Genomic DNA, 141473 nt, shown 5'->3' with positions numbered 1-141473 from the left:
TTGGGGTCACTGGGCTACTAGAACATCTTTCCAGAAGGGTCGGCAGCAGAATGCTTGGCTACCCCCTTGCTTCACCCAGTTCCTCCACCCCCAACTTTACCCCCTCCCCATCAGACAACTAATTCTGGCTGGTGGCTTTGCCCCCTTCCCTGTCTCATTTACATATGTGAATGATAACCCACAGGAAGTAATTGTGGGAGAAAGAAGGGAATTGGCCTCTTTAGATCTATTAAATCACTTTATTACAGGAACCAGCTTTGAATGGCCCTCCTCAGCGGGGTGGCCAGCTCCCCCACTCTCCCATTTATCTGATCACAAAGAGATTAAAATCTCTCCTGGTCTGGAGATGACTGGACAGCTTCCCCAACTTTGGAAGGCTTGGAATAAAAGAGTCAAACCCAACGTTTTCTTGCCTCCCTTCCAAAGGCTGTTGAATAGGGAAGGACGGAGGGGAATGTAGCCCCTCTGAGGTTCTTTGGTGATATCCAACTCCCAAGGAAGGTTTTCCTGAGCAAATGGATCTGTGCCTCAGCCCACTTACCCTTAGGATCGAAAGCAGCTGGGAAATATTGGAGGGCATAAAGGAAAGCAGGGACCTTCTGGTTTGGGGAGTGGAGCCCATACCACGTTATTTCAGGTGGGTTTGCTGGGAGATAACCGGACTTTGGGGTCTTGGAATGTCCAGGGACATTCCACAGTTGAATAAGTTATCAGGAGGAGTTGAGCTGGGATAAGGAATCAAGAATTTGTCTCCCTAACACCCCCTACTAACAGTCACAGAGGACAATGGTGGAAATTCCCTGAGCCTTACCTGGTAGCTCTGTCTTTAGATTGTGCCCTGCTGGGGCTTAGGTTGATCCTCAAACCCTACCATAGCAGTTAGACTAGTGATTGCAGTCCTGCACTTGAGAAATTTGAAATCTCTCCCTGGGGATCTAATATAGAGGAATTAGGTAGATGCAGGACAATCCTTAAAAATCCTCCTTGGGGAGGGGAGTGTTCCCAAAGTGGAGAGAGAGTAAGACATTTCTCTTTAACAAGAAAACCTCTCCTTTGGCTGCTGGTGGTGGGTACCTTAGAATTGCGGGGTGGGTTGTGAACAGGATAATTGTCCTAAGATAACATCTGCTAAGGGAGGGGATCAGGGAGCTCCTTTCCTAAGGAAAGAGGAGGGGGGAGCAATTAAACATTTTCTTTTCCCTTCCAAGGTTGGGCCTATTTGGTTCCCAACACACTGTTCACTACTCTTACACTCCCTGTCAAACACAGAGTGCTCCACAGGGGTGGATGAGTGGGAAAGAAAACCTACCTTTAGCTTTTTAAAAAAATGAGTAAATAAAACCTATAAAGCAAAGAGACTTCTGTAACAACCCTTTTACTCAGCCACAGGTCTTATGCTAGAACTCTCTTCCTGTCCCTGAATTTGGGGGAATTTAAGAATCATAATAACGACAGGTGGGCAGCCCTTAAATCAAGGTTTCTCAACCTCAGCACTATTGACATGTTTTGAGCAGGATAATTTCTCATTATGGGCATCCCTCAGTTGCGACAAGCAAAAATGTCTCCAGATATTGCCAAATGCCCCCTGGGAGGCAAACTCACCCCCAGTTGAAAAACAGTTATACATCGCAAGGTGGAAGAAGAAAGAGCTAACTACTGTCTCCTGGTTTCCTGAGGTTCACCAAGAATTCTCAATTCTCTGTGGCCATTTTAAGAGTTTTGGCTTACCTCATGTTTTCCTGTGGCTCAACTCCCAAACCCCCTAGATTTGTAGAAATTTGAAAATGAGGAAAAGGTCCCCTGCTTTCTCCCACAGCTCTTTGGAACCCAAGTCTGTTTAAAATGGCTTTCTGGCTAAAATGCTGTATTACAAGGCTTGGAGGCAAAAGAAGAGCCCAGATTTGACCGAGGGACCAAGTTTGGGTTAGGAGAAGAAATTTCCAATACCAAGAAACTGCTGAAGCCACGTGGCCTGCTTTTTCTGAAAAGGATGAGCGGGGGGTGGGGGGGTGGGGGGGGTGAGAGCAACCTCAGGCCCGTCTAGAGTAGGGCTCTTGGGTTTGGGGGCAGGGAGAATGTAAAGGGATCTTTCCCACCTGGTTTATAACCTTACTAGTGCCTCTGATTACCCACCTTATGTTTTGTTTTTTGATGTACTTGTCTTAACCCCTCCTCTAACCTATAAACTCTTTGAAGAGAGAGACTAGCAGTCTGGTTAGTTCTCTAGTACGCACTTGGTGGGCTGAAGAAATGAATATGGGTCCCCTGAGGAATCAGGAGTACACTAACAGTTGGGGGGTTCTTGTCAGCAGAAGTCTTCCTCCAGACAAAAAAGGCTGGAGGTAGGGAGGGAATGTTAACTGATAGTTGCTGTCTCTTTCTGGACTAGGGCCTGATTAGGGCCTGGCACTCAGTAGAAACACCATGAAAGCTTGTAGAGTGAATGTCAATGGATCGCAGTTGAGCTCCTGATAGGGTATTGGAGGCACGAGTTTGATGGGTCATTCATTAATTAGTTATTTCATTTCCATCTTAATAGGAAACTATTTTTTAAATGAGTGGATTTTTTCAGGAAGTTGGCAGAGAAGCACATGAGTTGGTTTGAGCATTATGGGATCTTCTTGGGTCCTTCTCTTTCTGAAGAGACATGCTTTCTAGACAGTGTCCCAAGTAAAGGCTGTGCCACCATCATGAGCAAAGCTTGTGGTTGGTGACACCACAAGCTTGCCATACAAGTGGTTTTCAGTGATTTTCTCCAGGGCAAGGTTGTTTCTGGATCATTCCTAATCAAACTATCATACTCCCTAGCCTATTGGAATTTGCTGGTGCTTTTTTTTGTTTGTTTTTTGAGAAACAGCCCTAGGCAAATCACCCCTCCTTTCTTCCTGCAGGCAAGAATAGCAATTACTATCAGTGTTAAATCTGGGAGGTCAAAGGAGGTGGGGGGGAGGAGGAGAAAACTTTCAAGAATAGTACGCACTTAGTACAGAGGCAGCTTGGAGTTAACTTAATTCAGACTGGAAAGGAGAGTAAATGGCTTTTATCAACAGAGCAGAACAACTGGGTTACTGGTTTAAAACTCCCGGACCCTTGCTTCACTCCATGGGTAGGTGGGTGGGGGGGGGGGGGGTGGGGACCTTCCCTGGGTTGGGTCCTCATCAGAGTTCAGTCTCCTTGCGACTCCATTTTCCTAAGGACCAAGGAGAAGATGCCCACCCTAAGGAGCTGGGAAGATCAATCTAGGTGAACACTTGTGTGCAGAGTTGAGAACCGCGCAGCTCCTTCCTCTCTTCTGCTCCAGTCTCCCTCTGGCTGCCTTTGTGCAGACTGGCTGACAAGCAGCACCATCTGGTGGAGAACTCCAGGCTGGAGCTGGTGGTCCTGGCCGTGTGTCTGAGCAGAGGTGATGTGTGCGGGGTTGTATGCTCGCAGCCTTTGGTTCTGCACGGATCTCTTTCCCCCACCCTCCCTGACACACACATCATCAAAATAAACTGCTTCTAATAGAACCCATTGGTTTCCTAGCTCCTTCCAAACCCTACCGTCAGGAATGACGCTTGGGTTGAACTGCGAGGACACCTTGGGACCAAGTCATTAAAATTACTTTTACCTGCTGCTTTTTACTTTTTCATTGTGGCTGTTAGAAAGTTTTTAAACGGCTGTGCGTCTTGCGTTATATTGCATAGTGCTGGATATAGAGTCAGGCTAGTTGCAATCAGCTCGGGGCTCTCACACTATAAATTTGGGCAAGGTGCTTCACCCCTCTGCCTCTGTGACCTCACCTGTAACACAGGGGGCATGATAAGGTCTACCTCACAGGCTTGGTGTGAGCGTCACATGTGTTACAACATGTACAGTGCTTAAAACACTGCTTAGCCTATAGTAAATATTAGTAATAAAATTAAATATTAGTCATTTTACATAGTAGAGAACTTAGTTTCTTCTACAAATGTTTGTGCACTGCTAGGCACCTAGAACTGAGGGTATAAACATGCACTAGGTAGTCTTGAGCTGGAATGGCCCTGGGTATTGCAGAAAAGCCAGAAACCCAAGCTTTGATCAAGTCTGATCCCCTGCTTTTACAGATGATTATAGAAACCAGAACTTATTTATCCAAATTTCATAGAGCAAGTTGAGGGAAACTCGGGTTCCTGTGAGCTTTTTACTCCACGTGTCCTGAGTGACCCCTGAGGTCCCTTCCATCTCTAAGTTATAAAGGCATAATACTTGATGTGGGGGAAGCTTAGCGTAGGCAGGGGTGAGGTATTAGGGGAGCAGAGGGCCTAAGTGCTGTAACTGGCCCAAGTCCTTCCCTGCCATCCAAAAAAAGAGAAATGCCTCCTGTAACTGTTTTCTGTCTGATTAAATGCCATCTTTCCCTCTCTCCCCACTATAGGCTGCCCACCCTCCTACCTCGAACAAATTGGGAAAGGAAGATGGGAGGCCTGCCTCCCTCCCACCTTTAATATAATTTATCTGAATAAATAACCCTAATTAGGTCCCTGAGTAAAAGGTTTGACTGAAGGCCCTGGAAGGGTGGGAGGGCAGGTCAGAAGGAAAGATGGCTGTTGGCGGTGGTGACTTTGGCAGACCAGCAAGCTTGACTGGGGAAGAAAGGTGTCTCTGTATCCGTTTCTCTCACCGTGACCATAACCCCTATGTGGAGAGGAAGGAAGGAACTGATGAATGTGGTGAATGTGGGGTGGGGGGGAGTCAAGGGGGAATCTGCAGCCTCTGGAACTCCAGGAATCTGACCACCAGAACCAGCCAGTGTCAACTCTTTGTTTCCCCGGAGCTGGGCTCTATTGGGGGAGCTCAAGCCTTGCCCCTCCCCCCCAGGTCTTTTCTTTTTGGAGGGGATGGAGAGAGGGGCGGGGCCAGGGCCCCGCTTTGTGTGTGGCTGGGGGTGGGGTGGGGTGATAGCAAGAATTTCAGGCTCCTTTCCGATGCAGGCCCTGTGAGGCAGGCTCCGTGGGGCTGCACGCCGATTACCTACCTGATAAGAGAGGAATTCAAACTATGTGTTTTAGAAAGGGGCGGGGTAGGCCCCCACCCACCCCCGGGAGCCACCCCTGGAGACCACCAGTCTAAATCTTGACCGGTTATGGTGAGGTGCCTGCAGGGTTGGGGGTTTTTTGGTTTTGTTTTTGTTTTTTTTCACCCTTTTAAAGTCTTAAGCAGACCTCAAATCCTCCAGTGATGGAGTGGGTGAGCTGAGAGGGCTGGTCAATTTCATATGTCCCCATTTATATTATCCTCTGGTTCTCATAGTAAGTCTAGGAGGTGTGGATGGCGGAGAGTGTTGTCCTCAGTAAACTGGAGCTCAGAGAGGGGATGTTTTTCTGAGTTTCCACTGCCAGTTAGTGATAAAAACTAGAGTTAAAATTCCCAGTCTCTTGACACTTCTTTCTCACTGTTACCCCACCCTCATCCAGTCTGAAGAGGTTGATGATAATTGCCACTCAGGATTTATGTGTGGCAGGCTATGTGTTAACTATGTTTCATGCATAAACCCTCACAGCACCACCATAAAATTATTATTTACTCCATTTTGTAAGGTAGCACAGAAAGCGGGGACAGGCTGTCAGACTCTAAACCCTGGCTCTTAGTCACTTATCTATCTGCTGAATCACAGCGAGGACTGGGAGTGTTCCAGCCTAAGAGCCCACTAGGCAAATGGGAAAAGCTGGGTTTGCCTGGGTCAAGAATGCTCTTGGTCTGGCTCCTCCAGCACCTCCTGACTCACTGGCTTGTCCCAGCTCAATAAGGGACAAGTCAGATTTAACATCAAATTCAGTGTGGTTGTTATACAACAGGGAGGCGGAAAGAGATTTCACCTTTCTGCAATGTTTTTATTTTCTGCTTTAATGCTCCACATCAAGATTGGTGGAGGGAGTCATCACAATTCTGGCTGTTCCTGTGGGAATAAGAAGAAAGGATCCCCAACCTTTGGAATATTTCACTGATATTTATTGAGCATATATTCTTGATGTTTCCCTACCCACGTAATCTTCATTAAAATCTTGGGTAGGGACTTCCCTGGTGGCGCAGTGGATGGGACTCTGCGCTCCCAGTGCAATGGGACCGGCTTCGATCCCTGGTCTCAGAACTAGATCCCACATGCATGCTGCAACTGAGAGTTCGCATGCCACAGCTAAGGAACACTGGAGCCGCAGCCAAGGGGGCCCGCCTGCCGTGACTGGGGAGCCCACGTGGTGCTGCAACTGGGGAGCCGTCGGGCCACAATTGAGGAGCCCGCCTGCCACAACTAGGACCCAGTGCAACCAAAAAAAAAAAAAAAAAACCCCTAAGGTAGGTTTTTATCCTGTTCTCTGAAGGCTCTGAGGCCCAGAAGTGAGTGACTGACCAAGGTCACACATGATGCTGGAAATTGGTAGAAACAGCATTTCATGAACCAGGTTGTGTCTGGCACCTGAGCCTATGCTCTTAACCAATCACCTCAACGGAAGTTTTGTCTTAAGCAGTACCATCTAAGTTAAAACAAAAATGTAAATGACTGAGGAATTGGGGATCGCATCTGGCAAAAGAGCATGTTTCACCTAAGTCCCAGTTTGAAATATCCACCCTGCCCCGTCACTACCACCAGCAGCATAACATGCCTCAAGCCAGGACTGGGTGCACGATGATCCCTTTTGCTTCTGAACCGCATTTTCAATGAGGACTGCACCTTGTTGACATATTTGACATGCTCTTTGGTTGTTTTGGAAGCTATGTATAATGCAGCCTATTCTGGGCAGGGTCTGGGAGAGGCTGTCACTCCACTAATGTGTTGTTGACGCAGTAAGTGGCAAGGTGAAATGGACTGTTAGCTTCAAATCGGAAACCCTGGGTTCTTCTGACCCTGGTTTTGCCACTCAACTAGCTGTGTGAATAACTCCTTTTTTTTTGGTTCAAACATGCAGTGTTTTAGTGAGATCGTTCCACACATTATTCGAAGTCCTTTCCTTTAACAATTTGCTCATCTTCCCAAGTTAAATAATTAAAACCTACCTCCTTGTTCATTCATCCAAAATGTGCTAGGCATTATTTAGGTGTCAATGCAGCAGTGAACAAAACAGGGACTTTACAACTTTACATTCTTTTTAATGGCTTCATGGTATTTTTGTTTCCTATTGTTTTTTTGAATGAGTGAGATACTGAACATATGTGTCATGCTAAGTCCTCCTGCAAATTACCTGCTTATATTCTGTTCTGTGATTCTTTTTTCTTACTGACTTATGTAGCTTTTTGTAGTTTTATCAGTTTAGTTATCTGTCTTGATTTTTTAAAAAACTGTCTCAAAGTTTTTTCCTCTTAACACTGAGATATTTAATTCTTCCGAAATATGTTTTGCATACATATGATGCAAAATGTAGATTTCTGGCTTCATTTTCAAATGGATAACTGTTTTCTCAAGAGTATTTATGGAATTGTTTTCCTCACCTGTTGATTTCTCCTCTTAATCTTGGATCTCCCAGTAGACTTTCCCTTCTAATCCACTGATCTGTCTGCTTGGGTCTTTTCCCTTCAACTTTCAGAAACATTGTTTTGATATAATTTCAAACTTGGGAAAAGGTTGCAAGAATAGTTCTAAAAACTCCCATATAACCTTTACCCAGATTTATCAGTCCTTAATATTTTGTCCCATTTGCTTTATTATTCTTTTTCTTTGTACAGATAGACAGATATCAAGCATATTTAACTAAATATTTCAGTGTGTTTTTTTCTAAAATAGGACCATTCTCTTACCTAATCTCAGTACAATGATCAAAATTGGGGAACTTAACATTGAAACATTTATCTACATTCCATATGCAAATTCTGTCAGTTGTTCTAATATTTTTTCCTGTTCTAAGATCCAGTCCAGAATCATGTGTTGCATTCAGTTTCTTTACTTCTCTGGGGTTTGTCTTTCATGACTGACATTTTTTAAGTGTATAGGCCTGTTACTTTATTTGTTTTTTATTTTTATTTATATTTATTTATTTTTATTTAATTTTGGCTGCATTTGGGTCTTCGCTGCTGCACGCGGGCTTTCTCTAGTTGCAGCGAGGAGGGCTACTCTTCCTTGTGGTGCTCGGGCTTCTCAGTGAGGTGGCTTCTCTTGTTGCAGAGCACGGGTTCTATGCATGCGGGCTCAGTAGTTGTGACTCACCGGCTCTAGAGCACAGGCTCAGTAGTTGTGGTGCACGGGCTTAGTTGCTCCGCGGCATGTGGGATCTTCCCGGACCAGGGCTCGAACCTGTGTCCCCTGCATTGGCAGGCGGATTCTTAACCACTTCACCACCAGGGAAGCCCCAGGCCTGTTACTTTATATTTTACAATTTTACATTGGTTGATTTCTTATAAATGCTATGTTTAAGTATTTTTCTTCTGTTTTATTTTTCTTAGAACTTTGAGAATAGCTGCAAAAAATGCTATGGCATCTGTTTATCTAATGATTGTTCCTAATGTGATGTAGATATTTTGTTCTTAATTGTGATGACTCTGAGTCACAGTTTCTTTACGGATAAAATGGAAGTGTTCTTCCAACCTTAGAGGAACATGTGCATGCAGGTTTTTTTGGTTTTGGTGTAATAATGGAGACTAACATTAAAATCTACCATGCTTCCCTCCCCCAGAGTAAGCTGCACATGGAGGGCTTCCGGAGCCTGAAGGAGGGTGAGGCCGTAGAGTTCACCTTTAAGAAGTCTGCCAAGGGCCTGGAATCTATCCGAGTCACCGGCCCTGGTGGGGTGTTCTGTATTGGGAGTGAGAGGCGGCCCAAAGGGAAGAACATGCAGAAACGCAGATCAAAGGGAGACAGGTATGGATTGCAAGGCAGCTTGTGTGGGTTGGGAGGGACATGCTGAGGATGAGGAAAACTCTCCTAATTTTGCCCCTTTCTTGGACCACATTGCCAAAGGTAAAAGGAAGCCTGTGGCCCCTGGATGTGGGAGGTGAAGAGAGGGCAGTATGTGAGGAGGGTACTTCATAACCTAGCTCTTCTAACTTGACAAGTAATTACATTCTGTTAGCTCTAGCTTCAATTGCTAAATGGGGATCACGATACTAACCTCACGTGATTATTTTAGAACTAAAAGAGACCATGGATGTGAAAGTGTATGTGGTCAGGACAAGATGGTGTATCTGTACCTGTTGCTTCTTCACCACATCTCCAAATGGCTGGTTTCTTCCATCTTAGTTCTGTGCTCAAACAGATCACATAGTCTGGCTCCTTTAATTTCTTCTATATTTTTTTTTTTTTTTAGGAATTTCTTCTATATTTTTAATGAATGACAGGTACTCTTTTTAAGGGTATGGTAGTTCCCAATTGGGGTCCAGGATTTCTGTTCTTGGTATTTTCAAGTTGACATGAATCTGAAGATATCATCTAGACAATTACGTATCTGGGAAGGACTCAGAGTCATCTAGTCCTATTCCTCCTTTTGTAAGTGGGGAAATTGGTCTCTAGGAAGGGAAGTGGGTATAGTAACAACTTGAACCAGAGCCCAGGTGTCCCCTCTCAGACAGAGGAAGGCTTGTGGTCTCTTCTCACTCCTTTCTCTCAACTTTACCATCTTGCTTGGTGCTAGGTGCTACAACTGTGGAGGTCTAGACCATCATGCCAAGGAATGCAAACTGCCACCCCAGCCCAAGAAGTGCCACTTCTGCCAGAGCATCAACCATATGGTAGCCTCGTGTCCACTGAAGGCCCAGCAAGCTCCCAGCTCACAGGGAAAGCCAGCCTACTTTCGGGAGGAAGAAGAAGAGATCCATAGCCCTGCCATGCTCCCAGAGGCCCAGAATTGAGCCACAGTGGGTGGGGGCTATCCGTTTGTGATCAGAAAGTTTTGAGGAACAGGCATCAATCGGCAGAGTGGAGAAAGTGGGGGCAGCTGGCACTGCCATATATCTCAGGCCGGGGGCCAAAGCGTCACCCCCTCTTCCCTCTTGGTGGGGGGAAGGGGTGAGGCAAAGAAACTCCAATCATGCTCTATCCAAATGCACGTGAGGGCTTTGGGGGGTAACCCTTCCTGCATGCTTTATCTGAGTCTCCACCCCCAGAATCTCCAGCTTTTGAAAGTGGCCTGGATAGGGAAGTTGTTTTACTCTTCAAGAAGGATATGGAATAATATTTTCCGTGCCAGAGTGAAAAGATTAAGCATGAGACCAGATTGATGGACCCAACCCACAAGCCACTACATTCTGTGGGAGGAAATATCTCAGGGGTAAGGCAGGGTTTTCCACATCTTGTCTCCTCACAACCTCCTCCTGGGATAGAGTGCTGAGAGAACTGTCCCAAGCAGTGGGTTGTGATGATAGGCAAAAGGGGGGTTGAGGGAACAGCTGCAGACCTGCTGCTTCTAAGCTCACTCCCACCCCATTCTGGGCCAATACAATTTTATTTATTTGCTCCCTTGGATGACTGTACCTTGGGTCCCACTTTCTTCAGGATGCCAACTGCACTAGCTGTGTGCGAATGACGTATCTTGTGCATTTTAACTTTTTTTTTTCATAATATAAATATTCTGGTTTTGTATTTTTGTGTATTTTAATCTAAGGCCCTCATTCCTGCACTGTGTTCTCAGGTACGTGAGCAATCTCAGGGATAAGTCGGCAGCAGCTCCGGGTCTGCACAGCGGGAATACTTTTTGTTGCTCTATCACCAGAGAGAACAACTATTTGGAGTGTATAGCCTATTGAACTACCTCATTTTTGCCAATTAGAGCTGGCTTTTCTGCCACAGTGTCCTCTTGAAACCCCTCCATCTTCAATGTTTCATGGGAGACTAGGTTTTAACTGGGTTGCCCCACGACTTGGTCTCCTTCTACTGAAAGATTGGAAATTGGTCTGAACAGGAAAAGGTGGTACAGAGAGGTTAGGAGAGGCTGGGCCAGGTAAAAGGTGCAGATAGGGGAAGCCAAGATTAGGCAGAGGTCATCTGTATGTGTGATAAAGGATTCCTGTTCCAGACCTCTAATCCCAGGGCATAGGACTCGCTTTACATACCAGGTCCATCCTTCACTGGATTGGGCTAGGCCTAACATACACAACAGGGTGTATTGTATGTGTTTTTGTAAAAACTGTGAGTTGGTAAGGACAGGTTTTAAGAATGATACCTCTGTACCCATCTTGAGCTGCCCAGGGATGGATATATGAAGCAAGGACAAGATCCGTAATCTTTAACAATTCTGGACTTTTCCTCCTTGGTTTCCAGAGAGACCATCAGTGATGGCTTCTTTGTGGTTCCCAGAGCCAGTGTCCTGCCCTGCTGCAGCAGTAATTAGTGTCATGGTAGCTAAAGGAGAAAAGGGGGTTTCGTTTACATGCTGTGAGATCACTGCAAACCTACCTCACTGTGTTGTAACGGGGCAAATGCAATAGAACGCATTGGGTGATGTGTGTCTGATCCTGGGTTCTTGTCTCCCCCAATTGCTGCCCCCCTCTAGTTATTGTATTTGTCTGGGCTTCGTAGGACTTCACAAGTAGCTGATTTGGTGATTGCTAGGTGGCCTAGTTTGTGTAAATATAATGTGTTGGTCTTCTCCATGTTCTTTTGGGGTTTTATTGTTTACAAACTTCTTTTTATATTGAGAAAAATAGCCAAAGCGTCTTTGACAAAAGGTCTGCACCAGCCAAAAAGATCTGAAACATAAACTTGGGGGCCCCTCTTCTTGAAGTGGGAGGTCTTGAACTACACTTTCTTTTGTGTTCCCCTTCCCCTGTTTCCTATTTCGAACAAGATCTTCTGTCCTAAAAACTGTATTCCTACCCCCTCTTCTTTCCTCCTTTGTGCCCCCCCAAAATAGTCCATACACCTATACGTTTAATTTGTGGGGTGTCTGTGATTAAATGATTTGTGCAAAAATCCTGAAGAAGCTAAGAACTCACCATCCCTTGTTCTCAATCTCCTGAGTCATGACCATTCCTTGATTTGATTCATGCCAAACAGACTGCTGTCTTTGGATGGATTAAAACCTACTTTACTCTCTAATCCTAGGGTAGAGAGGAGCAACGAGGGGGCCTTCCATGTAGAAAGTGGGGTTGGGAGACCACGAAAGGAAAGATGAATGTATAGCCAAGTCACTCAGGAACTTTTATGCAGGTGCAAGAAACTTATGTCAAAGTGGCCACAAGATTGTTTAATAGGAGACGGACGAATGTAACTCCATGTTTACTGCTAGAAACCAAAGCTTTGTGTGAAATCTTGAATTTATGGGGAGGGAGGGAGGGTAGAAAAGCATGTACCTGTTCTTCATCCCTTCCCCTCATTACTGAACTGCAGGAGACTGAGCCCCCTTGGGCTTTGGCGACCCCATCTGGGCAGTGTTTATTTGTTGGTTGATTTTGCTGTGCCAGGTACTTCCTTTCCCATTTGCTATCATTTTGTAACACACATGCTGACCCTTTTCCCTTCCCCTTCTTCTCCTTGGGAAAATACAATGAATAAAGACTTATTGATACCAAAACTGTCATCTCCTTGGTTGATATTTAACGTGCTTTCTTCCTACCATTATTTCCACTTTCTTGGATTGGGACTCAGAAATCACATGAAGAACCATTTTCTGTTCAGCCATTTTTTTAGGAGTGAATCTTGAAAGTTCAGTCTTTTTAGCACCTCATTACAGTGGATTTTTGTTTCTAGTTAAGGCCTCTTGTCCTTTCCTTGGAAGCTGCCACATTCAAGAGGGGATTAAGGGCTTGGCATGCATAAGAATGGGGTTGCCTGTGCCACTGACTGGGATGAAAGGATGGGGCCATGGCTTGGGGCATGAGACCCTAATAATACTTTGTCCCTTGCTCCTCAAAGCCCTTTACAAATCTTAATTAATTAACCCCCTGCAGCAACCCAGGGATGGAAATACGGGAAACTGGAGAAATTGAGGCCAGAGGAGATACACTGACCAGCTATAAACACATGTTAACAAGTTCACTAGCCTTCTGATGAACACGGTATTTTTAAACATCTAGCTCCCCCTAAGGGAAGGAGGATTTAGAAAAGAAAGACTTGATTGGAGGCATACCAACTATCACACAAAGTACAAGGAAACGTTAACAGAACAAGGGTAAGAAGTTTCATATATCCCTCTAGGGACTTCCTACCGGAAAGTCAAAGCTGACCTTGGAAGATGTTAAAAGTAGCAAGCTACTACTGGACTTAAATAAATGGTTTTCCTGCAAAATTGAAGTAATCAGCTAGGCAGAAACTTACTAACCTACATGCAAAGCAGGAAGAATGGAAAAGCTTAAGAGACTATTCATGGGTGGGTTACTCATCTCTGGAGGGCTTTCTTTGATCATTCCACTCTGTTAAAAATAACCCTTTCATCAGAAAGAGTGGAAGACAAACGTAATGAATCGGGAGTCATGACTGCAGTACCTCTTCCTTGCCTTGTTTCCTTGACACTGCAACCCAAAGTAAGAAACTACAAGAAGGTTCTCTGAAAATGGTAAAGTTTTTTTTTTTTTTTTTCCCTTCTCTAATTTTGAGAAAACTGAACTCCCAATATCTTTTGTGAGTTAGTGCCTCAAATTCCTGCAATCTTTAAAGGTTTGGTACAGAATGAATGCCCTTGATTTTTCTGTCAGGGTTGGTTGATGGCCTTTCTTAAAATTTAGAAGTCATTCTTAGAGCTCTTCCTGGCCTTAACCCCTTTTTGAGTTCTTTGGGTAGGTCCTGAGAATGCAAATCCTAAAATCTTGAGTGCCTTAAATCAGCACAAAATGGACTGATATTAAGTGCCCTGTGAGGCTAACTACGGCTAGGAACTTCGCAAACGATTAAATTCACTAAATAAGACAAAACAGTATAAAAACAGGATTTTTAAGACTTGTACCAAAAAAACAAACAAAAAACACTTGTACCAGAGCTCTAAAGCCAGTGCTGCGGCCTTCCAGCTAGCAGGACGCTGCCTTACCCCTTTTCTCAACAGTCCAAACTGCCACCAGTGGCTAAGAAGTCCCTGCATTTCTGAGGTGGGGCTCTCCTAATTCTTGCCCCGTAACCTAGCCCGCCTGACTGTCTACAGACTCGGCTCTCCCAGGTGGTCTGAACCCCACCTTCCCCAGCCGGGTCCCCCGCACGTGGCCCGGAGCCGAGTTGCCCGCGCGGTTCTCCCCTTCGCCCCGCCCCGCCCCGCCCCGCCCCAGGGGTGCGAACAGCCGAGAACTCTCGCTCAGCTTCTCTCCTCCTCCGAGCGCGCAGGCGCAGGCCAGGACCCCGCCCATCAGGTGACGGCAGAAGCGTGTCCCAGCGCCCAACGATGACGTGTTCTTCCAGCGCCACGTCGTGAGGAAGTGTCGGTCCCCTCGGGCGGTTGAAGGGGTGCCGGCGGAGCCTGTCAAGGTGCTGGATTCAGGGGGTGGATTAGAGGAGAAGAGGAGAGAGATGACTGAGCGGGAGGCAGCTGTGGGAGAGACAAAGGGGACAGTGGAAGATACAAGTGAGGGAGTAAATAATTGGGAAATCTCTGGGGTAGGAGGTAACGGGTGCAACAACTGAAGGGGTTAGTGACCCGGAGCCCCGAGAGTGGGAAACAGCCTGGTGGAAGATGGAGAAGGAAGAAGGGGGAAGGATCAGGATGTAGGCATTACGATGTGACAGGAAGCAGACTTACATGATCAGAAAAAGGCAGTGCAGACTCTGAGAAAAAAGGGGATGGGAGCAAGGTCCACCAAGCCCGTAGAACCAAGGAAAGGCCTCTGCCCCAAAGGTCCTATTGGCTTATAAATTCTGGGTGGTGAAAGACTGGAGGCTTAGGACAGTATCTTTTTTTTTTTTTTTTTTTTTTTTTTTTTGGCTGTGCCGGGTCTTAGTTGCGGCACACGGGATCTTAAGTTGCAGCATGCGAACTCTTAGTTGTGGCATGTGGGATCTAGTTCCCTAACCAGAGATCAAACCCGGGCCCCATGCATTGGGAGCGCAGAGTCTTAGCCACTGGACCACCAGGGAAGTCCAGGGCCAGTGTTTTTGGATTCTAATGCTGGCTGCTCTCTACCGTTTTGGTGAATCCTTGCAAGTCAGCCATAGTTGTTTGCAGGTGTGGTGACTTCTAATTCTCTGTCTTGTTTATACAAGGTTACCTGGTTGGTGTCTAATTGTTCTGTGCTTCTTCTGCTGAGGCAAGAACTATGTCATGGATCAAGGAAGGAGAGCTGTCGTTTTGGGAGCGGTTCTGTGCCAACATCATAAAGGTGAGCAGTGGCCCAAAGCACCAGTTGGCCTTTTGGTTCGTTGGGTAATCTTATATCAAAACCTGTTATTAAAACTGGGTAACCCATGATGTTTATGGATTTGTAGTAGAATTTAGCAATGGTATCAAAGAGTCTTAGAATTGCAGGTAACTTCCAGGTCTACATTTCTGGCAGATTATTGTCCTAACTCTCACATTTTCAGGAAGCCTGAGACCTCTCAATATCATTGGGCAGCATAGACTGTTAGATCTTCCTGAAATTTGTTTCCCTAGAACTTTGATCTGTTATTCCTAGTACTGTCCTCTGGGCTTTGTTTTGTTTTGTTTTGTTTTGTATTTTTAATTTATTTTTGGCTGCGTTGGGTCTTCGTTGTTGTGTGCGGGCTTTCTCTAGCTGCAGTGAGCGGGGGCTACTCTTCGTTGCAGTGCGTGGGCTTCTCACTGTGCTGGCTTCTCTTTGTTGTGGAGCACGGGCTCTAGGCGTGCTGGCTTCAGTAGCTGTGGCATGCGGGCTCAGTAGTTGTGGCTTGCGGGCTCAGTAGTTGCGGCTTGTGGGCTCTAGAGCTCAGGCTCAGTAGTTGTGGCACACGGGCTTAGTCGCTCCGCGGCATGTGGGATCTTCCCGGACCAGGGATCGAACCTGTGTTCCTTGCATTGGCAGGCAGATTCTTAACCACTGCGCCACCAGGGAAGTCCCTGACCTCTGGGTTTAGATAAAATAACTAATCTTTCTTTGATGTGACAGTAGAGCATAATGGTTAAGAGGGCTCTGGAGGCAAACATGAATGAAAGTCCTATTCTATCATTTATTAACCATGTGACTTTATATGGTGGTTTTGAGGAATAAATGAAACTACATAGAAAACACTCAGTACAGTGTCTAGCAGTTTTTAATTACTATTATTGGGGCTGTCTTTCAACTATTTGAAGACTACAATCACTCTGTTTCCTACACTCCACTTGGTTCCCTAGATCTTCCCTCAGCTTTTTCTCTAGGAATCACAGCAATGTTATATCCTCCTCATATGAAAGGTTTGATATTGGAGCCAGTCAGCTTGGTTTTATTTTTCAGCCACAGGCTGTCAAGCAGCAAGTAGCAGTGAATTTATGAGTAAGTAAGCCTTGTACCCACACATACACTCACACACAAATGCCAGGTGATCTCAGGCAGTCCAGGAAATAGAAAAGCGTCTCCTCAAGGAACCACTGCGGTCACGTGTTGGGAAGAACAAGCTGCATGGCTTTACTGGAATTTTTTTTTTTTTTTTTATGGCTATATATGGGGGACGAAAGTAGAAAATGTTGGGAGATGCAGGGGAAGTGGTCTATGAAGAGCCCCTCCAGTAAGGAAAAATAGCCCAAGGAGTGAATTTTTGCTATGATAGACAACAAAAGTCTGCTCTAGGCCGGGTAAGAAGTTTTGTTTGCCCCCAAAATGTCTTTTTTGTTTGTTTTCAAATGGCTCCTGACATTTAAATTTTTATAAAAATCTTGATTGGCTTCTCTTGTAAAATAAGAAGATCCAACAATATGAGGACCCCATTCCTGTGTGACAGGACTCGGATAAAACTGAGAAGTGTATGCCTCTTTTATGTGGAGGATGCCCTTTACATTTGGCCATACCCATCAATATCCTTCCTGTGCCTTCCAGTTGAAGGCTAATGAAACCAAGGTGGTGGTTAAGGGCATATGGTTAGGAGATGAACTCTGAAAGCACATAGACCTAAGTTTGAATCCCCACTTTGTCTCTTCTTGGCTGTGTGACTTATGCAAGTCACTTGACCTCTCTGAGCCTCAGTTTTTTCACCTATAAAATGAAGATAACACTATTTACTTCATATGTTTGTATGATAAAAAATTAAGATGAAATGTGAAAAGCTCAGCATAGTACTTGGCATGTAGTAAGGGCTCAATAAACATATAAATAAAAATGAATAAAAGTGCTTAATGCTTATGTATTGAGCTAAAAGTACAGAATACCCAGTTCTCTTCCTCAGGGCTTTTATCATATAGCTGAAGCCTGTCAGCTTGGGATATTGTCTCCCTTTATCTCTGAGGAGTATGTGATGTGTTCATTTGTCTTCTTACTTCACAGGCAGGCCCAATGCCCAAACACATTGCGTTTATAATGGATGGGAACCGTCGCTATGCCAAGAAGTGCCAAGTGGAGAGGCAAGAGGGCCACTCACAGGGCTTCAACAAACTGGCTGAGGTGGGTGCACGTGGCAGAACCCAAGGTGAATGGTCTGTGGAGAATTGGATTATAGCTAGAAGACCAGGCCCTGAGTTTGCTGTGGTTTGAGAGTGTTTTTTTATAGCTGTTTGTCTGTTTTATTGCTTGCTTGCTAGCCATGGATCTCATATCAACATTAACAGAAAATTAAGTCATCCAGTGAATCATCGCAAAATATTAGAAATAAGAACAAAATTGTCTTCTCTTACCACTTTAATCAACAGTTTATGTTTTTCTGTGCCTCATCCCAATCCTTGTAATATGTTCAACATGACTTAACATTTATAAAATTACATCTATAGCTTTGATAACCTTATTTTTTTCTTGACATTTTGGCAAGTATTTTTCTAGGTTGATCTATAGCTTTCTACCTATATGTTTTAATGGCTGTGGAACATTTTTCCTGAGGATCTGACATAGTTTGTTTAGCTGCTCCACTATTATTGGACATTATAAATGGTACTAGTTTACAATAAATTCTTAGAAGTGACATTTCCAGAGCAAAGGTAGAGGGTGACTACCCATCCTGAGGTTGAGGTGTTTCTCAGGACACAGGCCTTTAAGTGCTTAAACTAGGAAAAGTGCCAGACAAACCAGGATATCACTCCAACCAAACGTCATCAACATTTTATGGTTTTAATGCCCACTGCAGATTGGGAAACAGTAAATTTAACAATGACAATGGAATATGTCAATCTTTGTGAAACTCTGTAGCCCACGGATCCCAGCTTCCTGGCACAAGAACACGTCCTGAAGCCAGGGCAGTGATACTTTTTGCCTTGAATGAGTGGTTGTGGGGTTCTCTCCAACACTGAGGTCTTCAGGTTTGTTGACCTCAGTTCTCTTTTGTGACTAAGAGGCAGTTTTTGCCTAGTGCTTAGGAGCTTAAGCTCTGTAGTCACTCAGAACTCATTGGCACCCCTGCTCTGCCACTTCCTGGCTCTGTGACCTGCTGCAAGTTACATAGCTTCCCTTTGGCTCAGTTCCTTCATCTGTAAAATGGGGAGATTACATGAGGATTAAACAAGATGGCACAATGAAAAGCATGTGGCACAAGACCTGGCATAAAGGATGTGCTCAAAAAATTGAAGCTGTTGTTATTAGCCTATATTGACTGAGATCAGTGGTGGGTTCCGACCCAGGTGTACCCACCAAGTTCGCTGCCTGGTAAGATCTTCAGGGCCCAAGCCTATTCAAGTGTCAGGTTTGCACTGGTAATTTTCCTAAGGCGGCAGTGAATGGGTTTGTATGTCTGATAAGGGATTAGAAAGGTAGCTCTTCAGCTTTATTTCTTCAGTTCTGTTTGAATGTCTTCTGTTCCTTACCTTTATCCTCCAGGCTCCCCATCTCAACACTTATTCTCATCTCCAGTTTGTTCTCTGCCTTTAGTGGCACTGGGTTAGAGCAGTACCAAAGGACTGAGTTTAAATTTGAGTTTCACTTCTTTTTTCGTTGAGATATAATTTCATACAGGGAAATGCACGGATTTGGGGTTTTGACAGTTGCATTCATCTGTCTAATCCACACCCCTGTCAAGATATAGAACATTTCCATCTCCCTAGCAAATTCCTTTGTGCCCCTTCCCAGTCAAACCCTGTCTTCCCTCCTCTTCTCCTCCCCTTGCCCCTCCTCTTCTGATTTCTATCACTCTAGATGAGTTTTTGCTGTTCTAGAACCTCATATAATGGATTCATATGGTAGAGCTGTGGACTTTTGACTCGTCTTCAACTTTCTGAGCCTCAATTTTATCATCTGTAAAGTAGGCATGAAAACAATAATTCCTTTCTCAAGGGGTTGCTTGAAGAATCAAATGAAATAATGTATGTGAAAACCCTTTGCAGACTTAAATGCTACACAGCTGTGAAATTGTTGCTTTTATTCTTATAACTCATCAGCCTCTCAGTCTATTGGAATAATGATATTATGCTGTGAGTAATAATACCTCGTGTTTTTATGTATCTTTAGCCACCTTGTGAGGGATGGATTGTGATCCTATTTTACAGATAAGGAGACTTAGACCCTGAGAGGTTAAATGATATGCCTGCAGTCCCATAGCAAGTGCTTGATGGAGTGAGAGACTAGAACCTAGATCTTTACTCTCTCAGTGAAAAGCTCTTTCCAGTAAACCACAATAGCATCAGCATAATAGTACTCATTAAGTTCACATTTTTCAGTCTCTCAGGTGGTGGCTTTCTGCTTATTTCGTTCATTATTCTGACAGAAGCATTGGTATTATCCTAGCTTTACCCAGTTTGGGGAGGAGAAAAGTGTGTCTCTTCACTGAGTCGGGGCTGAGGCATCTCCTGTTTCCCTTCCTGCTCTTTCCTTGTACCCTAGCTCCTTGCCTTCTCCCCTTCAGACTCTGCGTTGGTGTTTGAACCTGGGCGTCCTAGAGGTGACGGTCTACGCATTCAGCATTGAGAACTTCAAACGCTCCAAGAGTGAGGTAGATGGGCTAATGGATCTGGCCCGGCAGAAGTTCAGCCGCTTGATGGAAGAAAAGTAAGATGCTCTCAGAGGGGGAGCCTGTGTTCTTCTACCACCTCCAGCCTTACCTAACCCTCAACTCTCTTTTCTGAGGCTAGTTAAGGAACTCTAAACCCTTCTACTGTTAGTCAGACCTCTTCAGTGGCAAATATGGCAAGCTAGTTTTTCTTTCTTTCTTTCTTTCTTTCTTTTTTTTTTAAAGGGGACATTTATTTGAGGATATAGAGGTATTTCACAGAGTTCAAGGACAAGGATAGCCAGCCTCAGGCAAAACCGAAGCCAGGAATTGAAATCCATTAGCTAGAGCCTCCTCAGACATTTACTTCCTTTGCTCCGCAGACTAACTTTGTCTGCTTCAAGAGAGCAGCTCAGAATGAATTAAAACCCTTAATTGGTCCACCTTAGTTCAAATTTCTACCCCAGGACCAGTGAACTGTGACCAGGGAAGTAGAGTGAGAGAGACTTTGAAAAAGCCATTTTCTGCTGTGCAAGTCATCCCTAAAAAGTTACTGTACTTCCCTGCATATACCCTTGGATGGGACAGGATGATGCATAAAAGGCCTTTATGGGGATGAGTCAGTACTATTCTTGCTATCACTATGTTTAAGCTTAACTTAGGGAGCAAAGCCAGAATGGGGCAAAGTGGAAGTTTGGTGGAGATTATTTGTTTCAAAGTGTGGAACCCTCTCCAGCCAGGACTGCCCCAAAGTCTTCATTACAACCATTCTCTGCCCAGCTCCTCCCCACACCAGGACCAGGAAGATGAGAGAACAGAGAGCTTAGAGCTCTAGTGGAGCTGGGCCTAGGACAGTTCTGTCATTTCCATCCCTGTGTGGGTCAGGGTGCGGGGAGCATAGCCAGGCTTCTCTCTGTCCATATTAGTGAGTCTCTGGGCCACAGACATTACTCCTTCCCATGTGGCTCAGAATTCACACCCAAGGGGCTGGGGACAGAGGTAATCGGGACACATTCCAGGTGTTCAAATTCTTCAAATTCTTCTGTACTTCACACTAATCTTACCTTTTTTAAGTGCTTATACTATGTGTCAGGCCCTGAGCCTAACATGTACTCTCATTTAAAATTCATATTATCCTGTGAGAAAGATATTATTATCCCAGTTGTAGAGAGGAGGAAAGTAAAAACCAGAGAAGTTTAGGGGTGTATCCTGGGTCACGCAGCTATCAGACAGGCAGAGCCAAAACACACAGGGTCTTTCTGATTCTAGAGCTGAGCTGTTGTCTGCTGTAGAGACAGGAAGCAGTCTTAACACTTCTTACAAGATCAAAATGCATGGCAGTAGAGGTGCTCCTGAGATTGTTCTAATCAGTCACGAGTAGAGAAGATGGTCTTAGGTTATGAAGTCCTAGACAGAGTAAGAAGAAACCTTAATGGTGGCTTTCCAACAAGGTGCCACAGAACCCCATAGTTGTGAGGAGTGGGCATGCAAGGACCCAGAGGGAATGGGGTATACGGTGCTTGTTTGCATTTATCTATTTTATATATTGGGCTTCTGTTTAAGATTTGATTTGAAGAAAGACTTGTTTGGCTAAAAGAAGTTTGGAAAACCACTGGCCTAGTTCAGTTTCATCAGTTGGGAAACTAATCCTGGTGAAGAGAAGAGAAAGGTTTGCCCATGGTCACGCAGCTAGCTAGTGGCAGAGCCAGGCTGGGAACCCAGATCTCCTGGCTCCTTGCCAGGGCTTTTACACCTCCTTACTCAGGTCATGTGCCTGATGTCTGAGGATAAGCACTTTCACAGTATGGCAGGGGTGGTTATGCAAGGTCAGATAGTAATCGGTGGCACTAGGCACTAGGGCTTGAATCTAGGTATTCTTTTTTTTTTTTTTGGCTGCACCACACAGCATGCGAAGTCTTAGTTCCCCGACCAGGGATGAAACCAGTGTCCCCTGCAGTGGAACCACGGAGGAACCGTGGAATTCCTGAATCTAGGTATTCTTATTCAAATGTTGCCTTAATTTGAATATAGGTTTGTCTACTCTAACTCAAGTGGGTTCTCAAAGCTAGGTGATTAGATCTTGCTTCACTCTTGAAGAAATGTGGTTGAGGGTTATCGGGTGGATAGGCTGTGCGTGTAGCCTTCAGCTCTGGATCAGGGTTCTCCAGGACGTGCCAGATACCCTTGCCCCACAGTGTACTTCTTGTTATGAAGCTCCCATTTTCCAAACATTAGTTGTTCAGTTTCTCCATAGCATTCCCAAGTGCGAGAAGCTGGCTGGGGAACAGTGAGTTCGTGCTCACTGTGCGGGGTTTGGGAGTTACTATATGGAGGCAGTGTAATGTTGTGATTAAAAAGACAGGCTCTGGAACCAGACTCCCTAAGTTCGATTTCTGGCTTTCTACTCACCAGCTGTCTGATCTTGAACAAATTACTTAACCTCCCTGTGCCTCAGTTTCTTCGTCTGTAAAAGGGGAATGAGAATGGTGTCTGCCTCAAAGGTTGATGTAAGGATGGAATGCGTGTAAAACACCTAGACCAATGTCTGGCACTTAGTAAACATATAATTAATGTTAGATGTTACAAAAGTAACCAATAATACAACTCCTGCTGTTGAGGAGTTTATTCACCCATCAAAATGGGACAAACAGCACAGGATACGTGAAATGCAACTTGTCGACAAGGACACACAAGGCGGTGTAATGTGTGGTAAAGAGGTTTGGGTTCTCAAATCAGGCAAACCTGGGATTCGGTCCCGACACAGCACTTGATGGCTGTATGACCTTGGGCAATCCCTATCTGCCTATTCTATCTGAGCCTCGGTTTCCTGCTGTAGAACAGGGAATGTAGTAAACTCCCTTCAGAGTTGTTGAGGGCATTCAGTGAAATAATACTTGTAGATCAGTGCCTGACACACAGGAAGGCACTCAAAAACTGGTAATTGAGTATCAGCTAAGCACTTTGCTTTCTCCAGCTCAGCAGGTGCTCTGTCCCACCTCCCAAACCTGCCTCCTTTCCCCCCTGATCAGGGAGAAACTGCAGAAGCATGGGGTATGTATCCGGGTCCTGGGTGATCTGCATTTGTTGCCCTTGGATCTCCAGGAGCTGATCGCACAGGCTGTGCAGGCCACCAAGAACTACAACAAGTAAGTTTTCAGATTTCCCCTTAGGGACCTGTATCAATCTATGACTCCCTGCTAACTTTAGGGAGACGTCCTGGGCCTTCCTTAGCCTGCATTTGGTACAAGAGGTAATGAGGAGTTGGTTTTGGATGCTTGAGACTTCTATCTGCAGGGCAGACCAGAGATGGTTCTGCAGCACCTTGTTATATGTGTGTATACTCACACATACAGTTTCTTATCTTCCTCCTTCATGTGCCTTGGCCCCCATATACATATGTATTTTTATATATATATAAATATATATGTGTGTGTGTGTGTTTAATTGACAGGGAATGGGGTGGGAATGTAGCAGGCCTTATACCTGTCTCTGAAGACAGATCCTTCAAGAAATTCTCTTTCTGTCCCACTGCTTTAACCAATAGAGGGGATGACCTTGGGAGGGCATGCAGATGCAGAGGGGAACAGAGTTTAATAATCTAGACTTCATTATGTGTGGCTTTGGAATATAATGCATATTTGGCAGTGGATTTGTTTCACATCAGATTTCCTTCCTATTCTTCTTAGCTTGTTCCAATATCACAGTGAATTCACATCCTCTGAAAGCTGGGTGTTAGCAGAAGGGAAGAAGATTAGGAGAATAATAAGGGTCAGTTAGTATTTTTCTTATTACAAAACATATGTTTTTTTCCCAAGAAAACTTGGAAAACTCAAAAAATTAATAATCTCGCTTTTCAGAGGTATCCATGGTTAACATTTGGTGTGTGTTTGTTCTACCACAGAAGGGGTGCTCTGTAATAAGTGACTCCACTCCTTGGTCCCTGCCCCCCTTTGATAAATTATTCTGTTCTTCCCTTCTCAGGTGTTTCCTGAACGTCTGTTTTGCTTACACATCCCGTCATGAGATCAGCAATGCTGTGAGAGAGATGGCCTGGGGAGTGGAGCAAGGCCTGCTGGATCCCAGGTAGCGCAGTTGTTCAGCATGATAGGGAAAACAGGCATGCACTGAACCATAAAATCCCTCCTAAGTCATGTACTTGGGCCAGAAGTCAAATCGGGAATGTATGTGGAAAGATTTGAGAGGGGTGGTCCCCTGCACTTAGAGCTTTGGAATGACTTATTATAGCCTGCTTCAGAATTTCTCTGTGTTCACCACAAACCAGGAAGCTCCAGAAAAAATGGCATGGCTTGTAGCAACACTGTGGCATTCAATAAAACACGATGCCCTCCTGGCCCTTTGGCGGAGTTTTTCTAAGAATGATTTTTCAGGAATGCAGCTTGTTGGGGGTATTGGCCTTTAGGCCTCTCATGTTACAGTTTCATGCAAGATCCAGGTATTTTTCAAAAAGAAAGTTGTTCATCGTTAGCAACGCGGTAGAATTATTAGAGCTGGGAGAGACTTTAGAAGCCATCTATCTGCTCAGTCCCTCTCCTGTTATTATTAGTGTAACCTTTGGTAATAATATTAGTAAACTAACAACAGCAGTAGTAAAATAATAGTAGCAAAAAACAAGCCAGGCAATGTGTTATGCTCTGTTTATTTAAGTTAATATTCTCATGTTTAAGAGATTTGAGTCTTTTCTCCATTTTATAGATGAGAAAACTGAGCTCACATTGGAATGACTGTCCCAAGGTCATTCTGCTAGTAAGTGCCAGAGCTGGGACTCCTATCAAAAACTGTCTGATTCCAGAGTTTTTGTCCTTATGTTTATTATATATGGGATTGTGGGACCCAGGAGTTTTTCTGACTCCCTTCTTGGGTGTAATTCGATTTTCCTGGGAGACTAAATTAAAAATGAAGAAGTTTCTCAGTGAGAATGAAATTAGATAAGAAGAAAAGGAGACAGTTTTTAAGGCTATTTTATGAATCCCTCTCCTCTCCAACAGCTGAATGATCTTTCTGTGCCACGTAGTTTATTCATTCAATCAATCATTCATTCTTGTAACAAATATTTTTTAAGTGCCAACTAAAGGCCAGACACATTGCTGTATATAGGGGATACAGTGGTAAAAATAAAAAACACATATTTCCTGCTTTCGTGGCTCTCTGGTAAGGGAAACAAACATTATCAACATTATACAAATTAGCATAAATTTATAATGATGATAAGCATGATAAAGCCATTGGTGCATGGTTCAACAAGAATTTATAATAAGAGGAATGGACCTGGTAGGGAAGGCTCCCCAAAGGAAATGAGAAGTGACCTAAGAAGGGGGTGAGAGGATAAGCAGTAACTGGGGAAAGAGGCAGTATTATGAAGAGCCTGTTGGTTGCACAAATACTGTTGGAATAATTCGAGTAGAGAGTACTTGGAAGGGAGCTTGGATTATGGTGGTGACGGTGGAATAGACCAAACAGACTGCATTAAGAGCTATGAAGCAGATCAAATAGAGAGGACTTGGTGGGGGGGTGGTGGGATGAATTGGGAGATTGGGATTGACATATATACACTAATATGTATAAAGTAGATAACTAATAAGAACCTGCTGTATTAAAAAACATAAAATTCAAAAAATAAAAAAAAAGAAAAAAAATATTATTGAGAGAGAAAAAAAATCGAGAGGACTTGCTGGATTGACTCTGGGATAAGGATGTGTTATGGGTGACTCCAGGGTTTTTGACTTATAAAACAGTGGATAGTGGTGCCCTTCGCTGTGCTGAGAACCCTGAGAGGCTGCAGTTTGAGGAAGAAGGTCAGGAGTTTGGTTTGGGATATATTGTAGATGTTGAACACAGATATCAGGTTGACAGTAGAGAGAAGTGGGGACTGGAGATAGCAGTATGGTAACTGAAGCAAAGAGAGAACATGAGGAATCTAAGGAGAGTCTAGAGTGAGAAGAAGAGAGGGCCTAGGATGGAGTTTTGAGAAACTCGTAAGTTTTACTGGCTGGGTAGAGGAAAGTGAGCCTTAAGGAAAAAAGAGAATCAACAACCAGAAAGGTAGAAACAAAAGGGCTGCCAATATTACAGAAGCCAAGAAAAGAGGGTGTTTGTTAGTGCAGGTGGGGTGGCGGGTGTGCATTGGTGGGAGCAACAGTGTCAAATGCTGTAGAGAGGTCAATTAATACGTGGATTGAAAATTAGCTGTTGGGGAAAAAACATTAAGATATTGGTTAAGTTGGCAGTATGGGGGCTGGGCAGGAAGATGAGATACAAGTAGATGAGGGATATATAAGTAGATGAAAGTTATTGATAATTTTCTGATTCTTGGCTTGGGGAATGATTTCCTAGTTCATTATATTCTTAGTGCTTTACGATTAATGTTTTATATAATTTTTTGTATAAATTAAATGACATATTTTAAAAAAATAAGGGACAAATGTTTATGCTAAAAAGAAAAAAAGCTATTTAGCAAGTAGATTTAATATGCATTCATGCCTGGAACTAGAACTCTGATCTTGCCTCCTAGTGCAGCGTGATTTATACTGATACCACATTGCAATAGCCACTGACCCCCTGCTTCTTGCCCAGCTAGTTTTCTCATATCCGTTTTCTCTGCCCTGCATGGTTTAGTAACTTGCCTGTGTGGGTTAGTCATGCAGACATGGCGTGGGCTGGGCGGGTTACTAGGGTAAGGAGGCTGATGTCTCAACCCATCAGCTCAGGAAGCTTGATGTTCAACTCAGACTGGGCTGATCAGGGCCTGAGGCAGTGCTCTTTACATTATTCAGCTTTAAACAAATCCATATTTATAACAGAGAGTCAGTGAGTTAATTACAGTCAGGCTCTACCCTTCCCATAACTGGAATTTTTCTGTTCTCTCATCACCACCATCCAACTCCTCATTTTCCTTTCTTCCAGGGTAATATATTTTTTTCTAGCAGTCATTTTAATAGATTGTTTTTTGAATCTCAAATTATAGAAGAAGGAATTAGGTTTAGCATAAATGATAGTTAATAAACTCTCTTGAGCAGGTCTTGACCATCTGTAGGCCTCTGTCTTCCTCTTAAAACAGTAGAGTTAATAATAATTGCTAATGTTTACTAAGCATTTACTCTGTGCCCAGCACTTGCTAAGTATTCCACGTACATTATTTCATTTAATCCTTAGACCCTTTGAGGTAGATACTGTTTTTATAAATTGAACCTTGCTGTGAGGTTAAATAACTTATCCAAGTTCACACAGTTGACCAGGATTTCCAACCTGGCTCCAGAGCCTGTGTTCTCTTTCACTATGGCATACTGACTGCCTTATAGGAAGGTTGAAATGAACAAAAACACAGTATAAAAATAAAAATTAATAACTAATAGTTACCAGGGACTTCCATGACTGTCCAGTGGTTAAGATTTCGCCTTCCAATGCAGGGGGTGTGGGTTTGATCCCTAGTCAGGAGCTAAGATCCCACATGCCTCGTGGCCAAAAAACCAAAACATAAAACGGAAGCAATATTATAACAAATTCAATAAAGACTTTAAAAAAAAAATGGTCCACATCAAAAAAATATACTAAAAATAAATAAATAAATAATAGTCATCAGATCTTATTATGAGGCAGGCGCAAGACTAGTAGGAGTTTATCATGCATATTCTCATCTAATTTCCATATAAGGTAGTGACTATTATTTGTCTTATTTTATAAGACCAGTTAACCAAGGTTTAAAAAGTTTAGTTGACAGGCTTCCCTGGTGCTCCAGTGGTTAAGACTCCACACTTCCACTGCAGGGGGTGCGGGTTCGATCCCTGGTTGGGGAATTGAGATCTGCATGTCATTCCGATGCTGCGCCGCGCGGCCAAAAAAAAAAAAAAAAATGCAGACACATTTGAAATTCAGAGGGGTTATGTGGGGATCCAAAGTCCCACAGCAGGGTAGTGGGTCTGGAAATAACCTTTATTCCTCTTATTTATGTAGTGCTTTATAGTTCCCAAGGTACACTCAAATCTGTTATTTCATTCGATTTGACTCTCACAATAACCTATAAGTAGATAGGACAAATGTGCCATTTCAAAAATAAGAGAGCTGAGAAATTGTTGATTGCACAGGGTTTCACTTTTTTTTTTTGGTCTGCTCCATGTGGCCTGTAGGATCTCAATTCCCCGACCAGGGATTGAACCCAGGCCATAGCAGTGAAAGTGCCAAATCCTAACCACTAGACCACCAGGGAACTCCCAGGTTTCACATTCTTAATTAAAGAATTAAGATCATGCTGTCAAGACAAGACTCAGGGAAATTATCAGGGAAATCTGAACCAGAGCCCTTCCTATTGCCCAGTCATAAGTGAATATTATTTACCATATGATGGTACAGAAAATAAAGCTCCCTCTGTGGTTTGCAAAAAGATGACTGAGAGATGGAGTAACTTACCCAAAGGCACACAGCTAGTAAGTGTAGATCCTTGTTCTGAACACTCAGCCCAGATCTCTGCTTTTTTTTGACTATGCTCCCAGAAAAATGTTCCCACCCAGAAATTTTGTCTTCTAGACCCTTCCTAAGATGCAGCTGTTACCACCTGGAGATTCTGAATCCTGCCTCTGGGTACTTGGCAGGATAGGTAAACAGTATTCTTGGAACCACCACACACCAGTCTTGCAAATACCCTCTTTCCATGGACAGGAGAGTTTAACTTAAGATAAATGCTGCCAGTCCCCATTCTTCCTTCATTCCGTCTCCTTTCTGAGTGTCTGTCTGCTTGGGAAAGTAGCTCTTATCAAACACAAGAGGGCTCATCATTTTGCTGTTTTTTCAAATCCTAAGTAAAGTGGATTTTTTGAAGTGTTTCAGGGTCCATATGACTTAAATTTAAGGTTTTAAAAATGTTCTCTATAATAAATTCAAACAATAACAGAAGTATATAAAGTAAAAAGAGATAGTATTTCCTTCTTATCCAACCTTCCAGAGGTAATCACCATTAATAGAATGGTGTATGCCTTTCTAGATTTTGTTCTTTGTTTATATATACATGTATTCACATGTGTGAGTGAGTGTGTGTGTGTGTATTTTCCACACTGTATTTTTTCTGAAACGTGCTTTTTTTCATCTAATATTACATCTTAGACATCTTTCCAAATCAATGCATTTAGATTTATCTTTATTAAAAACAGTTGCATAGTATTTCATCAAATTGCAGGGTCATAAGGTGTATCCATTTTAAAAACAAGATGTTTTAAGTGAAGGACAACACATATTCTGGTGGGTGCATCTAGTTTTAGACTGCAACTAAATGGCTTTGGGCAAATTTTTCATCTTCTCTGAGCCTCAGTTTCCTTATCTATAAAGTGAGGATAGAAGTACCTAATGTAGTTGTGAGGATTGAAACCATTCATTAATTTATCAAGCATTTGCTGAGGGCCTTCTACATACCAGGTAGTATTGGCTAATGTATTTGATGGTGTTCTATAAACTGGGAAGCTTTATGTAAGGAAGTTCACCATGAGAATAATCCATAAAGAGATGTGGACTTATCTTTGTCTCTTCCCCACTCACCTTAGCGATGTCTCTGAGTCTCTGCTGGATAAGTGCCTCTATACCAACCACTCTCCTCATCCTGACATCTTGATACGGACTTCTGGGGAAGTGAGGCTCAGCGACTTCCTCCTCTGGCAGGTAGGTCGTTTCCAACCATTCTGTTCTGTTTGTGTTGAAACTGAAAACTGTGACTGCACCCGCAAAACAGATTGGAGGGTCAGCTAAAATCCAGAGAAATGTCTCCAGGCTGTGCCTGGTAACTTTTGCTGTCCCTTCCTCATCTGTCCCTGGCTTTGTGAGCCTGTGTAGTTCTTGCTGTCTAAAGTGCCCAGGGGAAAAATCAAGGCTATCCAGCTGTGGTGAAAGCTTTACTTGTACCTCTCTTCAAGGAACTGGACTTCTGCCTTAGGTCCCTGAGCATAAACTCCTGCCCTGGTAACCTGCCATGTCACCCAGCACCTCTGGGCTAGAACCTTGCCTTGCGTTTACTAATTTCTCACCTTTAGAACAAAGGGCTGCATCTGCACAAGCACAGGCCACAGGAGATATAAACTGTATGCAAACTCTTTCTTCGGGGCCTGCCATTGCCTCTCAGCTCAGTTACCCAGTGTAGGTAGTTCTCTAAAAGCCCATATCCAAATAAGTTTGTCTTTGCTTGAAAATCTCCATCATCTGTTAACTTGGCCCCTGGGTAGCACTTGGCTGGGGGAAATCTTGTTCAAGGAGAGGCTGAAGGGAGAAACTCGGCTTGGAAGCAATTCACATGGTAAAGTTCTGGAAATTTTAATGGACCATAGTCTTAAGAGGGAACTAACAAGATTTAGCTACTGAAGAATCTTTTGGTCTTTGGCTATATTGAAAGCAGTATAATGTGCAGCTTGTGGTTTTATGGCCCATTCTGCTGGTCAGATTACATCTGGAGAGTTTACTTCTGGGCACTGAGTTTTAAGAGATTGCACTGGTAAACTAGAGGACTTAGCAGAAGAGGCCAACCTGGATGGCAAGGAGTCTGAAGCTCATGTCCTATAAGGCAGGGGTCCCCAACCCCTGGGCCGTGGACCACTACCAGCCTGCGGCCTGTTAGGAACCGGGCCGCACAGCAGGAGGTGAGCAGCGGGCGAGCAAGCGGAGCTTCATCTGCCGCTCCCCACCGCTCGCATTCCCGCCTGAACCATCCATCCATCCCCCCACCCCGCCCTGTCCATGGAAAAATTGTCTTCCACGAAACTGGTCCCTGGCACCAAAAAGGTTGGGGACTGCTGCTATAAGGAATGAGTGAAGAATAATGGTCTGGAAAAGAGAAGAATGGTGATAGTTTATTCTCTTGGGAAAAAAATATTGAGTTCCTCCTCTGTGCTGGGAATATGGCAGTAACCAAGTTAGAAATAATCCCTACTATCGTTTATTTATTTACTTACTTATTTATGGCTGCGTTGGGTCTTCGTTGCTGTGCGTGGGCTTTCTCTAGTTGCCGCAAGCAGGGGCTACTCTTTGTTGCAGTGTGTGGGCTTCTCATTGTGGTGTCTTCTCTTGTTGCGGAGCACCGGCTCTAGGCGCGCGGGCTTTAGTAGCTGTGGCTCGAAGGCTCTAGAGCGCAGGCTCAGTAGTTGTGGCGCATGGGCTTAGTTGCTCCGAGGCATGTGGGATCTTCCTGGACCAGAGCTGGAAACCCGTGTCTCCTGCATTGGCAGGCGGATTCTTAACCACTGCGCCACCAGGGAAGCCCAATCCCTATTATCTTAAAACTTAGAGTTTGTTGGAAAAGACAAACTGAACAAGTCATTACAACCTTGGGAACAGATAACAGGCAGCTCTAAGCTAGCCTTCAAATATTTGAAAGAATGTCACTTTGAAGAAGAAATAAAGTTGTTCCAGAGAAAAGACCTGAGACCTTGGTAGGTGACATTGGTTTAACTTAATGAGCTATCTGACAGCTAAAGTTATCCCCCTTGAGGCACTGAATTCCTCACCACTAAAGGTGTCAAGCAGTGGCTGTCAAGAATGTTCCAAAAGGGAGTCTTATATCAGTGATTATTGTTAAAAGTTCACCCAGCTCTGTGCTCTGCTTTATGTATCTTGTTAAATTTTCACAGTACCTTAAAAACTAGTTATTCTTATCACCCAGTTTTACAGTTGAGGACACTGAGGCCCAGAGAAGTTAAGCAACTTGCCTGAGGTCAACTAGATGGTAAACGGTGGAGCCAGAATTCAAAGCCAGGCAGTCTGGCCCCAGAGCCCATGCTCTTAACCATTGTCCCGTACTCTGCTACTTAAAAATAACAGTGGCAGCTACCATTTGTTCATTGCTGACTTTTATCAGACACTGTGTCTCCCAGATGACCTCTGAGGGCCAAGAGCCAATAACATAATCTAGATGTTATTTCATAGTCCTAAAATTGGCTTAGAAAAATCCTGGTGGAAATGTTGATCTAGTCTCGCTTTAGTTCTGCCTTGCTACAGGCAGGTGATTTTACTGCCTCAGATGACCCGTCCCCCTATTAGTGAGTGAATCCGGGCTGGCAGCAGCAGCTGCAGCTCAGGATGCCTGTCCAACCTCATCTCTGGGTGTGATCAGCCTGCTCTTTCTTTGGAGGCTGACCAGGGATATGTTCCAGTAACATGTTATTAAACCATACTCTCTTCCTTCCCCACCTTTCCCAGACCTCCCACTCCTGCTTGGTGTTCCAGCCTGTTCTGTGGCCAGAATACACGTTTTGGAACCTCTGTGAGGCCATCCTGCAGTTCCAGATGAACCATAGCATGCTTCAGGTAAGAGTTCAGGGCTGGCCTGACTGGATGGAATGGAAGAAAAGGTTAGCATTGATTGACCACCCACGGCTATATATGTCAGGCATTTGCTAATAATCATGTTAATGATAATGATGAGTAGCTACCACTTACTGAGTATTTACTATGTGTCAGGCACTGTGAACAGTTTATGTGCACTATCTCATTCAATGTTCCCAAGAACCCAATGAGCTAGGTATTATTAGCCCCATTTGTGCAAATGAGTCAATCAAAATTATTTAGCTAAGGAAACATAACCAATAAAAGACGGAACTGGGATTCAAGTTATAAATCTTTAATCTTTGTACTATGGAAACCCAGGAAAGGCTTCTCAGAGAGATTGGCCATTATTCCCTGAAGGAATTAGCCTAATAAAAGATTGTAGAAGTGGAAGTATATAAAATCCAAGACGCTTCCAGAGGGATTAAAAATGAAATAGCACTGTCTTTCTGTTGTATGAAACTGTGTTCTACCAAGACTTGAAGTTCTGCTTTCAGTTTTGATCACCAGATCTTGAAACAGGTTTCATTAGGAGGCAGAGTCACCTACGTCTGATTAGGACTCTTAATAATAATGGCAGTGTGTGTGGTGGTGGCAGCTAACGTATTGAGGGTCTACTAAGGCACTTTGGTGTTTTCATGTAAGTTTTCTTATTTAACCCTTCCAGCAATCCAGCAGGCTTGGTGTCCTCGTTTTTCAGATATGGCAACAGAGGGGCAGGGTAACTGTCCCAAGGTCACAGAATTTTAAACCCAAAGCTGGTGCTGCTTCTTGAGTCTGGAGAGATAATGGCCAGGAGGAAATAATGATGTTAAGTCCGGGCTTTTCGGTCCCCTTGGCATGGCAGACTCCTTGGAGAAGCTAACGAAAGCCGTAGACCATTTCCCTAGAAAAATTGCAAAGATCACTCTAACACATGGCATTTTGCATAGAATTACATTAATCCCTGAAACACATAAACTACTTCTGGGGGTTCACGTAACTCCCGAAATCGTTCCATGAATCCCAAGTCCAGAACTCCTGGAATAAGTCAATCAAGTCATGAAGGTTTGGTCATGTGCTTGATCATTTAGTCTCAGAATATGAGGAAATTGAAAAAGGAAGTTGAGTTCAAGTAAAAGGAAAAACAGCAAAGTCTCAATTGTCCACTGTCAGAGAGGAATGAATATCAGATTTTTCCACATGACCAAGTCTCCCTTTAAGAACTAAAACTTTTTTTAATCCTATTTTGATAGAAAACTTTCTGAAACAGGTCTTGTGCATAATTCATTAACACCTTCTGTACACCAGGCACTTGCTAATAATGATGATGGTTAGAATAATCACATTCTAATGATGCTGATAATGATAATATTGTTAGTAACTGCCATCTTGAAGTAACTTCACTGTGCAGGATGGCCCTGAAGGGTGGGACTCTTTCTCTAAGCTAGATTGTCTCAAAATACTTGGCTTTGGGATTTCTTGTATATGGTCAATGGCTAATTTTGACAGCATCCCTTCTTCCCTTCTCTTCCTATTTCCAGTTTTAAATCAGCTACAGGCAAGGAAACCAGGCAACCAAGCTTGTTAGAGTTATGTCTGTAAAGTGAGAGTAAACTGGCCTTGCATGAAGCCCAGAGGATCTTGGTGCACGAGCTTTTGTGTATGGATATTCTTGTCTCTAAGTTGGCTGCTCAGAAGTCTTTTAGTAATTTCAGGTTTCTCAGATACTTTCCCACATGGCTATCGGAGGAATTACCTCAAGTTTCACTCATTTCATAAATGTCTATTACTGAGTACCTGGTCTGAGTCAGGCACTATGTTAGTATTAGGCACAAGAGAGTCAAGCAGTTAGTTGGCCAGACAAGATCCGTACCTTCATGGAGCTTATATTTTTACTTGAGGAGACAGATAATAAGTAAACAAGTATATACAATAATTGCAGATTGTAATAAGGCAATGAAGAAAACAGGGTGATATGCTAGAAAGTAATGAAGAGAGCAGGAGGTGCTGAATAAAGCAGTCAAGGAAGGCCTCTCTAAGGAGGTCTTTTTTAAGCCATTATATTAAAGATGAGAAGTAGCCAGACGGGTAAAAATCCAGGGGGAAAGAATTATTCTCTGCAGAGGGAGCAGCAAGGGCAAGGATACTAAAGTTATAAAGTTTAGGTCTTGGAAGAACAAAGAAAGAGGCCAGCACGCATGAGGGAGAAGGATGTGGGATGAGGCTGGGTAGGAGTCAGGCCTCTGATCACTGAGGGCCTTGTAGGCCATGATGGCACATCTGAAGACTTTTGATCAGGGGAGTGACGGGATCTGATTTACATTTTGTAAAAATCACTCAGGATTTTCAGAGGGCAGGAGTCAGAGACCAAACTTCTACAGTAGTCCAGGTGGGAGAATGTGCCTCGAGGTGGGGTTGCAGCTGTAGAGAAGGGGAGGGCTGAGTGGACTGAGATGGAGGAAAAACAAAAGTTAAAACAGAAACAAATGAAACTAAGTTGATAATATAACCCCCAGAGAAAGGGATTAATTCCAGTTACCTGAACATAGTTCTCTGACTATACATTTTTAGTGGGATATATTCTAAGGATAATACAAACTGGAAAGCTAACTTAAACATTACTTAAGAGGTTTATTAGTGGTAATGTTGATGATGTAACTCTGAAACTCTTTTATGCATCTTGTAGGATAAAACAAATGAGTACAAATGTTAATGTTATCAGGAACCAAAACATTTAGGTTTTGGCCTGGGCAGCTGGGTAGATGGCTCTGCTGTTTCCTAGGATGGGGTGGAGCGTGTTTGAGGACAGCTATTAAGAGTTTCATTTGGTACCTGAGAATCATAATTTCAAACATTTATTGCGTTCTTACGTGTCAGGCATCCTTTTACTTAGATTCTATGTAGTTCTATAAGGTACATACTATTATTAATTGCCCCCATTTTTAGAGTGAGGAAACCAAAGTAATAACAGAGATATTGACTGCCCTGAACCTTTTTTCAGCAGACCTCATAGGGGTTTTGGCCAGATTTCCTCTACCCAGGAGCCCTCAAACTCTGTTTCTAGAAATCTTAGCACCTCAGCAGAAGCACTAAGCGTACAATCCAGACTGACAACATCCTGGCCAGTTTGGCCTCAGACCACAGAGAGCTGATCTTTCTAATATCTCCCTTGTATGTATCCTGTATCATCACCAAATTGGACTCTTCACAGTTCCTTGTTCCCATACCCTTTGGTATTCTGCCTCCACATCTGCGTTCTTGCCCCATCTCCCAAATTCCCATTGTTAAATTCTGAGCTGCTCTGTCTCTAAGCCCAGCCCAGTATGTCCCCATTCCCTGCAGGAAGCCAGGGCAGGGAGTTGGGTTCTTGATCTATAGTAGCTCACTGGGATGAAGGCAGCTGATGGATGCTAATGGAAACAGGGACTCAGCTACAAATTGTTGGAGGCTAGACTTTGGTATTTGAAGGGACCATGGCAGTTTCCAGGTGGTCACCCATCAGTCTTACAGAATGGGGGCTGGCAAATGGAAGAAATCTTGACTATGACACAGTAGGACAGGTAGAAAATCAGGGCAAGGAAGGGGTGGGCAGCAGTACAGAGCCACTGATCCTCAGTTACAAGCTGCATGGATGGTAGGTCCATGGGGGGATCATTGACAGAGATGAGGAATAAGTGTTCGGTCCACTTAATCTGTAATAATATAGAGGGAGAATATACATATTCCCACTAAACTTCCTTTGATGCATTTGTCAGAGGTTAAACGCCAGGGTGGAACAATCAACCATTTTATTTCTAGTGCTCTTCAGGTAGTCACTATCTTCTTCTCAAGAGAAATTAAAAACTTCAGCTATTGTCTCAGACATTCCTGACTTTGAGTCATGGCACTGCCTTCTAGCTGTGTGACTGACTGGGCAATTACTTAACCCTTCAGAGAATCACTTTTCTCATCTGTAAAATGAGAGGAGTAATGATAATAATAATACCTGCCTCACAGGTTTGTGGTAAGTCTTCGTTAAGCTAATACACTAAAAGCGCTGGAACAGAGTTCATTTTCGGAGACTGGTGGCCTATATCGTTCACCATGTATGTCTCTGGGCTCTTCAGACTTCATCTGTCTCCAGAAAAACCACGGACACTTAGCACCCCGCTCATCCCATCACCAGTACAGTTCCCTTAGCAGGGAGACTCTGGGTGCTCATCAAAACATCATGTTTCCAGCAAGAGGTACTGTCTCTAACAACCCTCAGAAATGCACCCCCCATGCTACTGACCTGGGCATATTGATTGTGGCAAATGGGGACTTATGGGAAGACTTGTCATTAGCTAATGAATGTTTTGAAACCCAAGACCTGAATCCTCTCCATGCCCCAGTGAGGTCAGAGGACTTGAGGGTTTATATACTGGAGGGGCTATTATATTTTATTTTATTTTTTTTTTTTGGGGGGCTCTTGTTCCCTAATTCGGCTGAGGAGAGAACAAGAGCAGAGAGGCTTAATGCCCAAGAGAGATTTATATTAATAGGTTAGGGCCCCATTTCTCAAAACGAGCTCCTTGGAGCCCTTACACCAAGACCACATGAGGTCTGCATAGGAAGTGTCTAAGGTAATTATTAACGCCCTCTCCCCTGATTGGTCATTATACAGGGAGAGTAGACAGTATGGTCAGGGAGAGAGAAATTGACTATTAGGACTTCCATTAGCCTAGATTTTCAGAGGCTGAGTACCTGAGAAGAACTTACAACACCTTTGAGATAGGGAGGTAGATCCAGACCATGTGGAGGTTGCGCAGAGGCGCCCAGATGCAGGCCACTGGTTCCCCACTCCACCCCTAGAAAGTACAGCTTATCCAGAGGCACGAAACACATTTCCCAAACATCTTTCAAGAAGTTATCTTAGTGGAGAAACCAAGGGAACTTCAACCCACTGTGTGACCTAGGCCAAGCCCCTCCCCACCTTAGCCTTGGTGTCCTTGTCTGTACAATGAGAAGGCTAGAGCTGATGGTCTTTACGAGCTCCCCTTAACTCTGTCGTCCTAACAGTGAATCGCTGATTCCTGGCAAATTAGGGGCCAGGATCTGCTTGGCTGCAGCCTCCCTGCTCAGCACTCAGTCTAGGGCTGCCATTTGGGAAAAGCCTGAGCCTCATGGAGCAATTTTAACCAGCTCCGCATTTCCTCCTTCTGTGGCTCGGTGCCCTCATCCTTTCTGTTCAGCCAGGACTTAGCCTACTTAGCCCTAGCCACAAGCAGTGGTGACAGAAGAAGGGCTAACTGTTAATAGCCAGGCACCAGATTGGGCACTTATTATCTCATTTTTCCTCAAACCACCCAGTGAGATGGACACTATCGTCCCCATTTTGCAGATGAAGAAATAGGCTTGGAGAGGTGAGGGAGTCCTCTGGACAGAAATTTCTCAAACCCCAGTATTCCAGGCAGACTCACACTGGCCTGATCATGCTCTTTGATTTCCTGAGTCTCTGCCCATTATTCCCCCGCCTGATATTCTCCTCCCCCCATACACTCTACCTTTATCTGAATCTTCCCCATTGGTTAAAGCTCAGCTCAGATTCTGCCTGCCCATGAGATTTCACTGTCCCCTTGAACTTCATCAACCACAGTTTCTTTCCTCTGAACTGCATGGCCCTTTCTCTTACCTCCATGATGATCCTTACCACATTCCACCTTGTATTATGGTATTTGGGTGCATCTCTGTGTCCTACTCAGCCTGTAAGCATATGGATCGTGGTGACTACGTCCTGTGCATTTCCACACCCCCAATAAAGTCTTGTATGTAGGACCCAGGGTTCCTCCTGACTAAGGCCAGGAAGAAGCCCTTCTAGCAAGATGAAGACCCTTAGCAGCAACTTTTTAAGCTTGTTTTAGTCTTCATAGCTCCATATGGGAGTTCGTTATCATAGCAGAAGAGTACCCTTGAATGCCTTGGATCTTTCAACAGCCTGGAGGGGGGATTTTCCAGATTTTTCATTTGTCATCTTTATTCGTGCAGTAAGTGTTTATTGCTGAGAGGCCCTAGCAAATCACTTCCCTACACTGAACCTCCATGTCTGTCTCCAGCAGATAGAAAGTACCTCCCTAGCTCTTTTGGGAGGGTCAAGTGAGACAACAGATGAAGTGCTTGTGTACATGTAAGATATTCCTTAAAGGATTAAAACAAAGCAATCCACGTGTTCACAGGCTGAGTAGGACACAGACAGGTACCCAGATACCACAGTACAAGGTAGAATGTGGTAAGGGTCACAAAGGGTATAGGATACCAAATCGGCAGCAAAATGGGAGTTTCTCACACATGGAATAGGTTTGGCAGAAGGGACTCTGGTGCTAAGGTTCTACAGCCTGTTAGAGTGGCAGGAGCAGAGAGCATCAGTGAGGCACAGCAAGGCCTTGGTTCTGCTCCAAAAGGGTTTTCCCCTTCTGTGCCAGGAGCATCCTCCGTGTCCTCCTGGGATCATACGGTCAGCGTACTGAGCACTTCACATGTACAGGGTGCCCCAAGTGCCAGAAAGGAAAAGCCACAGTCTCTGTCCTCTAGGAGTTTATGGTTTGTCTGAAGACACACACAGGGTATGAGAAGTGCTTCCAAGGAATATAATCACTTACCTGGTGTCAGAACTGGTTCCAGGAGCCTGAGGGCTCCACTGAGCCTTCAAGGGTTCATTTTTCTAACAGAAAATGTGGACTATGGACACTAATGCCTATTCTAGAGGCAGGATGAAGTAAGTGGCTTAAGAAAGCTGAACCTTTTTCTCATAATGTTCACAGGAGGGTCATTTGCTGGGCGAGTCAGCCTGGTCTCCATATGAGAGGCAGTTCTGGATCCAAAGTCTGAAAGATAACTTTAGGGAGTTGGGAGGATGGCACCCTTAGCGTGACCTGGGAAACCAAAGAAATGACCCACTGGATATGCCCCAGGCAGGAATAGAACCTTCCTTGCATCAGAGAATAGGCAGTAATAACTTGTAAGATTGCTGTTTCTGTTTGAGAGCCTGCTAATATGCTGGAGGGGTTTTGCATATATTATCTCGAATCCTTAAAACCACTCTTCAAGGTAGGCACAACCCCCGCTTTACAGATGAAGAAGTGAGGTTAGGAGAGGATTTGCCCAAAGCCACAAAGCTAGGTGGTGGGGGAACCAGAAGTCACACCCACATTTGTCTTGTTCCCTTCCAAGTGCAAACCTGAGAAGAATTTCAAGAAATATAGAAACTCCCACCCAAAACAAACCAAGATGGATCCAGAACTGCCACTGCCCTGCCTATACAACATGGGCACCACCCATTGCACACCTACTCCCAGATCTTTCCAAATCTGCTACACACTTCCCACTGTTCCACTTAACTTGGCCTGTCCTGTGCCCCACCCCTACCTCCTCCATCCCAATTCCACCCACGCCTAAAAATGATCTCCCCACCCCAATCCCCACTTTTCTCTAGCAGAAGGCCCGAGACATGTATGCAGAGGATCGGAAGAGGCAGCAGCTGGAGAGGGACCAGGCTGCAGTGACAGAACAGCTGCTGCAAGAGGGGCTCCAGGCCAGTGGGGACGCCCAGCTCCGACGGACACGCTTGCACAAACTCTCAGCCAGACGAGAAGAGCGGGTCCAAGGCTTCCTGCAGGCCTTAGAACTCAAGCGGGCTGACTGGCTGGCACGTCTGGGCACTGCATCAGCCTGAGTGAGGCTGGCCTCCTGCCACTTTGCCCTGCCCTCTGCCTCTAGGGCCCCACTCCCCTTTCTTTTCTTGGTGAAAGGTACCTCCCTCCTGATGATGAATTGTGTTTCCTTTGCTTGGCAAGGGAGCCCCAGAGGCCAGGTTTGCTGGCCATAGATATCTTTGGGCTGCCTGGGACAGTGCCCCTGGCGAGGGTTGAGGGTGAGAGTCTCTCACAAGTACACTAAACCCAAACTCTGATCCAGGTCAAACTCGGATCACGAATAGGTTCGGAGAGCAGAGGGCCCCAGCTCTTCCATCTTTGCCACCTCTACCTGTACTCCTAGGTGCACTTTCTTTTTCCACCAGCACATCCTTCAACACAAAGAATTTCGGGGAAGAGGTCTCCCCAGAACCTTAGCCCTTTACCCATCCATCTTAGTCTTCACAAAAGATGTGGACCCACCTTGGATCTGCTGGTAAATAGCTAATAGGCAGCCAGCGTTATTTAGGCAAGGAAGGGGAGGGAGAGACAGAAAGAAAATTTGCCCATCTGCTGCTCCTCCCCCTTGTCTCTCCACCTGGGATTTGCTATTGAATCTCTACCCCCTCCCACCACACAGTGCTGACTGCTCACTGAAAGCAGCGCCCCCAATGGTGCACGGAAGCCAGGCGGGTGATTACAATCCAATTACCTATTGTCGACTCAGCCCACACAAGCTTTTCTCCTCCTCTTGCAGGGCATGGGGCCAGGCTCCACTCCCCAGTGAGACCGGTCCCCTCCATGGCTACAGGGTAACAGAAGACCTATAGGCCCTGGTGAATCTAATCCAGCACAGGCCACCTTCCCTGGATCACATCAGGACCAAGAGCACAGAAACAAGCACTTCTCCCAACTGACTGCCTCCTGCCCTCCGCATCTCGGACTCTGCTTCCCACCTCTACAGCCTTTGAGGCTTTTCTCAGCTTTTGACCTGGCCGCCTAAGTAGACCGTGAGATGATTTATTCCCAGCATGGCAGAGTCTCAGTTTGTGAGGGCCAAGGTTGCCCAGCAGGGAGAAGAGGGCCGAGTCAAGGGCTGTGTCCTTTTCCTTACCTCTCCCTGCCAGGCCTCGCTGCAGAGCTGCTGAGAGGATTAGTGCCTTTGAAGAGCTGTCTGAGCAGCTCTGTGCTTCAGGTGCCCCAGAGCAGCAAGCACCAGCGGGTAATACCAACCAAAGGCTACTCTGTTCAGTCTTCCCGTTTTACTTTCTGCACACTGTTTCCCAGCACCTCCCTCTAGGGGAGAGGTAGGATCTTGCAAGCAGTGCTAAGAGCATATTCTTTAAAACCTCTAACTTCCCTATACTCCAGTCTCCTCCCCTTTCTGTGCCTGGATACCTGGCACAAGAGACCCTTTGGCCATCATCCCTGCTCCCAGAATCAAGCATAAATGCCCGGCACTGCGATTGAGAAGCCAATCAATGCACCCTTTGGCAAGACCCCCCCTCACACACCTGGCACTCCCCACTACCAATCCCTGGCACAGGGTTCCCAGAGAGCAGGTGCTGTACATTTTCCAGCTTTACAATGGGGCTGTTGACAGCCTTAATTAGGGAGGCATGAATTATGCGGCTATAATGCAGAGCCCTGCAATTAAGGCGGGAATGAGGGGCTGGAGGCAGCAAACGGAATCTGCCCTGTGAGCATGGTGGTTGAGTCCTGCCTCCTTTCTGGGTCTGACTTTCCCTAACTATGATTGGGGTACAGCAGAGGTGATTAATGGGGCTGGTCTCTTTGGCCTGAGGTCCTGTATTCTGGGAAAGGTACACAGTGGGGAGGGGTGAGGAGTGGCTGCCTCAGGAGGCAGTGTAAGGGGTGGAAAGGAGAAGAGGCCAAGGGATCGCTGCTGCTCAGGAACAGGAGCTGCAAATAGTTGATATGAACTCACAGTGATTGCTTTCTACTGGTGTGATTTGTACAAACCAGCTCAACCCTTGCCTCAAGAAACTCGGTGAGACCTATTTAAATGTCCTCCCACCTGTGAGCCAACCCCCCCCCCAGTTGAGGATATTTATCGTGTTGCGTTCTCTAGGGTGTCAAATAGAATTTTAAAAATTCTTTCTTAGATGTAAAACTTGTTTGCGAACAGTGCAACAGAAGATCATGTTTTGCTGCAGCAATTGTCTACCTCCCTCAGTTGCACTTGGCTACCTCCAGGATCCCTAGCTTTGGGGGCAGGGCGGGGGGAGCCACTGGAAGAGCCCTTTTTCCATTGCAACACCTGTACCTCTACTTGTTTCCTAATGCCCGGACGCTTTCCTCCACCCTCCTTTTCCCTCGCGCAAGTGAAAGGAAGCCAGCCAGCCTGCCAGTGAGGAAGGAGGGATTTCGCCAGCTGCGTCTGCAGCGCCCAGGGTTGGTGGCTGCATCGGGTGGGGGCAGCTGAGCTTCATGTCTCCGAAGCGGGTAAAGCTTAGAGGGAGGGGAGTGCTAGTAGGCCTTCTTGGCGCCACACTCCGTCATTCGGTGGCGGGGTTCTGAGGTCCAGGAATACAAGGACCTAAGAGAGCCAGCCACCCGACAGGCTTTGGGGGGGCTTCGTTGGTGTTTGGGGAGGCGGCTGAGCAACGGGTGCTGAAAGGACAGCTCCTACCTGCCCCACTGCACCCGAAAGGCACCTCTGCGTGTAAAGTCTCCCCCTGGAACCCCCACCCCACCTCGAGTGGACCGCCTTCCAGGTGAGGTGCCCGAGAGGCGTCCTCCGAGTGGCAGCCTGGAAGGATGCACGTCCGGCTGCGCCGAGCTGGCTTCCCCGCTCTTTCCCCACTTCAGCGTTAGCCTTGGCCCTGGGAACTGCAGCCTGTGTCTCCAAGCCGCGCGCTTCCTCCCGCCTCCGGCGGCGAAGGGCAGTGCGGCCAGGCCTTGCAAACCCTTCTTCTGGGGCCCCCAGCGGGAACAGGAAGGAAAGCGGCTGAGATGCGCCCTAAGTGTCGCATGGCTTGGAGAAGTGGGTAGCTCGGTTGCATAAGGTGGAAGGAACTTGGTAGTTTGCAAAAGCCAGCTCTTGGCGGGAGCCGAAACCCAGAGCCCGCCGAGTCGCACCACCCTCCCTCATTTATTGCCCTCGACGCGCGCCTCCCCCACTGCGCCCCCACCCCCCTAGGCGCGCCGCCGTCTCGCGCGCCCTCCCCCCCATACCCCCCTCCTCACTCCCTCCAGAGGAGGTGAGTTTAAACCCCGCCCACGTGACCCCAGCTGGGCCAATGAGCGGCGGCGGGAGGTGAAATCCGGTTCTAACCGGTCCGGGGCTCCCAGCGCTATAAAAACTTTATAAACCCCCCGGAGCCCGAGCAGTGTGAAGAAGAGGCAAGAGCGACCCCTGGACTGGCCAAAGCCGCGCGCCACTGCATCCCCGTGTCCAGCGCCTACGTCCCGCCGCCGTCGCCACCATGCCCAAGAGAAAGGTACGTGGCGCGAGGGCCCCAGGCGCTGGGCCGCCGCCGCCGCCACCACCACCACCACCGCCACCACCACCACCAATGCAGCAGCCGCCGCCGCTTCCCCGGCTTTGGGAAGCGCGAATCAGCGGCGAGCTGGAGCAGGCTCAGCCCCCCGGCGCGGTAGCTCGAGGCGGTGTCAGGCGGCCCCGGGCTAACCCTGCGCGGCTCGGCTGCCCGCGGGCGCCAGAGGCCATATTGGAGGAGCGGCGGCCGCGGCGGGAGGAGCCATGTTGGCGGCTGTTTATCCCGCTCCCCTTGGGCTCGACGTGCCCGCCCCGCGCCCCCTCCCCCCATCGCTAGCCCCCCCCCCCTTCCCCGCGGGCGGGCAATTCAAACCCGAAAGGGCGGGAAGGCGGCATTCGGGGTTGGCGGGCGGGGGAACGCGCTGCCGCCAAAAAACCGCCGCCGTGAGGGGGCGGGGCCCTCTTCCCTGGGGCGGGACTTCGCAGTGTGGCCCCACCTCCACCGCGCGCCGCCCACGGCCCCCGCGCACGAGACTCGCCTCGGTGCGCGCCGCTGCCGCCCACGAGTTCCCCCGGCTGCGTGCGCCTCCCGTCTCCCGCCCTCGACGGCTGCCATGGCAACGGCGCTCGGGCCCCGCCTCCGGAGGGGTTTGTTTGCTCCTTGTGCAGCTGTTGCCTCTGCCTGGCGCGGCGGCGCGGGCTGCACTTCGCGCGCCTCGCTCCAGCTTTGCGCGCGCTTCGCGGGGCCCCGCCGTCCTTGCGCGCTATGAGCCAGACCGGGTGTGAAGCTGACACCTAAGAGCGTTCCTAGAGCTTTCTGAGCACTTCGGGGATTTGCATAGGAGCTGGGGATGCCACAAACTGAGGATTTGTATGTCCTAGTAAAGTTGTGTACAAGGTTCCCTTCGATTTTTTTTTTCCCCCCTTTAGGACTTTGTTAAGTTTACTGAATCATTAACTGCTTCAGAAGCTGCAACTTTCTTAGCCTTTGCTTGTTTTTTATAGGCTGAAGGGGATGCTAAAGGAGATAAAACCAAGGTGAAGGATGAAGTAAGTCTTATTCTCACTGCTTTTGGAGTCTCACAAAGCCTTGGGCTCCTTTAGTGGTGATTAACCATATTCATAGTCCTGAATTTGCCTCAGTAAGCTCTTTTTACTTCCTATAGTCTAGAAGAGTTTAGCTCCAAAACTTTTTTGTTTTTAAGTGGTTCAACTGTCCTATTTGTAACTTTCTTTATTTTTTTTTAAATAGCCGCAGAGAAGATCTGCAAGGTTATCTGCTGTAAGTGTGTCTGCTTTTAAATTTTCATATTATTCCCTGAAACTAAAAAGCATTGAAAAACGATTCCCTTTGCTTCCCATGAATTACGGTCAGTGGCTGGTATTGAATGACTTACTCTGCTATGGACTCTTGCCCATTTGGAATTTGCTGGTTCTGAAATTGTGATGGCTGTAGCCAAAGTGGGACACTTCCGAGTGTTACTTGAGTGGGTTTCTGAAGATATGAAGTTCTAATGGAAAGCCCGCCACAAACTTTACAAAGTAGGAGAAACTTCTATGCCAGTGGTGCTGTGGTTTGGTTGTGGGTTGTTTTCTTTGGTCCATTGTACTAATGTTCTCTGCTTCCATTTTCTCCCCCAAATAAAAGAAACCTGCTCCTCCAAAGCCAGAGCCCAAGCCTAAAAAGGCCCCTGCAAAGGTGAGTAGGACAGTGAGACAAACATGCATCTAGGATTTACATAAAAGCCTGAACAGTTTCCCATGTTGCTGACAGGGAGACCTGCTATATAACAACTTCATCTGTTGACACAAAGTTGAGATTTGACCAAGTTAATAGGACCGGTCCTTAACCAAGAACTCTGTCTTCAATTTACAGAAAACTGTACACTTGGGTATTAAACAAGTGCAAGTGTTTAAGTTGTCTTATTCTATTATTTACACTCAGATAAAGAATTCCGTGTATTGAAGACCACAATTTGGCCTTGTTTTTATGAATGGGGGAGGGTATATACTTTATGTGTGTATCTTATATTTGATAAACAACCCTACTTGTACAGAGCTTTGTAGACTTGTATCCTGATGATATGAAATGAGGAGAAACAGCTTTTTTCCCCCCATCTCCCCATTTTAGAAGGGAGAGAAGGTACCCAAAGGGAAAAAGGGGAAAGCTGATGCTGGCAAGGATGGGAATAACCCTGCAGAAAATGGAGATGCCAAAACAGACCAGGTACAACTATTTTCACTTTATGTTAAGTCTGCCCATTCAATCAGTTAATGATCCCAAAAGCTTTTATGGCCTTTTTCTTGCATCTGTATCACTCCAAGTGTGCCTTTTAGTCTGGAGTTTGCTTGTGTTTTTTTTCTGTGAGTTTAATCTGGATTCTTGAAGTCTCTGCCGTCCAATAAAGAGAGCTGTGGTATGAGCCTTGTCCTGTCCTTAGGTGTCGCACTCATGCTACACCATGGTTTTCAAGTTGGGAATAACCTCAGATCTTGTAATACTGGTGTGCCCCCTTCCCCAATTTTACAGTAAGGTCCAGAGGGGAAGTGACTTAGCAAAGTTACCTGCCAAGTCATTTTCAAAAGAAATACTGAGTCTCAGTGTCAAAGTACCTAAAACCTGAACTTTGGTCTGGGAGCAAAGAAATGGTATAAATGAAATATGAATGAAGATAGTTTCCACGTCTACATATTGTATTCATCTGTCTGTTTTTCTTTTAGGCACAGAAAGCTGAAGGTGCTGGAGATGCCAAGTGAAGTGTGCATTTTTGATAACTGTGTACTTCTGGTGACTGTACAGTTTGAAATACTATTTTTTATCAAGTTTTATAAAAATGCAGAATTTTGTTTTACTTTTTTTTTTTTAAGCTATGTTGTTAGCATACAGAACACTTCATTGTTGTTTTTGGGGGGAAGAGCACATGTCACTAATAGATTGTCTCTGAAGCTGGATTGACGTGGGAAAAAAACACCTTTCCCTTCTGGTTTTGAGAGACTTCCTCTTGGTTCCCAGGAAGGAGGGGTTCCTTGATGTTGACACACAGTAGCCACCTTGGCACAAACGCCCTGTGGTGTGGAAAAACTAAAATTAGTTTTTATGTCCTCTTCTCCCTCTCCACCTTCAGCATAGACTTGACTCCCTTAAACCCAGAGACCTGTTGGAACCTGACCCCCCAAAATTGGTTACCAGTATGTCAGGCAATCTGGACTTTGCATTGTCACCAATGAGATGGCGTCCCTCAAAAGAGCAGTGGTTCCTTTTTTAGATTGTGGATCTTCAGATTGATACTTTCGCCATTTTCATTTCCATTTCCTGAAAGTCAGGGTCGGCTTGTGAAAAGTTGTTAAACAACATACTAAATGTGAAATGTCAGCCCTCACTCTAAACTTTCCCTGTTCAGAGCATCACATGAAGACTTCATTGGGTTTTATAGTGGCTTTCTGATTTTGGTAGTCCATTGCAAAAGGGAGTTTGAAAGTTGTTGTATACTGTTAACGATTGTCTGCCCATGTCCTGCCTGAAATACCATGATTGTTTATGAAAAGTATCTTTAATAAAGCTGGATACAGTTTGACTTGGAATGCTGCCTCTAATCTTTTCCCAGGAGTGGGGGAGCCTGGTTTCTCCAAGTCTCTTGGGACAGGGTGCATTCTGGTGTGAGGTGTAGAGGTTCCGTGCACAGTCAGTCTTTATGGTCCATCTGTAGAACACAGTGCTACGTGGACTTGGGAAAGATCCCAGGAGTAGACTGGTGGTGAGAGGCTGGGAGCAGAGAAGTGGTTTCTGTACTTGGTTGTGTAGCACTACCTGAAGTGTATTTTTAAATGCAGGTATTTGGTAGATCTGAGGTTTTGGCCTGGCAGCTGATAGTAAAAGAACCTTTCCACTTCATTCACATTTAAGATCTCTGTAAAATTAGCAAGCTATTGGATACGGCTATATAGTTCTTGTGCGAGAAGAAAATGCCTGTGTCTACACAGTTGGCCATAAGATGTGTAAGGCAGATGGCACCCTGCTGTTGAGCAGACCTGCAAGTCTTCTGTGAATTGATTAAATTCCTGTCCTTGCTGGTAAACTGTTCTAGCTCCAAAAGCAAAGACGTTAATGGGGACTTTGCTGATTGCCTTATTCTGGAGACGCTGCAGAGAACCCCTTTCCTCTAGGGAAATAGCAAGAAGTTATCTGTTAGGAAATAGAACTTGTAATAAATTGATGCTTGCAATTTGAATTTGCTTTCATGGGTCACTTCTATTGTTTGAGAGGAATAAAGTAAATTGGAGGCTATTTTAAAAAATAATCTTACGTTGCTTTGTTTATCCCTTTAGTCAAAACGGTAGAGCTTTCATATCAGTTAAGCTCTTTGTTGATAAGTTTTCTGTGTATTATCTCTGATCTTCAGTTTTGAGACAGTTGTGTAATGCAAGTGTTTAACACCCTTTTTACCGATGAGGAAACGGCTCAGATGAAAAGACTTGTTCAAGGTTATGTGTACATCTAAAGAGAAGCGGTTATGAGTACATCTAATGAGTAGCAAAGTCCTGGTTCAAACCTCCAACTTTAGTCAAAAATAATTTCTGAGTTCGACTTTTAAGGGGCACCTTTTAGATAAAGTAAAGTTTGCCCACTTAGGCAATTTCCAGGCATTTGCTTCCATTATTGCTGAAATAGTTCTGGGATGTAGGTTGTTAGTTTTTATTCAGGGATGGTGTCATCTTCCAGAGTGGAGCCTGATACAGCTGTTAGGAGTAGGGGTATGGCAACTTGTTACTTGCACAGAAGTTGCAGGATTTGAGGAAAGCCACAGTTGGGGTTATCTCATCAGTATTTGTTAAGAGTTCAGGTTGTCGAGACGTGTTGAGCCGTGAACCATGCTAGAAGTTTGGCCAGATGCTCTCCTTTAATCTTTGGGTCAATCCTGTGTAGGTATTACCCCCATTTGATAGCTAAGAAACAGACTCAGATATGAAGTGACTGGCTTGGGTTATACTCAGTAGTAACCATTTTTTTGTGTTACCTAGAAATTAGGATGAGGAGAGTGAACTTGAACTTTTTTTTCCTTCCGAGAAAATATTTGCTGATTTGATTGGCTGTGGACCATGAGAGTGCCTGGGCTTAAAAATCAAGAAACCAAATGTGAAAACCTGGTGAGGACATTTAAGACAGCCAGAATAGCTTGATCAGTGGCAGTCCTGACCTGAACTAAAAATAATCAGAGATAATATAAAAATGGATTCCCTTCCCCTTAGTCCTGTCTCCAAGCCCATTTGGGAAGAGTCGCCAGTAACCTGCATTAGGCTGCTTTGGCTCTTTAAATTTAAAAAAAATCAAATGGCTACAACAGGAGGATTTATCTCCCTAAGAGAAGTACTGAGGTAGAGTGGTTCTAAGGACCCGGGTGGTTCTTTCCAACTTTGCTGCTCTGCTGCCCTCAGAATGTTGTCCACCCACCTCAGCCTCCAAGTCAGCTGCTCCAGACCTCAACTTGACACCAGTCTCCAGAGGCAGAAGATTGTTTCTTTTTTTCTCCTTAAGAAGAGTGAATTATACAGGACTTCCCTGGTGATCCCTGGCCGGGGAACTGAGATCCCGCATGCTGCTTGGCGTGGCCAAAAAAAGAATAATGAATTATTTCCCAGAAGTGCCTTAGTAGCTTGTGTCTAATTGGGCAGCAGTACGTCACCTGCCCAGTCTTAAACCAATCATGGCAAGAGGGATGGAACCACAGAATCTGTTTAGGATTCAGCCAGGATTATTGAAATTAAATAGGGGAGGGATAGATGATGACAGAAGAAGGGCTGAGTGGACAATCACTGCTACAGTCAGATCCTGTGATGTCTCCAGGCCTCACCTTGCGTGGCTTGACACTGCAGTATTTGACACTGCTGAGCACAAGCCCCCCACCTTTATTTTAAGTTGAGAAATAATTCACACACCATGAAATTCCCCATTTTAAAGCCTGTAGTTCAGTGGTTTTTAGAATACTCAAGGTTGTGCAACAATTAGCAATAATTCCAGAATATTCTTAGCACTCCAAAAAGAAACCTCATACCTATTAGCAGTCATTCCCCATTCCCCCTCCCCCCAGCCCTAGGCAACCACTAATCCACATTGTCTTTATTTTTCAATTTTTTTAATTTTTTTTTTTTTTTTTTTTTGGCTGTGTTGGGTCTTCGTTGCTGTGCGCGGGCTTTCTCTAGTTGTGGTGAGCGGGGGCTATTCTTCACTGAGGTGCACGGGCTTCTCATTTCGGTGGCTTCTCGTTGCTGAGCACGGCTCTAGAGTGCATGCTCAGCAGTTGTGGCACACGGACTTAGTTGTGGCATGTGGGATCTTCCCAGACCAGGGCTTGAACCCGTGTCCCTTGCCTTGGCAGGCGGATTCTTAACCACTGCGCCACGAGGGAAGCCCTCCACGTTGTCTTTAGATTGGCCTATTCTAGACGTTGCATCTAAATGAAATCTTAGAGTAGGTAGTCTTGCAACTGGCTGATTTCACTTAGCATGTTTCCAGGGTTCATCCGTGTTGTAGCATGTACTTCATTTTATTGCCAAATGTCCATTGTATGGATGATATACCATATTTTATCCATTGATGAGTTGGACGTTCAGGTTGTTTCCACTTTTTGGCTATTAATACTGCTATGAGTATTGTGTACAAATTTCTGTGTGGACATGTTTCCTGTTCTTTGGGGTATATACATAGGAGTGGAATTGCCGGGTCATATGGTATCTCTTACGTTTAACTTTTTGAGGAACCAACAGTTTTCCAAAGCAGCCGTGCCATTTTACATTCCTACCAGTGATGTATGAGGGTTCCAATTTCCCCACATCCTCGTCAACACATACTTTCCTGTTTTATTATAGGCATCCTGGTGGGTATGAAGTGATATTTCATTGTGGTATTGATTTGCATTTCCCTAATGACTAGGATGTTGAGCATCTTTTCAGGTGCTTATTGGCCATTTGTTTTCGGGTTTTTTTGGTTTTGGTTTTTTTTTGCCGCATGGCATGTAGGATCCTAGTTCCCTGACCAGGGATCGAACCTGCAGTGGAAGCATGGAGTCCTAACCACCAGACCACCAGGGAATTCCTTTTTTTTTTTTTTTTTTGAGAAATGTTTATTGAAATCCTTTGCCCATTTTTAAAAAATCTATTTATTTGGTTGCATCGGGTCTTAGTTGCAACATGCAGGATCTTTAGTTGCAGCATGTGGAATCTAGTTCCCTGACCAGGGGTTGAACCTGGGCCCCCTGCATTGGGAGCATGGAGTCTTAGCCTATTTAATTTTTGGTTGCTTGTCCTTTGGTGTCATATCTAAATCCACCATTGCCTAGTCCAAGGTCATAAAGATTTACACTTATGTCTTCTAAGAGTTTTAAGTAATTTTAGCTCTTAAATTTAGGTTTTTGAACCATTTTGAGTTAATTTTTGTATATGGTGTGAGGTCCAAGCATTTCCTCCTTTTGAAAACTGTTCTAGACCTTTTTGTGGGCCTTCTATTTTCTAAGACACCGTTTGTCCTGGTCTTTGCCTAATGACCACTCAGACCGCTTTGAGACCCCCTTTTCTACAGTTTCTCATAGTGATGTCATCCAGTGACTCACATTTTCATCTTCCATGCACATCTCTCTCTTTTTTTTTTAATAAATTTATTTATTTTTAATTTTTATTTTTGGTTGCGTTGGGTCTTGCGCGGGCTTCTCATTGCGGTGGCTTCTCTTGTTGCAGAGCACGGGCTCTAGGCGCGCGGGCTTCAGTAGTTGTGGCACATGGGCTCGGTAGTTGTGACACGTGAGCTCTAGAGCGCAGGCTCTAGTTGTGACACGCAGGCTCAGTAGTTGTGGTGCACGGGCTTAGTTGCTCCGCAGCATGTGGGATCTTCCCGGACCAGGGCTCGAACCCGTGTCCCCTGCCTTGGCAGGCAGATTCTTAACCACTGCGCCACCAGGGAAGCCCCCACATCTCTTGAGTTTAGTATTTCCACCAACTTCCTGTGCAGTCCCACCTAGACATACCACAGGACCCCAAATTCAGCGTGACCAAAATGGAACTCATCTTGTTCTTCACAAACTGACCTCCCCTGCTGGTCCCACATTGGTAAAAGCATTCCATCCCTCAAGCAATCATCCTGAAAGTTAGCCCAGATACCCACTTCTCTCCCCATCATCACTCATTTCCAGTGAGTGCCTAAATCATGGTGAACTTTGGGAAAATTTTTTTTCATTTTTTTTGTCATGGAAAATTTTAAATATGTGCAAAAGTAGAATAATGTAACAAACCCCCATGTACCTATCACATAGCTTCAGTAATTATCAACTCGTGGCCAGTCTTGTTTTATTTAATACCACTGTCTGCTTACTCCTCTTACCATAACCTGACATCATATTTCATCCATAAATACTTCAGTATATATCTTTAAAGGATACGGACTTTTTAAAATACTCACAATACCATTAGCGTATCAAAAACATTAATTCCTTAATATTATGAAATACTCAAGTTCTCAAATTTCTAAGTGTCTTTTTTTTAAAATAAATTTATTTATTTTTGGCTGTGTTAGGTCTTTGTTGTGGTGAGCAGGGGCTACTCTTTGTTGCAGCAGGCGGGCTTCTCATTGCAGTGGCTTCTCTCATTGTGGAGCACGGGCTCTAGGTGCGTGGGCTTCAGTAGTTGTGGCAGGCGGGCTCAGTAGTTGTGGCTCACGGGCTCTAGAGCACAGGCTCAGTAGTTGTGGCTCGCGGGCTTAGTTGCTCTGGGGCATGTGAGATCTTCCCGGACCAGGGATCGAACCCGTAATCCCCTACATTGGCAGGCGGATTCTCAACCACTGCGCCACCAGGGAAGCCCTTTTTTTTTAAAGTAATTTTTTTGTTTGAGAATCCAAACAGGGTCTCATATTGCAATTGGTTTTAAACTTACTTAGTATACTTCCTCTCTGTGTGGCTTGCTCCTAACTGGATACACATTTATATTATTAACCTGTTTTATTTTTCCATTCTTTAAGAATTTTTTAGTTTAATTTTTTTTTTTCCTGCACCGTGTGGCTTACAGGATCTTAGTTTCTTGACCAGGGATTGAACCCATGCCCCCTGCAGTGGAAGCACGGAGTCCTAACCACTGGACTGCCAGGGAATTCCCTAGTTTAATTTTGCTTATGTAAAGTAATTACATAGTTCCAGGTCTAATCTACAAAACAAGATGTATTCAGAGAAGTCTAGCTTCTGTTCCTGTATCATTCTCTGCCTTATGCCCTCCCTTCTCATTGATGGACCTTTTTGTTGGATTTAATCTTTCCATTAAAAAAAAAATTTTAACAGATAAATAATGTTATATTCCCCCTTTCTTATATAAAGATAGCATATATTTCTCCACCTTGCTTATTCACTTAACAATATAATCTGGAGATGTGTGACAGTGATCCCTCACTCCTTTTACAGCAGCATTCATCATATTGTTTTGTGTTATATTTACATGTATTTCAAGTTTTTTGTATATAGTTCTTCTTATGTAGTATATATTTTTTCTCTTAGTTTTTTTTTTTAGCTGTTTGGTTTTGTTGTTTAGAAAGGTGTGTGTTTTTGCTCAATGGTTAACTTTATATTAATGCCTTTATATAATAACCTTAGTCTCTTCCAACACCAAACTTCCAATTCATTGACTTTTTTCACTTTTTCTCCACCAGTCACCTCCTCTCCTAATGTCTTCATTTCCCTTCTCACCCAACTTAGGTTGCATTGTCCAGCATTGAAGCCACACTCAGCTCCCTTCTCCCACCTCCATGACTCTCACCCAGCACTTAGCCAGTACGTGCATGCAAACAGCTGAACGTTGCAGAAAACACCCACTACTGTGCAGCTGGACTCACTTCACAGTTAAGACCACGTTTCAAATGGGCCCCAAACACTGCCAAACCCCCGTGTTACATTTCCCTAAAAGATTCACCTTTCCTCTCTCAGATAACCTGTCCCACACCTTTACCTCATCTCCACTCTGCAACACCCCATCTCCATCCTCATCGCTGACTTCTCCTCAAGCTTCATAGTCATGGAAGATGCAGTCGAGAGGAGCCCCCTCATCTTCCCACCTCCTCCCCTACCACCTGCATCCCCTCCTCTTATGGGGGTAGACCTCTCTTCTCTAAGTTCAAGGCTTCAACTTGTCATCCAGATCCATCCCTCTCAGCTCCTCTTAAGACTAAACCCATGCAGGTGTCCCCTTTCTCTCTTCCCTTATCCATTTCTCCTCTACTGGCTCATTCCTGTGGACAAACACACCAAGCCTCAAAAGCATCTTCCCTTGGCCCTCTTGAGCCACCACCCCATTTTTCTGCTCCCCTTTACAGCAAAACTACTCAAAGAAGTTGTCTGTTTTCTCCATCACCACTTCCTCTCCCCGCAGTCTCTCCTCAACCCACTCCAGTAAGGTGGCTTTTGCCTCTCCCCCACCTGTTAAACAGGCCACAGTGGTGTACATCTTGCCAGAGTCAAAAATTCTCCCTCATCTCTTTTTTCGTCTCAACCAACCTCTTTTCTTAGGTGTCTACAACCAGTGTTCTGATTTTAAGTACCATCTACGTGACAGTGACTCAAATTCTTATCTCCAGACAGAACCTCTCCCCTCAGATCCAGACTTAGACCACTTAATAGACTTCACCAATCTAACAAAAATTTATTAATTTTCCTAACAGAATCTTTCCCTCAAGCTTTCCCCATCTAAGTAAGTGGCACCATCATCCACCAAAACCTTAATTTCTCTCTCCCAGTCCATCAGTCCATTCATGATCAATCCATTGATAAATTCTATTGGCTCAATTTTTAAAATCTGTTTTGGACCCAACCAGTTTGCATCATCCTACCTACAGTGGATGCAGACTCTATGAGGTTCCTCAGCTGCCTCTTCAGCTCTCATTTGGATCCCATCTGCACCAAGCCAGCCCTCCACTTGCAGACTTGGATGAAAGACCACTCCTGGGCCATGAGATCTGGCTTCCTAAAAGGCAGCCAAGTGGCTGGTTGATTTGGTCCAGAACTGTGGAGTCATTAGCTCCCCAGAGGCAGAAGTTGAAAGATAGCAAACAGGCGATGAAAGGGGAGGGAACTGGGCTGGTAAACACCTCTGTCTGCCTCCAAGTTTCCTCCTTTCAGCTCTTCCAGGAAGGGCTCTTGTGCCAAGCAGATAGACCCTCTGAATGGCCTGCTGTGTCTCTGCAGCTTCTTGGGAAGCAGTAGCCAGTGTGTAACGCATCCCACTTCATGGCTCTGCATCTTTCCTTTTCCTCACCCTCGTCACCCTGGGCTTGCATCTCCCAAGTAAAGGATCAGCACTTTAATCCTTTCCTCAGCCTTTTCTTTCTGAAGGAAGGTTAATGCCAGGGTAAGACACACCCCCAGTCCAAGCCACTATTAAGACTCTCTGGGGCAGTGCCTCAGAATACCTGTGAACTTGTGAGCAGTGCAGGTCTGGAGTCCTACCCCAGACATGCAGACTCAGATTGCTGGAGAAGGGGCTCAGGACTCTGTGATTTTAAAATCTCTTCAGGTGATTCTCGTGTCCACTAAAGTTTGAGGAAGAAAGTTTCTAAAGGAGAAAAACTTGTTGCTGTCTTCCCCCCTGCTTACTCCCTGCTTGGGTGGTGGCCTATGACAATGTGAATCTTGGAGTTGCAGCAACTAATTTGTGACCATAAAGCCAAATGTTGCCAATACACAGGGGATTACAGAGCAGAAAGCCTGGGACAGCACTGAGCTGGTGAGCTCATTTTAGAGCTACTAAACTCCAGATACTTCTGTGAGATAATGAGACGCCTTTATTTTTGTCGGGTAATCTGTTACTTGCAGCTGAAAACAGCCTTGATTCCATATATTGTTTCATTTTATCCTCACATTAATGAGAAGTGGGAATTAATTTCTCGACTTTATAGGTGAAGAAACTGGGTCTCGCAGAAGTTGAGGTCTTACGAGGTCACACGTGCTATAGTGTCACAGCCAGGAGTCCAGCACAGGCCCATCTGGCTCCAGAGCCCCTGTATCCCAAACCATGGCTCTGTCCTGCAGAGTGGCTCAGACAACATTTAATCTGCAGTGTGAATGAACGAGTTGAGCTTGGAAATGTGAATGTAAACTATCAGCCTGGACTGAGCTCTAGACGGGAAGGCTGAAGCATTATTGACTGACCACAGCAGAAACGTCCTCTTCATTTTCCCACAAAAATGCAGGGAGTAGAGAACGTTTTTCTCAGTTATTCAAAAACTTTATCTTCTTCAGGGCCACAGGTAGAACTGAACAGGAGGGATGGATCTTAAATCACCTTCTAAGAAGTCTGGGTCAAACACTTGAAAGAATCAGAAAGAACCCCAAGGGTCACCTTCCACTCTTGATGATGCATACAGGAAATAGCAACAACTCTGCATCCTTACTGAGGCCTCTATAAGCCTGATACTCTTCTAAATTCTTTATTTGAATTATGTAATTCTTACAACCTAGTTAACATCATTGTTCCCATTTTACGGATGGGAGAATTGAGGCACTCAATTGAGTTAAGTAACTTGCCCAAAATTGCATAATTGGCAAGTGACTAAATCTGACTTGAACTTGGGTGGTCTGAGCCAGAAGGCTGCATTAGAAACCTCCACACTATTCTGAGCCCCCGGGAGCTCTCCCTGGGCCATACTGATAGCAGAGTGAAGACCAGAATCTACACCTGCCTTCACTGGTCTAGTCAGCATGATATGCCCCAGCCCTTAAAGCTGCCAGCTCCCACCCCACCACCCACCATTCTTCTACCACTGAACCTCTGAATGTATCCAGCTTCCCTGCTGGTGCCACCACCCCACACGGGGTCTCCAGTAACTCTGTCTCCTGCTGCTGCTATCAGACAAAACTGGCCCTTGGGACCCCATCTCTTACCCACTATGTTTAACAGAAAAAACTTTACCCCCTCTCACTTCCTTTGCCAGGGCTGGAGGTTTAGCTGAGCAAAGACTAGTTTCTGGAATGTTTTTATTCTTACTAAGATCACTTTGTGCTAAATGTACGACATACATTATCTCAAACCCTCACAACAGTATTTTACAAAAAAGAACACTGAAGCCCAGAGCAGTTAGTAAGTTGTCCAAACTCCTGACCTCTGGTGCTGGGAGAAGGCAGTGTCCGCGGTGCCACAGGTGGGCACTGCTCCCATGCTCCTGGCATAGCCCCAGTTGAGCCCAGCAGGCACCATGCCAAAGCAAGGGCCCCATTTCCACTCCCAGCACAGGGGCCCAGATCCCTCTCAGTCCCTGGGCCCAAAAGGAACCTTTTTGGCTACTCTGATCTTTGGCTTCTCTGGAGCTGGGGGAAATGGTGGCGCCCTGGCAGGGCCTGCGTGTCAGGGGACCAGCCAGAGGCTGGATGCTTCCCCAGAGTTTTAGCAGTTGAGGACACAGTGGTCACTGCTGGACAGTGGAGTCAACAATGACTTTTGTTTCTTCTTACCTGCCTGCCCATATGTTCTAAATTTTCCACGCATCCCTTGTATTCCTTGAATGGGCTGGGAGGGAGGTGTGAGGGGAGTGTTTTCTTTGCCTTCTAAACATAAATGTATTGCCTGCTCACTATAAAAATATTCTTTGAAACAATTCAAGGATTAGAAACAGGAACCATGAAAATCCCTGTCACCTCCCCAAACCCACTGTCCTCCCAGAGGCAGCCACCACCATGTTGGTGTGGAGCCCTTGAGCCCCAAGAAAGGCATGGGGGGAAAGAGGTGGGCCTGAATGTGTCCAGTCTCCAGTCTCCTCCGTCTCCAGCCCTTGGTTCTACGCTTGCCTTCTCTTTTCTCTGACCCAGGTGAGAAGCTCAACCCCTTTCTGGATTCTACCCTGAAACTCATGCACCCAGAACATTGGTTGGTCAGCCAAGTAGACTTCACAAAGGGTTTGGGGGTTCCTTGAAGGGTTCACGTTGTACCCCATGCAGCAACCAATTTTAAGCATCATCTCTGTGATGGGTTCAAAGTCCTTTCAGCCACCCCTGCCGATAAGAAATACCCCCTGCCTGGTCCTTTGCCCCATACATCCCACCATCTTGCCCCTCGCCCATCCTTCCCTGACTCGGGAAATTCAAATTCTCCTTCCTTTACCCAAGCAGTTCAGCTCCCCAGCTCCTCGTGGAGCCAACACAAAGGCCTTCCATTGTCCTGGGCCCACCCTCCTCAGCAGGCATCTGTGGTTGTACGTTTCATTTTTTCCTGCTGCTCTCATGGATTGGGATTGGAGCTTTCATAAGGAGGCTTCTGCTTACATCCGGGTTACATATTTAACATATAGCAATAGTTTGGAGGTGGGGTTTTGTTTTGTTTGCACAAGTGAAATCATGTTGTATCCAGTGGTCAGTGACTGGCTGGTTTCACTCAACCTAAAGCACAGACATCTTCCAGATCACCAGTAATAATGGCTGCACTTCTTAAGAACTTAGCTCATGCTGGGCACTTTATATCTTTGCTGTCCCAACCTGATAGCCACTAGCCACATGTGGCTACTCAGCTCTTGAACTGTGGCTGGTGCTACTGAGGAACTAAGTTTAAATTTTTATTTAATTTTAATTAAATTTAAAAATATTTGTCTGCTAAATACAACTTTATTTTTTGGTAGGACTATGTTTTACTTTATTACATTGCTTAAGATATTGTTGTATAGCTAAAATGTGCTATAGGTGTAAAATACCAGATTTCGAAGACTTAGTAGGAGAAAAAGAATGGAAAATATCTCATTAATAATTTTTATATTGATTTCATGTTACAATGATATTTTGGATATACAGTATTATGTTCAAATATATATTATTAAAATTAATTCTACCTGTTTCTTTTTACTTTTTTAACATGGCTACTAGAAATCTTAAAATTATATATGTGGGTTGTATTATATTTCAGTTGGACAGTGCTGCTTTATATACATTACCTCATTATTCCACAGATTTGTTCAACAAATATTTATTGAATAGCTTCTTTGTGCCAGCACTAGGCTAGGCACTGAGGATACAGCAATGAATAAAACAGACCAAAATCCTTCCCTTACAGAGCTTTCATTCTAGATTGCAGATTATTTACAATAACTATACCAGGTAGATACTATTGTTAGCCCATTTTATAGATGAGGAAACTGAGGCACAGAAAAGTAATTTCCCCCAAAGTCACAAAACTAATGAATGGTTGAGCTGGGATTTGAATTCAAGCATTCTGAGTCCATTGAGGTTAATTTTGAAACTGCTGTGCAACCATGTATAGCCAGTATTATACAGTATTAATGTATTATAATTTATCCAACCAGGCCTCTACTGTCCTTCCTGTATACAGGACCGAAACAATAAATGTTATGAGAACAAGTAAACTGTGGGTGAGGGCAAATATAAGATGTTGAAAAGAGACAAGCTTCAGGTCTGAGATCATAAGCAAGGCCAGAGATGAGACAATGAGGGACATGTTCAGAAAAATGCTCAACATCACTAATTATCAGAGAAATGCAAATCAAAACTACAATGAGGTATCACCTCCCACTGGTCAGAATGGCCATCACTAAAAATCTACAAATAACAAATCCTGGAGAGGGTGCAAAGAAAAGGGAACCCTCGTACACTGTTGGTGGGAATGTAACTTGGTGCTGCCACTTTGGAAAACAGTATGGCGGTTCCTCAAAAAAATGAAAATAGAGTTGCCAGAGTTGCTGGCTTGATCCAGCAATCCCACTCCTGGACATATATCCAGACAAAACTATAATTCAAAAAGATACATGCACCCCTATGTTCATAGCAGCACTATTCACAATAGCCAAGAAACCATGGCTGGTTTCAACCATGGAAACCATGGAAACAACCTAAACATCCGTCGACAGATGAATGGATAAAGATGTGAGATATATATATATATATAATAACAGTAACAGTGTTTTCTATGTGCCTCATTTAATCCCACAATAACCCTATAAGGTAAGTACTATTATCATCCCATTTTGCAGAAGTGAAAATTGAGGTATAGGAGGAGGCAGCAGAGCTGACTTGAACCCAAGCACTCTTAGATCTATGCTTCTAACCACTGTGCTCTATTGCATCTCTCCTGTTAGTACAATATGACCAACCCCAGGGCACCCAGAAGAGAGGTTTGGCTAAGAGAAGCAGCCTTGATCCCCCAGGCTCTCTGCCTGCCTGCTCAGCCTTTGGGGTGCAGTGAGGAGAGTGGGCTTGAGTTGGCAGACCCAGATTTAATTCCCTGATCATGACTATGGGCACTTTGCCTCTGTGAGCCTCAGTTTCCCGTCTTTAAAATATGGGGTACACGACCAAACACAAGGTGGTAAAGGAGAGGTCTGTAAAAGTACCCAGCACAAAAAATCCTAGAGGACTTCCTGGGGGAGCTGAAGGGAGGAAAAGAGGTTCCTGAGTGGAAAAGGAGGGCAGGCTCGGCTGGGGAGAGGCTGCATGAAGGCAGGGAGTGAGGTGAGGCATGGGGCCAGGACAGCCTGGTCTCAGTGGCCTGGAACCCAGGCTAGGGTGTGCAGTGTTGGGATGGCAGGGCTGGGTGAGGGCTCTGCAGAGGCAGGAGTGAGCCTGAGACGCATGCCATACTCCGCCCCTTACCCTGGGCCCCCTCACAGGTCCCTAGCCATCCTCCAAGATCCTGGTCACTGATCAGTGTATCTAAAGCCCAAATCCCCTGCCTCTGGCTGTGGCCCCACTCTTCAGCCATTCAGCCAGGCTCAGAACCTTAGAGACCTTTGAATCACTCCCCTCCTCCTGGCCATGTCTCCCTCAACTTTCAAAGTCCATCTCCAGGTCATCCTCCTGCAGGAAGCCTTCCCTAATGCCCTCACCAGGATAGTTCATAGCTTATCTCACCAAGCTTGGACTTACAGACATTCACATGCACCTGAGTCTGCAGAGCCCAGGGGCAGGCCCAGGCCCAGCACCAAACAAAGGCTCAGGGCTGGTTTCACTCAACTGGAGCCCAGCAGGCACTGAGACCTGTCACTTCCTCTCTCAGGACTTCTGCCCCTTGCCTGTGCTCCGGCTGTGCCCTCTCCCTCCCAAGTCACTGCCAAACCTCCTCCGTGGTCTCTCCTTCAAACTCTTCTCCATCCCACCATCTCGGCGAGATGACACCTACTTTCATTTGGTTCCTTCAACAATTATTGGTACAGTAAATGACTATAAGTAACAATACTGTATTATATATTTGAAAGTTGCCAAAAGGGTAGATGGTAAAAGTCCTCATCACAGGGAAAAAAAAATTGTTGTAACTGTGTGCTGATGGATGTTAACAAAACTTATTGTGGTAATGATTTGCCAATATATACAAATACTGAATCAAATAAAACTAATACAAGGTTATATGTTGATTATATCTCAATAAAAATAAATCATTTAAAAAAATTTATTAAGCCCCCTTCTGCAGGCTAGGCTTGGTCCCAGGTGCTAGGGATACAATGGCAACTAAAACAGCCAGGTTCCGTCCCTCACAGAGCTCATATTCTGTGGGGGAATCTGACATTAAATCCAGAAGCCCCTCAATGGCCACACAATTGCAAACTGATGTAAGAGGCCTGCAGAAAAAGAATATGGTTTAAGACTCAGACTAGACTGGGATGGACATATACACACTACTATATATAAAATAGATAACTAATAAGGACCTACTGTATGGCACAGGGAACTCTACTCAGTACTCTGTAATGACCTATATGGGGAAAGAATCTAAAAAAGAGTGGAGATATGTATATGTATAACTGACTCACTTTGCTGTACACCTGAAACTAACACAACATTGTAAATTAACTATACTCCAATAAAAATTATTTTAAAAATAGAATAAAAAAGCATGATTAATACAAAAAAAAAAAAAAAAAAAGAATCAGACTGTGGCCTCCTGAGGCCAGTATGGGAGTGTGGAGGGGCCAGGTGAGGGGCTGAGGCTGGGGAGAAGACATGTCAGGCAGAGGAAACTGCTGGAGGGGCCAGAGTGGAGTGTGATGGATGGAAGACAGGCTGGAGGGTGAGGGGGTCATGTGATACAGGTCCTGTGTGCAGGTGAAGACCTGCTCTCACCTGCTGCTCATTCCCTTACTCCCAGACCTTCTGTGGCTCCCTTTGGCCGCACACTCCACGGCCCTTAGTTGGCCTCCGAGGTCTACACTAGAGGGAGAAAGGTCATTCTCATCTCCTCTCCCCTCTTCACCCACCCATGTCCACTCACAAACATTTATCAAATGTCTCTGGTAACCAGACAGCTGGGCATATATACACAATACGCATATCTGGGTTTATATACAGCAAGCAGCAAAATGGACATGGTGCCTGCCCTTTGCAGGTTACAGTCTGTCTACGTTCTACATGGTTCCTTCCAGCTCTACAGCCATCACCTTTCCAATCCAGCCAGCATTCACCTTGGTCTCCAGTGGCTTCCTCACTGTCTCCGACTCCATGAATGTTCCTCACGTGTCTTCTCTACTCTGAAGCAAGGTGCATATTTTATTATTTTTTTAAAGTAGACGCAAGATATGTCTTAATTTTCTTTTTAATATTTATTTAGTTATTTTATTATTTATTTTGGCTGCGATGGGTCTTAGTTGCGGCATGAATGCGGGATATAGTTCCCTGACCAGTGTTTGAACCTGGGCCCCCTGCAGTGGGAGCACGGAGTCTTACCCACTGAACTGCCAGGGAAGTCCCTCTACACTGAGGCAAGGTGCATATTTTAAAGATACAGCTCTGCATTTCTTAAGTCTGAGTCGTCTTGCCATTGTTCTTGTCTTGGCCTCATGTTTGTTTCCTCTGTAGCTCTCACAGTCTGTAATTATTAATCTGTTTACTGGTTTAGGTAAAAATGGAAGCTCTGAAAATTATGGCAAATTGAACATATGCGTCTAATTTCAGTCCCTCCCCAAACTCCACTAAAACTACAGAAAGAGGGCTTCCCTGGTGGCACAGTGGTTAAGAATCCGCCTCCCAATGCAGGGGACACGGGTTCGAGCCCTGGTCCGGGAAGATCCCACATGTCACGGAGCAACTAAGCCCGCGAGCCACAACTACTGAGCCCATGTGCCACAACTACTGAAGCCCACGCACCTAGAGCTTGTGCTCCGCAACAAGAGAAGCCACCACAATGAGAAGCCTGTGCACCACAACAAAGAGTAGCCCCCGCTCGCCGCAATTAGAGAAAGCCTGTGGGCAGCAACAAAGACCCAACACAGCCAAAAGTAAATAAATAAAAATAAATAAAAATTTTTAAAAAAAGCACAAACCCACTGAGACGAGGAGAATGAGGGAAGCTGGAAAACACATGGTTGGGTGGTAACTACACAGCAAACCCAAGGAAACTACTGCCTAACCTGGACGTGGGAAAGGAGAGCCAACCCAATTTAGATCACAGACTCCCCCAAAAGGCTCAGGTACCTGTTTAAATGGGGGTGGGAGTATTAAATAAGGAGAAGAGGTTGGAAGATGTTCCGGGATCAGAATTGTTAGGTCCCTACGTCCCTTCCCCAATCCTGGCAGGACACTGGAGGTTTATTCTCTAAAGAGAATTAAACAATCACTGGGATGGGAAACTGCAGGCACAGTGGAGGTCAGAGGTATCTTTCCCAAATCAGGCAATGAAGTGACCATATACACTGTGATGGCTGAGACACCCCCCAACCTGTTTCCTCCCAGAAAGCTGGCACCCATGGCTTTGCTCTCTGGACAAGAGGATCAGAAAAATTTCTCTCAAAGCTAATCTGACCAGGCTGAGAGGAAGGACATATGGTCACATCTTCAGAGAGATAAGAAAACATAGTGCATCCAGGATGCAAGAACAGGATGTTATTTTATTTTTTTTTAAATAAATTTATTTATTGATTTATTTTTGGCTGCATTGGGTCTTTGTTGCTGCGCGCGGGCTTCTCATTGTGGTGGCTTCTCTTGTTGCAGAGCACGGGCTCTAGGCGCGGGCTTCAGTAGTTGTAGCTCGCTGGCTTCACTAGTTGTGGCACACGGGCTTAGTTGCTCCATGGCATGTGGGATCTTCCCGGACCAGGGATCGAACCCGTGTCCCCTGCATTGGCAGACGGATTCTTAACCACTGAGCCACCAGGGAAGCCCCAGGATGTTATTTTAAAAAGAAACTAACAAGGGACTTCCCTGGTGGTCCAGAGGTTAAGACTCCGAGCTCCAAATGCAGGGGGACCGGGTTCAATCCCCGGTCAGGGAACTGGATCCCGCATGCCACAACTAAGAGCCTGCATGCCACAGCTAAAAATCCCACACGCCGCAAGGAAGATCCTGCGTGCCGCAACTAAGACCCAGCACAGCTAAAAAAATAAAGAAAGAAAGAAAAAAAAAAGAAACAAACATCAACAACAAAAAGCCCTTGCAATTAAAAATTCAATGGAAGGGTTGGAAGATAAATTTGAGGAAATCTTCCAGAAAGTAAAACAAAGAGAAAAAGAGATAGAAAAGCAGAAAGAAAAAAAAAAGAAAAGAAAAGAAAACTAGAGTACTGGTCTGGGACACTCAACATCTGAATAATGGATATTACAGAAAGAGAAAGCAGAACAGAGAGGAGTCATCAATTAAAAATGGAACTGAAGGACATACGGTTCCATGTTGAAAGGCATCTCCAAGTGCTCAGTGCCATGGGTAGCAACAGACCTGTCCCAGAGGTACCAACGTGAGATGTCAGAACCATGGTGGTCAGGGAGGTGTGGAGGGAGACACAAAGAAAAGACCCTGTAGCTTCCAAAGTAGAAAAGGGACTACACACAAAGCACCAGGAATCAGGATGCTTTGGACTTCTCAATAGTAACACTAAAAGAAAATAATCTCCAAAGAGAGTTGTTTTTTTGTCTTTTTTTTATTTAGGCTGTGCCGGCTCTTCGTTGCGGCACGTGGGATCCTTCGTTGTGACATGCATGCAGGATCTAGTTCCCTGACCAGGGATCAAACCCAGGCCACCTGCATTGGGAGCACGGAGTCTTACCCACTGGACCACCAGGGAAGTCCCTCCAATGAGAGTTTTTTATAATAATGATGGCAAAACACCTATAGAACTTCTTACGTGCCAGGCACCGTTCTAAGAGTTTTCATATATCCTGTACCGAACCACATTATTAAGGGGAAGGTAGAATGAAGGTATTTGCAGACTTGCAAGGTCTCAAAAATGTCACCTCACACACCCTCTTTCCCAAGAAAATGTTGGAGTAGGTGCTCCACCAAAAGGAGAGAGTAAAGAAAGCAGCAGTCCCAGGGAAATCCAACACAGGAGCGAGGTGACAGATGCTCATGAAGACCCCAGGATCAGAGGCGGGCTCACCTAGAAGCCTAAGCTTCTGCTTCCTGCACATTCCGGGGCCTGCTGGGAGTGCTGGGAGTTGTAGACGGTTCTCTAGGCAGGTGGGAGAAACCAATCAGAGAGCACTGTTGCTAGATTGCTCAATGAGAGCTCAGAAGAAAAGGTCCCGAGTCTCTAAGGGATCTCAAGCTCCAGGAGTTTGTTGATTTATCAATCCAAATAAATTACAGCTAACTTTGTATTCCTTTTTTTAAAGGGCCCCCAGATTGTATAAACTTTAAACCCTACAAAGTCTGGATCTTTCCCTGCCCAGAATAATAGCTGTTCACCAGATATAAAGGGCAAATGCTCCAGACAGGAGCAGAAGAAAAGTTTCTTCAAGAAGATGGAATTGACAAGGACTTCCCTGGTGGTCCAGTGGTTGGGACTTCGCCTTCCAGTGCAGAGGGAGCTAAGATCCCACGTGCCTCGTGGCCAAAAAACCAAAACATAAAACAGAAGCAATACTGTAAATTCAATAAAAACTTTTAAAATGATCCACACTAAAAAAAAAAAAAAGATGGAATTGACAGAACACATGATGTAGTAGTCATGGAGTTTGCCTCCCAGAGTCCCCTTCAAGGAAGGCCTTGTGGCCCAGCTGTGGGGAGTTTGGGCAGCAGACCACCTCCAGCTGTCAGCTCCTTCAGGTTCGGTCTCCGATGCAGAGACCTACCTCGCTGAAGATCAGATCCTTCCTGGGGTAGCCCATAGGCAGGACTGAACCAGGCAGGGTATAAAGGCCTGGCCATTTCAGCAGGGCTCAGGACACTCATGATGGGCCATACTTGCTCCAGGGCTCCCTGCCAGGTGGGCGGAGGTTTTCCAGGTCTCACTGCAGTTCCTCTGCCTCTGCCCAATCCTGCTTCCACCCACTTCCTTTCATAGGTGTTGATCCCTAGTAAACATCTCTATCTCCACCTCTGCTTCCAGAGACACCAATCTGAGACACCTGATATGTAGGAACCTCTTGAGAAGAGATTTAGATAACTGGTGGAGGGTGGAATACATAGAAACTAAGCAAGTGACACAACACGACAATTGTTGACTCTGGGGAAAACAAAAACTTGTACAGGAAAGGAAAAGTAATCATAGCTTACATATAATAATGTAAACAAAGACTACTGAACGAACCAAAATTATGTTGGCAATTTGAGGATGTGGGGATTATGTGTATGGTGGAGCAGGTGATGGGGAAAGACAATTAAAACTTTATCTTCCATAGTAGAAAGTCAAAAGATAGTGTTTAAAACTGAAATGTCTAGAAGTGGCAAAACAAGATTTCTAGGAGATTGGTTCAAGATGGCGGAGTAGAAGGATGTGTGCTCACTCCCTCTTGCGACAGCACCGGAATCACAACTAACTGCTGAACTATCATCGACAGGAAGACACTGGATCTCACCAAAAAAGATACTCCACATCCAAAGACAAAGGAGAAGCCGCAATGAGACGGTAGGAGGGGCGCAATCACAATAAAATCAAATCCCATAACTGCTGGGTGGGTGACTCACAAACTGGAGAACAATTATACCACAGAAGTCCACCCACTGGAGTGAAGGTTCTGAGCCCCACGTCAGGCTTCCCAACCTGGGGGTCTGGCAACGGGAGGAGGAATTCCTAGAGAATCAGACTTCGAAGCCTAGTGGGATTTGACTGCAGGACTTCGACAGGACTAGCGGAAACGGAGATTCCACTCTTGGAGGGCACACACAAAGTAGTGTGCGCATTGGGACCCAGGGGAAGGAGCAGTGACCCCATAGGAGACTGAACCAGACCTACCTGCTAGTGTTGGAGGGTCTCCTGCAGAGGCGGCGGGTGGCTGTGGCTCACCGTGGGGACAAGGACACCGGCAGCAGAAGCTCTGGGAAGTACTCCTTGGCGTGAGCCCTCCCAGAGTCGGCCATTAGCCCCACCAAAGAGCTGGGTAGGCTCCAGTGCTGGGTCGCCTCAGGCCAAACAACTAACAGGGAGGGAACCCAGGCCCACCCATCAGCAGACAAGCGGATTAAAGTTTTACTGAGCTCTGACAACAGAGCAACACCCAGCTCTACCCACCACCAGTCCCTCCCATCAGGAAGCCTCCACAACCCTCTTAGATAGCCTCATCCACCAGAGGGCAGACAGGAGAAGCAAGAAGAACTACAATCCTGCAGCCTGTGGAAGGAAAACCACATTCACAGAAAGACAGACAAAATGAAAAGGCAGAGGACTTTGTACCAGATGAAGGAACAAGATAAAACCTCAGAAAAACAACTAAATGAAGTGGAGATAGGCAACCTTCCAGAAAAAGAATTCAGAATAATGATAGTAAGATGATCCAGGACCTCGGAAAAAGAATGGAGGCAAAGATCGAGAAGATCCAAGAAATGTTTAACAAAGACCTAGAAGAATTAAAGAACAAACACCTAGGGGCTTCCCTGGTGGCGCAGTGGTTAAGAATCCACCTGCCAGTTCAGGGGACACGGGTTCGAGCCCTGGTCCGGGAATATCCCACACGCCGCAGAGCAACTAAGCCTGTGCGCCACAACTACTGAGCCTGTGCTCTAGAGCACCTGAGCCACAACTACTGAGCCCACGTGCTACAACTACTGAAGCCCGCGTGCCGCAACGAAGAGTAGCCCACACTTGCCACAACTACTGAAGCCCGCTTGCCACAACGAAGAGTAGCCCCCACTTGCCACAACTAGAGAAAGCCCATGCACAGAACGAAGACCCATTGCAGCCAAAAATAAATAAATTAATTAAAAAAAAAAGAACACCTAGAAGAATTAAAGAACAAACAAACAGAGATGAACAATACAATAACTGAAATGAAAAATACACTTGAAGGAATCAATAGCAGAATAACTGAGGCAGAAGAACGGATAAGTGACCTGGAAGACAGAATGGTGGAATTCACTGCCACGGAACAGAATAAAGAAAAAAGAATGAAACGAAATGAAGACAGCCTAAGAGACCTCTGGGACATTAAATGCAACAACATTTGCATTATAGGGGTCCCAGAAGGAGAAGAGAGAGAGAAAGGACCCGAGAAAATATTTGAAGAGATTATAGTCGAAAACTTCCCTAACAGGGGAAAGGAAATAGTCACCCAAGTCCAGAAAGCGCAGACAGTCCCACACAGGAGAAACACTCCGAGACACATAGTAATCAAATTGACAAAAATTAAAGACAAAAATTATTGAAAGCAACAAGGGAAAAATGACAAATAACATTTGATTATATTTGACAAATAACAGCTGATTTCTCAGCAGAAACTCTACAAGGCAGAAGGGAGTGGCATGATATACTTAAAGTGATGAAAGGGAAGAACCTACAACCAAGATTACTCTACCCAGCAAGGATCTCATTCAGATTCGATGGAGAAATCAAAAGCTTTACAGACAAGCAAAAGCTAAGAGAATTCAGCACCACCAAACCAGCTCTACAACAAATGCTAAAGGAACTTCTCTAAGTGGGAAACACAAGAGAAGAAAAGGACCTACAAAATAAACCCATAACAATTAAGAAAATGGTAATAGGTATATACATATCGATAATTACCTTAAACGTGAATGGATTAAATGCTCCAACCAAAAGACACAGGCTTGCTGAATGGATACAAAAACAAGGCCCATCTATATGTTGTCTACAAGAGACTCACTTCAGACCTAGGGACACATACAGACTGAAAGTGAGGGGATGGAAAAACATATTCCATGCAAACGGAAATCAAAAGAAAGCTGGAGTAGCAATACTCATATCAGATAAAAGAGACTTTAAAATAAAGAATGTTACAAGAGACAAGGAAGGACACTACAGAATGATCAAGGGATCAATCCCAGAAGAAGATATAACAATTATAAATATATATGCACCCAACATAGGAGCACCTCAATACATAAGGCAACTGCTAACAGCTACAAAAGAGGAAATCGACAGTAACACAATAATAGTGGGGGACTTTAACACCTCACTTACACCAATGGACAGATCATCCAAACAGAAAAGTAATAAGGAAACACAAGCTTTAAATGATACAATAGACCAGATAGATTTAATTGATATTTATAGGATATTCCATCCCAAAACAGCAGATTACACTTTCTTCTCAAGTGCACACGGAACATTCTCCAGGATAGATCACATCTTGGGTCACAAATGAAGCCTCGGTAAATTTAAGAAAACTGAAATCATATCAAGCATCTTTTCTGACCACAACACTATGAGATTAGAAATCAATTACAGGGAAAAAAACGTAAAAACCACAAACACACAGAGGCTAAACAATACGTTACTAAATAACCAAGAGATCACTGAAGAAATCAAAGAGGAAATCAAAAAATACCTAGAGACAAATTACAATGAAAACACGATGATCCAAAACCTATGGGATGCAGCAAAAGCAGTTCTAAGAGGGAAGTTTATAGCAATACAAGCCTGCCTCAAGAAACAAGAAAAATCTTGGGCTTCCTTGGTAGCACAGTGGTTAAGAATCCACCTGCCAATGCAGGGGTTCAAGCCCTGGCCTGGGAAGATCCCACATGCCATGGAGCAACTAAGCCTGTGCACCACAACTACTGAGCCTAAGCTCTGGAGCCCCCAAGCCACAACTGCTGAGCCCACGTGCCACAACTACTGAAGCCTGCACACCTAGAGCCCGTGCTTTGCAACAAGAGAAGCCACGACAATGAGAAGCCCACGCACCACAACGAAGAGTAGCCCTCGCTCACCGCAACTAGAGAAAGCCCATGCACAGTAATGAAGACCCAACACAGCCAAAAATAAATAAATAAATTTATTAAAAAAAAAAAAAGAAAAATCTCAAATAAACAATCTAACCTTACACCTAAAGGAACTAGAGAAAGAAGAACAAACAAAACCCAAAGTTAGTAGAAGGAAGAAATCATAAAGATCAAAGAAGAAATAAATGAAATAGAAACAAAGAAAACAATAGCAAAGATCAATAAAACTAAAAGCTGGTTCTTTGAGAAGGTAAACAAAATTGATAAACCTTTAGCCAGACTCATCAAGAAAAAGAGGAAGAGGACTCAAATCAATAAAATTAGAAATGAAAAGGGAGAAGTTACCACAGACACTGCAGAAATACAAAGCATCATAAGAGACTACTATATGGGCTTCCCTGGTGGCGCAGTGGTTAGGAACCCGCCGGCCAATGCAGGGGACACAGGTTCGAGCCCTGGTCCGGGAAGATCCCACATGCCACGGAGCAACTAAGCCCATGAGCCACAACTACTGAGCCTGCACTCTAGAGCCCACGAGCCACAACTACTGAAGCCCATGTGCCTGCAGCCCGTGCTCCGCAACGGGAGAGGCCACCACAATGAGAAGCCCACACACCGCAAAGAAGAGTAGCCCCTGCTCGCTGCAGCTGGAGAAATCCCACGCACAGCAACCAACCCAATGCAACCAAAAATAAATAATAAATTAATTAATTAATTTAAAAAAAAGAAAAAGAGAGACTACTACAAGCAACTCTATGCCAATAAAATGGACAATCTGGAAGAAATGGACAAATTCTTAGGAAGGCATAACCTTCCAAGACTGAACCAGGAAGAAAAAGAAAATATGAACAGACCAATCACAAGTAATGAAATTGAAACTGTGATTAAAAATCTTCCAACAAACAAAAGTCCAGGACCAGATGGCTTCATAGGTGAATTCTATCAAACATTTAGAGAAGAACTAATGCCCATCCTTCTCAAACTCTTCCAAAAAACTGCAGAGGAATGAATACTCCCAAACTCATTCTATGAGGCCACCATCACTCTGATACCAAAACCAGACAAAGATACTACAAAAAAAGAAAATTACAGACCAATATCACTGATGAATATAGAGGCAAAAATCCTCAACAAAATACTAGCAAACAGAATCCAATAACACATTAAAAGGATCATACACCATGATCAAGTGGGATTTATCCTAGGGGTGCAAGGATTCTTCAAAATACACAAATCAATCAATGTGATACACCATATTAACACACTGAAGAATAAAAACCATATGATCATCTCAATAGATGTAGAAAAAGCTTTTGACAAAATTCAACACCTATTTATGACAAAAACTCTCCAGAAAGTGGGCATAGAGGGAACCTACCTCAACATAATAAAGGCCATATACGACAAACACACAGCAAACATCATTCTCAATGGTGAAAAACTGAAAGCATTTCCTCTAAGATCAGGAACAAGACAAGGATGTCCACTCTCACCACTATTATTCAACATAGTTTTGGAAGTCCTAGCCACGGCAATCAGAGAAGAAAAAAAAATGAAAGGAATACAAATTGGAAAAGAAGAAGTAAAACTGTCACTGTTTGCAGATGACATGATACTATACATAGAGAATCCTAAAGATGCCACCAGAAAACTACTAGAGCTAATCAATGAATTTGGTAAAGTTGCAGGATACAAAATTAATGCACAGAAATCTCTTGCATTCCTATACACTAACAACGAAAAATCAGAAAGAGAAATTAAGGAAACAATTCCATTCACCATTGCAACAAAAAGAATAAAATACCTAGGAATAAACCTACCTAAGGAGGTAAAAGACCTGTACTCAGAAAACTATAAGACACTGATGAAAGAAATCAAAGATCACACAAACAGATGGAGAGATATACCATGTTCTTGGATTGGAAGAATCAATATTGTGAAAATGACCACACTATCCAAAGCAATCTACAGATTCAATGCAATCCCTATCAAATTACCAGTGGCATTTTTTACAGAACTAGAATAAAAAAATCTTAAAATTTGTATGGACACACAAAAGACCCCGAATAGCCAAAGTAGTCTTGAGGGGAAAAAAAGGAGCTGGAGGAATCAGACTCCCTGACTCCAGACTATACTCCAAAGCTACAGTAATCAAGACAATATGGTACTGGCACAAAACCAGAAATATAGATCAATGGAACAGGATAGAAAGCCCAGAGATAAACCCACGCACCTATGGTCAACTAATCTATGACAAAGGAGGCAAGGATATACAATGGAGAAAAGACAGTCTCTTCAATAAGTGGTGCTGGGAAAACTGGACAGCTACATGTAAAAGAATGAAATTAGAACACTCCCTAACACCATACACAAAAATAAACTCAAAATGGATTAGAGACCTAAATGTAAGACTGGATACTAGAAAACTCTTAGAGGAAAACAGGAAGAACACTCTTTGACATAAATCACATCAAGATCTTTTTTGATCCACCTCCTAGAGTAATGGAAATAAAAACAAAAATAAACAAATGGGACCTAATGCAACTTAAAAGCTTTTGCAAAGCAAAGGAAACTACAAACAAGACGAAAAGACAGCCCTCAGAATGGGAGAAAATATTTGCAAACGAATCAATGGACAAAGGATTGATCTCCAAAATATATAAGCAGCTCATGCAGCTCAATATTAAAAAAAAAAACAACCCAATCCAAAAATGGGCAGAAGACCTAAACAGACATTTCTCCAAAGAAGACATACAGATGGCCAAGAAGCACATGAAAAGCTGCTCAACATCACTAATTATTAGAGAAATGCAAATCAAAACTACAATGAGTATCACCTCACACCAGTTAGAATGGGCATCATCAGAAAATCTACGAACAACAAATGCTGGAGAGGGTGTGGAGAAAAGGGAACCCTCTTGCACTGTTGGTGGGAATGTAAATTGATACAGCCACTATGGAGAACAGTATGGAGGTTCCTTAAAAAACTAAAAATAGAATTACCATATGACCCAGCAATCTCACTACTGGGCATATACCCAGAGAAAACCATAATTCAAAAAGACACATGCACCCCAATGTCCACTGCAGCACTATTTACAATAGGCAGGTCATGGAAGCAACCTAAATGCCCATCGACAGACAAATGGATAAAGAAGATGTGGTACATATATACAATGGAATATTAACTCAGCCATAAAAAGGAACGAAATTGGGTCATTTGTAGAGACGTGGATGGATCTAGAGACCGTCATACAGAGTGAAGTAAGTCAGAAAGAGAAAAACAAATATCGTATATTAATGCATATATGTGGAACCTAGAAAAATGGTACAGATGAACCGGTTTGCAGGGCAGAAATGGAGACACAGATGTAGAGAACGAACGTATGGACACCAAGGGGGAAAAGTGGCAGGGGGGTGGGGTAGTGGTGGTGGGATGAACTGGGAGATTGGGATTGACATACATACCTGCTGTATAAAAAAATAAATTAAATAAAATTCAAAAACTCAAAAAACAAACAAACAAACCAAGATTACTTAGAGATAATGGAGATAAATCTAAAATACAGTCAGCTAAAAAAGTTGAAAATAGATGCCTCTGCAAAAGTGGAAATGGGGGAAAAGGTAGTGGACTGCCTTCTGTTTTCATAGAAAACCTTATAATACTTGTTATTTCTTTAAACCATGCATATGTATAACTTTTATTTGTAAAAGAATGTAAGTTTCCTGATGGCAGGGACCACGAGAGTCTTCTATTAAAATCCCCAGTGCTCCACCTGAAGTAGGTGTTCAAAAAGTATTTGTTATTCAAGTAACTGAAGTCACCGTTCTTGAGGCCCTAAATGGCTCCGCGTAAGGCACAGCATTAAGATCACAATGCTTGTGTTGCCTCCAGGGACTGCAGGCATGGTCTGGCCCCTGCAAACTCCTCTCCCCGACTCTTCCTCTAGTGCCTCTTTCAGGTGCTCACATGCACATTGTTCCTTCCTGCCTCGGGAAATTTGCACTTGCTGTTCCTTCTACCTAAAAAAGCTCTTCACCACCATCACCTAGTTCTCTCCCATAAATCCGTTAGACTTCAGCTCAGATGTCACTTCCTCCAGGAGATCCTGTCTCCTATCTCCCTCTCTTCACCAGCCTGATGGGGTCATGGTGGGCCTACCCCAGGATCCCCAAGGACCTTGTAGGTTATGTTAGGGCATTTACTCTTCTATCTAGAAGAGAATAAGGAGCCACCAAAGTGTTGCTAGCCAGGAAAGATAAGATCAAATATGCTGGTAGGTCTGGGGCTCAGAGAATTATGAACAGCAGCAAGCAGCTTACCTGGGACACAGATGACCCTTGCTCAGCAAGCAGTGGCCTCATCCTACCTCCCCAGGGTACCTCCAGTAATTCCCTATGGTAGTGTTTTCCAGAATGGGGCATGACTATCACCGGGGGGCTCTAGGGATAATTTTAGTGGCATATAACCAAATATTTTTCAAAGATTAACATATTTATTTCAATGGGGATTCAAAAATAAAACTTGCATTCTAAACCCATGATTTCATGGCTATTATTGTTTAGGACAAACTTCATGAGGTTGATACTCAATTGACTAAAGCTTGGGGCCTCTTGCTCAAGTCAAACTTGCTGAGTACCCTGAAAATCCCTCTACATCTTTCTCTATACAACTCTCCTGCCTGAAATGTCCTTTTTACCCCCTTCTTTGGAAATTCTACATACCCTTCAAAGTCCCAGTTGAATCCCCGCTCAGCAAAGTGGCCTTATAATTAGGGTAGGAGATTGACATAGTGGTTAAAAACTAAGGCTTATCAAACGTAAATTTTGGACTTTGGGTGATAATGATGTATCAATGTAGGTTCACTAATTGTAACAAATGCACCACTCTGGTGTTAGATGTTGACAGAGGAAGTTGTGTGTTGGCACAGGAGGCATATGGAAACACTACATCTTTGCTCGATTTTGTTGTGAACTTAAATATGCTCTAAAAAATAAAGTCTATTAAAAAAAAAAAAGCCAAGGGGGTTCCCTGGTGGCCTAGTGGTTAGGATTCTGGGCTTTCACTGCAGGGGCCAGGTTCAATCCCTGGTTGGGGAACTGAGATACTGCAAGCCCCACTGCTCGGCCAAAAAAAAAAAAAAAAGTCAAGTCAAGGCTTAGAAATTCGATCTAGCTGTGACTTTAGGCAAGTTACTTAACTTCTCTGAACCTAAACTTCCTCATCTGTTGGATAGGAATAATAGTGCCTACCCTTAGAGGATTGTGGTGAGAATTTAATGTTATCACGCATATAAAAGTACTCAGTAAATGTCTGGCATACAGTAAGCCTTCCTAAAAGTTACCTGTTATTTTCATGAGAGTGGGGAGCCACAAATATGAGAGGGCTTTCCCTACTTATTTTAATTATTCATCTTTGTACGCCTTTCACATAGTAGATGCTTAGGAAAAGCTGGTTGGTTGTTGGAGGCCTTGCTGCCTTTGGGAGGGATCATTCTCATCCACATCTCCACACCTCCTCATTCAGTAAGCAACAAGATGCTGGCGGACAATGGGTGTCCACACCACAATCCCACGCTGTCCTGAGGGGGATTCACAGCGGCTGGAGGAAGGCCCGGCCGACTGCTCCGCCGCCGCCATGGCAACTTCAACCCCATTCCTGGAACCCAGCTCGGGAGGAGCAGGGTATCGAAAGTCAGTCTCCCCAAGGGCGGCTCTCCCAAGGTCTCCAGGACCTGGTCCCCCGCCCCAGCCCTGAGGAGTCTCCGGGTCCAGGCAGGCGCTGCTCCCTACGGCCACACGGTGGCGGCGTAGAGTCGAGCTCCGCGCCCCACCTGGGAAGCGCTGAGGCACAGCCCCAACGGTTGGGCCTCCTGCTCCGCACCCTTGCCAGGACAGGTCACGGCATCCAGGCCGAGAGAGCCGTTGGGCCTAATCTCACCTCACCTCAATACCTCCAGCTGGACCCTCGATTCCCGATACTAGGCCGGGCACTCCCAGCTCACTTGACTCGCCCTCCACCCCCGACAATGGCTCCCGGGGCCACCCCGCCCTGCCGCCAGTCCCGCGCAGCACACCTGGCGGGTACAGGGCCAGCCCTTGCTCAGATTCAGGCTCGAGCCCGCCGGACCCAGACCGAGCGTCTCGTCCCACTCCCAAGTGCGCCGGCCCGGAGGGAAGGAGGTGGGCGTGCGCTCTAGATTTGTGGTCCTCACTGCCCCGACCTCTGGCCCTCTCCATTCACTGCTTCCGCTTCCGGGCCTGCATCTTCTCCGAACTTCTCTGAACGCCGCGAACCCCCTTCCCAACACTTCGAATGCAGGTCCCAAGGGCTGATAATATGGTCAGGGATTGACCTGTAGAGGGGTCCTCTTACAGGCACTGAGAGGTAAACAAGCTAAGCTCGGGCACGTGCCAGGGGGGGGCTTTGGGGCGGGGCATCAGAGGGGCGGGGCCTCGGGGCTTGGGTTCCCGCGGGCCGAGGAGGTACCCGAGGCGCGCGCGGGGTGCCGGGAGTGCAAGCTAAGCGGAAATGGGGCGGGGGGAGGCGCAGAACTGGGGGGCGGGGCGGGCACTGGGGGTGGTTTGAGGGAGCGCAGGGCAGACTAGACTTGGGAGCTGAATGGGCTGGCCGTGGGGTTGGGCCTGGACTGGGGGCCCAAAAGCGAGAAGGGCCTGAGTGGGGAGGGGAAGAGGAGGCAGCAACCCCGCCCACTTTCTAGGTTGGGTTCTTGGAACTAGTCAGGAAATCCTGGGACTCAATCTTGGGGCTTGATCTTCTGTAGGCGATGGTTTTTATAGAGAGGGCTGATAGGGGCCCCCAAGTGGTTTTTATAGAGATGGCTGATAGGGCACCCATTTCCCCCACATTCCGGGAACTGCTCAGGCTTGTCCCCCAAGAGTTTGTGGGGTCAGCAGCTTCCTCTCTCCACACGCTGCGCGGCGGGTCCCACCGGGTCCCACCCTGAGAACCCGGCAAGGTCCTGCGGTCCCTCCAGAGCCCCCCCCCCACATCTTCAGTTTCAACAAGATTGGGGGAGCGGGGAAGACTTGGGGGCCACAGGCCACATACATCTAGAAAGGTCTTCAGGCCCCAGGGCCTTCTCTTGCCCCTGCCCTCTTCTCTGCTCCAGCAAACCTTACTCTCCTTAGCAGAGGTATTAGAAGGGTCCCCATGGGGAGAAAGGGAGCAATTTCAACTGGCTCCTTTCTATTGCAGTCTGCAAAAGAGGACGTGGGGGCAGGGGGGGAGCCTTCGAGGGCTGAAGATGGGGTGCCCTGTTAACCCTTCCTGCCCAGCCTAGTGGCTGGCAGGAGCTCAACTGACTCAGCGATAGGACTTAGGCGCGCAGAATCTTGGGGTCCTTCGTTTGCCTGGTGCTCTGTTCCGCCGTGGGCCTGGGAAACACACGGGAAACCCTACCTGTTTTCCCCCCCTTCCTTTCAGTGTTTTTCTTTTATGTAAAAGTAAAACATGCATCTTATTTTTTTTTTTAATTAAAACCTTACAAAAATATGGATTTGAAAAATGAAAAACACTCATCTTCACTGCTGAGATAGCTGCGGTTTTTCTTATTCGTAGCATACTATATATATGTATATATAAAGGGGGTCACACCACATATTGTTTTGCAACTTGCTGTATACTGTGGACATTTTTTCGTGTCATTATTTATAGAGATACCCCATTTTTAAGGAGTTCATAATATTCCAGAATATGGGTGCCCCATAATTCATTTGATCTTCTACTGATAAACATTTAATCTTACGCCTGTGTTTATAATGGTCTTTATTTTGTTTTATTTTTACAAATATGTACTTATTGTAAAATTTTTAAAATAAAATACTGATAAAGGCAAAAAAATATGGATAAAGACAAAATAAAGTTCACCATATTCCTACTATCTACAGGTAACTAACTCCTTTATTTTGTAAGCTACACTTTATGGAACGCTTGCTATATGCCAGATACCATGCTAAGTCATTCACGGAACAGCAGTCTGAGGTTTGGAGAAATGTCTCCAGTGAGGCTTGCCCAAGGTCACACAGCTAGAAAGTGGCAGAGCCAGGACCTGGACCCAACTTTATCTGATTCCAAAGCTTTGCTGGCATCTTCCTGTTAACATTCGGGTGTCTTTCCTTCCAATCTTTTTTTTTTTTTTCCAGGCAACGGGACAAAAATACTCACATGTAAATATGCACTGCTTTTCCTCCTTCCCAGGCTTAGGAGCCTTTGTAAGGAGGGCAGAGGGAGAGGAATAGACCTAAGCAAAAGAGTGGAGAGACCTGGAGGAATTTCTTCCCAGTCCCAATCAGGAAAAGCTGCTTCTGAGAGAAGGGAGGGGAGTGAGGGAGCTGGCAGAGTTTGGGTGGTCAGGAATTTGGAAAAAGAGAAAGAAGGAAGAGGTTTGGGGAGCTGTTGTAATAGTGTGGAACTTTGAGGAAGAGAGAAAGGATGTCTTGCCGTGAGCTGTGCCGTGTAATCCCTTTGCAGTGTCCTCCAGAGACCTTTGGTAAAGACTTTTGTTTCCTGTCAGTGCTTTTTGGAGTTGGATCGATTTCTTTTGGCGAAGAGGGAGCAAATAAAAGACCAGCTTTCTTCAGGTTCACATGCATTTTTTGTATTTTTTCTTTTATGAAAATGAAATAGCCTCTCTGCCTTTGCTCACCCAGTACCCTCCCCCTAGAATGCCCTGCCTTTCCCATGTCCTTCTCCATTTCCCTCATCCTCCAAGGTCCACCTCTCTCCACCTCTTTCCCCTCCTTCTGTTGGCCCTAGCTCTTTGCAAGTCCTTCATTATACCCCAAATCAGGACAGATGACTGGCCCCCTATTGATAGGCCATATTGAGTAGGAATTTTGCCACCACTGGAATCTCTTTGATTACAAGAAACTGTGCTGGTTTGTTGGTTTTAGAAATCTCTTTGTGTCAAGTGGAGTACCCTTGCACCAGTTATAATTCCCAGGGGAAGACTCTAAACACTTCTACCCATTTCCTCTTGGTATCTGAGTAGTCAAGTAAGACACAATGCAGTCAAGCACCGGATAGAACAATGCTTTACTCACATAGAGAAGAGACAGAGCAGGATCAGCTTCAGTAGTGGGTGTTGGTCCCTCATTGCCGGGGGATCTCTCCCAGTGATCAAGACAGGGCATTTCACCTATGCTCACCCTTCTTGTGCCATAGTGGAAGGACCCTATCCCCTCCAAGAGGAGGACAGATAATAACCATGGGGTTGGCTAGATGCCATATGACCGACATGCTTTAAGCAGAGACAAAAGAGTACTCATGACACCTGAAACAAGGAAAGATACTCCCACACAAGGTGATAAATCCAGCACAGGCTGTGTGGGCTCTTTATCTCTTGGTTAGGAAGTGTTCCAGGCCCAGGGCCCATTCTTACATGATTGAGTAAGGGTCAAAAAACTGTAGGCATGGGCTTCCCTGGTGGCGCAGTGGTTGAGAGTCTGCCTGCTAATGCAGGGGACACGGGTTCGCGTCCTGGTCTGGGAAGATCCCACATGCCGCGGAGCGACTAGGCCCGTGAGCCACAACTACTGAGCCTGCGCGTCTGGAGCCTGTGCTCTGCAAAAAGAGAGGCCACAATGGTGAGAGACCTGCGCACCGCGATGAAGAGTGGCCCCCGCTTGCCGCAACTACAGAAAGCCCTAGCACAGAAACGAAGACCCAACATAGCAATCAATCAATCAATAAATAAATCTTTAAAAAAATTAAAAAAATAAAAATAAAAATAAATAAATAAATAAATAAATAAAAACAAAAAGTCCTAGTGATGAGTAAGAAATTGGACTATTCCTATTAAAAAAAAAAAAAAAAAACTGTAGGCATGAGACTGTCTTTCTCAACATTTGGCCATCATGACTCTTGTTTCCCTCTTTGTTTTGGCTGCTAAGAAGCTCAGAACTATTCTATTTCTGGATCTGTATTTCCTCTTTGTCCCAATTTTCTTAATTATTTACTTTAAGCCTTAAAAAAACTTTTTATTATGGAATATTTCAAACACATGAAAGTAGAGAGAATGTAATAAACTGTTATGTACCTGTAACCCATCCTCAATAATTATCAACATTTTGCCAATCTTGTTTCACTTACCTCCCCACTTTTCCCTCCCTCTGAAGTATTATAAAGCAAATCCCAGATATCATATCATTTCACTGGAATTATTTCAGCATATATCTTTAAAAGATAGGGCTTTTTCAAATATAACTACAATGCCACTATCATACCTAACAAAATTAATACAAATTCCCCAAAATCATTTAATACCTAGTTCATGTTCAAATTTCTTTAATAGTTGGTTTGTTCCAATAAGAACTCAAATAAGGCTCACACATTTCATTCGGTTGATATGTGTCATAAGTAACTTTTCATCTATAACAGTTTCACTTTTCTTTCTTTTTCATGCTATTTATTTGTAAAGGAAACCAGAGCATTTGTCCTGTAAAGGCTCCCACATCCCAGAAGATTTGGCTGATTGCTTCCTGATGGTGTAGTTTAACTTGTTCTTCTGTCTCTTGTATTTCCAGTAAACTGAAAGTTAGATCTAGAGCTTGATTAGATTCAGGTTTAATGTCTTTAGCAAGAATACCTTATTGGTGATGGTGCTGTCTACTTATTATTATGTCTCATCTAGTGGCACATATTTAGTTGAAATATTTTTATGGATTGATCCATGGTTTCAGGGCTCTTGGCCTGTTCTTTTCTTTTTTTTTTTTTTTTTTAAACATCTTTATTGAAGTATAATTGCTTTACAATGGTGTGCTAGCTTCTGCTTTACAACAAAGTGAATCAGTTACACATATACATATGTTGCCATATCTCTTCCCTCTTGCATCTCCCTGCTCTTTTCATTATAGAATTCCCCATCAACCTTTTATCTGTTGGTTTTAGCATCTGCTGATGATCCATTATTTCATTAGGTGTTGCAAAATGGGGACCGGGCCCTGGCAGTGAAAGCGCCAAGTCCTGGACTGCCAGGGAGTTCCCCATGACTTTCTAATTCTGTCATTCTTTTTTTTTTTGGCCGCGCCCAGCAGCATGTGGGATCTTAGTTCCCTGACCAGGGATAGAACCCGAGCCCCCTGCAGTGGAAGCACGGAGTCGTAACCATTGGACCACCAGGGAAGTCCCTCTGTCATTCTTTTTGCATTCATTAGCTGGAATTCTTCCATAAGGAACAACTTTTCAATAAAAATTATTTTTAAAAATAAAATTAAATTACAAAAATAATTTTAAAATAAAACTTAAATGAAAAAATAAAAGAATAACTTTTCCTCATTCATTATTTGATTTTCCTGAAATAGTTTGTACAAGAAAGACAGGATAAATGCTTGATTCCTTTAATGTATTTTTATAAATTGCCTGAACTCCTTTGTGGAACAAGTTGTTAAAAAAAAAAAAAAGGGCAAGCAGAGTAGTGGAATGGAAAGAGCACAGGCTTTGGACTCGGACAGAATCCTGATTCCATCACTTCTTACCTGTGTAACCTTGGGCCATCCATCTGAGCCTCAGTTTCCTTAACTGCAAGTTGGGGACCAATATGCTCAACTTCCCCAAACTTTCAATAGAATCATTTCCAGGCCTAGGTCAAGCAATTCCTTGTATAGGAAGTAAAATATAGTCACTGTGGAAAATTTAGAGGATGCAGATAAACACAAAGACTATATAAGCTTTGTGAAAAGCATCTAGCATATGCTTGGCCTATAGTCGGTATTTCTGACAACTCCAGCTTGGCTCTCGGGCTGCCCGGTGTTAGAATCCTTCTGGAAGAGAGTAAATTTAGCCAGCGGAGACTCCAGCCTCAGTCCAAGAAAATCCTAGTAAGAGTCAGAGAGGGTGTCTTGGGGAGAGAGCAGGAGGTGGATTCCTCTGGTCTTATGTCAAGAGCTAGTGAACTGAAGTTAGACCTACCACAAGCTTGCAGTGAGATCCTGGGAGAGTCACTTAACCTCCCAAGCAACAGTTTCTCACGTGTAAGATAGAGGTTGTCAAGGCTGACCTGCCAGAGTCGTTGGGAGGGCCACCTGAGATGTTGATGTGGAAATGCCCACCTTGGAGGCAAAAATTGGGCGGTGCTCAGCAAATAGAAGTTAGCTTGATCTGTCTGGGAACTCCCTTTCTGAGCTCCCATCAAGTGTAAAGTTACAAGTGTCTCTTGTCACTGAAGGGATGTGTGAGGCCTGGCTTGGAGCCCAGGCTCCAAGTGCTGTGTGAATTGGGTAAACCTCTTCCTCTCTGGGGCTTGGATTCTTCCATCTGTGAGATGGCCAGATTAGGGGTCCAAATCTAAACGCCCCCAGAAGCAGACAGGTAGCAAGTGAATGAAATGGGGGAGGCAGTGAGATAATAGTGGTGGAGACTGTGGTGATCTGATGAGCTTGCTTTATCTGAGAGAGGCTGCCACTCCGTTCTGCTGCTGGTCACAAAACTGGAATGTGAGCCCAGGTGGCCTTTTTTTTTTTTTTTAAATAAATTTATTTATTTATTTTTGGCTGCATTGGGTCTTCCTTGCTGCACGCGGGCTTTCTCTAGTTACGGGGAGCGGGGGCTACTCTTCATTGCGGTGCGTGGGCTTCTCATTGTGGCGGCTTCTCTTGTTGCGGAACATGGGCTCTAGGCATGCGGGCTCAGTAGTTGTGGCGCACGGGCTTGGTTGCTCCGCGGCATGTGGGATCTTCCCGGACCAGAGATCAAACCTGTGTCCCCTGCATTGGCAGGCGGATTCTTAACCACTGCGCCACCAGGGAAGTCCCTGGCCTGACTTTTAAAGAGGCTGGAAAGCTGTATTTTAAATTTTCTTCTTCCTTTTTTTTTTTTTTTTTAATACTTTCTTTTTACAAACCCTCTGTCCAGGGCTGACTTTCAATAGATCCCAGCGAGGGAGCTGCTCTGTTATGTAGGAAACCCTGACCCAGAAGCAGGTCATCTATGAGTGGTTTAGCACCAGGTTCCCCACCGATGTGTGCTGTGTGATAGGTGAGGGGGCTGCTGCCTTTCTGGCCGCGCCCCGTGTCCCAGGACCAAGGGGTCTCCCAGCCCGACCCCGGTCCTGAGGGGCTGCGGACTGCACTGTGCTGTATTTTTAATTTTAAATTAAAGTGATGGCAAGTTATTTGAGATATTTAGCAGCCTGTATGGACTAAACAAAATGTAAAGTAGGGTTAAGAGCATGGATTCTAAAGTAAGAGAAGTTCATGCACCAGCTTTACCACTTAATTAACTGTATGTCCTTGAGCAAGTCATTTAGCTTCTCTGTGCCTCACTTTTCTTATCTGTAAAATGGGGGTAATTATTGCACCTACTTCACGTGATTGTTGTGAGGATCACATGAGCAAGGACAGGACTAGGGTGAGGTTAACAGAATGAGGTTAATGAGGAATCATCTTGGGTGCAAAATTTAAGGGGGTGCCAAAAAAACTCAACAATCAAGATATATTTTCAAAAGTTAAAAGTAATGCAGGGCTTCCCTGGTGGCGCAGTGGTTGAGAATCTGCCTGCCAATGCAGGGGACATGGGTTCGAGCCCTGGTCTGGGAAGATCCCACATGCCGCAGAGCAGCTGGGCCCGTGAGCCACAATTACTGAGCCTGCGCGTCTGGAGCCTGTGCTCCGCAACAAGAGAGGCCGTGACAGTGAGAGGCCCGCGCACCACGATGAAGAGTGGTCCCCACTTGCCGCAACTAGAGAAAGCCCTCGCACAGAAACGAAGACCCAACACAGCCATAAATAAATAAATAAATAAATAAATAAAAATTAAAAAAAAAAAAATGAAACAATTAAAAAAAAAAAAAAAAAAAAGTAATGCAAAGGGCTTCCCTGGTGGTGCAGTGGTTGAGAATCCGCCTGCCAATGCAGGGGACACAGGTTCGAGCCCTGGTCTGGGAAGATCCCACATGCCGCGGAGCAACTGGGCCCGTGAGCCACAACTACTGAGCCTGCACGTCTGGAGCCGGTGCTCCGCAGCAAGAGAGGTCGCGAAAGTAAGAGGCCCGCGCACCGCGATGAAAAGTGGCCCCCGCTCGCCGCAACTAGAGAAAGCCCTCGCACAGAAACGAAGACCCAACACAGCCACAAAAAAAAAAAAGTAATGCAAAAAAAAAAAAAAAATCCATGATGACCAAAATAGCAACATTTTAAGTGAAGACAGGATATGACCTTGCACTTGTGTGACTTGGCCTTAACTCACCTCACCCTAATCCTGGGTCTGTGGGGTCCTGGCTTTATTCTTAAAATAGGATGGTGCACAAGGAGAACACCCATCCCACCTCCAGGCCCAGTGGTTCACGGGTAAGAGAGAGAAGGCATTTGACTTTGTTCACTGCCATATCACCAGCACCTACAATGGTGCCTCACACATGGTAGGATCTTAATAAATATTTGTTGAATGGGGAAAATATTGGGATGATACATGTCCAACCTTAGAACAGTGCCTGGCACCAAGTAGGTGCTCAATAAAAAAAAAATGATGATTATGATTGAGAAGATAATGATGTCATTGTGGGTCCTATTCTGTCTTTAAGCCAATGGTGAACCTAGTGTGTTTGACACCCAGAATGTGGGTTTTTTTTCCAAGTTATCAAATTTTATTTTTCTTGAATTTCTTCTTAGATTTTCTGGTAATGTAAAAAAAAGTTTTTAAATTTTTATTTTTATTGGAGTATAGTTGATTTACAATGTTGTGTTAGTTCCAGGTGTACAGCAACGTGATTCAGTTATACATATACATATATTAATTCTTTCTTAGATTCTTTTCTCATATAGGTTATCACAGAATATTGAGTAGAGTTCCCTACTGCTATACAGTAGGTTCTTGTTAGTTACCTATCTTATATATAGTAGTTTGTGTAGAAAAGATCATTTTTTTAATCCCAACATGACAAGAATTATCTTCAATAATAATCATGAAATAAAACAAATAATAATAATGGCAGAAAAGCAACAGAGACAGTAAAAACTTGCTTTTATTGAACTTCATATATATATTCAGACCAATAAAATTTTTTAAATAAAATAAAAATTATAGTACAAATGGGAAAAAAGTAAAGGACTAATAGTTTATGGTTATATTAATGTATTTTTTTAACAAAAAGGTACATACACACACACATGAAGAAATGCCTCTAAAAGAGGCAACTTGGCACATTCAGAGAATGACTTGCACAGAGAATGACAGAACTACAGTAACAGTTTTACAATCACTGTGCTATCACCGTTGATTTCAAATCTGCTGTTTAAATGCAGGGACATGGGGACATGAATGCTCCTGATGTGAGCTCCAATGATGCTGACCTGCTATGAGCTCTCAAATTGAAGGTATATGTTGGCGCCAGTTGTGTAACTGGGAGTTCTTCAAATTAGCTTCCATGTAGAATATGTTATTTATTAAAGGTTAGGTGATAAAATGTACTAATTTGAAGCATATATATATATATATATATATATATATATATATATATACACACACACACATATATATCCCATAATAATCGCGGCAATTATTTAGAACTTAGACCAAGAAAGATCTCTTCAGGAGGGAGGATTTTATCACCAACGACATTGTTTAGAATTGCCAGGGCACAGTGATAAAAAAAGCAGACCCACCCAGTTTCATTAATGTTTTAAACTTCTCTACAGACAATGCATGCCTTATTTCTTGCACATGGAGGACTGGCCACGACCCTTAACTGATTCACCTCTGCCTCAGGCCATCAGTTTCCTATCTCTGGATGAGACAGTCCCAAAGGCCCTTCCAAAGCTGACATTGCACTACTTTCTAATTCTGGCTTTGCAAGCTATTTCAAGCTATGTGACCCTGGGTAAGTCAGGTCATTTCTCCAAGTCTCAGTTTCCTCATCTGTGAAATGGGAACAATAACCTCAAGCCATGCCTTACCCCGTAAGGGCTCCATGAGGTAGTGTGGAAGAAGACTTTTTGTAAAGAAGGAGGCACTGCACACAAGTGGCAGGAACACAGGTGGCAGGCCTTGGTGACAAAGGTGATGATGTTCCTCTGAAGTCATAAACAAGTTGTTCCTAGATTGAGGATCTGGGTTAGGGGAAGGGGAACCAGGGGGTGCTGGACTTTGCAAATCACTGACAGTGACTTTTTTCTTCCAGGACAAGCCTTGATCCTCTTGGCCCAGAAGCAGGGGGCTGATCACAATGACCCCAGTTCCTCTGCTGCTGTATTACATCCCAGCTGGATGGAGCACTTCCCTTCCAGGGGAAGGTGGCTGAGGCAGAAGCAGGGTGTGAGAAACTACTGATGCCAGCTGGCTCTTGTCCTCAGAAGCACTCTGAAATTAGCTTACCTGCTTGTTTAACCAAAGAGAATGTAAGTTCCTAGAGCAGGGGTTGACAAATTTTTTTTCTGAAGAGCCAGCTAGTAAACATTTTAGGCTTTCTCAGCCATATGGTCTCTGTTGCAACTACTCGACTCTGCTGTTGTAGTGTGAAAGCAGCCCTAGACCATACGTAAACGGAGCGTGGCTGTGCTCCAATAAAACTTTATTTATGGATACTGAAATCTGAATTTCATATAATTTTTGCACATTATGAAATATTCTTTTGATTTCTTCAATCATTTAAAGATGTAAAAGCCATTCTTAGCTCATAGGCACATAAAAAGAGGCCAGATTTGGACCACAGGCCGTTCATAGTTTACCCACCCTTATTCTAGAGGGCAGAGACCCTCTCTGTGTATTCCTTTGCTGTGTCCACAGTGCCCAGAACACTGCCTGGCACATAGCTGCCCATAAGTATCTGTTGATGACCAACTGCTTCCTCTTCTGCCCCTCTACCTCCAATTCCATTCCCATCTCTTGCTGCTACTATATCCACCTCTACTTCCAGCTCCCATTCTCTGTAACCAGCAGCAACAAGCTTCTGTTCCCCCCACCCCTGTCCCTGTCTCCAGGTCAGTGGAGGAGCCCACTAGCTAGTTCTCCAGTAGCCCTGGGACTGTCCCATCTGAATGCTCCCATTTTTCCTCTTCTTCTCTGACTACCCTATCTTTGGCCTCATTCTTCTTCTTCTTTTTTTTTTTTTTTTTTTCAGCATCCAAAATCTTTTTAATAACAAGGCAGGATCTGGGGTTGGTTTTTGTAGTGGCAACTGGCCTGTCGGCCTCTGGTGCGCTTGAACTTCCAGCCCTTGGAACGTAGGGTTTGGTGTTCCTGAGGTCTTGCCGAGATGCCTGTACACCTCTTGGCCTTTACCAGGGAGTAGGCCAGTGGCACAGCCCTTGGGAGAGTCCAGGGCCAGTTGGTCGAAGGTGATGATCTTGCCCCAGGCCTTGGGGATGCGGCTCCAGGGGCAGTGCACACACCTTCAGTTCGGGCACCTACCGGGCATGCACATCATCAGTTTTAGTCCCTATAACCACAGCTGTTTTGCCTTCCCCTCCAGGAAGCTTCATCTTCCGGATCATCTGGGAAAGGGATAGAGGCCACCAGTTGGTGCAACTCACGAACAACCTCTTCAGCACAACTTGACTGAAGGAGTTGGTTGGTCTGGCCAGAAACCTGTACAGCTTGACCAACAGCCTTAGGTAGCTGTCCTAGCTCTTGGCCTCATTCTTTTTTTATTTTTTTTTTGGGCCATGCCACGCAGCTTGCAGGATCTTAGTCCCTGACCAGGGATTGAACCCATACTCCCTGCAGTGGAAGCACGGAGTCCTAACCACTGGACCACCAAGGAATTCCCTTGGCCTCATTCTTTTTTTTTTTTTTGAGTAGGAAACTTTTTTTTTCTAGTATTTATTTATTTATCATTTATTTGTTTTTGGCTGAGTCGGGTCTTAGTTGCAGCATGTGGGATCTTTCGTTGTGGCATGCAGGATTCTCTCTAGTTTTGGTGAGCGAGCAGGCTCCAGAGCACGCAGGCTCAGTAGTTGCAGTGGGTGGTCTCTCTAGTTGTGGTGTGCAGGCTCCAGAGTACACAGGCTTCGCAGTTGTGGCACGTGGGCTCTCCAGTTGTTGCGCTGTGCGCTCAGTAGTTGCAGCACGTGGGCCTAGTTGCCCCGTGGCATGTGGGATCTTAATTCCCCGATCAGGGATCGAACCCGCGTTCCCTGCATTGGAAGGCGGATTTTTTTTACCACTGGACCACCAGGGAAGTCCCCACACAAGAATATTTTGAAGGCTTGCCATATGTCAGCTGTAGCCAGCGAGATAGCAGTAAACAAAATAGACAAGTCCTACCTCAAGAAGCTTTGTTCTAGTGGGAGAAACAAACAATAAACAAACAGGTAAATATACAATATGATCCCTGGTAGAGAGGCATGCCATGAAAAAAAGATAACATAAGATGATACCATCGATGGGGAGCTATCTTAGATAGGGTCAGTCCTCTCTGAAGAGGTGACATTTGAGCAGAGGTGTGAATGAAGTGAGGGAGCGAACTCTGAGAGCTGAAGAAAGAAACGTTCCAGGTGGAGGGCACAGCAGGAGCAAAGCCTGAGGTGGGAGTGTATGTGGCATGTCAGTGAGCAGGCAGCGAGCCTGGTGGCAGCGGGGCAGTGAGTGAGTGAGTGGTAGGAGAGGAGGGGGCAGGGGGAGTAGGGGGCCAGATCCTGTGGGACTTTGCAGGCTCAGCGAAGTCCTTGGATTTTGTTTGAAGTGTGATGGGGGAGCTACAGCAGGGTTTCAAGCACCTCCATCCCTCAGACCTGGATGGGGCAGACAAGAGAATCCACCCCCTTACTTGTTCACCACTACCCACCTCTGCATACTGAGTACCCGTGAAGCCCCTTCTGGGCTGACAGTGTAGTGAAGTGAATAAGAGCACTGGATTTTGAGTCTGAGAGAATTGGGTTCCCAACCTAGCTGTAATACTTACTAGCTGTTGGACCATGGGCAATCTCATCACTCCTGAGCCTCAGTTTTCTCATCTGGAAAATGGGGACAATAATTTCTGTCTCATGGTGTTGTTGGGGTGACTGGATGAGCTCTTGCCTCTAAAACACTCACAGTGCCAGGCAGGTCACATAGTTCTCTCTCAATCAGCTGTCATAGTTGATGATGATTACTATTTAAATGCTGACCCAAGTTCTGGCATTTTGTAATCACTTGTTAAAGGGAACTACCATTATGATTGTTCCCCTCATGCTGTTCCACCTGCTGCCAGGAGACACGTGTGCCAAGACCCTCCTCTACTGAATGGCCAAGAAAGAATAATGACAGACTCTCTTCCTGTGGGGCAGGGCCCATCCAGAACCTGTGCTCTTGAACATTATAGCAAGCACATGCCCAGGTTGCGGTAGAAGGACCTAAAACCCAGCGCTCAGCCTGTCAGCTCAGCCCCCTGCTTCATGCCAGAATAACCTCTTCCACAAGGTACAGAATAAGAACCTCACTGTGTCCAGCAGAGCCCTTTCACACTTATGAGTCATTCACTTAACAAACACCTCAAGTGACTGCCCAGAACAGCCTGTTTTCACCCCATTATGAATAATAATAATAGCTAGCATTTATCCACGACTCAGAGTGTAGCATTTCAGAGCATGAGGATAGATTGCCTGGGTCTGAGTCCTAGATTTACTGTATTGTAGCTAGATGATGTTGTACATATCACTTAGCCTCTTTGAGCATCTACTATGTGCCAGGCAGTGTGTCAGCTGCCAGGAAGACAATGAAGAGCCAAGAAGACCCGATTACTGCCCTCTCACAGCTTCCTGTCTAATTGGAGAGCTAGGTGTTAATCAGGTAATCACAAAAACAAATGTAAAAGTACACGTTGAGGAGCACTAAGGAGAAGTATCCATTGCCATGAGTGTATATAACAGGCAGGTAAGGGAAGATGTCCTGGAGGAAGTGATTGTGGAGATAAACTGGCTTGAGGAAGACGGAAGACAGTTTCAAGAACAAGGAGCAAGGCCCTGGGGCAGTAGAACTGAAGGAAAGTCAGTGCGGCTGCAGCCTAGACAGAAACAGAGAAAACTGTGAGCTGAGGCTGCAGCAGGATCAGCACATGGTAGGCTATGATTGGTCTCTATAGCTCTCTGCTGAGTGACTGCAACATCCCTTCAACAGTGATGGGCAAGCTGACCTGCCCAAGCTCCCAGGCAGGGCCCAGGTGTCCTCTGGGCAACCCCCTTTTCCAGCATAACCCACTCATAACCCAGTACTCTTGGGAGAGAGGACACAGGAAGTGAAACATTCATAGGAAAGCACAGTCACTACTGGGTCCTTAAATTGAGATGATGCACTTGATATGGAATCCTTTCCTGTAAGAAGGGGAAGGAAGAGACCAGGAGCCCCAGGAAGGGGGCAGACTGAAGGTAGAATCACTCCAGTTTTCCCCTCACCCATGCCCCTCCCACCCATCCACCTCATTTTCCTCGCCCGGCAGTCCTTTGCCCTCATTCTCTAGGTCTCTTCCCAAGTTTAACTTAAACCGGCTTGCAGCCAGATATTTGGCACCTGTGTGCAATCTGTTCTGAGCCCTGAGTAGGATGACTAGATTTAGCAAATCAACAGGACACCCAGTTAAATTTGAATTCAGATAAACAACAACCATTTTTTCGTCTAATTTTTAGTCTAAACATTACAATGCTAGCCCTAAGCAGCAGGGGTTGGGGCACCGGAAACTGGCTCCAGGCAACTGATACTAACACTGATGTCAATAACAGCTGTCAACTTTGGCCCAGGTTGCCTCCAGTTTAGCCCTCTTTAAGGAGGTAATAGAGTGAGTGAACAAAAGAATGAACTCTAGGGACTTCCCTGGTGGCGCACTGGTTAAGAATCCACCTGCCAGTGCAGGGGACACAGGTTCGATCCCTGGCCCGGGGAGATCTCACATGCCATGGAGCAACCACATGATGCGGAGCAACTAAGCCCATGCGCCACAACTACTGAACCTGCGCTCTAGAGCCCATGCACCACAACTACTGAAGCCTGCGCACTGCAACTACTGAGCCCGTGTGCTGCAAGTACTGAAGCCTGCACACCTAGAGCCCGTGCTCCACAAGAGAAGCCACCGCAATGAGAAGCCGGAGCACCGCAATGAAGAGTAGCTCCCACTCGCCACAACTAGAGAAAGCCCGTGCGCAGCAATGAAGACCCAACGCAGCCAAAAAAAAAAAAAAAAAAAGGAATGAACACTGGGCCTAGACTACCAGGGTTGTCTTTCAGCTCTGCCATTTTCCAGCTGTGTGACCTTGGAGGGACCCAGAAAATGAAACGCTTAACTTCTCTGTCCTTGGTTTCCTCATCTATACACTGTGATAATAACAGCACCTACCTCATAAGGTTGTTGTGAGGATTAAATGAGTTTACAGGTAAAGTGCTTAGAATAGTGCCTGGTCCATAGTAAGTGCTATGTTAATGTTAGCTCTAATAATTTATCTCATCACACCAGACTGAATGTAAACTCCATGAGAACAGGGACTCTCTTTTGTTCATTGCTATATCCACAGGAACAAGGAGCAGGGCTGGTTTATAATGCATGCTCAAGAAGAGGGCCTGGCTTGTAATATATAGCCATAAATATTTATTGAATTAAATCTAGTCCTCAGGATATACCTGAAAGATTGGAATTATATTAATAATTCCCCTTTTACAGATAAGGAAACAGGTTTAGAGACATGAAATGAGTTTTCCAATGTTAAGGAGGTGGCAGAGCTAGGATTCAAATCCAGATTTGTTCGGTTCCAAAGTCTTTTCCACTCAAAAATTCACTTTAACAGCTGAGGTGCTACCCTTGGAAAGTGGTGGAATAACAGGAGCATCTGGATTTAGGAGAAATCCTCATTGACTTTGATTTTTTAAAGTCCTAGTCTGTTCCCCATCTGCTGTGTAACCTTGGGTAAGTCACCTCATCTTTCTGAGGCTGTTTTATGATGTGTAAACTAGGTGGTGGTCAGGATCCAAGGAGATCATATATTGGTGAAGCCTGACTGGAAGAAGGCTTCTGATAAACAATCCTGCTTTAGAGCAGCTTTGCAAATGGACATTCTTCCCCACCCATGAAACCCGAAAGCCCATCTCTCCACTCCCCTACGCGTGAATAAATCTCATCACACCTGAACCCCTAACACCTCTTTAGACGGAGGCTGAATCTCTCCGGGGGAAATCTCTCTCCCTGGCCTCCCTGCACTCCAAGTGCAGCCCAAGTGTCGGTCAATCCTGGGAACCTGGTCCCTGCTCTCCTCAGAGGGGGCGCAAGCCCAAATGAGCCCAGAGCTGGGCCTGCAGTTGGGAGAGATTCAGGGGAGACGGCTTGAAAAGAGCAAAACATGCGTATTAAGACATCACTTTGGAGGCACTGTGGGTCCTGATGGTGGCGAAAGACTTGTACCCTACCTGGAGCCGGGGCGCAGAAGATCCCAGTGTCGCCTTCCGGGGCGGGGTTGGGGAGTCCTAGGGCCTTGTAATGGGGGGAGTAGGGCCCAGGCTCCTTTCTAGCCTTTGCCTGGGTCAGGCCCAGGACATTCAGTGTGTGTGTGTGTGTGTGTGTGGCAGGGGGAAACAGCCCCATTCAGTGTGTGTGTGTGTGTGTGTGTGTGTGTGTGTGTGTGTGTGTGTGGCAGGGGGAAACAGCCCCCGCTGGGGGGAGAAGGAACATCTGGGGAGCTATTCCAAACGAGGTGAGTGGGGGAGATGGGTGGCCCTGGCGTGGTCCCCTCCGGGTACCAGGTTTGGGAGGGAGGAGCCAGGAGGGCCTCTTCTGGGCTGAGCAGAGCGCGGGCCCAGGGCTCGCGGTGAAGGCGGGGCCCGCACTCTCTTCGCGGCGGGGCGGGGGGTCCGCGCTGGGAATGCCGCGCCGCGGGGGCCGGGGCGGGGCTTCGTTGGCCCCGCCCTTCGCGCAGGTAGCCAATGGGCGCGGCGGCGCCGGGTGACGGAGGGAGCCGAAGTGCGAGTGCCGCGGCGGCGGCGGCGCGGACGGCCCAGCCAGAGCGAGAGGGTCTCGGCGGGGGCGTGGGGGCTCGGGGGCGCGGGGACGAGGGGGCGCGGGGGCGCGGAGCCGGGGACCTCGGGACCCGGGAGGCGAGGCGGCCCGGGCCGCCGGTGGAGCGCGGGCCGCCCAGCGGCGGCGCGATGCCGCTCGCCCAGCTCAAGGAGCCCTGGCCGCTCATGGAGCTGGTGCCGCTGGACCCGGAGGTGAGTGAGCTGGGCGGGGGACGGGCGCTGGCGGCTGGCGAGCCCGAGTCCCCACAGGGGCGGGGCGGCCCGCGGCGCCTCTGTAGCCTTGCGGGCGCCCGCGAGGACGCGAGTGCCCTCCGATCTCTTGCCCCCTCTCCGGCTCCACCCCCTTCTGCCCCGGGTGTGTGTACGCGAGGGACAATTCCGCCACAGCGCCGAGAAACCCCTTAGCCCGGAGAGGGGATCCCGTGGTGCGCTGAGATCTGACCCCCGCCTCACCCCACACACCTAGGACCTGTACCGGGAGCTGTCGGAGTTTCCTTCGTTAGGGCAGACGGCCAGGGCTGGGGTGTCAGATGTCTCGGATTCTACAAGAGACAAGGATCATGGGACCCCCCCCACTTCTCCTTGATGTCTCCCAGCGCCCTACCCCAAGAGCTCCCGCTTCTCGGCTTCTGACCCTAGAAGGATTGTCCCTCTTGACCCTAGCAGTTGTGGAATTTGGGGTGACACCGCCCGTCTGGGGCTGAAACTCTTGGTTTTCTTTGCCCCAGCCTAGGGTCAGAGGACACCTGTGTCACCTGCTCCAGGCTGGGGAGAAGGGAATGGGGAAAAGCCCTTAGACGTTGTGAAAATTATTCCTGGAGATGAGGAGGACGTTGGTTCCTGCACCCTCCCATAGGAAGGACTGGACCCCTGGGGAGTTTGGCCTCTGCCTGCCTAGCCTCTCCCAGAAGCACCTCCTGCCCTCTGAGGATTCTATGGTGCTAGGCCCTAAGCTTGCAGAAGGCCAGCTCTTCCTGTGCCCTTTGACTCCCAGGGTCAAGGTCAAGCCCATCTGCCAGCAGATGGAGAAAAAAAACTTTTCTCTCAGCCTCATTCTGGGAAGGAGGTAGGTGATAATGCCTTTCCAGAGGGGATGTGGGGATATGCAGGGAGGGTATGGAAACCTCAGTGAGCCTGGGAGCCAAGGTGATTTTCTTCTGGCTTGGGCTCGGAGCCCCTGCTTAGATCCCCTCGTCTGCCCTCTCTTAACTGGGGCAACCACCAAGTGCCCTGCCTCTCAGGGCCACAGGTTGAGATCAGAGTGAGGATCCCTGGTCCCCAGAACCCAGGGTGTGCTGCCCCTTTAAAGGGATGGTCATGGCTGACACTGGCTATTGGAGGGTGGGCGCACGGCAGGATTAGGTAGCCAACCTGAAGGCGCAATTTGGAGTAAATTGCTCTGGGATCCCTGCCATGGGGTTTTTACGGGCCCTGCTCAGTTCAGAAGTTCTCTCGCTGACTCACCCTCTGAGGTGAGGAACACTGCCCTCTGCAGCCCCTATCCACCGCAGCCCACCCCCCAAGAACTGGGGCACAGAGGGTCGGGGAGGTGCTCAGAGGTGGATTCCTTTGCCTTGGCATACCCTTGAGACCTAGGCCTCCCTAGAGGAAGGCGGACTGGGAGGGGCCAGGGAGAGATTTAATCTGAGGACTTACCATGGGTTATACTAGTAGGGAAGAAAGACACCCAGGAGCTCAATTCCCAGTCCAGGGCACTACTTCCTGTTTCTCTTTGGGCAATCCTGGGGCAGGGGCCAGGTTTAAACAGGAAACTCAACTCAGTTTTAGTACTGCTGCAGCTGAACTCTGAGAGGAAGAGACTGGCTTATTTCCTAGTATTAGGGGGGCTGTGATTTCTCTAGGAGCTTCACCTTGGAAACACTGTGTGACCCTCAGTCAGTCTTTAGCCTCTCTGGACCTCTGTTTCTCCAATGGCCAGGGCTGGGTTCTGGCCTCTGCTTTCTGGGCCTGAGAGGGTACAGAGTCCCGAGTACCACTGCCCATTTTCCTCCTCCCCACTCCGTGGAGGTGCCAGGCGACTGGGTGTTATTGTTTGGGTAACAGGAGCCATGGGGCAGCCAGGGTGCGGGTTGGGCTGTTTTCACTGGAGAACAGGGCCTCGCTGTTCTTAGCCCAGGTGACATGTAAGTGATACAGCAGCCTGACCTGCAGGTACAGGCACTGCCGCTGGCTCCTGGCCAGGAAGCAGGCAGGCAGAGGGGCTGGCGGGGGCATTTGGCAGAGGCCTGGGATCTGGACTGCCCTGCCCTCCCCATGACGCTGCCGAAAATGGGCTGCTGGGAGGCAGGGCCTTGTCTGGGGTGTGGCCCAGGTGGAGTAAACCCATTAGAAGTATGGTTGACGATTCTGCCTGGGCCTTCCCTGGCCTTGCTGAAAGCAGTAACCTTGACCCCAGGCCCAGCCACGCTGTGTACAGAGCTTCATTATGTGCCACCCACCCCACTTCACCGCTGTTACCTTATTAAAATAAAACAACTCTCAAAACAACTTCTCAAGGTAGGGATTATTACCCCCATTTTCATATGGAACAGCTGAACTCAGAGAGGAGAACTGGCCTGTGAATTAATGTCAGAGTCGGAATTGGAACCCAGATCTCTTGTTGTCTCCAGCCTAGTTGGGGGAGGCTTAAGGACAGGGAAGAGCTGGGATCAAACTGGCCCAGGTGGAAGGTACTCCAAGAGAGGCTCCGGATGTTGGCAGACTCTCCTGTCCAGCCTTTGCTGAGGGCTGGTGGTACCAGCCGGCCCTGGCACCTGGCCCCCAGCTTCCAGCAGCGCGCAGGGCTGCCAGTGCTGGGCTCTGAACCCAACTCCTGGGGCTGCTTCCTGCCTGTGGGGCACGTGCTGTCTTTGTCCATCTGCTGCCCGGCCTCTCCAGACGCTGCCCTGGCCCCTCTTCCCGAGACAGAGCTGGTTGGGTGGGAAGGAAGGATGCTTGGTGAAACCCAACTCTGACCTCTGGGGAGGGGGCACAGTGGTCTGGAGGCCCTCCGCAGCTGTCCCCATGAGTAGTGCTCTCTGAGGAAGAGGGAGGAGAGTGGGTCTCCATCCTCCAAGAGGCCAAAAGGCCTTTCCTGTACCAGACTTTTTTAGACAAGGTCTTTCATTCAGTATTCTGCAAGGTCAGTATCATTGTCCTCTTTCATTCATTCATTCATTCATTCAGCAAATATTTATTGAGCACTTATCATGTGACAAGTACTAATCCAAGCAGCAGGGTACAGCTGTGAACAAGACGGGCCTGCTCTCACAGTACAGATGAGGAAACCGAGGCTCAGAGAAGTAATGTGACACAAGGTCAGAGTGAGAGGCTGGCAGAGCTAGCATTAGTGGCTGTGTCTTTGTGGCTGCAGACCTGTGTTCTTTCCACCATCTGTGCAGCAGTCAGGCCAGAGGGGCAAATGAGCCCTGGCTTCCCAGGACCCTGGCTCTAAGGGGGGGAAGCTCACCTCTGGTCCTCTTTGCACTTCCAGTCCTTTCTCCAGGGCTGCCCATTCCCCTCTAGAGACCTTGTGCAACAGCTCTTACAGGCATGGGGTTCCATGAGGATGGCATCCAAGCCAGAGACCCCTGGACTGGAGGCAGCCACATAGGGCCTGTGGAGCCCCCTGAATCCTCCAAGATACTGCTCTGTAAGCGCACACCTCTGGGTGCACCCACCACCCCCTCCCCTCCCTCATCAGGGATTCAGGCTTGCAGCCACATGACTCTGGGTCATGGCCCCATGTCTTAGGGACCACAGGTAAGTCCCTCAACTCTCTGAACCTCGTCTGAAAAATGGGAGTAATAGAACTTTCTCTGGGGAATTCCCTGGCGGTCTAGTGGTTAGGACTCTACACTTCCACTGCCGGGGGCATGGGTTTGATCCCTGGTCGGGGAACTAAGATACTGCATGCCGCATGGCGTGGCAAAAAAAAAAAAAAAAAAAAAAAACAAAAAACTTGCTCTGGCTTCCTTGCTCTCTTTGCTGGGTTGAGCTTTCATTTGACAGGCTACATGCTGGACCCTGATCTGGGTGCCAAGGAGATGATGCTGGACAAGTCATGGCTCCTCCCTGAGTTAATCTGCAGTTTGCTCGGTGCTGTGAGGCCCAGAGGAGGGAGGAAAGTGCTTGAGACTGTGTGGACAGAGGAGGTGACATTAGAACTGAGTCCTGAAAGAAGACCAGGGGTTTGCCAAAGTGACCAGGCAGGAAAGGTTTTCTTGGTAGGAGGAGCCACCGTGCAAATGCGTGGGGATGTGAAACAAGCTGGTCTGTTCAGGGTCTCAGGTTGTTCAGTTTAGCTCCATAATAGGGCCTGATAGTAATAATGGGGATTGTTTGTGGGCCAGTTACGTGCCAGGTATATGTATTTTACAGACACTATTTTGCTTGCTTCTTACAGCCACCCAATGAGGTACATTACTTTTATCCCCATTTCACAGATGAGGAAACTGAAGCCTTGAGAAATGAAGTAACCTCAGGGTCATGCAGGTGGTAGAAGCCAGAATTTGAACCCACAAGGTCAGGTTCCAGAACCCACATTAATCACCTGTGTTGGGCAGTTGGTGATGACGGCTTTGAATGTCATGCCAAGGAGCTGGGACTTTATCCTGCAGGCAGTGGGAAGCCATGGAAGGGTTTGGGGCCTGGTATGTAGAAGGTTCTCAATAAGGAGTGAGTGAGTGACCAGGGGAGTCGATCACTCAAGTGTAACGATTACAGTTGAGTTTTAGGAAGGGTGAGGATTTGGAATGGGGGAGGCTGGTGTGTAGGCCGTTGTTACCATCTGGGGGAATTATGTCAAGAGTCTAGAATGCTGGGTGAAGTGGAACTCCATCTACAAATGCATTGTGCCTCCCCCTCCCCCCAGCCCTGGTCGACCTGGTCCTTCTCCCCAGGCTTCTGAGAGATGACAGGTATGTGTATGCGTGCGTGGTGGGGCCTGTAGAACACTGGCCCCTGGGGAGGATTAGGGGCATTAAAGGGGCTCAGGGGGCAGGATGTCCTGGGAGCGACAAGGGGAGGGCTGCTCCAGGGGCAGGGAGATTATGCAATGGGCAGAGCACAGCTGTGCCTGCTGCTGCCGAGCAAAGCCGCAGCTGCCCTGTGGACCCGGCCCCTGGCTCCAAAGTCCTGGATCTTCCTGGCCTCTCCACACTCTCGCTGTGCAGGAGGGGTGGGGACAGCTTCTTTCAGCTTCCCAAGGCCCAGATGGGGTAGGTTACTCACCTCATATCACACAGGAAAGGGATGGTGTACCCCAGGGTGAGTAGCACCGACCTGAGGGTGAGGTCTGGGGGCTGGAGGACTGCCCAGGGGCGGGCTCCAGTGCCTGCCTCTCTGCAGGTAGTTCCCCCAGCTGGGCAGTGGGCTGCTTTTCCTCAGTCCTCTTTTGAGCACCTCCTGGTGTCAGAGACCGGATTTTGAATCCCCACTCTCCAGCGGTGTAACCTTATGCGCCATCACTAGGCCCGTCTGCGCCTCAGTTTCTTCCTTTGCCAAGTGGGACCAGGGCCTGCCTCCCAGGTCAGGAGGGTTTAATGGTGCCACAGATGTGAGGCACTGAGCCCAGTGCCGGGCATGTGGCAGGGGCTCGGAAGAGAAACGCTGTTAGCACCAAGCCCTAATCTCTGCCCTCCCAGGGCTCCCCGTTTTTTAGGAGGGGCAGGCCCGTGTGTAAATAGTCCCTGCGTTGTGTTAAGTGGTAAAATGAAGGATCGCAGGACCGTAGTGGAGCAGCAGTGATTCTGCAAGGACAGGGAGGGGTCCCAGAGCAGGCAGGGCCAGGGTAGCCACCATCACTGGGCTGGACACTCTTCCAGACTTTGTTTCCTTCAGCCCTTGCATCAACCCTGGGAGGTGATGTAAATACCCTCCTGCTACAGATCAGGAAACTGAGGCCTCTTGAGTTGGTTAATTGGGATGCACAATTCGTCTGTGGCAGAGTTGGGAGTCCTTTCCTTCTCACTGGGAGAAGGTGACATTTGATCTGAGCCTTCAAAGATGAGGTATTTGCCAGGCAGAGAGCCTGAAGGAGAGATGCCGGGAAATGGTCTGTCTGAGTTGTGAGAGACTGTTGCAGGAGCCTTGATGCCTGTGCCCTCCCTGTGAGAGTGGAGGTAGAGAGGACACAGCCAGAACTCCTGCCCTCACCTCCATGGCCCCCTAGCTACTGGGAGCAGCCAAGGGCGGGGGTGCCCCATGGGGTCTACCTTTGCTTTGTGCCACTCTAGTAAGTTTTGACAGTGTTCCCTCATCTCCCTTCTCTTTTCCAGAATGGACAAGCCTCAGGGGAAGAAGCTGGACTTCAGCCGTCCAAGGTAAGGACCAGGGCTAGCACCAGAGCTAGGGACTGTCAGGGGTGGGGGGACCGTTTGCATGGAGTAGAAGAGGAGGGAGGCCTGCCCTCGTCCCCCCTGGGTGTGAGGCCCTTTGGCCCAGCTCAGCCTTCCTTCTCTGGTCCCACCTAATCCTCGAGGCAACCCTGTGTGTCAGGATTACTTGCTCCAACCTTCCTATTTCTCAGGTGAGGGGACTGTGGCCCAGACAGGGTCAGAATCCAGGCTAGAACTCTGGTTACCCATCACCCAGACCAGGACACTTCCTCAGTTTATTTACTCATGGCAGCTTGGCCGACTGTACTGAGAGGGTGAAGGGGTGCTGAGAGAGGCTCAGGTCTGCTGGGCCTGACGTGGGCCTGGAATCATCTGGGCACCTGGTGCTGGAGGGAACCTGGTGGCCTCAAATCTAACCAGGGCCCAGTGCCTGGCATGTGGCACACAGGCCATTTCTCAGGGATCCCACCTCCCTGCCCCAGGCTGGCTCCCTCTTCTCTGCTCTCTCTGCTTCCCCTGGGTTCCTCCCTTCAGCCCCTCAGCTCCTGTTGCTGGTTTTGTGTGTTGACAGAAGTGCCAGGTCTGGGTGACAGTTGTGTGACCTTAGGTGGGTCGTTTGTTTCCTCTGGGCCTGGGCTTTCTCATCTCCACGTTGAGCTCCTCCAATTCTCGAGGAGCTGTGAGGTCACAGAGCTGCTGGCTGTGGAGGGGCTTTGGAAGCCGCCAGGCAGGACAAAGTGCGGGTTCTGGCAGTAGAGCCAACCTGAGTTCGAGTCCTGGCTCCACCATCACCATTTGCCCAGAAGCTTCTCAAAAGTTTCCTCAGCTGTAAGTTGGGAATAATAGTAACCTACTTCTCAGGAGTGACATGAAGGACAAACGAGGTAGCAACTGCCTGCCACACAGTGACTTCAGCACCAGCAGCGTGAACGCCCTGCTGTATTGCTCAGCTCCACTGCCTGTTCGTGGCCACACCCTCCTGGCCTGGGTCTGCCTGGGCACCAGACCATGAGCTCGACCTTTGAGATAGACCCAGAGCTGGTCCTGATGTTTGCCTTGACTCAGCCTCCTAAGATAAGGGAGCTGAGCTACCCGGGGTAAGGCAGGCTGACAGAAGTAGGCTCCCACCCCCTCCTTTTTTTGGTACTATGGCAACCTTGGACCACCAAAAGCAGGCCAAGTGGTGTGGACTGGGCCCCTTGGCTTATCTCAGCCCCATGTCTGGAGAATCTCTTCCCATAAAGGAGCTGCCCCTGGTTGCCTAGTAACAGAATGAAGGGGCTGTAGGTCTCCAGTGAAGACCCAGGATGTTCAGATCTTGGGGCTATGGGTCTGGGAGTTGCAGAGGTGCTTGCAGCTTTGAGGGAGCTGGTGGTGAGTGCATCTTCTCACCTCAGTGCTAGAGAGGCTGGTTGGGAAAGGGCAGGAACTTACCCAGGCGGGCAACCTACATTTGATCCCAAGCCTGTGACTCCTTCTTGCTCTAGAGCAGATCCTGGGGTGGGAAGGGAGACGTGGCTGGACATGATGGGTCAGGGAGAACCTCGAATGCCACGTTAAGGGAGAGAAAGCGCCATATCAGGAGCTTTGCATTTGGTTCTCATAACACCCCTGGAGGTTAACTCTCCCCATTTTACAGATGAGAAAATTGAGGCCCAAGGTCAAATAGCTGGTGGGCGATAGGGTCAGGTCTTGCTTGACCAGAGAACCCACACTCCTCCCAGCCCAGGAAACACACTGAGTGCTGAAAAGGAGGAGCATTGGGTCCCTGTGACCCCAAGTTCCATCATTCCTCAGCACCTGCTCATTCACCTTCTCCATTGCTCCAGAACCTCCTAGCATCCCCAGTGCCCACTTCTGGGCTCAACACACCAGGGAGCGCTCAGCCTGTGGTCAGGACCTCATCCCTTTGTTCAGTGGAACAAGCTGGCATCAGGCTGGTTTATTTTTTGCAACATCAGACTTTCAGTGCACCCTGCTGTAGCACTGGGGACCCCAAAATGAATTCAACACCCACCCTCAGGGAGTTCCCAGTGTTGGGGGAATGGTGGTAACAGGAAAGCTGTGTGGAGGGCGCTGTGATGGGGAAGAACAGGCTGTGGGCACCTAAGACCTCCTCTGCGCCAGGCCTCATAGTGGGCAGTGAAATATACCACCTTCCTACATGTCTCTTGGGGGCATGATGAGATGAGCGCATCCCGGGGAACCCAGCCAGTGGCATCTGAACTCAAGGCTGAGCGTGGACCAGAAGGACAGTCACTGCTGTGTGTGGCAGAAGAGGAAGAGTTGGGGTGGGCCATGGGGCACCAGGTCACCTTTCCTGCAGAGCTGGCATTTGGCTGGGCCTCAAAAGGCAGGATTTGGGCAGCTGGAGAGAGAAGTGGGCCTTCCAGGTGGAGGGGAGGCCTGACTTGGAGGGGGACTTGGGAGGCAGGCGCTCTGAATTCAGAATCCTGCCCCTCTTGTTTGCTGTGTTACCTTGGGCAAGTGATTTGCCCCTCTGAGGCTCAGATGTCTTTTCTGTAAAAGAATAGAGTCCACCCCTCAGGGCCACCCAGAGGAGGGAATGTGATGTGTATAAAGTGAAGAATCCAACAGGGTGTGAGGCATAATATTGGTGTTTAATGCTTGTTTATGTTATCCATTTCAGGCAGAAGGGGAGATTGGGGTTTTAGCAGCCATAGTGAGGACTGCAGCCTAGGGTGAGAGCTCCTGGAGTGCACCTGGTGCCCTCAGGCATGCTGGGGCTCCATTCACCCTCCCTCCCTTCCTGGGGGTGGACTGGGTGCCCCAGGCCCCCTCCCCGGCTATCTCCGGAGCTGGACCCCTTTGAAGCTCCTGCAGGTCTATTTTGAGAGCTGAGCGTCTCCCCCCTCCCCTCCTCTCTTCCTGTTTATGAAACCCTGATCCCTCCCGGATCCCTCATGCTCCCCCTGGCTGGAGCTCAGGCAGGATGTGACTGTGGACTTCGGGGAGCCTTGGGAGCTTCAGGTGTTGGGGGGAACTTCCCTGGGACTGGCCAGGGCAGGCTAGCCCACCCTCCCAGCACCTGAGACCTGCTGGGCTCTGTCCCTTCAGCCTTCCCAGAGGAGACCCTGCGGCAGTAAGAGTGCCCATGTAATCCAGGGAGTTCTGTTTACCACGTCCCTTTGTTTCTGTGGCCCATTTTGCTTCTAGAAACAACCTTTTGAGGGTGGAACAATCTAGTTTTGACCTCTGTTTTATAGAAGAAGAAACTGAGGCTCAGACAGGGAAAGAGATTTGCCTGGGAATACTCAGCTAGTGAGTAGACCGTTCTTAACTTCCCACGCTGTACTCCTGGCCTCAAGCCTCTTTTCCACGCTGGTCTCTTCCTACACGGAGTGTCTAAATTTTTCCTCCTTTCTGCCTGGCCAACTCCTGTTCGTCTTCAGGGTCCAGCTGGACTGCCCTGTCTTCCTGGACCTCACCCCAGGCAGATAGTTAGAGCCTCTGGGCACCTACAGCACCTTGACTGCACTCTGTCCCAGGATAGTTGTGTTTTGTTATTGTGTATTTATTTTGGGGAGCTGCCTGAGGACAAGGCCAGAGTCTGCCTTAACGTGTGCGCCTCCTAGTGTCTGGTTCCTGGCCTGAGGACAGAGCAGCGGGCCAGTAGCTGTGAGTGGTTTCCAGAGGGGAGGCAGGCTGGCAGGCCTTGCAAGGAAGGTGATAATGAAATGCTTAGAGTGTAGGCTTTGGAAGTAAACAGGTTGATTTTGCCCTGAGCTCTCCCCCTTTCTGGCCATGTGGCCTTGGGCAAGTCACTTTCTATCTGAGTCTAGTTTTCTCCTCTCTGAAATGGGATGACAGTACTTCCCTTGGAGCTAGGACACAGGGCCTGGCAGAATCCACACCAGCAAAAGTTGAGGGAAAGAATGACTTCATGCAATAAATGTTCAATTAATAGGCACAATTCTCATTGTCATTCCATGCCAGTCCTGGCCTCGGGCCCAAAGCCAGCTCCCCTATCAAGGATGCCTGGGAAATGTAGATCCCTCCTCACCTGCCCAGAGGCATGTTGGGAGAGGCGTCTGGGGACATCTGTCCCACCAGAGGGGGCAGTCCTGGGAGGCCCTGCAGATGATGCCAGCTGGGGGAGGGGCTGTTGGTGTCTGTTAGGGCCAGAGATCAGCAGGTGGGCTTGGGCTGCAGCTGCTGGAGGGAGGCCCAGTGTGGGGACCCTACGGGCCAGGGATCAGGTGGGGGGGATCTGGGCTTCTCTCCAGCTGCCTTGTGGGAGGAAGTAAATAAGAGGAAGTATCTATAGGGGGAATGGGGCAGGGACCAGGGGGTGGGGTCTGGTGCTGTCCTCCCTACTCCTGCCACCAGCGGCCTCACAGGCCCTGCACATTCCCTTCAGTGAAGGCAGTTCCGAGATAGTTTCCTTCCTGTTGTCCCTTCCTGTACCCTGCTAGCCATGGAGAGTCTTCCTTTACTTCTGAGGGATGCAAGGGTTGGGGGGGCCCAGACGGCACTGGACCAGAGAGCTTTGGGGCTCTCAGGACTGCCCCAGCCTCCAGACCCCAGACGCTCCAGAAGAAGCTGGAGTACAATGAGAGGCCTCAGTCTAAGGAAGCATCTTTCACAACACCCAGCAGGCCGTCATCAGACAGTTATTGGAGGCCCTGTGGGGACTGGAAGGGGAAGTTCGGTGTACGTGGGAGCGTTTCCACATAGGGGATGTCTGTGGAAATGGTTTCCGATCATCGGACTGTGTGCATTTGTGTGTGTCAGTTTCTGTGGGTGTACTGGTGTGAGTGATGTGGTGAGGCCATGTGGCAAAGGGCTGGGCCTGGTCAACCCCTGCCCCATGGCTACCTGCTCCTCCTCTCAGGCCTCTGTGAGGTCCATGCTAGGGCCTTCTGCCCCCTTGCCTGTCCCAGGGCCCTGGGCTGGCAGGCTTCTTAGGGCAGGGTGGTGCCTGCTCTGTGGGCTGCCATTTTGGGTGGGCCCAGCCATGGGAAGGTCACTACGGGGGAAGGAGTGCCCATGCTCTGGACCGGGACAGTCAGAGATGGTGGCCTTGGTGACTTCTGCCCCCCATTCTCTCCAGGGGATGTTTGCAGGTGTGGGGTACCCACTGTGTCACTGCCTCATCTCCTTGTAACTTCTGTCTGTGTTCTAGTCTCCTTTCCTTAGGATCAGAGGAGATGAGGGGTGTCTCTCTGGGCCCACCCTGGAGCCCTGGGTTTGGGGTCTGCACTGTCCCCTCCTTAGCAGGAGAGCCTAAGCCATCTTCTGTCCCTCCTCCCTGCAGAGGGGGAAGTGAGAAGGAGGGGGTCAGGGACCCTGCCTTCTGGGCCAAGAAAGCTGAAAAAGCAGAAGTAAGGGGAGTAACTGGGCCCTGTGGCCGCCGGCTTGGGCCCCACCATGCAGACCCCAGCAGATTTCCCCAGAGTTGAGAGAGACTCACTCCCCTGTCCCAGAAAGGTGAGCAGAGGGTTGGCCTGCCTCCAGCAGGGTCTGTCATGACTCTGGGCAAGGAATGGGTTTGAAGGTGGCTGTGTCCCCTGGGGTTTCCGGGTGACTGCCTGTGTCCCCAGGGAGTGTTCTCAGTCAGAGACAGACAGACAGGTGGAGATTCAGACCTCAGGACAGGGTGGGTAGAGGTTGCTGTGTGCTCTTGGCCCTCCCCAGCCCCTCTCTGAGCCAGGCTTTCTGCCTGTCCCACCCACTGGGTTACACTCAGGGGCCTGATTAGCCTGCAGCTTTTTGTGACTGCAGCTTTTGTGGCTGTTCAGGGTCCCCTGAAGATGGGGCTGTGTCTCTGAGGGTCAACATCTAGAACGGAAAGTCCCCAGACTGTCCTGGTACTAAGGGAGCGGGCAGGATTGGAAAGGCAGGACGTGGCTCTGGCTGACTTACCTGCCCACGCTTTCCTGGTACTTGAGGTCTGCTGACCCCAGGCCAGGCAGTAACCAGGGGAAGGACTTGGGTTTGAGCTGGCTCTGCCACCTGTTCACTTTGAGCCTGGGTGAGTCACTGTCCTGTGGGCCTCAGTTTCTTGTTCCTGAAGTGGGGGATGACAGCTTTGGGATATTTGGATCAAAGCCATCAGTTTGCACTCAGGAGACATCCATCTCGGTCTCCAGTGTCTTGATCCTGGGCCCCTCAGGCCATAGCATGGGAAGGAAACTCCAAAGAAATGGAATTCCTCAGAGATGAGTCTGCCACAAATACCAGACTGCTCTCCCAAGCGCTGCGAGTTTGCAGGTGATGTCCCCTCACCGCTTTCCTGCCCCCAGGCACACCAGCAAGAACCTGGAGGTCTTCCCTTAAGTCCAGGGTCTGACTCTCGGGGTGTCTGTGTATCTTTCCTGCCTGTATGTCTGCCCTGGGTATCTGTCAGTCTCTTTGGGCCTCACTGATGCTGGCTGCTGCCCACCTGCCTCTGTTGTTGAGCTCCTGTCTCTGTCTCCACCTCATGAGTGTCTGTCTTCACCTGTTGGGTACATGTCACGTGCTGGGCGCCTGTTGGGTTGTGTCCCTTTCTGCCTCTGCCTGTTGAGTACATGTCCCCATCTGTCTCCACCTGTTGGATGCAGATCCCCATCTGCCTCTGCCTGTTGGATCCCCATCTGTCTCTGCCTGTTGGGTACATGTCCCCATCTACCTTTGCCTGTGGATATGTGTCCCCATCTGCCTCTGCGTGTTAGGTATGAGTCTCTGTCCACTTCTGCCTATTAGGTATGAGTCCCTTCCTGCCTCCGCTTGTTGGGTACATGTCCCCATCTGTCTCTGCCTGTTGGATGTGTGCTTGTGGATGTGTGTTCTTCCTACCTCTGCCTGTCGGGCACATGCCCCTATCCATCCCTGCCTGTTGGGCATGTGGACTCGCCTACCCATCTGTTGGATGCCCGCCTTCATCTGTCTTCACCTGTAGGATGCCTGCCTCTGCCTGTTGGGTGTCCCTCTTTATCTGCCTCTACATGTTAGTTGCCTGTCTCTCCCTGTTGGGTACCTATCTACTCCTCAGTAGCTGGGTTGGCATGGGGCTTTCCCTTTGAAGGCCCACAGGGAGGATGGGGAGGAGGGCCAGAGGGCAGCCCTCAGGCAATGGGGAGGGGGAAGAGAGAGGAAGGGAGCGTGGTAAGGGAGCTGGGAAACCACAGGCCCTGAGTGATTGGCAGTCCTGGGCTGGGCCCAGCCCCCGCCTTCACCCTGCACATCCGCCTTGGGCCTGGCCACCTCCGCAGCAGCCCCGGACGCTGCCTGCTCCTGCCATGGTGCCTCGGCCCAGCCCAGGCGGATGGAGCAGGATCCCAAGCTGCCCCGTCTGCGGCTCTGGGCCCTGCTCCCCTGGCTGCCCAGGAAGCAGCGGCCCAGGATCAGCCAGACTTCTCTGCCTGCCCCTGGCCCTGGCTCTGGCCCCAGGCAGGACTCGGTGAGTGTACCCAGATGTCTGGGCCTGGCCTGACTGTGGCCCTTGGAGCAGGTGCCTTGGAAGCCAGTTTAGCCTCAGCTGGCTCTGGGCTCTCCTTGCCCATGCCTGTCCCTACTGGGTGATTGGACCCTGCCCAGACTTGCTTCCTGGGGAAGTGAGGAGGCACTTCAGGGCTCCAGGGCCATATCGACAGATTGGAGGGAGAGCAGAGGGGTCGTAGAACAACTGGGACATGGCAAGGGGTTTCTAGTAGACTTGTATGAAGGAAGTTTCAGAGGGTGGAGCATAGAGTCTCTGGCCTTAGCTCCTACCCACCCCAGACTGGCACTTACCCGGTTGGTGGGGGAGTCTGAGGTGACTCTTGGATTCTTGTGTATCTCAGCCCTGTCCTTCTAGCCAGAGAGAGCCCATCTTCCATCTTGACCAGGAACAAAAGCCCAGTTGTGCCTTCCCAGTATGAGAACAAACCCTACTTCCTATTGTGGCAAAACCAAAACCTTTGCAGCAGGGGGAGGGGAGCCTCACGGGGAGGACCTGGGGCAGGTTCGTGGGCCTCAGCCAGAGCCTGGGCTTGCCTCCACCTGGCCGAGCCTGGGCATCCCTCTGGGCCTGAGCAGCCTGGAGCAGCAGGAGGAATAGGAGCTCACCTGACCTGGCACCTTGGTAGTTTGACCCTCCCCGGCTTTTGCTATTGATGAACTGGGAGGCCCTGTCAGGGTAGCTGGCTGGTTGGACCTGCAGGACCCTGTCTGCTGAGATCTGGTGGGAGTAGACTTGGATGGGGGGACATGCCCTATGCTGACCTGAATGGGGCGCACCGTGCTCACCAGCTCTGTCTGTTCCTCCATCAGGATGAGGACGTCCTCAAGGAGATCTCCATCACGCACCATGTCAAGGCTGGCTCTGAGAAGGCCGACCCATCCCATTTTGAGCTCCTCAAGGTTCTGGGCCAGGGATCCTTTGGCAAAGTGAGTCCTGAGCCCACAGCTGGAAGGGCAGCGCTGGTCATGTCAGAGGGCAGGTGGGAGGGTCACCTTGGAGCTCAAAAGATCAGAGGGCAAGGGTTGATGGGTCTAAGGAGAGGAGGAGAGAGGTCACCGTGGTACCCAGTGGGGACACAAGGTCAACTTGGTGCTTAGGGAAGTTGGAGGTCAGCCTGGGACCTGGAGCGTGGGAGCTGATGTGTTAGGCCCCCTGCCCAGCTCCTCCCCTGCTTTTCCCCCCGCTGCCTTCTCAGGTCTTCCTGGTACGGAAGGTCACCCGGCCTGACAGTGGGCACCTGTATGCCATGAAGGTACTAAAGAAGGCGACACTGAAAGGTGAGTGGGGGGAACCTCCCCATGCGGAGCCCAGGCTGGGCACAGATTGAAGGAGACAGCCCAGCTCTCAAGGGCCTTGGGTCTGATGGAGGAGATAGCTCTGTCACCAGGAGTACCTGGTCTGAAGGTAGAGAAACAGGCCTATCCTCAGCCGCTCCTTATCCCCCACCTCACCTGATGGCAAAGACAGGGTCCATTCAGAAGAACAGACTTCTGGGGATTAACCCCACCCCTTCCCGCTCCCCTTAAGCCAGGTGCTGACTGTAGCTGAAGGTGAGTGGAAGGAGGCAGGGGGTGAGTGCACTGTGTTTGCGGGGGGCCTTGTTCTGTCAGCAGAGTTGCTTCGCAATGCTAGGAGAGTCAGAGGGAGACGTCTCGGGGTGGAGAAGGGCGTGAGAGGAGAGGAGGGAACCCGAGAAAGGAGGCAGCTGGGTGGGTAGGAGAGGGTGGGTCAAGGCAAGGCCGCAGAGATGGATGGGCTCAGAGAAGGGAGCTGAGCCCAGGTCTAGAACCCCTGGACTTGCAGAGGGCGTGAGGGTGGTTGGGAGTGGGCTTGGGGCTGGGTAGTGTCTCTTTGACCAGCCTGGGAACCAGTGTGGCCACTGACCAGGTGAAGCGGGCCCCGGCTGGGGTGGGGGGCAGCGGAGAATAGGAGGTATTGGCCTTGGGGGTCATGGAGCCACAAAGGGCTATCTGTGGGGTGATGCAGCTGTGGTACCCCAAGGCCAGCCTGGTAGGGATGGGAGTCCTTCCCCAGGAGGGATGGTGGGAGGAGAAAAATGCTGCGAAGGGCTCCCAGGCCGGGGCAGGAGAGGCTGAGCAGACTCTGCAGCGCGGTGCAGTTGGTGCTGTGACCAGGGAGCCCGGGAGAGCGTGGGTTGTAGCCTCACAGGGTGTGGGCTCACATGGGAGTAGCCTTTTTTTTTTTTTTTAATTTATTTATTTAATTTATTTATTTTTAGCTGTGTTGGGTCTTTTTATTTATTTATTTATTTATTTATTTATTTATTTATATTTTTGGCTGCGTTGGGTCTTCGTTGCTGCGCACAGGCTTTTCCTAGTTGCGGTGAGCAGGGGCTACTCTTCGTTGTGGTGCGCGGGCTTCTCATTGCGGTGGCTTCTCTTGTTGCGGAGCGCCGGCTCGAGGTGCGCGGGCTTCAGTAGTTGTGGCACGCGGGCTCAGTAGTTGTGGCTCACGGGCTCTAGAGCGCAGGCTCAGTAGTTGTGGCGCACCGGCTTAGTTGCTCCACGGCATGTGGTATCTTCCCGGGCCAGGGCTCGAACCCGTGTCCCCTGCATTGGCAGGAGGATTCTTAACCACTGTGCCACCAGGGAAGCCCCTGTGTTGGGTCTTTGTTGCTCGCGCGGGCTTTCTCTAGTTGCGGCGAGCGGGGGCTGCTCTTCGTTGTGGTGCGTGGGCTTCTCATTGCAATGGCTTCTCTTGTTGCGGAGCACGGGCTCTAGGTGCGCGGGCTTCAGTAGTTGCGGCACGTGGACTCAGTAGTTGTGGCTTGAGGGCTCTAGAGCACAGGCTCAGTAGTTGTGGCGCACGGGCTTAGTTGCTCCGCGGCATGTGGGATCTTCCCGGACCAAGGCTTGAACCCGTGTCCCCTGCATTGGCAGGCGGATTCTTAACCACTGGAACGCCAGGGAAGGGAAGTCCCGGGACTTTTACTCTTTAAAAAAAAAAAAAGTGTTTGTGGGATGCCTGCTGAGACCCATGAGTCTGAATTTCAGGCCCAGAGAATCTGCCCTAGACTGGAATTGGGGATTTTTATGCCAGATGGAGAGGGGGCTGATGAAGGCATCCCAGGGGGAGCCACGGGGCAGAGGCTAAGGGCACACAAGGAACAGGTTGCTTAGACTGGCTGGATTGAATGGCCTCCTTGGGGCATGGCAAGAGACAGGGCTAGAGAGATGGGCAGGGCACCAAGGGCCAGCCCTGGGCCCTGTCGAGAGACGTGAGGAACAAGTAGAAAAGAGGGTCCTTCTTAGCCAGGGCTGGGGGTAGCTGTGTTGGGTGGCCAGACCCTTGGTAACCGCCTTCTTCCTCTGACCAGTGCGTGACCGCGTTCGGACCAAGATGGAGAGAGACATCCTGGCTGATGTAAACCACCCGTTTGTGGTGAAGCTGCACTACGGTGAGACCACAGACCCTACCTGAGCTTCTACCCTACCTGCCAGCCTTTGCCCTCGCTGGTGGGCTGTTGCCTTCCCTGTATGTTGCCCTGTCTGCCACCCAGCAGGCTAAGGGAGCTGGGATCAGAGGGGCAGGGCCCAGGGCCCAGCTGGTTCCACCATGGCCTTTTCCCCTCTCCCCAGCCTTCCAGACCGAGGGCAAGCTCTACCTTATTCTGGACTTCCTGCGTGGCGGGGACCTCTTCACACGGCTCTCTAAAGAGGTGAGCTGACACCCCACTGCCAGGGCACCAGGATGGAGCTGGCACGACAGTGAGACCTCAACCTGGGACTCCCCAGACCTGCCCAGCAGTCCCTGACCCACCCTGGGACAGAGCCCATTCCCTGGCAAAGCCTCTGAGAGTTTCCCCCAAGATGGTCTGAGGAGAATTAGGCTCTGGATCTGATGCTGCCCTGATTCCAGGAAGCTAAGGATGGCTCTCACCTCTTCACCTCCATTCTTTCAGGGCTTCTCTGGGCAGGGCTATGAAGGATGCAGAGAAGCCCAAATCCACCTAGAAAGCTAGATGCTTTAACATCATGTCCAGTTAACCAAAAGGATTTTGAACTCACATAAAAGAAATTGAGGACTTCCCTGGTGGCGCAGTGGTTAAGAATCCGCCTGCCAATGCAGGGGACACGGGTTCGAGCCCTGGTCTGGGAAGATCCCACATGCCGTGGAGCAACTAAGCCCGGGCGCCACAACTACTGAACCTGCGCTCTAGAGCCCGCGAGCTACAACTACTGAGCCCACATGCCACAACTATTGAAGCCCGTGTGCCTAGAGCCCGTGCTCTGCAACAAGCGAAGCCACCGCAATAAGCCCATGCAATGCAACGAAGAGTAGCCCCCGCTCGCCACAGCTAGAGAAAGCCCGCACGCAGCAACAAAGACCCAACACAGCCAAAAATAAATAAATAAATAAATAAATTTATTTAAAAAAAAAAAAGAATTTAAGCCAAATATAAAAATGGGACCATTAATACAACTTAAACTTTAGAAGAGAACCAAACTTTTTAAATTTTTAAAATGTTATTTTAACGTTTAAATAGATAATACATGATTGCAAAGAAAAATATTCATTGAGAAGTCTTCCTCCCACTCCAGCCCCCTCTACCACCCCCCCACAGATAAACATTTTATTGGTTTTTATCTAAGCTTCCCACGTTTCTTTGGAAATACAAACCAATTCATTGTGTGTTCTGAATCCTGACCCCTACTTTCTTACATACAAAGTACTGTTCTGTATATGCTGTTCTGTATCTTGCTTTTTTCACAGCAGTGTATCTTGGAGACGGATCCATATCAGAACATGGAGGAATCCTTGTTCTAGTTTATGGCTGCATAGCACTCCGTTATGTGGGGGAGAGAGTTTATTCTAGTCTACTGCTTGACCCTTGGGTTGTTTCCAGCCTTTCGCTGTTTGCATTTCAATGCTACCATGAGTGACTTGGATGCTAGTCATTTTATTCTTCAGACCCCTTCATACAGAGCAGGGTGTACGGCACTGGAATCTCTAAGGAGGACTGGGAAACTGCTGACTGCCCAGTGCCCCAGCTCCTGAGCGAGAAGCGATCCCAGCTGCAGCCCTCTCCCGACTCTTGCAGGTTATGTTCACGGAGGAGGATGTGAAATTTTACCTGGCCGAGCTGGCTTTGGGCCTGGACCACCTGCACAGCCTGGGCATCATTTACAGAGACCTGAAGCCTGAGAAGTGAGTGAAGGCCCAGCCGCGCCCGGCCTCCCTAGGGTGTGCAGAGGCGGGCCCTGGGGCCTCTTCTAGGACAGAGCCAGCCTGCTGGGGGACAGAGCCAGCCTGATGGGCTGCCCCATGAACTGGTGGGTGGAGCAGAGTGGTGGAGGCAGCAGGCTCACCCGAGGGGCTGCCTGATCTCTAGTACTGCCATTACCAAGGGCCAGGTACCTCTGTGCCTGGGTGTTGCCTACTGTTTTTGCTAATCTAGTGTGACATCTGAGATGCCACCATTGAAGGTCATTCCTTGATATGGCCCTCTCTAGAATTTTCCTTAACATCTGAATATCCTCAAGTGGTAACTTGGGAGCCAGGGGCAGGTGCTGAGGTAGAATGAGATGTGGCTTTAGAGTCAGGCAGACCCGAATTCAAATCTTGTCTCTACCACCTACTAGCTCTATGACCGGGGGAGTTATTTAACCTCCCTGAGCCTTAGCTTCCCCATTGTTAAAATGGGGCCATGAAAGTACCTACCTCACACAGTTGTTTCAAGAATTAGCAAGAAGGTAGGCAACCCACCTACAGGGCACCACCAACACCTGCTCCACCTGCCCATTCATCAGATGAGCGGCCCTGGGTGGATCCCTTCTCTGGGCTGGACCAGACCCCCACAGGCCCCGTGGTGTCCCCTGAACCCACCGAGGGCTCACAGCTGAGGGGCCCTGACTCCCATCTCTCCATTGCAGCATCCTTCTGGATGAGGAAGGCCACATCAAACTCACTGGTGAGTGGAGGGCACCTGACCCCTCCGGTTTCAGGGGAGGGCAAGATGGGCTCTTGATGGGCCTGGGCTGAGTGCCAGGGGATCTGCTTTTTCTGAGAGGCTATGCCAGGCGCTTGGAAGCGGTCAAAAGCCCAGGCCCCAGACCTGGAAGGGCCTGGGTTTGAATCCCAGCTCCCCACTATGTAACCTTGGGCAGGTCACCTAACCTCCCTGAGCCTCAGCTTCCTCCTGAGTGTGATGGGGGGTGATGCCCTCAGGCCTCTGGGCAAGAGGGATAGGTGTGCAGGGAGTGGCAGGGAGGAAGGCGGGGGGTCCTGAAGATGTGTCTTCTTGCCCTCCTTGCCACAGACTTCGGCTTGAGCAAGGAGGCCATTGACCACGAGAAGAAGGCCTATTCCTTCTGTGGGACGGTGGAGTACATGGCCCCCGAGGTCGTCAACCGCCAGGGCCACACCCACAGTGCAGACTGGTGGTCCTATGGGGTGTTGATGGTGAGTGCCCAGGCAGGGATAAAGCATCCAGCCCAGGCCCTGGGCCTCAGTTTCCCCATCTGTGTAAGGGGGTGGATGATGGTCTCTAAGGCTCTCCTCTTGTCCTCTCACAGCTAAGCTGGCCTCACCCTCCACCCAGCTGCAGTTTCCTTCCTTGGAAGGATTCCAGGCTCAGCCCCACCTGGGGTGCCCCCAGCCCTGTGCTGGGCCTCTCCCTGGCTTTGGACCCCTAGTACTGTTCCTCGTGGTCTGATTGACAGAGCGGGGAGGGGCAGACACAGTTCTTGATCCAGGTGGACCTCCTAGGCATGGAGCTGAGTGGCCGGGGTGGGAGGAGGTGGGGGGCATGGGAGATGGGACCAGAGCCTGAACAGACCCTTGTCCTCTGCAGTTTGAGATGCTGACGGGCTCCCTGCCCTTCCAGGGGAAGGACCGGAAGGAGACCATGACACTGATTCTGAAGTAAGCTCCAGCCCCTCTCTGACACCTCAGGGTCTCCTCCATGCCTGGCCCCAGTTTGGGGGCCAGAGTAACACCCTGCACCTGCCTCCGATTCCCCATTAATGAGACACTCCTCTGGGGTGAGCATTGTGCTTCCTAGGGCTCCCTTTTCACCCACAGGGGCCTGTGGGAGGGGAATCCCTGAATCTTTGGGAGGGGAGTTTGAGGATGGCTTGTCTGGACTGAGCTGGAAACTAGACGTGGACAGAGGTGGGAGATGATACGGGGCCTCTGGGGCGGGGCTCAGCCCTGATGAGACCCGGGGACTGTTTCAGGGCAAAGCTAGGCATGCCGCAGTTTCTGAGCACAGAAGCCCAGAGCCTCCTGCGGTCCCTGTTCAAGCGGAATCCTGCCAACCGACTCGGTAAGCAGCCCCAGCTCAGGGGAGGGGAGTGGGGTACAGCTGCGGCCCAGGCCACGGGGCCACATCTGGGGCTGAAAGAGGCCGTTGTCCTTTGTGTGGGGAGACAATGCCCCCGGCCACCCTGCTTTCTGGCTCCATGTGTGGCGTTTGGGGCAGTGGGGTGACCTGTGTGTAGGGGGAAGGCAGGAACTGAGTCATCTCTACTCCCCCCGGGGATGAGGACAGAGGCCCCGCACGGGAGGAGCACGAGCTCAGGCGTCAGAGGCTCAGGTCCCAGTCCCAGCCCCATGACAGGACCCCACTGCTTGGTACACAGTGGTCCCTCCACAAATATTTGTTGATCGAGTGAGTACCATTTGTGAGCGAAGTGACCCAAGGCAGTTGACTTCTCCCGCCAGAGCCCTAGGTCCTCGTCTCCATGGAGGACAGTGATCTCAAGCTCTGTTGATTAAATGAAGTCACGCGAACGTGCCTGGAGCAGCTGCTCAGTATGTGTTGGCTCCTTGGCTCCTGGGTGCACCTGGATCATGACCAGCTTTGTAAGGTCCCGTCCAGGTCCCTGGGCTTGAATGGAGTGAGAGCCTGTCTGGTGGCTGACAAGGGCAATGGGATAAGAGCAGCAGAGATGAGGCCTGAGTTGGGAGGGAGGTGGGGGCCCCCTGCAGATCTCGGAACAGGTTCGGCCTGTCCTGACTTTGGCCTTGGGCAAGTTGCCTGGCCTCTCTTCTCTGGGCTTTCCTTCTCCTGTCAGTACATTGGAGCTTGTTCATAGAGGGGCTCCAGACAGTGGAAAATGCTGAGTGGGCAGTAGGCCTCAGGGTGATGGCTGGATGGATTTGGGGCAGCGTGAGCCCAGCCACTGGTCCCAGACCACAGTGAGGCGAGGCTGCTCGGAGGACAGGGCGGGTGTCTGCGGGTTGGAGCATCCCAGGGCAGACCTCTCATCTGGGCTTTTTCAGGCTCCGGCCCTGATGGGGCAGAGGAAATCAAGCGGCATGTCTTCTACTCCACCATTGACTGGAATGTGAGTGTGTCTGTCCACCCCAGAGCCCCAGTCAGGGATTCAGCTGTGGTCGGAGGGGGCTTCTACTGCCTAGGGCCTCCCATAAGAAGCAGAGGTGACACCATGGCCTTGGAGGCATGGGCTGGCCTCCCAAGGGCAAGCGGTTATGCCCTGTCTGCATAGCCTGTGCTCCGTCCAGGCCATTGACTCCTGCACGGGGCCGCTGGCAGGCTGTGGAGGTCCCGAGGTGACCAGTGTGCCCGCCCCGCCTTGCAGAAGCTGTACCGGCGCGAGATCAAGCCACCCTTCAAGCCGGCTGTGGCACAACCCGATGACACCTTCTACTTTGACACTGAGTTCACATCCCGCACGCCCAAGGGTGCGCCCTTTGTCCGGTTTGTCTTGGACTGGTACAGGAGGGAAGCAGGGAGTCAGGGGCCTCGGGGCACAGGGGTGGTCAGGGCTGCGGCAGGCCCAGGTGTGTGGGCAGACAGGTGGATGGGTATCTGACTCCTTGTCTCCATCTCATTCTGCCTGGTCGTCCCACTCCGGGGCTCTTGGGCCTCTTTATGCCTGGGTGAGGGGGTGGGGGTGAGTGGGTTGCTAAGGTCACAGTAAAGAAGTCGGGACCCCTGCCCCGGGCATCTTCAGCCCACTGGGAAGACCAGACACATCAGGCTCACACTCACGTCAGGGCTAAAGTGTCTGACCCGGCAAACACATGAGGTGGAGACAGTCTGGCAGCAGGGATGATAGTGCCCACAGGTCAGGGGTGAGTGTGGGAATTGGCTTTGGCTACTCTGACCACTGGGCTTCAGTGACTCATCTGAAACATGGGCTCAGCCATAGACCCACTCAATCTCTGGGGTTACTGCTAGAAGCCAAGTAGGGGGCTTCTGGGAGGGAACTTGATAAATCCTAACATTTTGGCCAGATATTGGGGAAGAGTGTTCATTCTGGAAGGTCTCCTGGAGGGACAGGTTTAGCAGAGGGGGTGCTTTTCTCACTGTGGCTTGCACATCTCTGATGTCAGGGAGCTTAGCACTTCTCCAAGCAGTCTGTCCCATCTTTATCTGTTGATCTGACAAATACGTACCAAGTCCTTACTGTGTGCCAGCCGTGGGAGCATTGATGGTGAACAAGACAGACCCAGGCCCTGCCTTCACATGGCTCAGGCTGTAGTGGGGGAAGAGACATGAGGACAGCTCTGGGCAGCACGACAAGTGCAGCTTAATGGGGCGAGGGGCTGGAGGAGCAGCATGAGGCCAGGTTTCTCAGAGGACAGTGTGTAAGCTGAGCCTCAAAGGATGGACAAGGAGTGAATTGTAGTTAGCAGGAACAGCATGTGCAGGGGCTCAGAGTCTTCCTTAAGGATCTGAGAAGCTTGGCGTGGCTGAGCTGTGGAGCAGGGAGAGAGGAGGCTAAGCTCACAAGCACCTCATTGCCAGGCTGAGGAGCTGGGCTCTCCTGAGGGCAGAGGGGAGCATTTGAAGGGTACAGGCAGGGTGTAGACTTGTGGTTGGAACTACCCCTCTGGCTGCTGCGCAGAAGATGGACCTGAAGGGGCAGACCAGAGACAGGGAGGTCTCCAGGAAGGGATAAAGTGCCTTGGCCTGGGCGGGTGGTGGAGGTGAGGGTCTTTCTGTTCCTTGTGTGTCAGGGCTGGGCTGGTCTAAACACACATGGGCAGATGGGCTAACTAAGGCCGGGGATGGGGGGCCCTGCCCAGGCTGCCACCACGGCCAGCTGCTGAGGCAGGCCTGGAAGCCCCTGTGGTCCACTTTGCTGGGCTGCCTCGGGTCAAGGGTACCTCCTCTGGCTCACGTCCCTCTCCTGCCCCTGCAGACTCCCCAGGCATCCCCCCCAGCGCTGGTGCCCATCAGCTGTTCCGTGGCTTCAGCTTCGTGGCCACTGGCCTGATGGAGGACGACGGCAAGCCTCGGGCCACACAGGCGCCCCTCCACTCGGTGGTACAGGTGAGGGGCAGGAGGCTGCTGCTCAGTTGTCCTTTTCCACCTAGAAGCCACAAGGCAGAACTGCTAAGAACACAGGCTCTGGACTTGGATAGGTTTGGGTTCAAACCCTGATGCCACTGTGGAGCCCATTGGGCCTCCAGCCTTCTTGAGCCTCAGCTTCCCCATTGGTAAAACAGGGATAACAACATGGTTATGAGGTTCCTGACACAGAGCCAGGACATTGTAGGGCCTGGGTAAATGCCAGGGAGTGCCCAGGGTGGTGCTGCTGGGGAGTGGCTGGTCCTGACGGGGGTGGGTGGCGTGGCACTCGGGTCTCCTTCCACTTGTCCCCCATTTGCACAATTTCCCGGCTCTGTAGGAGATTTAGAGTCGAGAGGCAAGAAGGTGAACTTCGGGAACTTCCCTGGTGGTTCAGGGGTTGAGACTCCATGCTTCCACTGCAGGGGTTTGTGGGTTCAATCCCTGGTCGGGGAACTAGAATCCTGCGTGCTCCGCCGTGTGGCCACAAAACGACAGCAACAACAAAAAAACAAAAAACAAAAAAAACCCGACAGCAACAACAACAACAAACAAACAAAATAAAAAAGAATGTAGACTTTGGAGCTCCCTGCCTGGGTCAGAGCTTCCAAGGTCAGGGACTGTGGAGGGGACATTCACCTTCCCAGTGCCTCAGTTTCCTCATCTGTAAATGGGGGTGATGATAAAACCTTTCTCCAAGGATTGTTTCGAGGATTATATGAGTTAATGTGCATAAAGTTAAGGTGACTATGTGATTTATTATCCACCTGGGATATCTTGGTCGCTGACAAACGTTAAACCAGACTGGATGTGAGGACAACAGACATGAACCAGGTCTGTCCATGGGCTGTGGGTCACCTGGTGAAAAGTGTTCGGAATAGTGCCTGCCACACTCTCAGCACCATAGCAGCATCTGATACTGTTAATGTCTCAGAGCCTCGAGACACCCCTTGAGGTGGGCTGTGTCACCCAGAAAGGGGAGGCAGCTCGCTGAAGGCCACGTAAGTGGCAGAGCTGGGATCTGGCTCAGGACTCCTGCATCCCTCTCAGTCCTGCCTGGGCTTCTCGGAGCTTCAAACCACTCCATGTGTGTTGTGGCCTATTGCCTGCCCCCTCCAGCTCCCACTAACCACAGACTACAGCCACGCACCCTGGAGAGAGTGAGTGTGCCCATCATATAGTGTAGAAAACAGGCCCAGAGAGGGGCAGATTCTTGCCCGAGGTCACACAGCCAACATTCTACCCCGGGCCTCCAGCCTCTTGCCCGGTGCCATCTCCACAGTGCCAAGGCCTTGGGTTCTGGGGGGATGACCTCTGCATCCTAGAGCTCGGGGTCAGTCCCACCTGTTGGTCTCCTGCAGCAACTACATGGAAAAAACCTGGTTTTTAGCGACGGCTATGTGGTAAAAGAGACGATCGGTGTGGGCTCCTACTCCGAGTGCAAGCGCTGTGTCCACAAGGCCACCACCATGGAGTATGCTGTCAAGGTAGGCCTCTTGACCTTGTCTCGGCCGAGGCCCCTCGGCGGGGTGGAAGTGGGGGGCTATGTAGCCCTGGCCCGTTGGTGGGGGAGGGTTGGTGCCTGAGGCTCTGTGGATGGGTGAAAGGTGTGCAGCTGAGACTCCACGCCCTGCAGCGTGGACTCTGTGGCGGGAAGGGAGTCTGGAGTCGGTCCCTCGGACACCACCACACGCACCCCTCTCCTCAGGTCATCGACAAGAGCAAGAGAGATCCCTCGGAAGAGATTGAGATTCTTCTGCGGTACGGGCAGCACCCCAACATCATCACTCTGAAAGATGTAAGTGGGGGTCCTTGAGAGTGGGCTGGGGACGGGGGCCCTCAACTCTAGGACCGGTCTCGGGGCTGCCATTCTTTTGACTTCTGATCCTCCTCCTCTGCTTATGGATGGCGGGACCCCTTAGTGCCTCTGATCCGGCTGCACCCAAGTGCCCTCCACTTCAGACCCAGGCAGTCTCTGAGAGCTTTCCTGCCCATCAGGACAGAGCCAGCATCCTGTCCAGGGGCCCAGATAGGTGAAGGCCCTGCCAGGGTGACTGAAGAACAGAGCAGAACACACGCCCAAGCCTCATGTCATTCCTTCCTTCCTGTCCTGGTGAGCTGGTGGCCAAGGGGCCCAGTCCTGGCATCAAGGGGAGGGGCCTGATGGTGAGGTCTCTGGCAGGTGTACGATGATGGCAAACACGTGTACCTGGTGACAGAGCTGATGCGGGGAGGGGAGCTGCTGGATAAGATCCTACGGCAGAAATTCTTCTCTGAGCGTGAGGCCAGCTTCGTCCTGCACACCATCGGCAAGACCGTGGAGTATCTGCACTCCCAGGGGGTAAGTCTTGGGTAGGGGGCACCAAGTGGGCGTAGGGGGCGGCCAAAGGTCATACCGTAACCAGAGTGTATGAACCATGACTGGCCCAGGCAGTCTTCAACCAGCCAGACAGAGGGGAGACTTGGGATGGGTGAGGGGGCGAGTGGATGGACATAAGGAAGGGAGGGAGGGAGAGATGAGGCCAAACTGTGAAAAGGAACATTTATTCAGGACCTAGGCAGGCGTCATGTTGAGTTCTTTCCTTACATTATCTCAATGGATTTTCACAACAACCCTGTTAGGTAGGTGCTGTTATTGGCCTCACTTTACAGGTAAGAAGGCTGAGGCTCAGAGATGTGAGCTCACTTGCCCAAGGTCACACAGTCCAGGAAGAATGGAGCCAGAATGTCTGACTGAGGAATTTGGGTGGAGGGCTACAGATGGGGAGTGGGGCTTTAAGTTAGGAAGGAGCAGGATCACTGTGGGAGCTGCAAGGCTTCAGGGAGGTGAATCCGGCCATAGGTTCGGCTATTAGGACAGAAGAAGTGGATGCAAGAGGAAATGCTGCTGGAAACACAGCAGGTGCTACAGAAGAGTGTGTGTCCGAGCCGTAGGACTTGTCCTTATCATTGCACAAGGCGGAGCTAGAGAAGGTCCTTATAGGGTATCAAAGCTGAAAACAGAGTCAGCATGAGTTTCTCTCTGGACGAGATGATGTTTTAGGATGCTTCTGGTCAGGCAGTGTGGGGGTTAAGGACGCAGGCTCTGGAATGAGACTGGCTGTGTCCAGTTCTGCGTGTTAGGTTGGGAAAGCCTCCCACCTCTCTGAGCCATTTCCTCATCTGCAAACTCATGACAGTAAGAGCTGCCCCTTCACAGGTTGGATGAGGCATGAAGTGAGGTGCTGTGCTGGGGAAGCACCATGGTCCAGCGCAGGCCCCTGGAAAAGGCCACATAAGCATTACGGGGAAATAGGAACAGATCATTGCTATGCCTTTTTTTTTTTAATTAATTAATTTATTTTTTTATTTTTGGCTGTGTTGGGTCTTCGTTTCTGTGCGAGGGCTTTCTCTAGTCGCGGCAAGCGGGGGCCACGCTTCATCGCGGTGCGCGGGCCTTTCACTATCGCGGCCTCTCTTGTTGCGGAGCACAGGCTCCAGACGCGCAGGCTCAGTAGTTGTGGCTCACGGGCCTAGTTGCTCCGCGGCATGTGGGGTCCTCCCAGACCAGGGCTCGAACCCGTGTCCCCTGCATTGGCAGGCAGATTCTCAACCACTGCGCCACCAGGGAAGCCCAACTATGCCTTTTTTTTTTTAACATTAACTTTTTAGTATGAAAAATTTCAAACATATACAAAAAGTACAAGAATAGAATAATGAACCCCCCGGTAACCAGATTCAAGAATTGTCAAGATTTTTACCCCACTCCCTCCCTCTTTTCTTCCTTCCCTCTCCTTCTCCCTCTGTCAATTTCTTACTTTCTTTTTTTGTTGTTGCTGGAGTATTTTTCCTCACTTTTTATTGAGGAAAAAGTTCAAACCTGTATATAAAAGTTAAATAAAAGTTAAAAGAATAGTACAAGGGATGTACACACCACTATATTGAAAATGGATAACCAACAAGGACCTACTGTATAGCACAGGGAACTCTGCTCAATATAATGTAAAAACCTAAATGGGAAAAGAATTTGAAAAAGAATAGATACATGTATATGTATAACTGAATCACTTTGCTGAACACCTGAAACTAACACATTGTTAATCAACTATACACCAATATGAAATAAAAAGTTTAAAAAAAAAAAGAGAATAGTACAAGGAAAAACATTTCCCTTTAAGATTCACCAAATCTTTTTTGTTTTTTTTTTGGCCGAGCCACACGGCATGGGGGAATCTTAGTTCCCTGACCAGGGATTGAACCTGCGCCTCCTGCAGTGGAAGCGCGGAGTCTTAACCACTAGACTGCAAGGGAAGTCCCAAGATTCACCAAATCTTATTTGGTTTTTTTTTGGCTGTGCTGCATGGCATGCGGGATCTTAGTTCCCCGACAAGGGATCGAAACTGGGCCCTTGACAGTGAGAGCGTGGAGTCCTAACCACTGGACCGCCAGGGAAGTCCCTGTCCCACATTCTGAATGTGTCTGTTTGCTTCCTCATGGCATCATTTTAATTGTTTCTCTATTGCCTATATTTCCTGTAAACTGCAAGGTGCTCCAAAGTCTTAATTAGGTTTAGCTTCAACTTCATTTTGGGAGCAAGGAGTCAATAAACACTCCATGGGAGGCACTTCACAAAGCATCACGTCTGTGAGCCAGTAACTCGTTGCCCCCGTTAGTCATCAGTCGTGTCAGTGGTCACAGTCTGGGGATGCGTGAATGGGTGGCGGGCAGTGGGTGGGCCTGAGGTGTATCATAAAGGTCCTCACCAGCCCTTCATGCAATGGTTTCAGCCTTTCAGGACCTTGGCCTGAATCAATCCTTTCATTAGGGTTTGTAAAAGTAAAGTAAAAGTTATTGTGAAAAAGATCTTTACCTCATAACCAGAGCTTCAGTTTGTTTACCACATATGCTGTTAATGGTCGTGTTTGAAGTGGTTTTGTTTTTTGAAATGGCCAGTGCAAACAGACTGATATGGAAACATGTCAGGTCAGACAGTAAATGTGCTTCCTTTTCCTGTTTTATTCTCACGTGAGTACTAGCTGATGTTACCCAAAGAAGGTTTAGAAGACAGAGCTGAAGCAGTGCGTTTCCAGTGGGCCCCCTAAACTCAGAGCAGGGAAGGGCTTTATAGAGTGGGAGCTGCCTCCAAAAGTAGTGAGCCCCTCCATGAGGGGTAGTGAGCCACTCCGTGAGGGGTAGTGAGCCCCTCCGTGAGGGGTCCTGAGCCCCTCCGTGAGGGGTAGTGAGCTCCAGTACAGACATCTGCTCGGCGGGGTGTCATGGGAGAATATTGTTTCTTGCCCAAAGAAAATCTTTGGGATTTTGGAATCTATGGGCTTCTAAAGTTTCTGGCCCTTTCCAAATACCAGGGGTAGATGATGAGGAAATGGGAAGCTCTCTTGGAGGTATTTGGAGGGAGATTCTCGGGGCTGATTATACTTTGGCGGCATCTGTGGTCTAGAAGCTGGGAATCTCATAACAGCCGAGGAATGGGAAGGGGCTGACCAGGAGCAGGGTCCACTGGGCCCTCCTGTTTGTTTTAATGTTATCTTCCTATTGAAATATCACATAAACAAATCATCATGTATAATTCAATAAATCTTCAAAAAGTGAATACACCCACGTAACCGAGCACCCAGATCAAGAGCTGAAGGATTTCCAGTTCCCCCCAACCCCCTCGAGCCCCTTCCAGTCCCTGCACCCTCCCCAAGGATAACCATTCTAAGTGAACTTCTGATTTTATATGAACATACTCTTTCATATCTCACTTCTGCCACTCAGCACTCTCTGAGATTCACCTGCGATGTTGTGTGACTGCAGTTCACTCCTTCTCGTTGCTGTGTGGTTTCTACTGTATGAATAGACCACAATTTAACTGTCCTTTCTACCGTTAATGGACATGGAGTTGTTACCAGTTTTTTGACTGTGACAAATAATGCTGCCGTGACATTCTTACACTTGTCTTTCGTGAACACTTGCCCATTTGAACTCTGGGTGTAAACCTAACGGTGGAATTGTTGGGTCATAGTGCAGTGTGTATTCATCTTTAGTAGATGTTGCCAGTTTTTCAAAGTTGTTTTACCTACTTACACTCCTCCCAGAAGCGCGTGAGAGTTCTGGTACTCTCCAACACTTGGTATTTTCCATCTTTTTAATCACAGCCATTCTAGGAGATGAGGAATGGTATCTCATAGTGGTTTTAATTTGCATTTTCCTGATGACTGATGAAGTTGAGCACCTCTTCGTGGGTTTATTGCCATTTGGACAGCCTCTTTTATGGAATGTCTGTTCAAGTCTTTTGTCCGTTTAAAGAGATTGGGTTGTCTGCCTTTTTCATCTATTTTGCAAGAGTTCTTTGTTTAATAGTGGGCCCTTTCAGGTCTCTTGCTTCCCTCATATTGTTTCTGTAAGGGCCCCAGCGTGCCGGGGACAGCTTGTCTGAGAACTCAGCAGGTCTTCACACTTTGACTTCTCTGTTTAGCCAGATGATTTATGTAGAAGAACTTCACCCTTTTGTGTGTGTGTGGCTGGTCACAGGCGCCCTAATGCACATCCTCTGATGGTGCTGGTGATGACAGAGATGCTGCTGCTGCACCACATAGCACTTTCCACAGGCCAGACAGACCCCAAGCACTTTGCACATCAACTCGTTTAACTGTTCCAACGAACCTATGAAGAAGGTATTAGTATTATTCTGCCCATTTTATAAGTGAGGGAGCTGAGGCTCTGGGAGCTTAAGTAAAAGTCTCATCGCTAAACTGGCCCCAGAGTCTGTGCCCCTAACTTGTGTGTGATCGGATGCTGCTTTGGACAGCATCTGTCCCTTCATTTTCCTACCCTTCTTGTCTTCTAATTTTTAAGGGCTTCTTAACAAGCACTCACTGTATCTTAATGTCCAGCATGGTGGTGGGGTTCAGCCCCAGGGAGTGCTGGCGTTACTATGACAGCAGCTGCCATTTTCCAAGCCCTGTGCTAAATATTTCTGGTACATAACTCATATGCTCCTTCCTGTAACCCTGGGGGCCGAGCACTCTTATCAGCCCCATTTTACAGGTGAGAAAACCAAGGACTAAAGAGGTTAAGTGACACATCAAGATCACACAGCTACTGCTGGTAAAGCCAGGATTCACACTCTGGCCCATCTGCCTCCTGACTGAAATCACAACTCTGCCAGAGCCACAGCCTGTTGACTCAGTGGCTGCATTTGGCCTCCACAGTGCGGGTGTTTTCTTGTTTGGGGTTTGGTTTGGTTTGGTAATTTGGCTGCTTTTGAAACCTGGGCCCGAGTTGCTATATGATGCTGTCAGCTGGAGTGAGCAACAGCTGCCTCTTGAGCCTGTTGGCCTGGCTCTACGGGGACTATGGCTCCACGGGGACTATGGCTCTACGGGGACTATGGCTCCACGGGGACTATGGCTCTACGGGGACTATGCAAGGACCATCTCACAAAGCCAACTAACCTGCGAGACTCAGCTCATCTAACCTGCAAGGTCTCTGTGTGTTTCAGAGGTGTGATTCATTCATTCATTGCACAGAATTCACGTAGCACTTGCTCTGTGCGAGTCCCTGTGCTGGGTGCTGGGCGTGAGCCAGTGTTCCACAGAGAGATACGGCTATTTATGGCTGAAGGAACCCCCACTGGCCTGAGCTCAGGGTGCTCGAGGGATGTGGTGGACAAAGGCTGGAATGGACAGCTGAGCCTTCCACACCAGGATGGGGACTTCAGGCTTTATCTTGCAAGTAGTAGGGAGCCATTGAATGTCTTTGACAGTGCTCAAGGAGGTACCATGAGCTCATGGGAGGAGGAGAAGGAGGGTGAGAATGAGTTTAGTCTGGGATGTGTTGGGTTTGAGGGTCTATGGGACCTTCAGTGGTTGCCATCTGGTAAGCAGCTATATGAGCCTGGACTCTGGAAAGCTATGGGTTAGTGTCAGAGATCTGAGAGTTGTCGATAATTAGGTGATAGTTAGAGGAATGACTATGAATAGAACCATGCCAAGGGAGAGGGGGTGGATGAAAAGTATGTGGAGTGGTTCAGGCCCCTCAGGTTACAGATGAGCAAATGGGGCCAGAGGAAAGTCGTTTGCTTAAGGCCTCAGTAGTTAAGTGTCATTCATCCATTCATTCAGCAGTTATTTATTGAATACCTACTCTGTGCTGGGAACTATTCTAAATGCTGGGATGCAGCAGTGAGCAAAACACCCGTGGAGCTTACATTCCAGTGGGTGGGTTCAGAAGACAATTAAGTATATATCCAATGGTGGTAAATGCTGTGGATAAAGATAAAGCAGGGTGAGGAGACTAAGGAGTACTGGTCCGTGATTGCTATTTTATATGGAATGGTCTAGGGAAGGCCTCACTGATAAGGTGACATTTGAGCTGAAACCTGAAAGAAATGAGAATGAGCCAGGCAGATGCTTAAGGGAAGAGTATTCCAGAAAGAGGGAACGGCGAGTGCAAAGGCCCTGAGGCAGGAGTGTGCTTGGCATGTTGAAGGAAGAGCAAAGAGGCTGGTGTGGCCAAAACCAACTGAGCAAGGGGGAGAGTGCTAGAGGACCAGAGAGCGCAAGCGATGTGGGTAGGGGGGCAGGGGAGAGATGAGGTGGGGCCATCAGGCCATCGTAAAGACTTTTCCTCTTGAGAGCAGAACCCTTGGAGAGGACATGATCTGGCTTACATTTAATAGGATCACTCTGGCTGCTCTGTTTAGAACAGGCTGTAGGGGGTGAGGTCAGAAGCAGGAAGACCAGTTAGGAGGTTGTTGCCGTAACCCAGGGGAGGGATGATAGTGGCTGGGATCAGCGTGCTGCCAGGAGAGGGGCTGAGAAGTGCTTGGGCTCTGGATGTATTTTAATGGTAGAGCCAGCAGAGTTTGCTAATGGATTGATTGAGGAATACGAGAAAAAAAGAGGAATTGAGAATGACTCTTAAGATTTCAATCCAAGCAATGGGAAGGATGGAGTTGCCATTAGGTAAGATTGTGTGATGGCAGATTTGAGGAATTCCGTGTGGACAGTGAAGTTAGAGCTGCCTCACAGACATTGACCTAGAAGTTTCAAGTCGGCAATACCAGCAGCACTAAGGCCCCTTTGTAGCCCCTTCCCTGCTCAGATTCTGGGTCCTTCTGCCCCCTCTCTGGGCCCATCTTCTAACTCTCCCGTCCCTGGCAGTTGACCTGGGCCACCAGCAGCCTGCCCACATGGAGAACTGACCCGGGCTCTCTGCCCCCAGGTTGTGCACAGGGACCTCAAGCCCAGCAACATCCTGTATGTGGACGAGTCTGGGAACCCTGAGTGCCTGCGCATCTGCGACTTCGGCTTTGCCAAGCAGCTGCGGGCTGAGAATGGGCTCCTCATGACACCTTGCTACACCGCCAACTTCGTGGCGCCTGAGGTGAGTGGCCTGGCCTCCTCAGCTGCAAGAGTGAGGGGACCTGGCACGGGGAGCCTTGTGTCCCTTCCAGAGGCCCCACGCTGTCCAGAACCCGTCTCTGTGGCCTTGGCCCAGGTACCAAGGGAGGATCAGCCCAGGCCTGGGACCATTGTCCTACCCTTTGGGGAGGAGCAGGCAAGCATATGGGGCCACTCGCCACTGCCCCTCGGACTGACCACCCTCCCCTGCCTGCCTTCCTGCCAGGTACTGAAGCGCCAGGGCTATGATGAGGGCTGCGACATCTGGAGCCTGGGCATTCTGCTGTACACCATGCTGGCGGGGTGAGTACCCCGCTGGCCTGACCCCCTCGGCCCCCCGCCCCTTCCTCCAGCCCTAGTGTAGCTGGGGTGGTGCTTGTCTGATGGGAGAGACTCAGCCCTGCCTCAGGAAGGCCTGAAGACAGGGACATGGCCCTGCCTTCGGGAGCTCCGCCTTGAGGAGGAAGTGCCACCCTTGGGAGCACCCCGTCTGAAGGGGGAGACACAGTCCCCCACCCCTCCCCACCCCTGGCCCCAGGATGGAGGCCAGAGGCTATACCCAGACTGGGTGGACTTTTCCCCAGATACACTCCATTTGCCAATGGACCCAGTGACACACCAGAGGAAATCCTGACCCGGATCGGCAGTGGGAAGTTCACCCTCAGCGGGGGAAATTGGAACACGGTTTCAGACACAGCCAAGGTGAGTCTGTAAGGCCTGGACCCTGCTCATTTAGGGGTGGGGAGGCAGGGTCCCATCCCAGGGCTTTTCAGCATTTCACGAACAGGTGACCTGCAGTCTCATTTCTCCAAGTGGAATGTCCCACAAATCTCTGTTGCCATATTTCTCCAAGTGGAAGATTCCCAGGCAGACTGCCCCCCACACCTTGTTTGGAAACAACTTGGTGATCATTTACTGGCCCTTCCCGTGTTCTGGGCCCTGTAGGGGAACAGAGGGGCTGCATCATCACAGCCCCTGCCTTGGGGAAACTTAGTGTGAGGTGAGAGACAGGCTTGCACACAAGGAACAGAGATGCCAGGTGCGGAGAGGCAGGTCCTCCTGGTCAGGGGTACAGGCAGTGGAGACACGAGCAGAGCCCCGGGCCACCGGGCAGAGAGGCCTTCTCAGCGGAGGGGACGTTTGAGCTTTCGCTGTCAGCGATGGGTTCCAGTCATGGGAACCTCTGTGTCAGACAGAGGTTGAGCCCTTAATGAACAGTACCACCTTGCATTAACCTTATGAGTCAGGTATTTTTGTTATCCCGTTTCTCAGAGGTGAAACTGAGGCTCAGAGAGTTAAAGTAACTTGCCCAGGAGATGCAGTTGTGAGCAGGGAAGTCAGGTTTTGAACCTGCCCAACCCCAGCCTTAGGTTCTTCCCACCTTCCTGCATGGCTTCTAGAAGGTGAAAGAGAAAGGAAACGGCCTTCCAGGAAGAAGTCCTGAAGAAGGGCATGTGCTCGGGGAGGCCGTGGAGTGGTGTGGAGAGTGGATCGAAGGGGCCACTGCAAGGGTCCAGGCGGGAGATGGCAGGAGATGGCTGCCTTACAGACACAGCTGTGTGCGCCCCTGCTAGCCCTTCCCACCAACCCCTTCCTGCTGTCCCCCCCAGGACCTGGTATCCAAGATGCTGCATGTGGACCCGCACCAGCGCCTCACAGCTAAGCAGGTCCTGCAGCACCCGTGGATCACCCAGAAAGACAGGCTCCCCCAGAGCCAGCTATCCCACCAGGACCTGCAGATTGTGAAGGTACAGCCACCCAGGCTGCCAGGCCAAGGTTCCATGGGCAGGGACTTGGGGCGGCAGAGCCAGGAGATGCCATGTGTGTCTCTTCCCAGGGAGCCCCAGTCTGACATGCAGGGGTGTCTACAGTGCACTCGTGGGCCCCCTGGTCCTCTAGGGGGCCCAGCCCCTGAGCTCTGAAGCCTCCAGTCTGATGGATGAGGCAGGACTGATGACCATGAAGAACCACCAAGGCGGGATTAACAGGGGCCTGTGGGGGCTGTGGAACACTGGGAGGGGCTGGCCTGGCCCTGGAGCACATGTGCCTCCCACCCTCGGGAACTGACTCCCACCTCCTCCCCCAGGGAGCCATGGCAGCTACATACTCTGCGCTTAACAGCTCCAAGCCCACCCCTCAGCTGAAGCCCATCGAGTCGTCTATCCTGGCCCAGCGGCGGGTGAGGAAGCTGCCATCCACCACCCTGTGAGGGGCCAGAGCATCCGGGCCGCAGGGCAGTGCTAGCTCGACGGAGGCAGCATACTTCCCAGAGGGAGCGGGCCTGAGTCACAGGGCCAGAGGGAGTGGAGCCCCGAGGGGGCCCAGAGCACCCCGGGGAGGGCGTGAGAAGTGCCTTCTCCTCCCCCAGGATGCACTCTTCTCGGCTCAGGCTCTGCTGGTTGAAATCGATTCACTGTACAAACTCTTGTCTTTTTTTAAGGAAAAAATGGCACCAACCACCATGGATTTTTACAAGATCCATTTGCCTTTCTGGGAGCAGAAATAGCCAGTGCAGCCCCAGGAGGGGCACTGAGTCACACTAGGGCTGTCTGTAGCTGAGACTCCTTAGAGCAGCTTTAGGGTCCCCCCGGGGGGGACCCCTACAATTGGCCATCTGTAGCCATCTGCACCCACCTCCAAGGCAGTCCAGCGTCACCTTCCAGAGCCCTTGGCTGTTTAGCAGAAGTTGCTCTATCCCCATCGGCTCCTTTTCTGTTCTGTTCTGTTGGGGGTTCTGGAACCACTTTCTGCTAGAGGAGAGGACCAAGGCCCCGTGGCTCCCAGCTCCAGGCACCAGCATCCACACTGGCCGTACCACTGGGTCCTCTGCAGTCAGGTTGGGCAGCCCCTGAAGGAGCATCTGGAAAGCACTTTTTTGGCTGACTTCTGTTGGAGTCTGCCACAGGACAGCGTTCACAGGAGGCCTGTGGGGCAGGCCAAGAGGGGCAGGGGCTTTTTTCATTTCTTCCTCAGCTGGTAACTCAGGGTTCATCTGTCCACGGCCTTTCTAATAAACTTACAGTTGAGTTGAAGCTCGCTTGTCTCCACTTGTCATCCCTGGATTTGCCCTCCCTCTGCTATTGGGTGTTGAGGACTTTGGCAGTGACAAGTAGTGGGCCAGGGCCGATTAGCCCAGCTGCTTGGAGCTCAGTTGGGGAGCATGTGGGAGTCCCGCTGGCTCTGCCCACACATTCCTGTCAGGGATTCCAGTATGGTATTGATCATAGTAATGGGATTACTAGCCACTAGTGACCAAGTGCCAGGCACCGTGCCTGGGCCTTACATGTATTTCTCATTTAATCTTAACAGCCCTGTGAGGAAGATGCTATTATATTATTATCCCTGTTTAATAGATGGGGAAACTGAGGCTCAGAGGGGGAATGACATTTCCTAACACAATAATTTTTTTCTGAGTACCTATGCTGGCCCTGTTCCAGATGCTGGTGAACCAAGTAGAAAACAAGGTCATTGTTTTCCTGGGTCTTACTTCCAGTGGGGAAACAGACAAGTAAACAAAGGTCAGCTACTGATGAGACATGCAGAGTTAAATTGGGGTGAGAGATGGGGTGATCAGGGAAGACCTCTCAGGGGAGGTGACCCACAAGCTGAGATCTGAATGATGAGAAGGGCCCAGCCAGGACCAGGAAGCAGAGGGCAGAGTCAGGACAAAGGCTCCAAGGAGGAAACAGGCTGGCCATGCTCAGGGACTGGAGAGAAGCTGACAAGGCTGTGGTGTCAGGGCCAGGGGTTTGCCTGAGGTGAGGTTCGGAAGGAGGGCAGGGGCCAGGCATGCTGGGCTTTGTAGGCCAGAGTAAGGAGTTAGGATTTAATTCTAGATGAGATGCAAGCTCCTAAAAGAATTTAATTAAGCAGCAGAGTGACATGATTTTATTTATATTTTAAAAAGACCACTCTAACTAATGTGTAGAGAAATGATGCGGGGAGAGGGCAGGCAGGAAGCGGGGCGGCCAGGTCGGTGGCTTCTGCAGTAGCACACACAAAAGAGGAGGTCGCCTGGACTAGTGGTGGGAGTGGAGACGGGGAGGGAGTAGACAGGGTCCGGATATGCTCTGGAGGTAAAGTAGACCGCACTTGCTTGCTGTCAGTTTGGATGTAGAGGCTAAGAGAAAAAGGAGACGCACAGATATCTTGTAGGTTTTTGACTTGAGCAGCTGAGTACTGAAGGAGAAGTTGGGGAGGAGCAGGTGTGAGAACTCTGGGAGTTGCCTTAAAATATCCAAATGGAGGTGTCAACCAAGAGTCGTAATTAGAAGTCAGAGTTCTGGAGAGAGGTCTGGATTGGAAGTATAAATTTGGGAGTCATTAGTCTGGAGGAAGTTTGTAGAGCCAGGAAGCTGGACTTTCAAAGTGTGGTCCATGGACCAGCAACATCCGCATCACCTGGGAGCTTGTTAGAAGTGCAGAATCTCAGGCCCATCCCCAGACCTGCTCGGTCAGAATCTACATTTTAATAAGATCTGCATGTGATTTGTGTGCACGTTAAAGTTTGAGAAGTGCTATTGTAGGGACTGAGAGCAGAGGAGACTGATTGAGCCCTAGCACATACTAGCGTTTAGAGGTGACCTGGAGGAGGGAGAACCAGCAAAAGAAACTGTGAGATAACAGTCAGTGAGTGGGGACCTGCCAGTCTGGCAGGATTCAAAGCTTTATGAACCAGTGTCTTTTGCTTCTGTTATTTCTCAACCTCCTCACTTTATAGATAAGAAAGTAAGGGCCCAAGAGGTAAGTCCTGTTATGATGGAAGGAGATTGTGACTCTAGCAGCTCAGCTTCTGAGCTGGCCTCGGCTTGCAGGTTCTGAGCTAGCAGCCTCCCCACAGGAGCAGGGAAGGCTGCACTGGAGCTCTGGTGAACACCACTGACACACATAGTACTGAGTCCCTGACCTGGGTGCGTTCCACTTCTCTGTGCAGTGAAACCAACATTTCCTGTCCCACCCACCACCCTAGGTTGTTCACCCTGGACCTCATCATCGCAGCTGGAATCCTGAGCATCATCCCTGACCCCTTCCCCCACTTCCTACATCCAGTCTTCCTCCTGGTCCCATCAATATCGTCCCCTAAATATTTTTGGGATCCATCCCATCCTCTCCATTCTCCCTGATTACCGCATTTTTTGTTCTTTGCCACAGGCTACTAATTCCCTTCAGTCTTTTTTTTTTTTTAATTATTTAGTTGTGGCTGCGTTGGGTCTTCGTTGCTGCGCACGGGCCGGGCTTTCTCTAGTTGCGGTGAGCGGGGGCTACTCTTCGTTGCAGTGCGCGGGCTTCTCATTGCGGTGGCTTCTCTTGATGCAGAGCACGGGCTCTAGGTGCGCAGCCTTCAGTAGTTGTGGCTCACGGGCTCTAGAGCGCAGGCTCAGTAGTTGTGGCGCACGGGCTTAGTTGCTCCGCGGCATGTGGGATCTTCCTGGACCAGGGATTGAACCCATGTCCCCTGCATTGGCAGGTGGATTCTTAACCACTGCGCCACCAGGGAAGTCCCTCCTTCAGTCTTTTGTGTCCCCAGCATACTCCATTATAATCACAAATCTGACCCAGCATCTGTCCTGGAGTGGCTCCTCTCTGCCCACAGAGAGAGCCCAGACATCCTAGCCTGACAGTCAGTGTCCTGTGTGATCTGGTCCCTGCTGAGCCCCAGCATCAGCTCTCATAACTTATCCCCATACTGCTCACAAGACCTGAACATGTTCCTGTCTCCACTGGATTCTGCCTGGCTAACTTCTACTCATCCTTTAGGAAAATTCAAATGACACCTCCAGGAAGCCAACAAGGACATCCCAGACAGGGTTTGGCAGTCCTCCTTTGGGATCCCCAGACGCTCTCACTCCATCTCTTTGTATATCACACAGCTTTGGAATTAGCTGATGATGTGTTTTCTCCCTCCCCAGTCTGTGAACTCGAAGGTGTGGGCTGTGTTTTGTTCATTTCTGTATCCCAAGCACCTAGCACCAGGCCTGGCACACAATATATTGGTCCTCAGCTAGTGTTTGTTGAATGGGTGAGCAAGAGAGAATGCAGGAACAGTGGACTTCGTAGTGCTGGAGGAAGTATAGAAACTTCACCCACAGAGTTGCAGGAGCCTGGAAAGGCATCTAGGGAGGAGGAAAGGAAGCTGATGCTCTGAGACACCAAGCAGTGTCTTGCCCCAGGCACCAGAGGGAAGATTCAAGAACCAGGAAACGGTAATGGGTAGAGTGGGAGTCCACAACTGCTTTCTCAGCAGCTAAACCCCAAAACTCAAATATTACTTCCCTTCTCTGAGCCTCAGTTTCCTCACTTGCTAAATGAGGATCATAATCTGTGCTCATCTCACAGCATAACCTGAAGATCAAATGAGCAAGTGAGTCTAAACATGTTTTGGAAGGTAAAAAGTGTGGCTTGTACAGTTAAGCTTGTTCTAACTTTCATAAGGTCAGGACGGCCCCCCAGGAACTCAGTGGACTCCAGAAACACAGTTCCAAGCCACCAGCATCTCAGCCAGGAACTTCCCTGAGTGCTGACTCTTTGGGCAAAACCCACTAATAGAAATTACCCGGCTTGGGGAAACAAATTGTCAGTCCAGATGTCCCCAAGTTCCAGAGTCACTCTTCCCTTCAACAGTCGAATAAGAATGCCTGAGCTCCCACCCTGTAGGATGCCCCTTCCCATGAAATATCCGCTCCAGTCTATTTTTTTTTAATATATATATTTTTAAATTAATTAATTTATTTTTGGCTGCATTGGGTCTTCATTGCTGCGCATGGGCTTTTTCTAGTTGTGGGGAGCGGGAGTGGCTCTTCATTGAGGTGCATAGGCTTCTCATTGCGGTGGCTTCTCTTGTTGTGGAGCACGGGCTCTAGGCGTGCGGGCTTCAGTAGTTGTGGCACACGGGCTCAGTAATTGTGGCACACGGGCTTAGTTGCTCCGCGGCATGTGGGATCTTCCCAGAACAGGGCTCGAACCCGTGTCCCCTGCATTGGCAGGCGGATTCTTAACCACTGTGCCACCAGGAAGTCCCCGTTCCAGTCTATTAAACAAATACTATGTGGAGACGCTGGATGCCAGGTGTTTTCCAGGCTTTATTTCATTTGATCCTCATGTGAAGGAGATATGCTTTTTTTTTTGGCTCACCGCGTGGCTTGCAGGATCTTAATTCCCCGACCAAGGATCGAACCCGTGCCCCCTTCAGTGGAAGAGCAGAGTCCTAACCACTGGATCACCAGGACTTCCCAGAGATATGATTAATTCCATTCCACACATGAGAAAGTTGAGGCTAAGAGGTTGAGTGATTTGCCCAAGGACACAGCTAAGTGGCAGAGCAGAACTCAAATCGAGGTTTGTGTGGTTCTGAAACTCACCCTTTTTTTTTTTTTTTTTTTAGTTTATTTAATCTATTTATTTTGGCTGTGCCAGGTCTTAGTTGCAGCATGCGGGATCTTTAGTTGTGGCATGCAGACTCAGTTGCGGCACGCATGCAGGATATAGTTCCCCGACCAGGGATCAAACCTGGGCCCCCTGCATTGGGAGCACGGAGTCTTACCCACTGGACGGACCACCAGGGAAGTCCCTGAAACTCACTCTTAACAGGGTGATGTCCCACCTCTCTGCTTCCCAGATGCCCAAGATCTACTTACATGTTCCACAGACCTGTCTGGTTATCACTTTTCCCCTCAGCCAGCCATGTGGTCATAAAGGTTCCTATAATATTGGGGTCTAGTCTCAATTAGAAGATGTAGTTGTTAGAAAGTTACATTTACCAGCTGGCAAACAGCAGAAAACACCTTAGGGAATTTGAGGAGTTTCCTATGGACAGTCTCAGAAGGTAGTGAGTTCCCCATCGCCTGGGCTGCACATGCAGAGAACTAATGAGATTTGTCAAGGTCTTAGAGAATATTCCTGTCGGGGACTGTTTAGATGATTTTACACACCCCGTCTGAGTCAGAGACGCCAATTCTCAGTTGTTGGCACAGGCATTGAAGTCCCTAGTTGTTTCCTGCTTTTCACCCACTTAACGTTTTGTGTTTTTCATGATTATTTCTGAGACAGGCACCCTCAGAGAAAAATCTGGTTTCCCCCAAATGTTATGCATCCAAACATTTGGTACTTTGGTTAACACATGGATTTGATCCTTGATTTGGCCATTCATTTAATGGCTATGGTAGTAGGCATGATTGAGTTCCCACTTTTTACGAGGCACAATATATACATCACCCCTAATACTCAAAGCAATCTCGTGAGGTAGGTATGATCATTTCCAGCTTATAACAAGGAAACTGAAGCTAAGAGAGGAAACTTGCCCACGGGTCTCCAGCAACGAGGTGGCTGAGCCAGGTTTTGAGCCCAGGTCTAATTTGGCCCCAAAGCTCATACTAAGCCACCTTGCTGCATGGGCTAAATTTCATCTTACAGTGACTCATAAAATCTCACAGTTAGAAGGGTTCTAAAGGTCTAGACCCAGTCTCTGCCCATGACAGGAATCTCCCATAGATGGTTATCCAGTTTCTGCCCAAATATCGCCAACCACTACAGAGACCCCGCCACATCACAAGGCAGTCCCCCGTACGGCTGGAAAGTTCCTCCACTTTGAACTGAGGTCTTCTGAGTAGCTTCCATTTCTTGGGGGGGTTCCGAATAACTCCAAGGACTCGAGGGAGAAATGACTCAGCAGTAGCAGGAGAGAAATCTAAATGACACTCCCAGCCCCACCCCCAGTGAAGGCAGCTGCAGCCACAGGCAAAGGGTAGCTGTTAAGGCTGTGCTGTCAAGAGAGAAAGATGTGGAGGTGAGCAGGCGGGCTTTGTGGGCCATCCCCGTCCCTCGGGCTGTGCAGTGGACCCCACCTACTCGCTCCCGCCCAGCTCTCTGGGAAGGCAGGAGTGGTGGTGGGAACAGTGCTGGACCTGCAGTCAGACGGACCTGCAATCACACCCCAGCCCCAGCGCTGACCTGCTGTGTGACCTTGGGAGAGTCATTTCACTGCCCTGAGGTTTCCCCAACTGTCAAATGGGGCTGCTGTGAGCATTAAAGGAGAGGGTATGTCTACAGAGCCATTTGGTTATAAGCAAATGGCAACCAGGACATAGGAAGAAGTCTAGAGCTGTGGTTAGGCACGGACTCTGGGGTCAGGGCTGTCCTGGTTTTGCTGTTTAACTTTTTTCTTGAAGTATAAGCATTTCTGGGTTAGAATCCAATTTTGACCCCTTGTCTGTGTGACATTGGGCGAGTCACTCAAACTTTCTGCCTCAATTTCCCTATCTTTGTTTTTTTTTTTTTTTAAACATCTTTATTGAAGTATAATTGCTTTACAATGGTGTGTTAGCTTCTGCTTTATAACAAAGTGAATCAATTATACATATACATATGTTCCCATATCTCTTCCCTCTTGCATCTCCCTCCCTCCCACCCTCCCTATCCCACCCCTCTAGGTGGCCTATCTTTAAAATGGGGATTAACTGAAGAACCTAGGGGCAGGACAGGAATAAAGACACAGACGTAGAGAATGGACTTGAGGACACGGGGAGAGGGGAAGGGTAAGCTGGGACGAAGTGAGAGAGTGGCACGGACATATATACACTACCAAATGTAAAATAGATAGCTAGTGGGAAGCAGCCGCATAGCACGGGGAGATCAGCTCGGTGCTTTGTGACCACCTAGAGGGGTGGGATAGGGAGGGTGGGAGGGAGACGCAGGAGGGAGGAGATATGGGAATATATGTATATGTATATGTATAGCTGATTCACTTTGTTATAAAGCAGAAACTAACACACCATTGTAAAGTAATTATACTCCATTAAAGTGTTAAATAAATAAATAAATAAATAAAATGGGGATTAATAGTAGTATCTACTCTCTGGTGAAGGTAAACTAGGCACTGTATCAGAAGCACATGGCACAGGGCCTGACACATAGGAAATGCTTAACACACGTTGGCTACTACCCACTCCCTCCTCCCCAAGCACAGACTCCACCCTTTCAGTTTCTCTCTTTCTCTCTCTAGAGCAGAGATACCAGTCAACTCATCTAAGCGTCTTTGTCCCATGAGGAGAAGGAGCCCTCTCATAAGGACCATCTCTCTCTTTACCTCTCCTACCTCAGAGCCTCTCTCTGAGTTATAACTCATGTTTATGACTCAGTCTGAAACTTCTTTTTATAAGTAATTTCCTCTGTTTCTCTTCCCTTCTTCCGCTCCATACCCGCTCCCTGGGCTGTGGGCTGAATTGAGAAATAAAGGGGCAGATGACACATGTTTGAGCTGGGCCTGAGGCCTGCACCTGGGATGAGCCTGGAGTCGCTCACCCATTGCAGAATCTTCTTACCAGAGGACTGGACTGGGGCAGTCATTCCTGCTGTTACTACAGAGCTTTACAGTTCCCAGACCCTTTGCACGAGCTTCAGAGAGCATCTGAAGGGGTCTAAATTCTCACCTGGAGGAATGAGCAGAGGGTTAGAATCAGAAGGCATGCGAATGAAGTCAAATCTCAACATCAGCCATGACTAGCTGTGTGATCTTGGGCAAGTTACGCCTCTCTGAATTTCTTTTTCCTTATCTGTAAACCATCCTCAGAGGGTTATAAGAGTAGAGGCTCTGGCAGAGATTAAGTGCAGAACAAATTGTAGCTGTGTTGCAAAAATGCTTGATAGAACCTTCAGAGCTGAAAGAGACACTCCAGAACCAAGGATCTTAACTCAAGGTCCATGGGCTTCCCAGGAATGCGGAAATGATATGTAAAATGGTGTACACATGTGTAGTTTTCTGCAGGGAGAGGGTTCAGGGTTTTCATCAGCTTCTCAGAAGGGTTTGTGATCCCCTAAAATGTTAAGAAGCATTGTGTCCAGGGGAGCAGATAATTAGACTTTTACTTTACAAGTATGTAGAACAGCCTTCCTGTCCCAGCACTGCGCAGTAGTTCATTCAGTAGACATGTATGTTCCAGGCACTGAAGACGCAAAGATGAATGCTACTTGCCTTTCTGGAGCATTAGGTTTCAGAGCGGATAAGTGATTTAGCCAAGGTCACAGACTTCTGAGATTGGAAGGAAGCCTACTGCTGGGATTGGAACCCCAAATCTCTGACTGCAAAGCTGGCCACTTTTGTCTCAGTAGAGGGGTCCCCCAGGTCTGTGGCTTGCCCAAGTTCCCTCTGGTTAACCAAGACCAGCCGGATCAGCATTCCATAAGAAAGGCCTTGGGGTCACAATGAGGGAGCTGAGGTGCAGGCACACCTCCTGGGGGTGCTGATGAGCTGCCTGCAGGTGGCAAATCCTTGACTATGACCAGCCCTATTCTGAGCTGATTCATGGAGGGGGGTTCCCTTCCTAAACTCCAACACAGGCTGACAGACCATGAAGCAATTCCACATGTATATTTATATCAATGTTGAGGTTTAATTCACAGAAAATAAAATGCGTAGATTTTAAGTGTACAACTGGATGAGTTTTGAAAAATGTGTACACCTGTGAAACCCATACCACTCTCAAGACACAGAATGTTTTTATTACCCAGAGAATTTCCCTGTGTCCCTTCTCAATCTCCCCCAAGGTCAGAGGCAGCCACCATTCTGATTTTTTGTCACCATAAATTAGTGTTGCCTGTTCTAGAACTTGTATAAATGGAATCATACAGGGTGTGCTCTTTTGTGTCTGACTTCCTTTGTTCAACATAATGTCTGTGAAGATTCGTGGATGTTGTTGCCTGTGTCCAGAGTTCATTCCCTTTTGTTGCTGAGTAGCATTCCGTGGAGTGAATGTGCCACAATTTGTTTAATCCATTCATCTGCTGTTAGACACTTTTTCCCGTTTTGGCTCATATGAATATTCATGTAGGATATTTGTGTGGACATATGTTTTTATTTCTCTTAGGTAAACATATAGAAGTGGCATTGCTGCATCCCCGGGTAGGTGTATGGGTTTTTTTTGTTTTTTTGTGTTTTTAAAAAAATATTTATTTATTTGCCTGCCTCAGGTCTTAGTTGCGGCACGCGGGATCTTCGTTGCCGCGTGCAGAATCTTCGTTGCGGCATGCAGGATCTTTTAGTTGTGGCATGTGGGATCTTTTAGTTGCAGCATGTGAACTCTTAGTTACAGCATGTGGGATCTAGTTCCCTGACTAGGGATCGAACCTGGGTCCCCTGCTTTGGGAGCAAGGAGTCTTAGCCACTGGACCACAGGGAAGTCCCAGGTATATGTTTAATTATATAACTAAGCTGTTTTCCAAAGTACATTTTACACCCTGACTAGCAATGTGTGAAAGTTCCAGTTGCTTCATACCCTTGCCGATCTTTGGTATTATTAGTCTTTTTAACTTTAGTCATTCTAGTGGGTGTGAATTGGTTTCCCTTTGTGGTTTTAATTTACATTTCTCTAATGACTATTGATGCTGAATATTTTTTCATGTATTTACTGGTTATTCCCATATAGTCTTTTGTCTGTTCAAAACTTTTGCCCCATTTAAAAAATTGGGTTATTTATATTATAGATTGTAAATAATTCTTTGCATATTCTGGATACAAGATCTTTGATCAGATATATATACTGTGAATATTTTCTTGCAATCTGTGACTTGCCATTTCATTTGAAGAAGTTTTTCATTTTGATGAAATACAATTTATTTCTCAAATTTCAACTTAGTTTCATTTTTTTCTATTTCATATTTTTACCTATCTAATGGTCACAAAGATTTTCTTTTAAGGGAAATCTGTAATTTTAATCCATGATTATACTTAACAACCACTGAGCCTTTGTCCCCAAGCACTATGCTAAATCATCAGTGTTACCTCCATAAGGTAAATTATTATCTCTACTTAAAAGATGAGGAGATCTGGGTGGTCCAGTGGTTAAGACTCTGCACTCCCAATGCAGGGGGCCCAGGTTCGATCCCTGGTCAGGGAACTAGATCCCATGTACTGCAACTAAGACCCGGCACGCCAAATTAATAAATAAATATTTTTAAAAAAAAGAAAAGATGAGGAAATCTAAGCAGTGAGAAGTTAAATAACTTACTCAAGGACACACAGCTAGTAAGAGATAGAGTTGGGATTAAATTCAGGTCTATCTAACTTGGCACTCCCTGCTCCTGACCTTTGCTGCTTTACTGCCTCTCTCTATTTTTTTTTTAATTTTGTTTTACTTTTGGCTGCCTTGGGTCTTCGTTGCTGCGCACGGGCTTTCTCTAGTTGCGGTGAGCCGGGGCCACCCTTGGTTGCAGTGTGCCGACGTCTTATTGCAGTGGCTTCTCCTGTTGTGGAGCATGGGTTCTAGGTGCGTGGGCTTCAGTAGTTGCAGCACTCGGGCTCAGCAGTTGTGGTGCACGGACCCAGCCGCATGGCGGCATGTGGGATCCTCCCGGACCAGGGCTCCAACCCCTGTCCCCTGCATTGGCAGGCGGAATCTTAAGCACTGCGCCACCAGGGAAGTCCCATGCCTCTATAATTTTAAACCCAAATGATGGTTAATCTGGGAATTTTAAAGGTCTAGGAAGTTTTTATTGTGATTGCATTGGATCTATAGCTTAATTTGAGGAGAATTAACACTTTAACAATTTTGAGTCTTCCAATTCAAGAACGCAGTATATCTTCACCTTTTTAGGTTTTCTTTAATTTCCCTCAGCAATGTTTTGTAGACTTCAGTGTCCAGGTCTTCCATATCTTTTGCTGACTTTATCCTTAAGAATTTGATATTTTAAAAAATAATATTGTTTCTTGCTTATTGCATTGGCTAGAATCTCTAGTACAATATTAAATTTAAAAACATCCTTGCCTTGTTCTCAATCTTAGGAGGAAAGCACTCAGTCTTTTACCATTAAGTATGATGTTATCTGTGGGTTTTTCCTAGATGTCCTTTATCAGGATGAAGAAGTTCCCTTCTCTTCCTAGTTTGCTGAGAGTTTTTATCATAAATGGATGTTACATTTTTGTCAAATGCTTTTCTGTACTTATTGAGATGATCATGTTTTGTTTGTTTGTTTGTTTTCATTGTTGTTGTTTTCGTCTGTTAAGGTGGTGAGTTACATAGACTGATTTCAGATGTTAAACCAGCATTGCATTCCTGATATAGACGGCTATTCAGATTATCTATTTCTTCCTGAATGAACTTTGGTAGTTTGTGTCTTTCAAGGAATTTGTCCATTTCATCTATATTGTTGACATCTAATTTACTGGTGTAAAGTTAATCAGAATATTCCCTTATTATCTTTTAATGTCTGTGGTGTCTATAATAATGTTTCCTCTCTCATTCCAGATATCAGTAATTGTGTCTTTTCTCTTTTTTTTCCTGATCTGTCTGGTTAGGGTTTATCAATTCTATTGATACTCTCAAAGAATTAGCTTTCAGCTTAATCAGTTTTTTGTATTGTTTTTCTGTCATCTATTTCATTGATTTCTACTCTTAAAATCTGCAAGGTTTATCCTGGCTCCTCCAATGGAAGCTGAATAAAATACCAACTCTGTCATGCCTCTTTCTCATGAGTTGCTAGTAGAAGTGCCTGATCTTTCTGGAGGGCAACGTGGCAATAACAAAAGGTTTAAAAGGTGTGTAAAATACACATACTTCTTGCTTCCGAAATACTACTTTGAGGAACTTATACAGTGGCATGCTGGAAAATGTTTAACAACTCATAGGGGCAGGGAGAGGGGTCCCCAATTTGCAGCCTTTACTGATTTTGTGATGTCAATACTCCCATAATAGCCAGTTTCAGGCACTAACACAAACATGTAGTTGGGAAGAGATGGGCACAATTGGCTCTCATGAGCTGGGACAAATGGGCTCCAGGACACCACTAAATTTATGTCAAAGAGAGAATTGAGGATGAATATAAAAATTATGCACAAGTGTACTCTCAGTGTTGTTTTATTGGTGGGAAACTGGTGAAACTTAAATATACACCAATGAGATAACAAGTGCATATATGGTACAGCTATATGGTGATATATGACATGAATAAAATCTTGTTTGGGAAAATTATTAAGAACATGGGGAAATATTCATGATATAATGTGTTTAAAAAAGCAAGTATAAGTACAGTATAAGATAGATTTATTTTCTTAATGTTATATGAATAGAAAAAAATGATAGACAACAAAATATTAACAATGATTCTTCTTTGTGCTTTTTAAATACTTGACAAACTTCCTAAGATGAATCTATGATTTCAGAAAAAATAAAGTCACAAACTCATACATTGAAAAAGTATGTGCATGGACTTCACTGGCAGTCCAGTGGTTAAGACTTCACCTTCCAATGCAGGAGGTGCGGGATCAATCCCTGGTGGGGGAGCTAGGATCCCACATGCCTCGTGGCCAAAAAACCAAAACATGAAACAGAAGCAATATTGCCACAAATTCAATAAAGACTTTAAAAAAATGGTCCACATCAAAAAAAAAAAATTAAAAAAAAAAAAAGAGGGGCTTCCCTGGTGGCGCAGTGGATAAGAATCTGCCTGCCAATGCAGGGGACACAGGTTTGATCCCTGGTCCGGGAAGATCCCACATGCCATGTAGCAACTAAGCCCGTGTGCCACAACTACTAAGCCTGTGCTCTAGAGCCCACGTGCCACAACTACTGAAGCCCTTGCGCCACAACTACTGAAGCCCGAGCGCCTAGAGCCTGTACTCCACAACAAGAGAAGCCACTGCAATGAGAAGCCCGCGTACCGCAACAAAGAGTAGTCCCCGCTCACTGCAACTAGAGAAAGCCTGCGCGCATCAACGAAGACCCAACACAGCAACGAAGACCCAACACAGCCAAAAAAAAAAAAAAAAAAAATCCGCCTGCCAATGCAA

At 47.8% G+C, this 141473-nt stretch overlaps 3 protein-coding genes, 1 long non-coding RNA gene and 1 pseudogene across 6 annotated transcripts in view; 4 read left to right on the top strand and 1 right to left on the bottom strand.

Moving 5' to 3' along the window:
- Window positions 1–9792, top strand: part of LIN28A (lin-28 homolog A) — an 11801-nt gene extending 2009 nt beyond the window's left edge. Inside the window, exons 3-4 of the mRNA XM_061186942.1 lie at window positions 8622–8806; window positions 9576–9792. Coding sequence (XP_061042925.1) covers window positions 8622–8806; window positions 9576–9792 — 402 coding nt within the window. The remainder of the gene's footprint in view (window positions 1–8621; window positions 8807–9575) is intronic.
- A 4455-nt stretch (window positions 9793–14247) lies between these two features.
- DHDDS (dehydrodolichyl diphosphate synthase subunit) lies at window positions 14248–46830 on the top strand. Of its 3 annotated transcripts, XM_061184690.1 has the most exons (15): window positions 14336–14426; window positions 15062–15177; window positions 17272–17388; window positions 19769–19911; window positions 22882–22998; window positions 23834–23935; window positions 29398–29512; window positions 32036–32143; window positions 39594–39833; window positions 40550–43256; window positions 44261–44305; window positions 44508–44537; window positions 44904–44954; window positions 45387–45482; window positions 45977–46830. In XM_061184690.1, exons 2-9 carry the CDS (start codon window positions 15115–15117, stop codon window positions 39831–39833), a joined length of 1005 nt encoding a protein of 334 aa, XP_061040673.1. In that variant the 5' UTR covers window positions 14336–14426; window positions 15062–15114; the 3' UTR covers window positions 40550–43256; window positions 44261–44305; window positions 44508–44537; window positions 44904–44954; window positions 45387–45482; window positions 45977–46830. The 3 variants fall into 3 exon arrangements, with proteins under 3 accessions (XP_061040672.1, XP_061040673.1, XP_061040675.1); XM_061184689.1 differs by lacking the exon at window positions 14336–14426 and adding an exon at window positions 14248–14329 and having other exon boundaries at window positions 39594–43256; XM_061184692.1 differs by having other exon boundaries at window positions 39597–43256.
- A 28795-nt stretch (window positions 46831–75625) lies between these two features.
- Window positions 75626–85674, top strand: LOC133088842 (uncharacterized). Its single transcript, XR_009700550.1, has 3 exons — window positions 75626–75703; window positions 84577–84648; window positions 85452–85674. It is a non-coding gene; the product is annotated as an uncharacterized LOC133088842 (long non-coding RNA).
- A 730-nt stretch (window positions 85675–86404) lies between these two features.
- Window positions 86405–86919, bottom strand: LOC133087237 (large ribosomal subunit protein eL18-like; annotated as a pseudogene).
- Window positions 86920–92302: 5383 nt separating this feature from the next.
- Window positions 92303–128730, top strand: RPS6KA1 (ribosomal protein S6 kinase A1). Its single transcript, XM_061184688.1, has 22 exons — window positions 92303–92434; window positions 98521–98565; window positions 106837–106953; window positions 107223–107304; window positions 109365–109445; window positions 109627–109706; window positions 111090–111196; window positions 111922–111959; window positions 112308–112450; window positions 112842–112912; window positions 113227–113315; window positions 114275–114339; window positions 114595–114697; window positions 116164–116294; window positions 117674–117799; window positions 118021–118110; window positions 118495–118653; window positions 125520–125681; window positions 125925–126001; window positions 126283–126400; window positions 127309–127446; window positions 127785–128730. The coding sequence occupies exons 1-22, from the start codon at window positions 92372–92374 to the stop codon at window positions 127905–127907; spliced, it is 2208 nt and encodes a 735-aa protein (XP_061040671.1). The 5' UTR covers window positions 92303–92371; the 3' UTR covers window positions 127908–128730.
- The last annotated feature ends 12743 nt before the right edge of the window (window positions 128731–141473 follow it).

Source organism: Eubalaena glacialis, chromosome 3, assembly GCF_028564815.1.
Source record: "Eubalaena glacialis isolate mEubGla1 chromosome 3, mEubGla1.1.hap2.+ XY, whole genome shotgun sequence".
Taxonomy (NCBI): domain Eukaryota; kingdom Metazoa; phylum Chordata; class Mammalia; order Artiodactyla; family Balaenidae; genus Eubalaena; species Eubalaena glacialis.
This window is presented reverse-complemented; position numbering and strand designations above follow the sequence as displayed.

What these genes read in the sequence shown, in the direction of transcription:
- DHDDS (XM_061184689.1), top strand. Translation starts at nt 15,115, where the DNA reads ATGTCATGGATCAAGGAAGGAGAGCTGTCGTTTTGGGAGCGGTTCTGT. An exon ending in GCCACCAAGAACTACAACAA is followed by an intron (nt 22,999 to 23,833) that starts GTAAGTTTTCAG and finishes TTCCCTTCTCAG; the next exon opens with GTGTTTCCTGAACGTCTGTT. An exon ending in CAAGGCCTGCTGGATCCCAG is followed by an intron (nt 23,936 to 29,397) that starts GTAGCGCAGTTG and finishes CACTCACCTTAG; the next exon opens with CGATGTCTCTGAGTCTCTGC.
- RPS6KA1 (XM_061184688.1), top strand. Translation starts at nt 92,372, where the DNA reads ATGCCGCTCGCCCAGCTCAAGGAGCCCTGGCCGCTCATGGAGCTGGTG. An exon ending in TGGTGCCGCTGGACCCGGAG is followed by an intron (nt 92,435 to 98,520) that starts GTGAGTGAGCTG and finishes TCTCTTTTCCAG; the next exon opens with AATGGACAAGCCTCAGGGGA. An exon ending in CGGTTTCAGACACAGCCAAG is followed by an intron (nt 126,401 to 127,308) that starts GTGAGTCTGTAA and finishes TGTCCCCCCCAG; the next exon opens with GACCTGGTATCCAAGATGCT.